Source organism: Lepidochelys kempii, chromosome 6 (assembly GCF_965140265.1).
Source record: "Lepidochelys kempii isolate rLepKem1 chromosome 6, rLepKem1.hap2, whole genome shotgun sequence".
NCBI classification, from domain to species: domain Eukaryota; kingdom Metazoa; phylum Chordata; order Testudines; family Cheloniidae; genus Lepidochelys; species Lepidochelys kempii.
In genome coordinates, this window is record NC_133261.1 from 113316334 (window position 1) to 113455364 (window position 139031).

Sequence of the window (139031 nt, forward strand, 5' to 3'; positions counted from 1 at the left end):
CCAACCCACAGAGAAAGAAAATACCTGTTAGCCAGAGTAAGATACTCTGGTCGCATGCACGGACTTCCAGAGCCTGCATCAATATATGGTTTCAGAGTAACAGCCGTGTTAGTCTGTATTTGCAAAAAGAAAAGGAGTACTTGTGGCACCTTAGAGACTAACCAATTTATTTGAGCATGAGCTTTCGTGAGCTACAGCTCACTTCATCGGATGCATACCGTGGAAACTGCAGCAGACATTATATACACACAGAGACCATGAAACAATACCTCCTCCCACCCCACTGTCCTGCTGGTAATAGCTTATCTAAAGTGATCATCAGGCTGGGCCATTTCCAGCACAAATCCAGGTTTTCTCACCCTCCACCCCCCCACACACAAACTCACTCTCCTGCTGGTAATAGCCCATCCAAAGTGACCACTCTCTTCACAATGTGTATGATAATCAAGGTGGGCCATTTCCTGCACAAATCCAGGTTCTCTCACCCCCCTCCAAAAACCACACATACAAACTCACTCTCCTGCTGGTAATAGCTTATCCAAAGTGACCACTCTCCCTACAATGTGCATGATAATCAAGGTGGGCCATTTCCAGCACAAATCCAGGTTTTCTCACCCCCCCACCCCCATACACACACAAACTCACTCTCCTGCTGGTGAAAAGAAAAGGAGTACTTCTGGCACCTTAGAGACTAACCAATTTATTTGAGCATGAGCTTTCGTGAGCTACAGCTCACTTCATCGGATGCTGGTAATAGCTTATCCAAAGTGACCACTCCCCCTACAATGTGCATGGTAATCAAGGTGGGCCATTTCCAGCACAAATCCAGGCTTTCTCACCCCGCCCCCTTTTCCGGGACACACACACACACACACACAAACTCACTCTCCTGCTGGCAATAGCTCATCCAAACTGACCACTCTCCAAGTTTAAATCCAAGTTTAACCAGAATGGGGCGGTGGTAGGAAAAAACAAGGGGAAATAGGCTACCTTGCATAATGACTTAGCCACTCCCAGTCTCTATTTAAGCCTAAATTAATAGTATCCAATTTGCAAATGAATTCCAATTCAGCAGTTTCTCGCTGGAGTCTGGATTTGAAGTTTTTTTGTTTTAAGATAGCGACCTTCATGTCTGTGATTGCGTGACCAGAGAGATTGAAGTGTTCTCCGACTGGTTTATGAATGTTATAATTCTTGACATCTGATTTGTGTCCATTTATTCTTTTACGTAGAGACTGTCCAGTTTGACCAATGTAAATGGCAGAGGGGCATTGCTGGCACATGATGGCATATATCACATTGGTGGATGTGCAGGTGAACGAGCCTCTGATAGTGTGGCTGATGTTATTAGGCCCTGTGATGGTGTCCCCGGAATAGATATGTGGGCACAATTGGCAACGGGCTTTGTTGCAAGGATAAGTTCCTGGGTTAGTGGTTCTGTTTTGTGGTATGTGGTTGTTGGTGAGTATTTGCTTTAGGTTGCGGGGCTGTCTGTAGGCAAGGACTGGCCTGTCTCCCAAGATTTGTGAGAATGTTGGGTCATCCTTCAGGATAGGTTGTAGATCCTTAATAATGCGTTGGAGGGGTTTTAGTTGGGGGCTGAAGGTGACGGCTAGTGGCGTTCTGTTATTTTCTTTGTTAGGCCTGTCCTGTAGTAGGTGACTTCTGGGAACTCTTCTGGCTCTATCAATCTGTTTCTTCACTTCCGCAGGTGGGTATTGTAGTTGTAAGAAAGCTTGACAGAGATCTTGTAGGTGTTTGTCTCTGTCTGAGGGGTTGGAGCAAATGCGGTTGTATCGCAGAGCTTGGCTGTAGATGATGGATCGTGTGGTGTGGTCCGGGTGAAAGCTGGAGGCATGCAGGTAGGAATAGCGGTCAGTAGGTTTCCGGTATAGGGTGGTGTTTATGTGACCATTGTTTATTAGCACTGTAGTGTCCAGGAAGTGGATCTCTTGTGTGCACTGGACCAGGCTGAGGTTGATGGTGGGATGGAAGTTGTTGAAATCATGGTGGAATTCCTCAAGGGCTTCTTTTCCATGGGTCCAGATTATGAAGATGTCATCAATATAGCGCAAGTAGAGTAGGGGCTTTAGGGGACGAGAGCTGAGGAAGTGTTGTTCTAAATCAGCCATAAAAATGTTGGCATACTGTGGGGCCATGCAGGTACCCATAGGAGTGCCGCTGATCTGAAGGTATACATTGTCCCCAAATGTGAAATAGTTATGGGTAAGGACAAAATCACAAAGTTCAGCCACCAGGTTAGCCGTGACATTATCGGGGATAGTGTTCTTGACGGCTTGTAGTCCATCTTTGTGTGGAATGTTGGTGTAGAGGGCTTCTACATCCATAGTGGCCAGGATGGTGTTATCAGGAAGATCACCGATGGATTGAAGTTTCCTCAGGAAGTCAGTGGTGTCTCGAAGGTAGCTGGGAGTGCTGGTAGCGTAGGGCCTGAGGAGGGAGTCTACATAGCCAGACAATCCTGCTGTCAGGGTGCCAATGCCTGAGATGATGGGGCGCCCAGGAATTCCAGGTTTATGGATCTTGGGTAGTAGATAGAATATCCCAGGTCGGGGTTCCAGGGGTGTCTGTGCGGATTTGATCTTGTGCTTTTTCAGGAAGTTCCTTGAGCAAATGCTGTAGTTGCTTTTGGTAACTCTCAGTGGGATCATAGGGTAATAGCTTGTAGAAAGTGGTGTTGGAGAGCTGCCGAGCAGCCTCTTGTTCATATTCCGACCTATTCATGATGACAACAGCACCTCCTTTGTCAGCCTTTTTGATTATGATGTCAGAGTTGTTTCTGAGGCTGTGGATGGCATTGCGTTCCGCATGGCTGAGGTTATGGGGCAAGTGATGCTGCTTTTCCACAATTTCAGCCCGTGCACGTCGGCGGAAACACTCTATGTAGAAGTCCAGTCTGCTGTTTCGACCTTCAGGAGGAGTCCACCTAGAATCCTTCTTTTTGTAGTGTTGGTAGGGAGACCTCTGTGGATTAGTATGTTGTTCAGAGGTATTTTGGAAATATTCCTTGAGTCGGAGACGTCGAAAATAGGATTCTAGGTCACCACAGAACTGTATCATGTTCGTGGGGGTGGAAGGGCAGAAGGAGAGGCCCCAAGATAGGACAGCTGCTTCCGCTGGGCTGAGAGTATAGTTGGATAGGTTAACAATATTGCTAGGTGGGTTGAGGGAACCATTGCTGTGGCCCCTTGTAGCATGTAGTAGTTTAGAAAGTTTAGTGTCCTTTTTCTTTTGTAGAGAAGCAAAGTGTGCGTTGTAAATGGCTTGTCTAGTTTTAGTAATATAATATAATCAATATATATAATGTAATCAATATATGCTATTCAATAACAGAGTTGGAGCGATAGCACTCTTAGAAAAAATCAAAGGTTGTAATTCTTAGTATTGTCTATATTGCGATACAGCCCAGAGGCCCCAGTCAGAGATCATAGCTCCACTGTGCTATGCACTGAATACACATAATAAGACAGTTGCGGCCCCCACATAGTTTACAATTTAAGTATGCAGTGGGAGAGGGTAGGTGAATACAGGAGAAGTGGGGATTGCAGTGTAATAGCAAGACGATTAGTGTAATGAGCAGTGGTCAGAGCATTCAGCTGCCCAGCCACTGGCAAGAACTTTGTAGGCATCACAGCCTAAGGAAGGAGAGATCTGGAAGAGGATAATTCAGTGGCTTTATGGATTTTCACAGGGAGCTGCTCCTATGCATAAGGATTATTTTTTTGTAACCTCACAGTGTGCTCAGTTAAATGCTACAGGATGAACACAATGGGTTAAATTCTGCAGTCTGTTACACTAGTGTAAAACTGGAGTGGCTCTTCTGGAGCCAACAGACTGACTCTGATTTACATCAGTGTAATGATTGCAGAATTTAACTCACTAGTCTGAGTTTTACCATCTTTTCTCTCTTTATTATTATTTTTTGCTATGACTGGGAATAGCTTTGATATAAGGAGCTTCCCTGATCTCTTATTGCTGTACTATGGAAAGGGACTGAAGATGAAAGTATACGCAGGAGCATAAACAATCTAGCAGTGAGACTAAAATAAATAAATAGTTAGCTGCTGTGGGTGACAAGCCTCACACATCCTAAAACAGGTGTGTTCGCCACATTGGCACTGAGCTGATAGTGACATGAGAGTGCTAGACCACTGCCTTTCGTTCCACTACCCATGTGTTACAGATGACCAAAAATGCTCCATTTCAAAAGGAGTTTGCAGGTAGACGCAGTATTTTAGCAGCAGTGCTCTGCAATACTGGATTACTGTTAATTATCTTAAAGGGCCGACATTGTGGAAAACACGATCCAAGACACAAATAAAACTGCTGCTCCAAAGAACTTAAAAATCTTACAGATACTGGAGAACACCAAGAATCATGGAAGGCCAGTTCCAGCCCCCACTTCTGCAGCTCTGGGAGTGCCTCATGGTAGAGCATATTAGGGTCTGCTGTGTAGGAGGCCTAGCACACTGAGAAAGGGGTGGGGTTCAAGAATAGCTCAGTGATCCTCCAACTTCTTCTCTAGGACAGGGGTGCACTGGAGTAACCAAGATGTTAGAACCTGCAGAGCTGGAACCTGGGGGTTGTGGGCTGCTGATGCCTCCACATCACCATGGGAGTCTTAGGCTGGACTCCCACGGGAGGACCCTCTGAGTCTAGGCTCAGCAGGAAGTACCACCCAGCAGGACCTGGTGGCAGCCTCTCACAGCCTGCTGATTGGATAGTACCAGTACTTAAACCAGGAAGCCATGAAGGGCAGCTGTCTGAACAATGTAGACTGTTTGCCCATCTCTGCTCCACGCCAGCTTGCAGTAGATCCTAGACTCTGGTTTTTGACCCTGGTTTGTCCTCACCTTTGCTATTCAATTGCTGTCTGTAACCTGGTGCCTGACCCTGATCTTCTAGTAATCCGACCCTGCCTGCCTGCTAACACCTGACTCTCAGTTCACCCAGAGCCTGGCTTGGACTCTGACCTCCCAGTAACTTGACTCAGCCTGACTCCTGCTCCAAACTTTAGGTCTGGCCACCCACATCCCGGTTGTGATAGGAGAGCTACGTCTACCTATCTATGTTTTTTATAGCACACACTGTAGTATCTGAGCACCATGGGTTCTGTAGAGACAGAGACTCCAGCTGGGCCCTAATTGAGCTGGCCACACCTATGGTCAGCTACTCCCTCAGCTGCCCTCACTTCCTGTATCCCAGCTGCAGCCCTCTCCTGGGCTGCTTTTAACTCTGATTCTACTGGAGTGGGGCAGGAATAAGGTATACTGAGGAATAAGCTACACTGAGACAAAATTTGCCTGTGTATACTAAGGGTTTGCATCAGTGCAGTAATATGAGTGGCTAGCTACTGATTTCCCAGTGTAGACAAGGTCCTAGTTCCAGTCTGTCTTGAAGTGAAGGTTGGGCATTTGAATTTTTGCCAAATCGTTTTAACAGCCTTTTCAATTTCCTTTTGCGCTTGATAATAAGGTTTGTCGTTTCAGAGTTCTTTTGGCCACACGTGTATTCACAGCATCCTAGTGAACAGAACAGCATACAAAATTAGTTAGCCTTGCCAACAGCAAAGGATTAGGACCACATTTTCATTGGCCTCCAAAAATAAGCTTGCAATATTTACAGGTGCATCCATTTGTGGGAGTGAAATCAGTGTTTGCGCCTCATAAGTACCCAGTCGTGCATGTAATTATCCAGTTTATACATGTTGGCAGACCTATTTTTGTCTGCCTGCTGGAAATTTGGCCCTTAATTACCACCTTTGATAGCAAGTGGGATTGTTTTGTGGATGAAATTAGCAGCCCTTTGCTTTTTGGTCGTTAAGGCTGACCAAGGGGATTCCATGGTCAACAATCCTTTTCTGAACCATATCTTGTGACCTCTCCAGGAGTAACAGTACTGTTTTTTTACATTTACAGGAGAACTTATCCCTTCTATGTTGCAGCCCTTTCTTGGCTCTTTTCCTGTAATGGTAAATAATAAAAAATTGTTTTTAAGATTGGCATTTATACTGGGAACATGTTTAGGCCTCTGGAGAAGGAAGGAGAGACACATTTAGGTCATGCAGTGGCAGGCCAGTTCAAAGATTTCAGGCCTCTGTGTTAAGCAGAGCTGGTTGAAAAATGGAAAAAAGTTAATGAAAAATTTTCAAAATGGAAACAAATTCACAATTGGAAGGCTTCAAAATGGGGGGAGGGGATCCTTTTTTTCAGCATTTCCAAAAAATCTGGGAACTTTCCAGGTTTTTCTTTGCCCTTTCTCCTTTGCTTTTTGCCACTGAAGGTGATAACAAGCATAAGGTCCAGTGTTGTGTGTGTACATGGTTTGCACACAGATGGGCTTCCAAAAATATTTTTATGTTTTTTCCTTTTCCTACTCTGTAACTTGTCCAAAGTTACACAGTGGAAAATGGAGGAATCCCGCCCCCTCCTCCCCCACACACAAAAATTAGAAATTAAACCCAGCTCTTGTTCTTTCTTTAGTGGGAAACGGGAGGGACAGGGGAGAAGAAAAGGGAAAAACAAAAATCCAATTTTTTTTCAGTTTTCAAAACACTGACTGGAATATTGGAAACATTTTTGTTCTGTTTTGAAGTCTTCAATCACATTAACAGAAGTTGAAAAATGACAATTTCTTGTGACTTTTTCCCCACATTTCTCAGCGGGATAGTTTTTAAGCTGAAAAATTTAGATCAGTTCTGGTGTGTAATGTTTGTGCTCAGCCTGTGCAAAAAGACCAAATACTAAATACAACTTAGATGGAGCTACTATAAGGTGGGTGCATAACTGGTTGGAAAACTGTTCCCAGAGAGTAGTTATCAGTGGGTCAGAGTCAAGTTGGAAAGGCGTATCGGGTAGGGTCCCACAGGGATCAAGTCTGGGTCTGGTTCTGTTCAACATCTTCATCAATGATTTAGATAGTGGCATAGAGAGTACACTTATAAAGTTTGCGGACGATACCAAGCTGAGAGCTCTTACAAGTGCTTTGGAGGACAAGATTAAAATTCAAAATGATCTGGACAAACTGTAGAAGTGGTCTGAGGTGAACAGGGTGAAATTCAATAAGGACAAAGTACTCCACTTAGGAAGGAACAATCAGTTGCACACATACAAAATGGGAAATGACTGCTTAAGAAGGAGTACTGCGGAAAGGGATCTGGGGGTCATAGTGGATCACAAACTAAATATGAGCCAACAGTGTAACACTGTTGCAAAAAAAACCAAACATCATTCTGGGATGTATTAGCAGGAGCATTGTAAGCAAGACACGAGAAGTAATTCTTCTGCTCTACTCCGTGCTGATTAGGCCTTAACTGGAGTACTGTGTCCAGTTCTGGGCGCCACATTTCAGGAAAGATGTGGACAAACTGGAGAAAGTCCAGAGAAAAGCAACAAAAATGATTAAAAGTCTAGAAACGTCTAGATAAGTCTAGAAAAGTCTAGAAACTTCTAGATAAGTCTAGAAAAGTCTAGAAAACATGACCTGTGAGGGAAGATTGAAAATTTTTTTGTTTGTTTAGGCTAGAGAAGACTGAGAGGGGGACACGATAACAGTTTTCAAGAACATAAAAAGTTGTTACCAGGAGGAGGGAGGTAAATTGTTCTCTTTAACCTCTGAGGATAGGATAAGAAGCAATGGGCTTAAATTGCACAAAGGGAGGCTTAGGTTGGACATTAGGAAAAACTTCCTACTATCAGGATAGTTAAGCACTGGAACAAATTACTTAGGGAGGTTGTGGAATCTCCGTCATTGGAGATTTTTAAGAGCAGGTTAGACAAAAAGCTGTTAGGGATGGTCTAGATAATACTCAGTCCTGCCTTGAGTGCAGGGGACTGGATTAGAAGACCTCTTTGGGTCCTTTCCAGTCCTACCCTTCAATGAGTTGTGAGTCAAGGGCTTGGCAGCTTCTGGGACAAATTGGGGAGCTAGTCCCCCTTGGGGAGGTGGGGGTGTCAGGAGAGTTTGCCAAATAGAGGAGGGACCAACTGGAGGTAGGGAAGGGGTTGAAGCTACCAGGAAGGGTTGGGACCCTATGATCATCTTCTGAAATTGTAGGTGCACAGGAGGTCGGCTGGTGAGGTAAATCAGACCACCAGTGCTCGCTGGGTGGGAGTACCATTATAATGGGTTCACACCCCTCCAAAGTACAGAGCTCATGCAGGTGCAAACTTGGTAAGTTTTCAGAGCCGACCATGCTGGGAAGTATCATTGTTAGGCTCCAAATAAAGCCTCACCTCATTCATAGCTATAAAGACAGTAGTTATGATTAAACCTAAGTTTTGTCATGGATATTTTTAGTAAAAGTCATGGACAGGCCACAGGAAATAAACAAAAATTCATGGCAGCCCATGACCTGTTCCTGACTTTCACTAAAAATATCCCTGACAAAAGGGATAGGTGGGTTCAGCACCCACTGCTGCTGGGGCTCCTGGTCCCCTACTGCTGTGGTGCATGGGTGCTGTGGGGTCCCCCTGCCGGCAGGGCTGGGTGGCTGTAGGGTCCCCTCACCTGGGCAGCTGGTAGCTGCAGGGTCCCCAGCCACTGGCCCTGGCTGAAGCTGGGCAGCTCTGGGGAGTCCCCGCTGCCACTGGGCAGATGCAGGAGGTCTGTCATGGCTGGGCAGCTGTGCAGGGGTCCCCCCCCCCGTCAGGTTGCGGGCTAAGAGCTGTGAGGGCAGGGCTGACTGTGACCTCCAGCCACCGGGCAGAAAATGTCACAGAGATCAATGGAAGTCACGGATTCCGTGACTTCTGGGACATAATTGTAGCATTAGTTATGATGTTCATGCCCAAAAGTGTGATAAGGGACGTGATCTTTGGGGCTCTGACAGGGACTTGTGCTGTATGATCCTAGACTAAATATCCCCTTTAACTGTTTCCTTAACAGAACAGCTCAGCAGATCATTATTTTTAAATTACTTGGAGTCTCAATTACTTGGAGTCTCATCCTGTGAGCCCATCCTCATGTAAGGGTCCTTTCACCAGTAGTTCCACTGACTTCAGTGGTACAAGGGTTTGCAGACTCAGGCTCTTATAAATATAAATGAATGCTCAGGTTCAAACATTTCATTTACCTTCCAGATATAGTCAGAGGATTTAAAAGCCACCATTCGGCAACCTGTAATGCTTGCTCTGCAGTAGGTAGCGCGTTCGAGAAATAATGACTGTGTTTTCAGCAGAAGATAATTCTAGCCAATATTTAAAGTTCCCTAGAAAACATCTGTGTTTTTGTATAGGAGGTGTATTTGAAGCCTACCTCCTTCAAACTGCCCTTGCTCAGCAGTGAGCACACAGCAATACTCCACTCTTGACATTTCTAAAAGACTTCTGATGTTCTTTTCTTCCTGTAACAATGGGACCAATTTTCCCATTCCTGGCTGTGAGCTTGACCTCTGTTTTTCATTTACCACCTCTTGAAATTACCTTGCCCTCACCTTTAAGAATGCTTTTCTACGGGACGCTGAATTCTGAAGCATGGTGCGTGAGGAGGGTTGTTGCTGACAGAGAATTAAAAGATTAGATGCTCGCTTAATGGTGAAATATTATCTGTGTTCCCAATTTACTGTCAAAATGCCCCAGCAAACACCCCAGGGCCATTAATATTGATCTACCTTCAGAGCCCTCCTCTGCGACCTAACGATTCCCATAAGTGTCACCCAGAGAGTCATGCTGAGAACACAGGAAATTAGATACCAACTATATACTTCACCAGGGCCTAACTGTGAAAGAAAATGAGCAGAATTTAAAGGTCTTTGTCCCTGTTAGCTTATGACAACTCTTTCTATTTTCTTCACGAACCCTATCATTTTGTACAAGGAATGTTGACTGGCTAGAATACATGCAGGAATCTTGTGGGGTGCAGAAAGAATAGAAGTTAACCAGATTAGCTATTAATCCATCCTCAGATATTATCTTTTGTGAGCATGCCACATGAAGAAGGAGACAAAAGCTGGCTGTCATCAGTGGGCAATCGTCCTCACCTGAGTGGAAGAAACCTTTCCTCAGTCACAGCTGGAAAATATGCCCTCTCATCACTTAAAGGGACTGGTTATTTTTAGATGCTTCCCATTTTAAAAAAAAATATCCATATTTAGAATGAGTGAGATCATAAGCATTTGCCTAACATCATTCTACTTCCACAGGGAGGTTGAGGGGAAAGCATTCCCATGTCACAAACCTTGTGATCAGAACGCTTACAGCTTCTGGACTGCCGCCCTTAATGCTTCATTATTTAGATCACCAGCCTTTTCTACAGTCTCAAACTGAATTGCCAAGAGATGTTATAACGGTGGGGTACTCCCGTCTTGAGCGCCTCTTGCTGCTATGTGCAATACTGCAGTTCTTTTCACATTCTTAGTGCCCCCTGTAGGCTGTCAACCTCGCTTGGTGTGTCTCAGTGGCTCACACTCCAGCTGGGTCACACAATCAAAATGAACCCCTTCCAGGGTAGCAAAACTCCAACAAAGCTGTCTATCTGCCCTTGTCATGGTCTTCAGCCCCAGCTCTGGGCCCTTTAAATTCAGCCCTTTGCTTGGGTTTCCAAACAGGCCTGGTCCCTTTCTCAGGGTTTACACTACTTCACTAGTGGAGGAAAGTGGGCTCTTACACACAACAGCCACGTACTGCTCACTTCAATTCATCGCTGCTCGTTCCCTGGGCCTCTTCCCTCCTGGCCCCTTTGTCTTCAGCCCTTACTTGAGCGTTAAAGTTCTTAGGTCCCCTTTCTCCTAGCTTACACAAACACAGCCAGACCCAAACACTGGCTAGCCCTCAAGTGCCTGTGGCCGGGTGTGGTGTGGTGTGGTGTGGTGTGCCCTGCCCTGCCCTGCCCTGCCCTGCTCCCAGTCAGGAACTGGGCTAAGGCCCTGCAGCTTCTTTTATCTGAACCTCCCGTGCTGTGATTGGCTGCTTCTAGGAGGCCTCTCTAGGCAGGCTTGGAGAACCCACCTTCGCTGTTCCTTTTCTGGGGCAGGATGTAGGGAGCCCCACAGGCTAGATACGGCCCATGACAGATGGGCACAGTTACAGCTAGATGGGATAGCCTAGCCTGGGCCACAAGGAGTCATGCGCCTCTACAGGGGCAAAGCACAGAGTCTTGCACGCCCAGCGTGTAACAGTAGACATACCCGCAACTAGCTTTAATATAGCCAGCACAGCTAATAACAACAGGGAAGACATAGCGGCCCGGGCTTGAGCATGGGCTGTACAAGCCCACCTGGACCCTGTATAAGTACTGATGTTGCTAGCCTAGGCCAGGGTCTGTTGCCATGTGGTCACTGCTCTTTTTAGCCACACTAGCCAGACAAAAGCTAGAGCAAGGGTGGCCTGCCTGAGCTGCAGTCACACCTCTGGTTGCAGTGTTGACATAAGTTTTGTGTAGCTCTGTGTGTGACATTTCCTGCAAATTATATTTCATTTGCATATTTGTAACCATTTGCATATAAACAAAGCTTAGCTTTAAAAGATTCTGTGGATCTAGTGCTGGTGAAAGGCCTCTGCTTGTCAGCTCTGTAATGAATGAAGCTCTCTGCTTATCTATAGACGAGCAGAATTTCCCTACCCCCTGTCCTGTTGGCATCGCTCAACCCTGACCAGCTGGCGGACTTTCCCCAGGAACAGCAGTCTCCATGGCCCAGGCAATTCTTGGCATCTCTGCTAAGCCTGCCAATTAGTTCAAAGCATGATGGTTAGTTTGTGATGCAGGAAACCAGAACTGAGACCCACCAAATATCCACTCGCTACAAACCACTTTTCAGCTCTACTGAACTGTTCTGGATTCTTCCTGGTGACCTACAGCTGAAAGGCTCTGCAGCTCATTAACAATGCCTTGAGGCATCCAGTCCCTTCTCCCCCCCCCCCCCCCCCCCGTAAGCCCTAATGTTAAACCTTCAGTGATGCTACTCTCTGAAGAACAAGTAAAATAAAGTTCTGACTTTTTGGAGCTTACACAGGCAGGATCTTCCACGCTCTAGCCACACTGGCCAAACCTCCCACACCGAACACAGTCTTCTCAAACATGCTGTACAGGCAAGTGCCCTGTTCTTAAGTGTTCTTAAGGCGACAGTTCCCTTTCCCCGCAATCCAAAAGCTCAAAATGCAACAACAAAGCCCCATTCTCCAGATGCAGTTCTCAATACGGTGCTTTGCAACATAAAATTATGTCAATATTCCTGGGTCCTCAAACTCACTTGAGAGGGTTCTACAACTATGCCAAAGGCACAGCTATGGTGGGAGAGAGAGCTGGAGTGCATGTTCCCATTATTTCCTCCCCCACAATGTGGGCAGTGGCTTAAAGCCTTAATCTTGCCCTTTCAATGTGCTGTTTCCATGATTTATTATCATGGGAGAACTGACTCTTAAGAGCAAGCGAAGGGAGCAGCTCTTTGGGGCTGTACTATCATGCATGTCATGTAGCTCCCACTGCTAAATGAACTGCTTGTAGAGATCATGAGCCTGATTCCCCTCTTTCTTACACCAGTGTAAATCAGGACTCATGCCATTGACTGATGTCAAAACTATGAAATCAAAACCGGTTCCCTTGAGTTTAGGGAGCCCAATAGCCCATGCTTGCATCCTGTGACCTTTCCTTGTTATGCTGTGTGTACAGAGGCATGGATCATGACATTGTTATACCCTTATTGTCTCCTCCTCCCCACATTATCTTTTTTCAACCTAGTACTGCCCTGCATGATATTTTCTTCAAAGACTCAGCACCGGTGATACATATGGTATGTACAGTGCGAGTAAGTACACTTGGTTTCAGTGAGCATAAACTATACCAGGTTAGATACTGCTTATAGATGTAAATGTTTTCATTTTAGCTAGAACACAGTGACATATTGGTTGGAACGAGGCTGCCTTTCTTAGAATAAAACTACTTCTACAGCATCTTTTATCAGAGGAGCTCATAGTGTTTTACAACCATGAATGAAGTAAGCCTCACCATACCCTTGTGTGGTAGGCTTTCAATCCCCATTTTACAGCTGGGGAACCAGAGGTACAGAAAGAGGTTATGTGATTTATCCATGGACATACAGGACATCTGGAATAGAGAGAGGAATTGTACCTGGATCTCCTGGCTCCCAATCTTGTTCTGTAAACACAAGGCCATGCTAATTCTGCTTATAAAAAAGAATATAAACTATTTTAAAATTAAGCACTTTGAGATTCCCTACCCTGAAGGCGATATAGTTGAGTAGGGCTCAGCACAGCTGCCTAACAAGTTTCAGAAATGCTGTGTCTGTTATTTTTCATTAGTGCAGTTCAAATGAAAGGGCTTAAGCCAACAAGTCAGCAGTGGGGACTAGGCGAGCAGTATCCACCAGTGCTTGAGACAGCCCTTCAATAGTAGGAAACTGATCCTGGGGGACACATGCTCTTATTGCTAATGGACTCCTGATCAATGCTACAGGGAAGGAAACAAACAAACAAACAAAAATTAGGTCCCTGCCAATATAGCAATTCTTTTCTGACCAAATTCACCTGTCCATTTAAACCTATGCACATGAACAAGAATCACTATCATTAAAGTATCTAATCCCATTTGTCTCCCCAAAATATACTGTGCTCAAATAAACATCCATTTTTATTCCTGAATCCTAGTAAGTGGAATCCACCAGTACTGCCAAGGACAAAATGACCATGAGCTCCTTTAAGCATACCATACCCATTGCAAACTGGTTGCATTCTTGGCATACAAAATTTCAGAGTGAGGAAACAAGTTGATCTGTTCCAGCAACATATCCTCCCAGCTGTGGATCTAGAACTAGTGAAAGGCCTATGCTCGGCAGCACCGCTGACTGAAGGCCTCTGTTTATCTATACAACAGCAGCAGAGCAAGTTCCCCCCTCCCCACACTGCCCCCCTGTCAGCATGGCTCACCCCTGATCTGGAGGACAACTGGGGTGCAGTATTATCTCAACCCCCAGAAGAAGTTTACTACCAAACTTGCTTGCTTACAGGCTGCATGGCCCAAGCTAGAAATGGGCCTGAACTCAAACTCTGAATCTAACCTTTCGTAGGGGGAGCTGCAGGGAGAAAAGGGAAGGGCAGGTTCAGAATCCAAACCCAGATACAATTGTCACAGCTGCATCATTATTACTTATAATACACTCAGCACCAGCAATGCAGTCCCAGGCCTAAAAAGTTGGCCTGGTCTAAGGGCTTGTCGACACGTACAGTACTGCAGCTGCACCAGTGCAGTTATGCTGTGTAGCACTTCAGTGAAGACACAGCTACGCAACTGGGGGGAGGGATAGCTCAGTGGTTTGAGCATTGGCCTGCTAAACCCACCATTGTGAGTTCAATCCTTGAGGGGGCCATTTATATCGGGGGCAAAAATTGGGGGTTGGTCCTGCTTTGAGCAGGGGGTTGGACTAGATGACCTCCTGAGGTCCCTTCCAACCCTGAGATTCTACAAACTACACAACTTGCTCTCCTGTCAACATAGTGCTGTCCACACCAGGCATTAGGTTGGTACATCTACATCGCTCGGGGTGTGGATTTTTCACACCCCTGAGCGACATTATAGATATACCGATGTAAGTTTGAAGTGTAGACCTGCCCTAACAGACACATGGAAGGTAGAATGCACTGGGAGAACCAGAGGAGGGAACACCATGTGTGGGCTGTGTTGATTTAACCCTTTTGGGGCAATGCACGAGGAGTGAGTGTTCAGGATAGGGTTGCCAGGTGTCCAGTTTTCAACCGGAATGCCTGGTCAAAAAGGGACCCTGGCAGCTCTGGTCAGCACTGCTAACCACGCTGTTAAAAGTCTGGTGGGCGGCGCAGCAGGGCTAAGGAAGGCTCCCTGCCTGCTGTGGCTCCGTGCCGCTCCCAGAAGCAGTGGCATGTCCCCCTCTCCGGCTCCTATCCGTAGAGGCAGCCGGGGGCTCTGCACACTGCCCTTGACTCTGCAGCTCCCACTGGCCAGGAACCGCAGCCAATGGAAGCCGCGGGGGTGGCGCCTGCAGATGGGGCAGCACGCAGAGCTGCCTGGCTGTTCCTTTGTGTAGGAGCTGGAGGGGGGACATGAAGCTGCTTCCGAGAGCTGCTTGAGGTAAGCACTGCCCGGAGCCTGCACCCCTGACCCTGTTCCGTGCCCCAACCCCTGATCCCCCTCCCACTCTCCAAACCCCTCGGCCCCAGCCCAGAGTCCCCTCTTGCATGCCAAACCCCTCATCCCTGGCCCCATCCCAGAGCCCATACCCCCAGTCGGAGCCCTCACCCCCCCCAACCCCCTGCCCCAATTTGGAACCCCCTCCAGCACTCTGAACCCCTCACCCCCAGACCAGAGGCCTCTCCTGCACCCCAAACCTCTCATCCCTGGCCCACCCTGAGCCTGCACCTGCAGCCAGAGCCCTCACTCCCCTGTGCCCCAACCCCCTGCCCCAGCCCTGAGCCCCCTCCTGCTCCCCAAACCCCTCATCCCTGGCCCCACCCCAGAGCCCACATCCCCTGCCTGTCTATAGGTGTCTTCAGTAAGGGAGATACTAAATGGCTAACTTAATATACCAGGAAACAGTGAAGCAGAATATACACAAAGTGCTGTCAGATGCACAAAGTAAACAAACTGGCCGGGGGGACGGGGGACGGGGGGGACCTCTATTTTCCGTCCCACGAACCTTTCAGTTTTGGTAATTCAGTAACCATAATAAGTATCACATTTTCGGACAGTGTGATTTTTGACCCGTTAATGTGCCTTTTACGTCATCGTGAAAATTCCAGTCCTTTTAAAATTTTACAGCCGTGGTGATTAGAAGAGGAAAGAAGTTTCTTCTTTTCTGAAACCCTGAATGGTTACTTGAATCTAAGTGAACAAAATGTTACTTTCAGAAGAGAAATATGGTTCTAGTTTGGCAGCTGAGGTTATCATGGGGTTTTTTACTCCATTCATCTAAAGGAGGATTTACAGTTTGATCACATAAGTATCCTCGGGGAGCCCTTCTCAGTTTGGTACCTTTCATGACCTCCTCTGCTAGGCATGCCTAGAGATTCAAAGGAAGCTCCTTCTTTATGATCAATCATTCTGACACATTTATTAATACCTCTGTTCCGCTCTGACCATTTTAATTGTCCATGCATTTTCCTCCTGAGCGATTATTATGAACTCCTTTTAATCAGAAGTCTGCCACATGTTATCCCAACGCAGTCTGATTTATGGATAAAGAATTTCAAATGAAAGTGGGAAAAAATATTTAGTAAAGTTGTGTCATTAAAATACAAAATAGATCATTGCCAATTGTTTGTGCTGTTTTGAAGATTAAAAAAAAATTCACCAATGCCTTTTAAAGCTAACGATAAACTATGCATATTTTTTGCAAATACAGGGTCAAATTTCCAGCCAACCTCCAATTTTACATAACCAACTGTGCACCTGCAAACTCCACTTTAAACTAAACAAGCCCAGTTTTTTCAATCTCTCCATCTAGCCTTTTTGAGGGAGGGTGACCAGAAGTTATATAATAGCAATATAATATGGGTGCTTCTTAGGACTAAGCAGCTCGCCAATACTCAGGGCCTTACAGGGTTGTTTCTTTTAGGAGAAGAAATAGAGGATAGGAGTCACGTATTTCTTTGGTGCAATCCTGTTAATTTACAAAGAATGTACACAAAATCTTGTTTCCCACAGTAGAAACAAACAGCAGTTTCCTTGCTCACAGTTCCCAGATCTACCTCTCCTGCCAGCTCTATGCCCCAAAGAGCGCTCTCCCTCCTAGGGCCACACTCACAACTGCTTGCCTTGCTTTCTGCCTCTCACACATGCAAACAGACACAGCTGCAGCCAGTCAATGCCCTTGCCTCTGTGTTTGCAACCAGTCCCAGGGAATCCCCTCCACCACATGGCTTAGCTCTGCTCAGGCTTTGCCATATGGCCCATTGTCTTGCCTTCAGTTGTCTCTAGCTACCTCATTTCATAAAGGTGTTTCATTGCTCCTTCCAATTAGTCTGAATGAAACCCACCAGTTTTAACGAGGTCTATGATTTTTGATCAAAGATCTGCTTGATGGCACCCATTAACACTTCCGAACAGAACAATATTGGTTGCACAGATTTCCATTCCATTTTTTACTCATCCTAATGTTTTGTTTGTTTTTTTGAGTGTTACTACATACTGAATAGAAGCCTTCATTGACCTGTCCAGGTTTTGTTCCTGAGTTTTTCGTTAGTTAGGAACCCAGTAAGGTGTATGTAGTTCAAATTAGTCTACTATGTGGCTCTGGGAAGAAGGATAAAGGAATTTGAGGCACAAGTGGTGTTCTCGTACATCCTCCCGTTGGGAGGAAAAGACCCGGGTAAAGACCGTTGAATCATGGAAGTCAATGAATGGCTACGCAGGTGGTGTCGGAGAGAAGGCTTTGGATTCTTTGACCATGGGATGGTGTTCCAAGAAGGAGGAGTGCTAGGCAGAGATGGGCTCCACCTAACGAAGAGAGGGAAGAGCATCTTTGCAAGCAGGCTGGCTAACCTAGTGAGGAGGGCTTTAAACTAGGTTCACCGGGGGAAGGAGACCAAAGCCCTGAGGTAAGTAGGGAAGTGGGATACAGGGAGGAAGCACAAGCAGGAGAGCGCGAGAGGAGAGGGTTCCTGCCTCATACTGAGAAAGCAGGACGATCAGTGAGTTATCTTAAGTGCCTATTCACAAATGCAAGAAGCCTGGGAAACCAGCAGGAAGAATTGGAAGTCCTGGCACAGTCAAGGAATTATGATGTGATTGGAATAACAGAGACTTGGTGGGATAACTCACATAACTGGAGTACTGTCATGGATGGTTATAAACTGTTCAGGAAGGACAGGCAGGGCAGAAAAGGTGGGGGAGTTGCATTGTATGTAAGAGAGCAGTATGGCTGCTCAGAGCTCCGTTATAAAACTGCAGAAAAACCTGAGAGTCTCTGGATTAAGTTTAGAAGCGTGAGCAACAAAGGTGTTGTCACAGTGGGAGTCTGCTATAGACCACCGGACGAGGGGGATGAGGTGGACGAGGCTTTCTTTCGGCAACTAACAGAAGTTACTAGATTGCAGGCCCTGGTTCTCATGGGAGACTTCAATCACCCTGATATCTGCTGGGAGAGCAATACAGCAGTGCACAGACAATCCAGCAAGTTTTTGGAAAGTGTAGGGGACAATTTCCTGGTGCAAGTGCTGGAGGAACCAACTAGGGGCAGAGCTCTTCTTGACCTGCTGCTCACAAACCGGGAAGAATTAGTAGGGGAAGTAAAAGTGGATGGGAACCTGGGAGGCAGTGACCATGAGATGGTCAAGTTCTGGCTCCTGACACAAGGAAGAAAGGAGAGCAGCAGAATACAAACCCTGGACTTCAGAAAAGCAGACTTTGAATCCCTCAGGGAACTGATGGGCAGGATCCCCTGGGAGAATAACATGAGGGAGAAAGGAGTCCAGGAGAGCTGGCTGTATTTTAAAGAATCCTTATTGAGGTTACAAGGACAAACCATCCCGATGTGTAGAAAGAATAGTAAATATGACAGGCGACCAGCTTGGCTTAACAGTGAAATCCTTGCTGATTTTAAACACAAAAAAGAAGCTTACAAGAAGTGGAAGATTGGACAAATCACCAGGGAAGAGTATAAAAATATTGCTCAGGCATGCAGGAGTGAAATCAGGAAGGCCAAATCACACTTGGAGTTGCAGCTAGCAAGAGATGTTAAGAGTAACAAGAAGGGTTTCTTCAGGTATGTCAGCAACAAGAAGAAAGTCAAGGAAAGTGTGGGCCCCTTAATGAAAGAGGGAGGCAACCTAGTGACAGAGGATGTGGAAAAAGCTAATGTACTCAATGCTTTTTTTGCCTCTGTCTTCACGAACAAGGTCAGCTCCCAGACTACTGCACTGGGCAGCACTGCATGGGGAGGAGGTGACCAGCCCTCTGTGGAGAAAGAAGTGGTTCGGGACTATTTAGAAAAGCTGGACGAGCACAAGTCCATGGGGCTGGATGCACTGCATCCAAGAGTGCTAAAGGAGTTGGTGATTGCAGAGCCATTGGCCATTATCTTTGAAAACTCATGTAGATCGGGGGAGGTCCCGGACGACTGGAAAAAGGCTAATGTAGTGCCCATCTTTAAAAAAGGGAAGAAGGAGGATTCTGGGAATTACAGGCCAGTCAGCCTCACCTCAGTCCCTGGAAAAATCATGGAGCAGGTCCTCAAGGAATCAATTCTGAAGCACTTAGAGGAGAGGAAAGTGATCAGAAACAGTCAGCATGGATTCACCACGGGCAAGTCATGCCTGACTAATCTAATTGCCTTCTATAACGAGATATCTGGCTCTGTGGATGAGGGGAAAGCAGTGGACATGTTGTTCCTTGACTTCAGCAAAGTCTCCCACAGTATTCTTGCTGGCAAGTTAAAGAAGTATGGGCTGGATGAATGGACTATAAGGTGGATAGAAAGCTGGCTAGATTGTCGGGCTCAATGGGTAGTGATCAATGGCTCCATTTCTAGTTGGCAGCCGGTATCAAGTGTAGTGTCCCAAGGGTCGGTCCTGGAGCCCGTTCTGTTCAATATCTTCATTAATGATCTGGAGGATGGCGTGGATTGTACCCTCAGCAAGTTTGCAGATGACACTAAACTGGGAGGAGAGGTAGATATGTTGGAGGGTAGGGATAGGATACAGAGGGCCCTAGACAAATTAGAGGATTGGGCCAAAAGAAATCTGATGAGGTTCAACAAGGACAAGTGCAGAATCCTGCAGTTAGGACGGAAGAATCCCATGCACTGCTACAGATTAGGGACCGAATGGCTAAGCAGCAGTTCTGCAGAAAATGACCTAGGGGTTACAATGGACGAGAAGCTGGATATGAGTCAACAGTGTGCCCTTGTTGCCAAGAAGGCCAATGGCATTTTGGGCTGTATAAGTAGGGGCATTGCCAGCAGATCGAGGGACATGATTGTTCCCCTCTATTCGACATTGGTGAGGCCTCATCTGGAGTACTGTGTCCAGTTTTGGGCCCCACACTACTAGAAGGATGAGGAAAAATTGGAAAATGTCCAGTGGAGGGCAACAAAAATGATTAGGGGACTGGAACACATGACTTATGAGTCGAGGCTGAAGGAACTGGGATTGTTTAGTCTGTGGAAGAGAAGAATTGGTGTGGGGCGGGGAGATTTCATAGCTGCTTTCAACTACCTGAAAGGGGGTTCCAAAGAGGATGGATCTAGACTGTTCTCAGTGGTAGCAGATGACAGAACAAGGAATAATGGTGTCAAGTTGCAGTGGGGGAGGTTTAGGTTGGATATTAGGAAAAACTTTTTCACTAAGAGGGTGGTGAAGCACTGGAATGCGTTACCTAGGGAGGTGGTGGAATCTCCTTCATTTGTGGTTTTAAGGTCAGGCTTGACAAAGCCCTGGCTGGGATGATTTAGTTGGGGATTGGTCTTGCTTTGAGCAGGGGGTTGGACTAGATGCCCTCGTGAGGTCCCTTCCAACCCTGATATTCTATGATTCTATGATTCTTTCCAACAGGCATTGTCTAGCATTTGTCAACACTAATTTTCATTTGTTCTTAGTCTTATGAGTCTTAACTAACCTAAGTAATTTTGCATCCTCATTTGTAAAATGTTGCCATTACCGTGCTGGTCCTGTTTTTCAGATAATTAACAAACATAATTAACTCCACCAGTTCTTGTGACATCTGCTGTTAACCTTTTGACATGAAGAAAACTGATCATTTATTCGTGTTTTGTTGTTTAGCCAGTTTCTCATTACTGGCAGAATTTCACTTCTCACCCCAGCACTATTTCCTTAAGAGCTTTGTGTGAGGGATGTTTAACAAGGGCGTTTGGCAAGTCCAAGGGCATGTCTGCACTTGGAGCTAGGGGTGTGATTCCCAGCCTGTGCAGACATACTTGCCCTAGCTCTCATCGAGTTACCACACTAAAAATAGTAGTGTAGCCAGGTAGCACGGACAGTAGCATGGGCTCACCATAGCAAGCACAAACCTGCCTAAAGCCCATGGATATGTATTTGGCACAACTTCCCCATGCCACCACTTGCTGGTACCCTGGCTACACTACTATTTTTAGTAGGAGTGAGTGGGTGAGGTTCTGTGGCCTGCAATGTGCAGGAGGTCAGACTAGATGATTGTGATGGTCCCTTCTGACCTTCAAGTCTATGAGAGCTAGTGTGAGTATGCCTACGTGAGCTGGGAATCATACCCCCAGCTCCAAGTGTAGATGTAGCCAAACCTTGTGAGCGAGGTCTTGGTCGCCGAAAGGATAAGGAGCAAGCCTTCCTGTTCACTGAGCATTCTGTATCCAGATGGGGATGGAGGAGATGTATCAGCAACTCCAGAAAGGGGGAACATTTTGCATCCAGTACAAAAGAAAAATGGGACAATTGGCTTCTGCATAAGAAGTTGACAACAAAATGAAGTTTATTCCCTTTTAGACACGTGGGGGTTAAAGTCTGTGGTATAATCAGCACTGTTATTCCTAGTTACAAAGAACCAGGCATCCATGATGACAAATGACATCTTAAATATTAGATGTTAGTTTCCATCCTGGCGGATTTCAGTTCTATTATTATAGCCCTACAAAACCTCCCTATGCGCAGCAGAATCTGTCCTTTGAAATTACAATGGAAAAGGTGAAGAAGCAAATCATAAGGGGATCTAGAACCTAAAAGGCAGGTTCAGCAGGAAGACAGATATTAGTCTGTCCAAACTTATAGCAACACATAGGGTTGCCAACTTTCTACTCACACAAAACTGAATACCCTTGCCCTGGCCCCTGCCCTCTCATCCTCTGAGGCCCTGCCCCTGCTTACTCCATTCCCCCCTCCCATTGTTGCTCGCTTTCCCCACCCTCACTCACTCGCTCATTTTCACCGGGCTGGTTTAGGGGGTTGGGGTGCGGGAGGGGTTGAGGACTCTGGATGGGGGTGCAGGCTCTGTAGTAGGGCCAGAAATGAGGAGTTCATGGTGCAGGCATGTGACTGAGGCAGTGGGTTGGGTGTGGGAGGGCGTATGGGCTCTGGACTGGGGGTGTGGGTTCTGAGGTGGGGCCAGAAATAAGGGGTTCAGGGTTTGGGAGGGGGATCAGAACTGGGGCAGCGGGTTGGGGCACTGGGGGGGTGAGGGCTCCAGCTGGAGGTACAGGCTCTGGGGTGGGGCTGGGGATGAGGGATTTGGGGTTTACGAGGGTGCTCTGGGCTGGGATCAAGGGGTTCAGAGGGCGGGAGGGGGATCCGAGCTGGGGCAGGGGGTTGGGGCATGGGAGGGGGTTGGGGTGCAGGCTCCAGGCGGTGCTTGTCTCCCCTACAGCTCCTACACAGAGGTGTGGCCAGGCGGTTCTGCATGCTGCCCCATCCACAGGTGCTGCCCCCACAGCTCCCATTGGCCATGGTTCTCGACCAATGGGAGCTGCGGAGCCGGTGCTTGGGGCAGGGGCAGCGCGCGGAGCCCTCTGGCTGCTCCTGTGCATAGGAGCTGGAGAAGGGATATGCTGCTGCTTCCAGGAGAAGCGCTGAGCCTTGGCAGGCAGGGAGCCTGCCTTAGCCCCGCTGTGCCGCCAACCAGACTTTTAATGGCCCGGTCAGCAGTGCTGACCAGAGCTGCCAGGGTCCCTTCTCAACCAGGCGTTCTGGTAAAAAAATGGACACCTGGCAACCCTAGTGTAAGGGGACTGTTGCCCCCTTACTAACATTCAGTAGTGGTGTTTTGGTTGGCTAGCTCCCAGTACTAAAAGGGGAAGGGTCTGTGGGAAACAGGACCCTGAGACTGATAGTCGCCAGGAACACTGGGGAGAGGTGAATGCTCCTGGTCAGCCTGAATGACAGCATGGGCAGACTAATCAGAGAGTCAGGAGGCCAGGGAGGTCCCGTCCTGTCCTCCGTGTGAGCTGGATTTGCCTGGGTCAGACAGTGTGGGGCTGAGCTAAGGAGAAAGCAGGGGCCCAAGCTAAGCTGGGGAGCAGAGCTGTGCCAGATCCAGAGGGACCAGAAAAGCAGCCCAGAGAGAGCAGACCCTGTCCTGGAAGCAGAGCTGCAGCCCCAAAGCTAGAGGCACAGCCCAGAGAGAGCAGACTTGCCCTGGGAGCAGAGCTGCAGCAACCAGAGTCAGAGGGGCCAGAAAAGCAGCCCAGGAAGCAGGTCAGTGCTGGGAGCAGAGTCACAGAAGCAGCCTGCAGAGCAGACCTGTCCTGGGAGCAGAGCTGTAGCAACCAGAGGCAGAGGGGCCAAAGAAGCAGCCATGGGAGCTGGAGGCAGAGCAGCAGCAGCAGTGCAGAGACAGAGCGGTGGAGCTGGGGCTGGAGCAGTCCAGAGCTGGGTGCGGTGAGCAGCTGGGAAGAGCGAGGGGGACCCTGGGCAGCGGGCCCAGCACAGGGAGATGCCTCAGCCAAGAGGTTCTGCAGACCAGGCTTGGATCGTAACCCCGACAGGGCGGGGGCAAAACTGGGAAGAAGGGTCCTACCACTTGTAGCCTGAGAGCGTGTGGCCACCACCTGAGCAAGTGTCCAACCCACAGCATCCCTGCAGCACAGCCAGGGCCTGAGAAGAAGGCCTGGGACTCCTGTAAAGGGTTAATAAGCAATCTAGTTAGATACGCGTTAGATTCTGTTTTGTTTAAATGGCTGATAAAATAAGTTGTGCTGAATGGAATGGATATTCCTGTTTTTGTGTCTTTTTGTAACTTAAAGTTTTGCCTAGAGGGATTCTCTATGTTTTGAATCTGATTACCCTGTAAGGTATTTACCATCCTGATTTTACAGAAGTGATTCTTTTACTTTTTCTTCAATTAAAATTTTTCTTTTAAGAACCTGATTGCTTTTTCATTGTTCTTAAGATCCAAGGGTTTGGGTCTGTGTTCACCTATGCAAATTGGTGAGGATTTTTATCAAGCCTTCCCCAGGAAAGGGGGTGTAGGGCTTGGGAGGATTTTGGGGGGAAAGACATTTCCAAGCAGGCTCTTTCCCTGTTATATATTTGTTAGATGCTTGGTGGTGGCAGCAATAAAGTCCAAGGGCAAAAGGTAAAATAGTTTGTACCTTGGGGAAGTTTTAACCTAAGCTGGTTAACCTAAGTTTTAACCTAAGCTAACCTAAAAATAAGCTTAGGGGGGTTTTCATGCAGGTCCCTACATCTGTACCCTAGAGTTCAGAGTGGGGAAGGAATCTTGACAGAGATCAACTAGCCCAGGATTTGAATCCGAGATTTTGTCTTAGAAGAGGCATGTTTGGTTAATCTGATACTGTCTTCTCTCATCATCTATCTTCTCGGGGGGGGGGGGTTGTCTTGGATGATAACTTAGATGCTGGAGTTTTGTCAGGGCTGTAATTTCTGAAAGCATTTAGCAATGGCCCTTTTAACTGGGCCATGTGTAACATGATGATGTTGTCACCAGACCAGGGTGTACATGTATTCCTTTCACTTGGAAAGAAGGATGAAATAGCATTTGTGTAGAAGTTATGAGCCCCAAAAGATCCGGGGGGCGAGGTGGTAGGAGGGGTTTCACTATGTATTAGAAAATACTTCTTGCTATAGCAGAAGCTAAAATATCTCTGGGTGACTTTCCTTTATCATATCTTCAGTAGATCTCCCAGAGGTTGATGTTAATATTCTATGTTTTGGGAAGGCAATGCTGTAATGATAGATATAAGAATTTCCACCTGGAATATTGATCTCGTTAAGGACTTGTTGAGAGAACTGAGATTTAAAATGGGCTGCATGTCATTAGTTCTCTTTGTACCACAAATAATCTTGTGCCATTTCCAAAACATCTGTCTCTCCATGGAACTGATATTATCTTCCAAAGTGTGGGAGATGGATTACTGCACCCATCATCTTCTGATGCTATGAAGGGTCCCACCCAGACTTGGGAAACTTGAAAACAAGAGAAATTTTTAGGAACTGGATGGTTTTCCTGGGATCCCAGTGTGGGATTCCCCTCAGGAAAGGCAATAGTGGCATACTCCTAATGCCTCTTCCTAATGCCTGCTGTAGCGCAGCAGCTGCCTGGAAGAGCGCCAGGTGGCAGCGGCGGCAGGCTGCCCCCTGCCCAGGCTCAGCCCTTGCAATGCCAGCTACAAAAGTGCCATGCAAATGCCTGTTCTCACTTTCAGGTGACATTGCAAATAAGAAGCAGGCAGCAGTATCTCCCATAAATGTAAACAAACTTGCTTGTCTTAGCGATTAGCAGAACAAGAAGTAGGACTGAGTGGACTTGTAGGTGCTAAAGTTTTACATATTTTTAGTGCAGTTATGTAACAAAAATAAATCTACATTTGTAAGTTGCACTTTCACAATAAAGTGATTGCTGTACAGTACTTGTATGAGGTGAAATGAAAAAAAATACTATTTTGTTGTTTATCATTTTTACAGTGAAAATATTTGTAATTAAAATAATATAAAGTGAGCACTGTACACTTTGTATTCTGTGTTGTAACTGAAATGATTATGTTTGAAAATGTAGAAAAGCATCCAAAAATATTTAATACATTTCAATTGGTATTCTATTATTGATTAAAACTGCGATTAATCACAATAATTTTTTTAATCGCAATTACTTTTTTTGAGTTGAGTTAACTGGGATTAATCGACAGCCCTATTTTCGGATAGTTTAACTCTTTTTATTCAGTTCATTCTCTGAGATATTCTTTCAATTTTATTAGAATTTCACAGAAAATGAAATTAGGTTTTAAAAAGTCCAAACACTTCCTTTTTTGTACAAAGAAGTTTTCCGTTACCAAAAAAATCTTTTAAAATTAAATAATTCTTAGAAAGTCTTCAGCTTAAACAAATAAAAGCTGATGATTCTTATAACAATTTTTGAACAGATGATTCCTGTCTTCTGGAGTTTGGTAAATACTGTGCACTGCCAGTAATTAATTAATTCCCCGTTAATATAAATATTCTATATTTAAATGGTTTCCTACACTAGTTTAGCAAGTTCATTAGATTCATGTTGCTACATAAAGGATTTTGCCAATTTATGTGGCAAAGATATTAGGAGCTATAGTAGGAACTTTTCATTTAGCTAACACATTTGCAATCCTACCTTTTCACAAAGGCTTTTGTCATTGCCAGATTTAAGAAGTAAACAAAAGTTTAAAACATCTCTAATTACACATGTTTTTAAGACCACAAGCAGGTTTTTTTTGCAATAGGGTGGGGGGTGGTACAGCTCACTTTACCTAGAGTTATTGCTCTGACAATATACCCTACGTTCCTTTTAGTCAGGTTTCTTCCTAAAACATGAATGTTTACATGGTTTGTCTTCTCAATCTTTGTTTGGAAGGCAGAAATAGAAACCTTCTGGAATTTCTTTGATTAGCTTTAACATTGTGTAACACAGCCAGCGAAACATATGTATTTTTATATTTCCAACATCCTGACTACAACATACTTGTAGCTATATCATAACATTCAGTAAAGGCACAAACAAGTTTGTAATGACCTAACCGAAAAATAAGCTATAACAACTTTATTAATATTATTCTTGCATCAATATTGAGGTCTTTCCCCTACAAAGGACCCAGCAGGGAGAAGAGTAGATGAGACGGTAAACACTGTCCTGGGGTTCTGCTGGCCTGCCTCCCACCCCAGAGAAACCCTGATTGGCCCAGTCATGCAGAGAGACCTCTCCCCACTGGGAGAGACCAACACTGAATCCCTTTGCTGGGAGAGACCAACTCCCCCGGACCTCTGGATACTGCCCACTGCTCCCTGCCAGGAGAGACTGTTCCTTCCCAGGCACTGCCTGCTGCCACTCCCCCTGGGAGAAACTGACGGTGGTAGGTATGGTAATTTCCTGCAATATTTGGAGAAACCTTACTGAATTAAGTTTAAGTATCTTAGGAGTTCACTGTATTAAAAATGCAAATGTTTTTGTATTATTGTGGGACAGCATGTAACATTGCTGGGGGGAGATCTGACTAATGTAAACCCTGCAAAGTTTTATGAGCTTCAGAGGACTATTTGAAATGATGTGCCAGGCAAGAATGAAATTTTAAAGTAAAGTGGGTATCCCAGGAAATCTCTAAGGGGATAAATGAGAACAGGAGTACTTGTGGCACCTTAGAGACTAACAAATTTATTTGAGCATAAGCTTTCGTGGGCTACAGCCCACTTCATCGGATGCATAGAATGGAACATATAGTAAGAATATATATATATATATATATATATATATATACACATACAGAGAACATGAAAAAGTGGAGTAAGAGACTAATTAATTAAGATGAGCTATTATCAGCAGGAGAAAAAAAACTTTTGTAGTGATAATCAAGATGGCCCATTTAGATAGTTGACAAGAAGGGTGGGAGGATACTTAATATGGGGAAATAGATTCAATATGTGTAATGACCCAGCCACTCCCAGTCTCCATTCAAACCCAAGTTAATGGTATCTAGTTTGCATATTAATTCATGCTCAGTGTAGCCCCTTCCATAATGCAAGAACTCAGCTTTTTGAAGCTCCACCCTGCAGAGGGGATCTTTGGTGGCCGATCACCTGTTACATAAGGACAAGATCAGAGGCCCAAACTGTATGAAGGAGTGACTCACAGATTCATGGGGTGCTTTTTCTGAACTAAGATGGTTATGAACCTATAACCATAGAAAAACCCCTTGGAGGGGTCTGAAGAACTGTTCTCCTGGCAGAGCTCCTGTTGGAGCTGAGGTGAGCTCTAGTAAGCTTATTAGCATGTATGCATGTTCTTTAATTATTTTAAATATGTTTTTTCTGTAACACTTTTACCTTAAGAATAAATATGCTTGCTTACAGAGAGCTGTGTGGTACCTTATAACTGTGGGCAATTGTCCTATTTATAGCCTCTGAGGAGCTGGCAGAGCTGGCCTGCCAAGGCAGTCTGATTTGATGGGGAATTCACAGTGTAGGCAGGGAATTGTGCAGCCTGGAAATATCCTGGTCAGGAGAGGGAGATGTGTGCCTCCACCTTGTTGGACCATAGCTGGAGAATACAGGTGCAGTTGCCCTGACCTGTGACACTGACCTCCCACCTCCAGACACTGCTCCCTGCCTCTTGCCCCCCCAGTCCTCAGGCACTGCCCCATGGCTCTCAACCCCCCTGGGTACCACCCTATGCCCCTTACTGGAGAGACCAACCCCACCCCCCCAAGGCATTGCTTCCTGCCCCTTGCTGGGAGAGACTGACTCCTGGACACGGCCTCTTGCCACTCATCAGGAGAGACCAATCCTTCCCCTCGCTGTGAGACACCAACCCCATCTCCAAGCATCACTTCCTTCCCCTTGCTGTGATAGACCATCCTCCACCTCCATCCCCTGCCGGGAGAGACTGATCCCCGCCCCGAGCACCGCCCCCAGCCCCTCACTAGGGGACTGGCCCTCCCTCCCGCCTTGGGCACTGCCCTTTCCCCTTGCCAGGAGAGACTGACCCCACTACCCCAGAGTCTTGACCCCTATCCCTTGCTGGGAGAGACCAACCTCTGGTGACCAAGACTGGGGATACCTAAGTTCTGTCCTGTATTTTTGATGTTGGCAACCCTAGAAAACTGAATACCCAAACTGGTTATTGTACTGGAGCCACTGATCACTCAGTGGTATTAGAAAGATGCAGAAACTGGCACCTTTCATGGCAGCTGAGCCCTTGCAGGTAAAACCGTGTGTGGGAAAGGATGGTTTGTGGCCTTCTCAACCACTGTGACACAGACATTGTGTGCACAGTGCCTGGGAGCAGGAATTTCTTCCTCCTGATTGCTATGTGGGGGACCTTGCCTTCCCCCAAGATTCAAGAGACTTTCCTGCTTCCTCTGCAAGCTGTTGGAATAGAGATCCCATGCCTGGGGGAGAAGCAGGGGAGGTTCCATGCCACTGATTTTAGTCTGGGCTCAGTAAAGGCAGTTTCCATGTGACCTACTCAACTGTTTCTGTGCAGACCTCGCCCACATGCCGGCTGGGAGCCAGGTTTCCCTGGGGCCTGCTCAACCATCTCAGTGTGGATCTCGCCCACACGCCAGCTGGGAGCTGGGTTCCTGCAGCCTGCTGTCTCTGCCATTTTGGGGGGAGAGCAGGAGGGGGGAACTGCAGTTCTTCAAACCTGCGTCGCAAAGCCAAAAGAACTGGGTTTTGGTTTTTTTTGGTTTAGCAGTTTTGAGGGGAAAACCGTAGAAGCCAGTGACTAAACTGAGAGACATTTAGTTAGAAATCTTGGCAAATCCTGCCAAAGCTTGGCTTTAAAGGGAGCCCTGGCCTGCTGCGTGTGCCACTCGGAGGCAGCGAATTCTGGGAGGTTCTTCCCGGGTTAGCTGTCCTAACCCCAGATAAAGAGCAAAGATCTGGTCTTCCTCCAGTTGCCATGGAGATGAGGATCACCCACACCGGACTGTCTGATATGGAAAGGACTGAGATAATGAGAGCACTACCGGACGCAGTCTCCATATTGCTCCTGCTCTTAGGTGGGGCAAACCTGAAGTGTGGAGCCTACATGCCATGTTTGCATGAGGCTGATCACACTGCAAATGGATGTGCAAAGGAAAAAGCATTGGGCTCGTGCCTTGTTTTAATTCTTTACTATGTATAATGAAGGCTGGAAATAATTATTTAAAACATTTTGTTGTCAGCTTTTTATTTTTATTTTAGAAGAATCAGAAATGTCAAGTCGTGTATTTTTCCTGGACTCTCCAGCCAAGGGGATTAGAAGTTCTTGGGGGAAAGGGGAAGGAGGAGGTGTTGGATTGCAAAGATTTTCTATTCCAAGTGTTTGTGAGGAATTTGAGTTAGAGTTTACTAAAGCGTTGCGAATGGAAAACACTTCTTGAAATGCCTGTTTCCACTCTCTGCTACCTGCAGTGTCATAATCCTATTAGTTCTCCAGTGCAGAAAAAACAAACAGGACAGACAAGACCTGAATTTCTAATGTAAAAACAAGAACAACCAACGAAGCAATTTTCAACCCTTTCTTATGCAACAAAGAAGCAACACAAGTGACAAGCTACACATTTTCCTTTTGCAGCTCACCCTTAAATCTGTGCCTCCTCAGACTGGACCATTCTCTGCCACTTCGTACCTTGCAGAGTAAGGGGTGTTAGCGTGCACAGGGTCTGAGGTTTACTTCCACTCAGTGTGCGGGGAGAAGCCTGCGCCTACAGCTTAAGCTTCTTTGTGCCCACGCACAATCTCCATTTACACTTCTGTTGGACTACAACAATCTGGTCCTCCCTCCTGCTGCATTCTGTACAAGGGGCTTGGAGAGAGATTCTAGCAGGTAGGAGAGATTGTACAACTGATCTTCTCGATCACACTCACTTAGGGCCTAATGAATGAAGGAACTGACGTCTTCTCAAGGTCAAAACTTTCCAGTAACTCTAATAAATATTGGTTGGGACCCATCAGGCGCCTCATGACTGAATTTGAGACCAAACATGATTTGGAAGCTTAGATACTGGCTCGTGTTTCAGGTTTGATATAACCCCCGTTCTGTAATTCTTGGGCTCGGTCACGCCCCAGGCCTCAGAAGGTCAATTTTGACAATGCTTGCCATTAATGACACTGTATTAAAAGATCTTTGCAGTTCATGGGGCCACTTAACCTACTTAACCAAAAAGCCCCATTTTGTACAAAAATACATTAAATGCGATCTTAAAAAGCAGCCTTTTCTCCTTCATGTCAGTGCACTGATGTTGATTTGATTTGTATCAAGTGTCACTGGACTAGCCTCAAGGAATCATAGGGCAACAATTTTTTTCTTATCAAGTTAAAGGAATTTTTTCTATTTGAGACTTTCATGCTTTATAAGGTAACACTGCTAGATGATCTAGATACCTCTGTATAATCTGATATCACAGGTTAACACGCTGTAGGCTTTTCCAATGAAAGACAGAATTATTGTATATCTAGGTGTTTGGATTTCTATGGAATTGCGCCAGTTCATAGCAGCCAAGAAACTGCCCCTGTGACTCTTTCACAAAACATTTTAAAGCTCTTTAGTAAAATATTGGTTTAAGCAGAACAACTCTGAATGAGTCTTTGATTTTTTTTAAATGATAGATTACTATCAGCGAAATTCCACTGGTACTTGATTTCGGTGGCGACCACCACAGCCTCCACAATTAGGTACCAGTCAAACCTTAACATGATCCAGAATGCCGCAGTTCTCAGCTGTGGGACACCAGAACTTGCAGATTTCTCCCCTACTCCTGTAACTCATCCCACGTTGAGCAGCCCATGATGCTTTTGTAGGAAGCATACCCCTCGAAAACCCAAATGGTTCTGGCACAACAAAAGCAATTCACATTATGGTCATGTTAGCTCCCAATCACTAGTGCTGTGCATGAGACCTCACGCAAGAAACCTGACTTTTCCCTTTGCTGCGTCTCATGTAGTCATTGACACCCGTGCAAACTGAGTGCAGAGTAGGTATAAAATGCTATGGTTCTGATTTGGTATCGTCTTTACATGCATTTTCTGTGGGCGCAAATGAGTACACAAGATTCCTGGCACTGGACACTGGGTTTTGACCCGCCGTAGTGGCTGCCCATTGAACTGCAACCTGCTGAAACAGCCAACCTGGTACTGTGATATGGGCAAGGCAGTAAGAAGAAAATGCGAACTTTGGGAGGTGGATTGTTAGTTATCCAGGAGAACAAGAGCGGAAGGAGGTGTAGGTGGATCACGAAGGAGCTTCCATGTAGTCGGACAAAATTCAAGCCCTTTGTAGAAAAGGGAAGCTTGTCTTTGTTTTTGCTGCACTCTGCATAGCGGCTGGAAAAATAGCAGTCTCTGCACTGACCATAATTAACAATTTCCCTTTACCCTCTACACTGCAGCTAGAAGTCATCATATGCTGCTTAGCAACATTTAGTTACCAATAACAGCAATTGTAAAACCTAAAGAACTATCAGTCAAAACAACTTTTTCTTGTGGAGATTAGAGCTGTTTGTTACTTCTCACCACCCTGATGCTGTGTGGTTTGGTCATTCCTGCTTAGCAGAACCAGCCATGCCTTGCTTTACCTGCTAGCATGTTACACAAAACACCCTTGAACGGGTGTGATGATTTCTTGGAGAGGAGACTGGCTCTGAAGTCCCCAGCTGCTGTTACACTGATTAGCCACACAGCCAGAATCTTTGCCAGAGAGTCAGATCCCTACATTAACAGTAGTCAGTTCACATCTCAGATGTCTGAAATATCACTGCTTGGGCCACATCTGTGCTACACACATTTATCCCTTGTGCTGCAAAATGGAATAATCATTAAACAGAGAGAGTTTAAAACTCTCTTTTGTTTGCCTCCCACATTGCCATTTTGAATCACCATCAGAATAGTGCATCATGCCTCTCAGTGCTCTAATGACACACCGAGCTCAGGAAGTTCAACAAGATTAAATAAAGAGTATTCAGAAGTGGCAGGAGCAGGCACCATGATTTCATTTTGCTTCTTGCATTAATGCGTGGTTCTCACAAAAGAACAAGGTCGTCTATTTTTTTTTCAACCTGCATTTTTTTCCCCAAGGAGACTAAACCCACATGATCCACAAGTTGTCAGGCACTCTACCTCTCCCATACATAGGAGCAGGAGCTACCGATTGGATAAGTTATACTGCTGTTCTGTCCGCCTGTTTACACAATGATGCAGCATGACTGAATGTTCTTCATCTGTGACTCTTCAAATTGGGTGCAATTATCTCCCTTATCTCCAATGTTATGCAAGGAGTAAACACAGCGCCATGAAGCACAGCAGCCTCGATAGACACAAGCACCTTACAGATGCTGCCGCTGCCTCTGGTGAAGAGCTAGAAAGCTCAAAGTTTCCAAATAGATGCAGGCTGCCAATGGAGCCTGGCAGCCTTGCCTTTACACAGCTCATTTAGAAACCCCTAAGCAATGCTCACGAAACAGTTTTGCCTCAGCCTTTCTTTGGCAAATAGATAAAGACCGGGGGGCGGGGGGTGGAGGCGTTCATGCAGTCTGCTTTTTTACCTTTTCATAGCCTGTTTCTTCACCAAAGACAGAAAAGATAAAGAAAGCTAGATGGGGAAAAGATTTGTGCCGAAGACTATTTCTGAGCCACTGATCAGTGAAGGAAATAAAAGGCCTAAGAGTTCTCCACTCACTTTAAAGAACTAAGAAAATGACTCGATGAATTTACTGGGGATCCCTTAGGCAAAGCAGTTACCGACCGTACAATATGTTTTTATTGTGCTACTGAGTGTTGGTTGTTGACATTTATAAATCCTGCTCTTGAGGAGGTGGTCACTCAGCCATTTAAAGTTGCTTTGTTTCATGAGAATCCTCAAGCCAGATCAGCCTTGTCTCATTTTACAAAACTGCTGAAAGAAGTCTCCAGCTTGGTCGCAGGGGCCACGTTTTGGAGCAGAGCCGCATGGGCACCGCAAATGGAAACTGCAAGAATTTCCTCTCCTCCCGTTCCAGGTCCTCCCTGAATCCCTCTGCAGCAGTCTTCCTTCCCCTTCCCCTCAGCCCCAGTAATGTAAAAGGAAAGAGAGGTGGCAAAAGAAAGAGTGCATTTGAGGCAGGAAGAAGAGCAGAGCACAGGGTGGCAAGCACAGAAGCCAAGCCTTTGCTAGGACGGACATACCTGCCCTTGAGACTCTCTCCTGCTGGTCTACAGGATCAGGAACTCCTGACCTACATGAGCCAGATTTATATATGTGCAGGGGGATAGAGTTAACACGAACACTTGAGCTACATCTCATGTTAGCTGATTTGTGAAGACAAGCCCTCACTGAGAAAGGCACACCCTGCTGACCAGACTATTGGGGGTAGGAGGTGAGGAAAAGGAAGGGCTTGTCTATACACAGGTTTGGGTACTGCCTTAGCTATATTGGTTTGAAACGAGTCAAGTCAAAGCAGAACAACCCACTAGGGTGGACACAGACACAACGGTGTACAAGTGGTTTACCGCGGTATAGTCTATTCCTGTACATTTGGAGGAATAGGCTATACTAATATAAGTTACCTTTATACCTGTAAAACTGCATCCACACTAGGGCTTGTACCAGTATAACTGCATAAGTAAGAAATCACACCCCTCACCAACTTTGCTGCATTAGTACCAAGCCTGTGTGTAGATCAGGCTGAAAAGAACAGGAAAGAAAGCAACAAGAAATCACAAAGGGTGCCTCTTAGTCAAACTCCACACGAGCTCCCAAGAAAAATTGCACTCCAAAAAAAGCGCCGTTTTCTCTGGGGAGTAGACAGACCCCTTTCACCTCCTTTCCCAAACTCAGCTGTCAGTGGTTGGACTCCTTTGGCAGTTCGAATGGTGGTAGGGAAAATAGCAGGGGGGATGAGGTAGGCCAGACACTCCTCAGAAAGAGCAGTATGAAGTCTCAGCATGGTAAATGACCTTGCAGCCTGAGAGAGCAATCCTTTTACAGGATTATTTAAAAGAAAGAACAGTAGCAGCCCCAGAGTCAGCAAGTAATTAAAGCCAAAGAGTCTTACCCATGAAGCCAGTGACTGGGGCATCCTGACCATGTAATGGTGAAATTGTAGCTTGGCAGAAGAAACTAGCTAACATATAATCTAGTGGTTTAGTTGCTCAGGACAGGCCCATTCCTGAGCATCCACCAAGGCCATTAAACATCATTGGGAGCTGTGGGTGCTCAGCACATTTTGGAATCAGGCCTCTTACCATTATTTATTTAAAGAGATGAGAAATTTAAAAGGAAGACAATCGGTCACAAGAAAGCATCTTCCAGGGGACTGTTGCCGTTATTATTCCAGATCAGGAACTCAATTCTACACGTTAGTTCCTTAGCAGATGAAGTTACCATGCCAACTCTTGTGCTGCTTTTTTTTTTTTTTTAATATATACAAGAGTAGGCAGCGTTCCCTCAAGATTTTACAAAAGGGTGAGGTAAAATGTCACAGTGCCAACAACATCATGAAATCTCTAGTCAGCAACCCCCTCACCAATGACTTAGTTTTCAGTGTAGCTCCCCCTACACACCACGATTTCTCACTTAGCTCGTGGGCAAATCAATAGACACAATACTAATTTGGTAGGCAACCCATTTTTTGTGCCTCACATTTAAACATTGGTAATCCACATCTCTGTGCCTCAGTTTACCACAGTTCCCAGTTTAATAATTCAAAATGCCTAAGCTTAAGTCTTCCCGCAACCATCTCTCTCTCCCCCCCACATGCCCAATGTCCCTCTCTCTTTCATCTGTGGTTATTTCTGTTCTATCTTCCCACCTATCTTTTCTCTGTCTTTTCTTCCATTGACTTTTCTTTCTGCCTGCCATTTTTGGATCTTTTCTCCCTTGTTGTTGTCTGTTTTCCTTCTCTTTTTCTTTTTCCCTAGTCTGTTCTGGTCAATTTTCAGAATGGAGAGAGGTAAACAGTGGTATCCCCAGAGGTCTTTACTGGGCCCAGTCCTAGTCCACATATTCTAAACTTTTGTACTGGTGACCCCTTTCACACTATTCAACACATTCACTCCTATTCAACATATTCTAAACTCTTGTACTTGTGACCCCTTTCACACAGCAAGCTCTGAGTGCGACCCCCCACCTTCTAAATTAAAAACACTTTTTAAAATATTTAAGACCATTATAAATGCTGAAGGCAAAGCGGGGTTTGGGGTGAAGGCTGACAGCTCGCAACCCCCCATGTAATAACCTCCCAACCCCCTAAGGGGTCCCGACCCCCCAGTTTGAGAACCCCTATTCTAAATGACCTGGAAAAAGGGGTAAACAGTGAGGTGCTAAACCCGTCCCCCCCCCCCCCGAAAGACAAAAGTTTAGCTACAGCAAGTGTCAGTATGAACAGCATGTTGTTGGCTCTCCTGTCGACATGCGAATGCCGCTCATTGTGGGCGGAAGTATGTTGTTGGCAAAAGTGCCGACAAACAACGGCGACACTGTCCGACTTTTAGCGACACGACTGTGTCGACACGGCCATGTTGCTAAAAGCTGTGTAGTGTAGACAAAGCGTAAGTCACATAGGAACTGGGAAAGCAGAGAGGCTGCTAAGAAGAGATTCTAGAAGCAGCAGCAACTCCACATCCTGTTAAGTGCAATTAAAATCCCCCCCTCCTGCCCCTACACTGGGGGAAATCCAGAGTAGTTGTATTGCTCTGTATGGAATTACTCCGGATATATGCCGGTGTGAGATCCAAACCTAACCCAGATTCCTTACAGGGGATTTTGTCTCACTGCTGAGTGGTCGTTAACAGGTCACTCCCTGGAGCTGTTGCCAGTTTCTGGCTCATTCCTGACGCAACCCAGTTGCTACACTCACCCTGTATTACAACATCTGAAAAAAAGGGGGAAAATTGCAGAGTCTACAGATAAGGCAGACAGAATATGGGACAGGAACAAGCTGATTCTCCCTGAGCTACCATTCGCTCTGGTCCTGGCTATTGCAGGGTCTATGGTAGCCAGGCTCTCAAGATTTCTCCCACCTTAGCTCACCAGGAATACTCAAAACCCTTATACTTACGTAGGGTGAAATCCTCCCTCCAGTCCCAGTAGCCTGGGGGAATCCACGGAAGGGGAAGGAATCCTCCACATCTGGGCTGCTGAGCAGTAAAAGTGAAGCCAGGTAGCCCCCACTGCAGTCCTGATGCTGCCCAGGCCTCTCTACTGCTGCTTCCCTGCTCTGGTCATTAGCAAACCCCTCTGGCCCCAAGCTCTGCTCCTCCCTGCCCTACACTTGTACCCTGCTTTGCCTGGACACAGAGGGAGCCCCCATAGAGATGGGCTCTGTGACATTGAAGGACTACGTGCCCCCTGCCATCCCACGGTCTCTAGAAATCCTGCCCCTCCCACCCCCCAGCAGAGTCACATCAGGGAGCATCCCTACCTATGGACGTGGAATCAGGGTTTTGCCCTCTGGGAACAAGGTGGTATTTCATCTTTGTCTCACTGTTTCTTCTGGGAACTTGAGTTGGGCTCTTTGTTGATTTCACATAACTCTTAAGAGAATGTGGAAAAAAAGGTGTATTCAATTAAATGCAGTCATTCCTGGCATCGCCTCCTGGCATCTCTCTTGGAGTACTTGGCACAGCTCTCATCTGGAAAACTGCAGAAGTGACTTGTGCCCATACATTCAACTGTTAATTGTGTCAACACTGCTGTTTGTTTGGGAGGTGAATGGCAGCCCCACATAAGGAAACATGGCACAAATCGCTCCCAAATCAGAGGTGGGGGGATGGGGATGGCTGGTCTTACCATTTGGATTCTGGGTGGGACTCTGGAGATCCTGGCTCTGCCTCAGACTTCCTAATTGGGAATCATCAGTCACTTTATCTTCCACAGTGCATCCATCCCCCTGCTATAATGTTGGGATGGTCATCCTCTACCACCCAGGTACTGGTCCATGAAAGGTACCCGAGGGTGCACAGATACTGTGATGATGATAAGCACCACAGAAAAGTCTTTAAACAAGGTACTGTAACTACAAAGAACAAATGCTGAAGTGAATTCCTCTTGGTCTGGATGCTGATTTTAGGCAGAGCAGAGGATTATTTTTAATATAGGTTATGTTTGATGTGGACTGAGGACTGTGTTGGACTTGCAAGCTATTACTTTAAGAGTAGAGGGTTTCCTGGTCCTGCTTGCAGGCTAGAGGGCTTTGTAGGGGAAAATGCATTCAGTGTTATTCTGATAAGAGCCAGCTGAAAGCCAGGAGGGGGGTTATGTCTCGCTTAGGGGCAACCTGTTTTCTCTCTCTCTGTTGTTTGGTTCCTGTGTGTTATCATTCTGAATTATAAGAAAGAAAGTAGTGTTATGTTGCAACATTGCAGAAAGAGTATTTATGTTTTCATCTAACTTCTGTGTGTGTTTCATGAACTTAATATTTGCCATGCTGGGGGAAAACATCTGGACATTTTAATTCTATTATAGAAAAGGACAGATGGACTCACATCTCTACATTCAGTTCTTGATCCAGATTTCACATTTCTCATAGTTTGGTTACAGGATTTTGGTTCAAGCCAATCTCCACCTATTAGAAAATAAAATGAGCAGATGTATGTATTGATGTTACATCCACTAGCCTCAAAACCTTGTCAACCATATGAGCCAAAACAATATGAAAAATTAACCACAGATTTTGGTACAGCTTAAGTGCTCTTTCAAGATTTGTCTCCACTGCAGCATTTTATCGTGTTTGTTTGCAATCAAATTAGATAACATGATGCTGACCATGTCAGCAGTTAGCTCAGACCAGCACAAATCATGGGACCAGAGTTTCATTGTGGTTGGTCAACTTAATTTGCCTGGTCTACAGTGACTGCTAAGTTATGGTCAGTATTGTGTTGACGATTTGCATTTACAGTAGCTTCAAACATGATCACATTTTGTAATGAAGGTAAAGTCATCAAAGGGTTCACTGCCTCAACTACCAGCGTATTATGTAGAAGAGAATATACAAACAGGTATTTTGTAAGCCCACCTGTAAAAAAAAAAATTATCCTATTAATCTCGCTACTTGACTTTTTGTGTTTTTTCCCCTTACTTCTCTTGGCTGTTACAGTTACGTTTGCTGGAACCTGCAACACTGACTCATGTGAGCTCTGATTACAATACTAAAGGCAGGGGTGTCAAAAAGCACTCAGCGTTGGCCCAGCTCTGCTCCCACAAAACTCAGTGTTGAAAACCCCACCCTTCAATTAATAGGTGCCTTAGAAATAGCAAGACAAAGCAAGCAATCAGATTTCAGAGGGGCTACTGATGAGAGTAAGGACTATTTGTGTGGGTAAGTTTTGCAGGGCAGGGTCTTTAGTTCTTAGTGTAATTACTGATTTGCACAAAATGTTCTGAATCACCATTTGTTGGGGATTTGTTTTCATCCTTGCAAGGTTCCTTAGCATGGTGGGATGTACGCTATGATTTAGTGTGTAGTAATTCTGAAATTGAACTGCATTTGTATTGAAAAACTGAGAGCCTGTAATCATTGCTTTAGAAAAAAGGTGAATTGCTTTTTAGAAAACCATGGGTAAAAAAAAATAAGGGGGGGGGGAGAATTTGTATGGGGAAGTGTGAAAAGGCTAGAGCTTTCTATTCTTTCAAAGCCTGATAAAGATTAAGGCCAATTCAAAAAGGAGTGTTTTATGGGTCAAATAAAAGGAAATAAGTGACATTTCTCTATGATGTGGCACAAAAGTAATCACCATGAGACCAGACAAATTTTTCAGTGTCAGTTTAGCAGATAAAGCCAGAGAGAAAATTAAAATGCAGGAGATAAAAAGTCCACTATCTACAGAAGCAATGCAAAGCTGGATTCATTGTTTATCCTTCAATTTCATCAGGCTGATGCAGAAATTTGTATTTGGATTTAAAATAAGATTTATCATCCAATTACTGCTCTTCTGAAACATATTTTTAGTGTAGATTTGTACATATCTTACACATTGCTCCCCCCTACCCCCTCAAAAATGTTCCAACAGTAAGAATCTGAAAGGCTTGATTGAAAAGATGATGATACAGAAAAATGAAAGAGGAGCCTTTGAGCTTTGCTAATGTTGGCATTCCTGCATTTGTCTGCACCAGCTTGCTTCTGAAGTGTCTCTACTAGAAATGGGCTGCACCAGCTTTGCAGGGGTTCGGAGCCTGGACTCAGATCTGAATTTTGCAGGCTGGATTAATTTTCAGTTTCTCTTGTTTTCTTCAAAAACTTTAACTGTAAAGGAACTTTTAAAAATTTATAGGTAGCAAGAAAGAACCTATCTCCAACCTCACTCACCCACACCCTCCCACCCACAGTCTAGCCTGCTCTCAGTGTTAATTACGCATCCTCTCTAAGATTTTCAGCCAGGCATTTACTCACTTCCCTCTGAGTTCAGCGCCATCTGCATATTGTTATATTTTGTTATGCCACCTCTGACTCTTCAGCTCTACTATCTTGTAGGAATGGGAGAGGCTGGCTGGGCTGCCATCGGAAAGGTTTGTGGTGCTGTTTTGGAAACTAGGCTATGGGGTTTTGAATGGCCAGGTATCTGGTTTGGAATCTCGCCTTCCTGACACATGGGGGGTGGGGTGGACATTATCTCCCAAGTGAGTGAGTTAACAGCAATAGCAAGAGAGCAGGGTCTTCTAGCACAAACCTCCATAGAAACAGACAGGAGGTACAGACACAGCTACTGCAGCTCCCCTCTTTCTGCAGCACATTTCTGCACTTCAGTCTGCTCCCTTCAAAAACCAGTTACTATTTGGTTCACTGAAAGAGATAACAAGTAAGCAGTCCCGAGATCACTGCAATGGCCAAGAGCCTGTCTCTAGCAGGAAAGATTTCAGAGTAGCAGCCGTGTTAGTCTGCAGCTGCAAAAAGAAAAGGAGGACTTGTGGCACCTTAGAGACTAACCAATTTATGTGAACATAAGCTTTCTTAGTCTCTAAGGTGCCACAAGTGCTCCTTTACTTCTAGCAAGAAAGTTTGTCTTCCCCCCGGACTCCCTTTGGCCAGAGCCCTGCCACAAATGCACGGCGCTCTGCACAACCCTGCAGGCTGAGAGTCACAAGTGGGGGGCGGGGGAACAGCCAGCAGGCTGGCAGGGTCTTGGGGTGCAGTGCAAGCGGAGCAGGCCTGGGCCCCTTCTGAGCATGGACCTGGCTCCATGGCACCACTGTAAACCCAGTACTGACTGTGCTTGCTCAGCGCACACCCTTCCCTTCCAAACAGGGCACCTGTGGCACACGTACTGTCTACTCATATTTCCCTGGGGGCAGCAGCAGCAGCATTCCACAGCAGGGCCTCAGGGAGAGGGGCCTTTTGGAAACATTGGCTTGTCTTGGTAAGAGCAGCAGTAGTACACCTGGAAGAGCAGGAAAAGGGACTCTGCTGCAGGCTAGGCAGGCTGCAGGGAGCAGGTATATGAATATTATAGAATCATAGAATATCAGGGTTGGAAGGGACCTCACGAGGGCATCTAGTCCAACCCCCTGCTCAAAGAAGGACCAATCCCCAACTAAATCATCCCAGCCAGGGCTTTGTCAAGCCTGACCTTAAAAACCTCTAAGGCAGGAGATTCCACCACCTCCCTAGGTAACGCATTCCAGTGCTTCACCACCCTCTTAGTGAAAAAGTTTTTCCTAATATCCAACCTAAACCTCCCCCACTGCAACTTGACACCATTACTCCTTGTTCTGTCATCTGCTACCACTGAGAACAGTCTAGATCCATCCTCTTTGGAACCCCCTTTCAGGTAGTTGAAAGCAGCTATGAAATCTCCCCGCCCCCCACCAATTCTTCTCTTCCACAGACTAAACAATCCCAGTTCCTTCAGCCTCGACTCATAAGTCATGTGTTCCAGTCCCCTAATCATTTTTGTTGCCCTCCACTGGACATTCTCCAATTTTTCCACATCCTTCTTGTAGTGTGGGGCCCAAAACTGGACACAGTACTCCAGATGAGGCCTCACCAATGTCGAATAGAGGGGAACAATCATGTCCCTCGATCTGCTGGCAATGCCCCTACTTATACAGCCCAAAATGCCATTGGCCTTCTTGGCAACAAGGGCACACTGTTGACTCATATCCAGCTTCTCGTCCACTGTAACTCCTAGGTCATTTTCTGCAGAACTGCTGCTTAGCCATTCGGCCCCTAGTCTGTAGCAGTCTGTAGCATGGGATTCTTCCGTCCTAAGTGCAGGACTCTGCACTTGTCCTTGTTGAACCTCATCAGATTTCTTTTGGCCCAATCCTCTAATTTGTCTAGGGCCCTCTGTATCCTATCCCTACCCTCCAACGTATCTACCTCTCCTCCCAGTTTAGTGTCATCTGCAAACTTGCTGAGGGTACAATCCACACCATCCTCCAGATCATTTATGAAAATATTGAACAAAACGGGTCCCAGGACCGACCTTTGGGGCACTACACTTGATACCGGCTGCCAACTAGAAATGGAGCCATTGATCACTACCCATTGAGCCCGACAATCTAGCCAGCTTTCTATCCACCTTATAGTCCATTCATCCAGCCCATACTTCTTTAACTTGCCAGCAAGAATACTGTGGGAGACTTTGCTAAAGTCAAGGAACAACATGTCCACTGCTTTCCCCTCATCCACAGAGCCAGTTATCTCATCATAGAAGGCAATTAGATTAGTCAGGCATGACTTGCCCTTGGTGAATCCATGCTGACTGTTTCTGATCACTTTCCTCTCCTCTAAGTGCTTCAGAATTGATTCCTTGAGCACCTGCTCCATGATTTTTCTAGGGACTGAGGTGAGGCTGACTGGCCTGTAGTTCCCAGAATCCTCCTTCTTCCCTTTTTTAAAGATGGGCACTACATTAGCCTTTTTCCAGTCGTCCGGGACCTCCCCCGATCGACATGAGTTTTCAAAGATAATGGCCAATGGCTCTGCAATCACCAACTCCTTTAGCACTCTTGGATGCAGTGCATCCGGCCCCATGGACTTGTGCTTGTCCAGCTTTTCTAAATAGTTCCGAACCACTTCTTTCTCCACAGAGGGCTGGTCACCTCCTCCCCATGCAGTGCTGGCCAGTGCAGTAGTCTGGGAGCTGACCTTGTTCGTGAAGACAGAGGCAAAAAAAGCATTGAGTACATTAGCTTTTTCCACATCCTCTGTCACTAGGTTGCCTCTCTCTTTCATTAAGGGGCCCACACTTTCCATGACTTTCTTCTTGTTGCTATTATATGGCCAGCTTCTGATCTCAGGGCCACCGACAGCAATGTGGAATACCTCTTCTGTAGCCAATTGATCACAGGGTGCTCGTTTCCTGTCCCATGACAATGGGCTCATCCCTGTACAATACACAAGAACAAGAGTATAGCTCCTGCTCTGATGAACGGACTCTAAAGATGAATTCACCATTGCCCTGGACCTTCTGTAGTCATTTACACAAGACCTGCCCAGCTTTCTAGCACAGTCAGGCATCTGAGAGCGTCTTCCCTGTGAGTGTACTATAGCCTCTGAATTTCAGGAACCCAGAGTGAGACCACGAACACACAGTTTAAACCACAACGCTCTTTGTTAGCTACATAACAAGATGGCTCCTGCAGACTCTGAGCATGCAGACCCTGTATCATGTAAGAGACCCCTTCCACTGGGGGGGCCCTCCGGTGATTATGCAGGACTAATTTACCACCATTATACTCCAAGAACAAAGGGTGTAAATGAGACCTGATCAGAACGTCCACATTGCCCTGGTAGAAGGGATTACACAAGGGCCAGGACCAATAGGAATGACGCCCAGGAAAGCCAGAGGCGGGGATGACTTTGTGCTGTCACTGCTGTCCCCCCCCAGAGGGCACTACAGAGGTGAATCTCACAGCATTTCTAGCATTATTTGTCTCCATCCTGCAGGATTTTACCTGCGGGGGACAGTCGAAGCTTCAGACACAGAGGAAAGAAGAAGGTTTTCTTGCCGAATTACTACAGTGATTCGCCAAGTGAAATGAAAGTGACTTTCTGCGCTGGTCTCCCTGGAGCTTAACCAGCCAGCGTATAAACAAGTCCACTCACTGCTAGGCACCCATTCCTGGCCAGGCATGGCATAGCAGCTTTCTCGCTTCTATGGTGCCTCCCTGCCAACAGTTGCTCATGCACTGTGGTGGCTTCTCTTTCAGTGACTCAGCCCTCTAGCCAGGTCTCCGTCCTAAGCTCCCCTGCCAGGGTTGCCATTGTCCAAACAAAAAGTCCTCCCTTTGCCTTTAAAACAAAACCCTTTCACCCTCTCTGGGACACTTTCTCCGTCTGTCTTCGGGACTTAGCCTGCAGCCACGTGCAGGGCTCAATAACCCTTGTGATGGGCTTGTACACCCCCTTGCTTGAGGCAAGTAGGGGAATCCAGTCCCACCCTTAAGATTCCAGCCAAAGGTGACACAGCCTTCCCAAAAGTGGAGGGGGGGCAGGGGCCCTCACCCCCTCCATGGCCCCGCCCCTCCTCTTCCCCTAAGGCCCCGTCCCCGGCCAAGCTGGAAGCTGGAGCGGGGCTGGGGAGCCCAGGCCCCAGTACCGTGCTTACAATGGTGCCAGTGGCGCCATGGAGCCGGGTCCATGCTCAGAAGTGGTCCCGGCCTGCTTCACTTGCGCTGCACCCTGAGACCCCGCCAGCCTTCTGGCTTTCTCCCCACTGCGCACCACTTGTTCCTCTCAGCCTGCAGGGCTGTGCAGGGCACTGTATATTTGTGGGGGGACTCTGGCCATAGGGAGTCAGGGGGGCCTATATCACATATATCACATTGGTGGATGTGCAGGTGAACGAGCCTCTGATAGTGTGGCTGATGTTATTAGGCCCTGTGATGGTGTCCCCTGAATAGATATGTGGGCACAGTTGGCAACGGGCTTTGTTGCAAGGATAGGTTCCTGGGTTAGTGGTTCTGTTGTGTGGTATGTGGTTGCTGGTGAGTATTTGCTTCAGGTTGGGGGGCTGTCTGTAGGCAAGGACTGGCCTGTCTCCCAAGATTTGTGAGAGTGTGATATATGCCATCATGTGCCAGCAATGCCCCTCTGCCATGTACATTGGTCAAACTGGACAGTCTCTACATAAAAGAGTAAATGGACACAAATCAGATGTCAAAAATTATAACATTCATAAACCAGTCGGAGAACACTTCAATCTCTCTGATCACGCAATTACAGACATGAAAGTCGCTATTTTACAACAAAAAAACTTCAAATCCAGACTCCAGCGAGAAACTGCTGAATTGGAATTCATTTGCAAATTGGATACAATTAACTTAGGCTTGAATAGAGACTGGGAGTGGCTTAGTCATTATGCAAGGTAGCCTATTTCCCCTTGTTTTTTCCTACCACCCCCCCCCCCCAGACGTTCTTGTTAAACCCTGGATTTGTGCTGGAAATGGCCCACCTTGATTATCATACACAATGTAAGGAGAGTGGTCACTTTGGATAAACTATTACCAGCAGGAGAGTGAGTTGGGGGGGGTGGGGTGAGAAAACCTGGATTTGTGTTGGAAATGGCCCACCTTGATTATCATACACATTGTAAGGAGAGTGGTCACTTTAGATAAGCTATTACCAGCAGGAGAGTGGGGTGGGAGGAGGTATTTTTTCATGCTTTGTGTGTATATAACAAGATCTTCTACACTTTCCACACTATGCATCCGATGAAGTGAGCTGTAGCTCACGAAAGCTTATGCTCAAATAAATTGGTTAGTCTGTAAGGTGCCACAAGTACTCCTTTTCTTTTTGCGAATACAGACTAACACGGCTGTTATTCAGAAACCTGTCTAGGTAGAGAAGAGAAGGTCCAGAGTCACTTTCAAACCCTTGGGTCTGAACCTACCCTCTGCCAGAGTTTTCCTTCGGGTCAGAGAAAAAAGAGCTTATTTGCTGGATTTGGCCACATTTTTGCAAGAACAACGTGTGAGATTTTGCACTATCAAATCCAAACCCAAGTGTAAACCCTACCTCTCATCAAGCCTGGAACAGAAATCCCAAGGCTGACGCTAATGGAAATCCAAACACCATCTCCTTGGCTCATCTCTAATAAAAACAAATCCACACTAATACATGTAACAATTCAATTCAAGCACTGCCTAGTTACATTTGCAACACTAGCCTTCTTTGCCTTTTTCTCCTGGGGAAATCTGATGTATACTCTTCTTTAAATGGCCAGATTGAGAATGCATACCATTTTTATCCATATGCCCCTTAGCCTGGTTTTGGGCTGTATATTCTGAATGCCTGTATTATGCATCGGCAGAGGAAATAATTGTTGTGTGTTATGTTGAACTGTGGATTATAGTAGAGAAAGGAGGACAGGCCCCTGTGTCTGTGTGTCAGTTTTTATCGTGCTTATGAAGGCAAACCCCGTTTATAATGCTCAGGTTCTTCAGGCTTTAGTTTATGCTGTGAATGTACAGTATGGCACTGAAAGTGCACGATGTAATTGTTAGCTGAATATTTTAGTACAAAGTGCAGTATGCTACCACCTGGTGGAAGGAAAACCAATGGAAATTAGAGAAGCCCATTAGAAAGGCCTGAGGATTCAGATTTTATCATCTAGAGCCATGTTAGTGCTGAGTGCTCTGCCCCTGTATAGCCTCAGGCCAGCTATTTAGATGCCTAAATATAAAGTTTAAGTACCTGTCTATAGGCACCCTTGTTTGAAAATCAGGAGTCTCCCCAGTCTGGTGCTTAGACCACACCTCTGTCTCCCTACTAGGATTGTTAAGAACGGCTTCCTGGAATTTTTAATTTGTACATTCATTAGATGCTAATGGATGTAACTGGATGGGAGGGGAAAATACAATCACTGCCTAGAGTCTCTGAGAGACTTTTTTTTAAAAAAAAATTCCGCTTTCACATGTATTTTTTTCAAGAGACAGTGGGGGGAGGGGCAGACTGCATCCATGTGTGAGTGATTCATTGAGTCCCTGTCACTTCTTTAAATCAAATTAAAGTCTCTGAAAAGGGAAATTGCCTGTTAATGCTCCTATAATTAGGGCTCCATTATAGCCCCACACATTAAGAGGTTTCAAACACAACTGTATAAATTCTCTCTAAGCATTTGGCAGACAGTTTGTCCATTTTGAAGTGGCTGGAAACAAACACAAAATGTCAGCGGCCTCTCATGCTGGAGCACTTTTGGGCATTAGAAATTACAGGCCTGAGCCATTCAAACAGAAAGGTAAGATTCAGCCCTGTTGCAAACAAGAGCAATTCCCATTGACTTCCCTGAGAATAGTATCCATGTATGTTACTCCGTAGATGGATTGTGGCACCAGTGAACACCAGTTCCCAGCATGCTGCAGGGGGTATAGCGTATCCTTCAAAGAAATAAAGTGCAAACTCCCAGGACTGCTCTACAATAGAGACATTAAACTGGCTACAGCCCCTGAAACATTCACAAAACTTTCTGCATCCAAACACAAAACGGTTTACAAGTGATCTACTAACCACTTAGAATGAGCTGCCTCTCAAAAAGTTTAATAACCACCTCAAATATAACCAATCCGCTCTAACAAAGTTAATGCCATTGTGCACACAGACAAGTTGAAAAGCGCACACCTTTTTTTTTTCTTCTGTGGGTGCCCCTGAAAAGGTGGCCTGGCCTGGAGAAAATAAGCCAGAGCACACTGCTCCTGAGAGTCAGGCTGAGAACGGTGGGGTAGGTACCCAGAAGGCATTGCAACACATGGGCACAGGACAATTCAGCATGGCTAAAGTGCATGGGCTGAGCCATTTGTGTTTACAAACCCTTCCATTCTCAGGTATAGACAAGGCATCATTGACATGCTGGACTGTTTGCTCCTTTGGATCTGTGGCAGCTCATCAGGTGAGTTCTCTCTGTGCTGACAAGCCTTACAAACATTCATTGATACAATAGATTGTGACAGCTTCAAAAGAGCCATTGTGGTTTGTGGAGTCATTGATATGTGAATTAAGCACTGACAGAGACTAACTCTTCAAAAGGAGTCATTATTATCCCTGTAGCAATCTATTGATTTCAATGACAATATCTTCCATGAAACACCAAAAATACATATTTTAAAAAAATGAGTGCAAAAATATATATTTAAAGCATGCGAGTGATCAGTTTTGCAACCACAAAAGGTGAGGAATTCACAGTGGAGGATTTTCCTCCTCACAAGCGATTCAGCACTACAAATGGGCAAACTCTCCAAGACTCAGACTCATAGACTTTAAGGCAGGGGTGGGCAAACTTTTTGGCCCGAGGGCCACATCGGGGTGCAAAACTGTATGGAGGGCCAGGTAGGGAAGGCTGTGCCCCCCAAAAGGCCTGGTCCCCGCCCCCTATTTGCCCCCTCCCACTTCCCGCCCCCTGACTGTCCCCCTCAGAACCCCCGATCCATCCAACCTCCCCTGCTCCTTGTTCCCTGACTGCTCCTCTTGGGACCCCCTGCCCCAAACCACCCCCCTGGGATCCCACCCCCTATCCAAACCTCCCTGCTCCCTGTCCCCTGACTGCCCCAACCTATCCACACCCCTGCCAGCTGACAGGCCCCCCAGGACTCCCATGACCTATCCAACGCCCCCGTTCCCCAACTCCTGACTGCCCCAGAGCCTCCACCCCATCCAACCGCCCCCTGCTCTCTGTCCCCAACTGCCCTCTGAGACCCCCTACCCAACCCTCCCATTGCCGCGCATGTGCTGCCCCCTTACCATGCTGCTCAGAGCGGCAGGAGCTTGCAGCCCTGCTGCGCAGTGACATAACTGCGTGGGAAAGGGAACAGCAGAGGAGGGGCCGGGGGTAGCCTCCTGGGCCAGAAGCTCAGGGGCCGGGCAGGACGGTTCCATGGGCCGGCTGTGGGCCATAGTTTGCCCACCCCTACTTTATAGGTCAGAAGGGACCATCATGAGCATCTAGTCTGATCTCCTGCACATTACAGGCCACAGAACCTCACCCATCCACTCCTGCAATAGATCCCTAACTTCTGGCTGAGTTACTGAAGTCCTCAACTCATGATTTAAAAACTTCAAGTTTCAGAGAATCCACCATTTACACTAGTTTAAACCTGCGAGTGACCCATGCCCCATGCTGCAGAGGAAGGCGAAACCCCCCAAGGGTCTCTGCCAATCTGACCCAGGGGGAGAATTCCTTCCCAACCCCAAATATGGTGAGCAATTAGACCAGGAGCAGCAGAAGCTCCCTAAAAGTAGGGGAAACACCCACCTGTGTGCGAACCGTGGCCCTGCCCTTCCAAGCTCCCCTTTCCCTGAACCCACAACCTTGCGCCACCCATTCCCCCTGAGGTCCCGCCCCCATGCTGCCTCTTCCCCCCAGACCCTGTCCCCACTCACTCCTCTCTGCCCCCCCCCACCCCCGATGCTCACCCTTACGGTTGGTAAAAAGTGGGAAGGCATAGCCCTCCCACTTTTAAAAGTGATGGGGCTATGGTCCCCTAACTCCGCCGTTCCGGTCTCCATGAGTTAGACCCTGAACATGTGGGCAAGACCCACAAGGCAGACACCTGGGAAAGAATTCTCTGTAGTAACCCAGAGCCAGGGCCGGCTCCAGGCACCAGCGAAGGAAGCAGGTGCCTGGGGCGGCCAATAGAGAGGGGCGGCACTCTCTGCGTTATTGGGGTGGCACATCTGGGTCTTCGACGGCAATTCGGCAGCGAGTCCTTCATTCCCTCTCTTCCTCTTCGGCGGCAATTCGGCGGCAGCTCAATCGGGTTTTTCTTTTTCTTTTTTTTTCTTCGCTACTTGGGGAGGCAAAAAAGCTGGAGCTGGCCCTGCCCAGAGCCCTCCCCATCTAGTGTCCCATCACCGGCTGTTGGAGATATTTACTGCTAGCAGTCACAGATAGGCTACATGCCATTGTCCGCTGTCTTATCATCCCATCCCCTCCATAAACTTATCAAGCTCAGTCTTGAAGCCAGTTAGGTTTTTTGCCCCCACTGCTTCCCTTGGAAGGCAAGATACTTAGGCTGCATTCAGTTTGACTTTTGGGGAAGTCACTCACCTCCATTGCTGTAGCATGTGACAGCTCTCCTGGTGACATCTAGATGACCTAGTGGTAAGGATGCAAGTAGCTGGTGTACAGTAGAGTTCTTCTCCTGGTGTAGATGACACAGTAGTAAAAATGTCAGTGGTCAGTATTGTTAGGGGGCTTATTCCTTCACCCACTTACTTCCCTGGTCCTTCTCGCATGAACAGAGAGCAACAATACCCGAAGTCCAAAGGTGCAAACAATTCGATGTTTATTGGGGTGAACTTCCAGCAAGCATGATTCCAGTTTCCTTCCTTAGTGTCCCCCTTCCCAGCTCTGATACCACAGAGCCTTACACCTGTGTCCCTGTTCCCATTCCTGCCCTTAGCCAAACATGATTCCAATTTCCCCACCCCCATTCCCTGTTCCCATTCCTCCCCACCCACACTACCTGATTGACTGCAGACCAATTCGTAAAACTTGAGTTCTGCTTAGCTATACCTTAACCAATCATTTTACTGAAATTTAACTAACCTATCCTAACATATTGTAACATGATTATTTAACCAATTATATCCCACCACGTTAATTAGTTTACACCCAGCAAAATTAATTATACAGCAGACAGAAACAATCACAGAACCAGACAGAGATTATACAGACAAACAATAGGGAAATGGGGACTACAGTGATAGAACAACAAAGAAATGAGGATTTCACATCCCAGCTATTAATAAGTGAGTTCTTGCCAGACAGGATGCTATCAAACTAAGTTTCCTTTTACATTTTCTAGGCACTTCCCTTTCTCTGGAGGTAATAGGCATAATCAGGACAGGATTGTACTCCTACTAGCCCAATAGCACCTTATTTCAATGTGACTAGGTTGGAATGTGAGGATATGACCCTTCGCTTCCCAGTTTATGGCTGCCTCTGCTGCTTAGCCAAAGATCTTAGGCTAAGCACAAGGCCTCAGACTGTCACAGTAAGAGAAGGACCTTGCACTGGCAGACAGTGATTTTGATTCTTTCTTTTATACCTCTATAACTACCTAAGTGTAAGAATACACCTAAATTCTTAGAGTATAGGCCTTTACAGACAGGCCTGAATATCTATATCCTAACAAGTATGCTCCCAGGATTGCTAACACTGCTGGAACTGCATCAGAGGGAGATCTTCCCAGAAGTGCCTAAACAGACAAGGCCTTCTAATCTTTCAGGCATCCTCTGTCCTACTTCAGTTCCTTCCTACCTTGACTCCACATCATGCCTTCCCTATACTGTTCTACGGTGTCTTCTCTTGTCACTCTTAGGGCCAGATCTTGCAAGTATTTATGTGCGTACCTTTACTCACATAAGTAATCCCAGTCATCGCCATATTTGGGGTTGGGAAGGATTTTTCCCCCAGGGCAGATTGGCAGAGGCCCTGGGGGTTTTTCGCCTTCCTCTGCAGCGTGGGGCATGGGTCACTTGCTGGAGGATTCTCTGCACCTTGAAGTCTTTAAACCATGATTTGAGGTCTTCAATAGTTTAGACATAAGTTAGGGGTTTCTTACAGGAGTTGGGGGTTGAGATTCCTTGGCGTGCATTGTGCAGGAGGTCAGACTAGATTATCATAATTGTCCCTTCTGACCTTAAAGTCTATGATTCTATGATTTCACCAACACTTCCTACTTATATGAGTAAAGTTACTCACATCCATAAGTATTTGGAGGACCATTGCAAACTCTTTGGAGCAGAGAGCATTTCTTCCTTGATGTTCTGGAAAGCACCATGTAGACCTGTGAAGCTAGATGAATTATTAATTAATAATATAAATAGTAGTCTACACCTTGATCCATCCCTCAAACCAAGCCTTGTATAAAGCTGGAAAAACTCAGTCAGAGAAGGGAACTGGGAGGTTCCTAAATGGTGATTTTTTTTAAAGCTCCTTGTACACCATGTGCTAAAAAGCAATTCAGAGCAGTGGTGGCTAGTCACATGGGCTGGGAACCAGGAGATCTCAATTCCATTCCTATACACTAGACAGACACTAAATGTGCGACCTTGGGCAAATCACTTAACCTCCCTGGGCCTCTACTTCCGCCTCTATAAAGCATGAAAAATGTCCTGTTTTTGAAAGCCCATTGAGATAATCCAGTGAAAGGTGCTGTCACACCTTTCACCGGATGATTGCAATGCACAGATCATCACAGTGTTATTGTTCTAAATATTAACATAGTAGGCTTAAAACACCAAGTAGGTGCATAGGTTTGACTAATCCATTTTTTTACTTATATAGTAACAAACAAACAAAAGCCTTAATAATTTTTTTTTAAAATAGAGTCAGTCTAAAAAAATCTCATAGTAAAACTAATGTGTAGTGATACAATCCCCCCTCCCCCAGTAGATATCAATGGTATGTTTTTAGACAAAAAAGACCTGAAATATTTGCTGTTATAAACCAAGCACCTTAAGGTATAAAAGACAAAAGATGCTGCATATATGCAGACAACTACCTATTTTGCCTCTGCACTGTTTGTATCAGTTTACAGTTCTTAATTTTCATCTTCCAAGTGACACATTTGCAACAGTAGACATCTAGATACCGTGAAGTCACAAGCAGGTGGGATGCCTTTGCTGACAAAATTATTGCTCTTTAGCAGCTTAATTTAAATAACAGAGCGGAAGAGATTTGCTTGACTTACTAAACTTCTAAGTTTATTCTTGCCCCAAAAATTGCTGGCTCCAGCCGAGTAATAATCAGGCTATGGTCACCTCTATGAAATAACCTTTTAGTGTCAACTGAAGTGCACAGTGTCTAGCCAATGTACCTGATTCTTCTCGTCTGGCACTGGTGTAAATCAGGAGTAACCCCTTTGAAGTCAATGAAGCCACACCAGTAAAAAAAAACAACAAAACAAAACAGTGCAAATGAGATGAGAATCAGATCCAACATTTTTACAAAGCATATCACAAGTCACTGAGGGAAGTGCAATAAATTTAGAAAATCTGCAAGTTCCATGATGTGCAGAATGCATATGCTTTTAGAGCCATGATTTCAGCAATTATTCACATGGATGTAATGAAGGCATTTTACACAGTAGGATAGCAGCTTTCTTCTAAAATGTGTACACAGTCACATTCAAATCAGTAAGATGGTAAACGGGGAAGGGGTCATTGATTGCAACACTGGACTGGCTAGTACTTTAGCCACAAATGAGTGGTCTAGCAAGAGCAAAACTCAAAGAGCTAATTTCTGTGCTAGCACAGGAAAAGCAATTATTGTCCATTTACTCATCAACTAACTGCTACTTAAAAACAAACATTATATGAAAGTACTCCGTGCTGCAAGTGATTAGCCAGATGAATACTTCCGCCAGCAGAGGTGACTCAGCCCCAATGGAGCTGGGGTCGGGCGAGTGCACGAATCTTACAAAAGATTCAGGCCCAGATCCTCAAAGATATTTAGGCACCTAACTCCCAATAATGGGTATTTAGGCACCTAAATACCTGTGAGGATCTGGCCGTCAGTAGCATTTATATAGTAGCCGCAAGGGAGTGTTTTTATCCATTTATTTTAGGAGGATTGAGAGAGGCTTCACTGTAATTGTGCTAATTGACTTTGCTAGTCGAGTTAGTGGGAAAGTTGGTATAAAGTTTCTTTAATAAAAACAAGCTTGGCACATCAAGTGATCTGACTGGCTTGTGCTTGCCATACTATAAAAGCTTGTTATCCCAAGTCCTCTGTGATAAACCCCTAGTTAAGGCTGCAATGGAACGCCTTCTGCCGCTATTGATCACTCAGTCTCCCCTCTCAGGGGAAGTTTTCTGTACTTTGACTCAGGCCACATGGGAAAATGGATCATTTATTTATATATTTGGAAAGTTTGAAAACATCCCCTTTGGCCCTTGTTCGGTTACCATATCACCAGGGCTGGCTCCAGCTTTTTTGCCGCCCCAAGCAGCGAAGGGAAAAGAGAAAAAAGAAAAAAAAAAGAAACACTCGATTGAGCTGCTGCTGAAGTGCCGCTGAAGAGGAAGGGAAGAAATGAAGGGCTCGCTGCCGAATTGCCGCCGAAGACCCAGACATGCCGCCCCAATAACGGATGAAGTGCCACCCCTTTCTATTGGCCGCCCCATGCACCTGCTTCCTTCGCTGGTGCCTGGAGCTGGCCCGGCATATCACAGTGCTGGGTGAGGAGGAAGAGAAGCTATACTTACTTTGCTTAAGAAGTTTAAGGCATTGACAACTAACCCTCCCCTGCCTCCCAACCAGACCAAACCAAAAGAACACTGGCTACATTTTAAAACTCCATCTGGGAGTGACCTGACCAGGAGCACAGAAGGTTGGAATGCAGGCATGCCTTACTCTGAGATCGATCCTTGACCCATTAGACCTTGCACTTCTCTTCAAGCTATTACAGTGCTCCATGGGTATCCTGAGGCCACACTGGCTGCTCAGCAGAGAATTGACTGAAGTGTGAGCAGCTAACTGGCCCCCAGGACAAAGCTAGTCTTTGAGCCCTTGGTGGCAGGCCTTCTGGCCCTCACTACCCACAGTCACTCACAAATTAGTTTAGGGCTGCCCTGCAAAACACTAGAGGGAATGGTAAGCACAGATTTCACAGCCCACAAAGGCCAGAGCTGGGCAGCTCTATGGGGGACTATGGATATCAGGTGAGTTTCTAGAAGATATGACTTGGTGGACTTTCAGCAAGAGGAATCGGGCAAGTCCGGGTTCACTTTTCAAGGCTGGACCCACAACAGAAAGGACAACAGATTGCTTTTTTGGTGTGGAAAAAATTGATGAGTTTAGCTGTGGCCATTGGTCCCCGGAACTCCAGAGGCCAGCTTTTCCAGAGATGCTAAAGTGCAGACTTCCCAGCCTCATCAGGAAGTAATTCTGATAAAGCCCAAGGCTAATGCCATTGCTAAACAGCCACAAACTCTTCCCCTTTCGGAACCTTACAAACCCCTTTCATTTTTACCAAGCCTTTGCAGTTTGCTTTGATGCAATGCTCAGTCTGAAAGCGCTGACTTGTCTTTTGATGTAGGGATTGGAGACAGCACACATGCTAGGCCAGCCTATTCCCAACCAACCAGCTAATACCTTCTTGAATGACAGCCATATGACAGGATGTCCCCAGAAAATGTGTGGCCAAGCAATTTTATTTTGTGGAAAATATTCAATATTTTATTACATCAAAAACAAACAAACAACACTGGAAAAGGGAAGGATACCGTAAGATACATTTCAGCCCTTGAAAAGGGAAGGATACCGTAAGACCCTTTGCTCACAGACAGAGACCTACTTTGAAGTTTGTCTTGGAGGCAATGTATACCTTCAAATCAGCGGCACTGCTATGGGTACCCGGATGGCCCCACAGTATGCCAACATTTTTATGGCTGACTTAGAACAACGCTTCCTCAGCTCTCGTCCCCTAAAGCCCCTACACTACTTGCGCTATATTGATGCCATCTTCATCATCTGGATCCATGGAAAAGAAGCTCTTGGGGAATTCCACCACGATTTCAACAATTTCCATCTCACCATCAACCTCAGCCTGGACCAGTTCACACAAGAGATCCACTTCCTGGACACTACTGTGCTAATAAGCGATGGTCACATAAACACCACCCTACACCGGAAACCTACTGACCGCTATTCTTACCTACATGCCTCCAGCTTTCACCCAGACCACACCACACAGTCCATTGTCTACAGCCAAGCTCTACGATACAACCGCATTTGCTCCAACCCCTCAAACAGAGACAAACACCTACAAGATCTCTATCAAGCATTCTTACAACTATAATACCCACCTGCTGAAGTGAAGAAACAGATTGACAGAGCCAGAAGAGTACCCAGAAGACACCTACTACAGGACAGGCCTAACAAAGAAAATAACAGAACGCCACCAGCCGTCACCTTCAGCCCCCAACTAAAACCTCTCCAACGCATTATTAAGGATCTACAACCTATCCTGAAGGACGACCCATCACTCTCACAAATCTTGGGAGACAGGCCAGTCCTTGCCTACAGACAGCCCCCCAACCTGAAGCAAATACTCACCAGCAACTACATACCACACAACAGAACCACTAACCCAGGAACCTATCCTTGCAACAAAGCCCGTTGCCAACTGTGCCCACATATCTATTCAGGGGACACCATCACAGGGTCTAATAACATCAGCCACACTATCAGAGGCTCGTTCACCTGTACATCTACCGATGTGATATATGCCATCATGTGCAAGCAATGCCCCTCTGCGATGTACATTGGTCAAACTGGACAGTCTCTACGTAAAAGAATAAATGGACACAAATCAGATGTCAAGAATTATAACATTCATAAACCAGTCGGAGAACACTTCAATCTCTCTGGTCATGCGATTACAGACAAAGTTGAGATATTACAACAGAAAAACTTCAAAACCAGACTCCAGCGAGAGACTGCCGAATTGGAATTCATTTGCAAATTGGATACAATTAACTTAGGCTTGAATAGAGACTGGGAGTGGCTAAGTCATTATGCAAGGTAACCTATTTCCCCTTGTTTTTTCCTCCTCCCCCCCCCACCCCGTTCCTCAGACGTCCTGTTAAACCCTGGATTTGTGCTGGAAATGGCCCACCTTGATTATCATACACATTGTAAGGAGAGTGATCACTTTAGATAAGCTATTACCAGCAGGAAAGTGGGGTGGGGGGAGAGAAAACCTTTGGAAGTGATAAACACCCATTTTTTCATGATCTGTGTGTATAAAAACATCCTCACTGCATTTTCCACTTTTATGCATCCGATGAAGTGAGCTGTAGCTCACGAAAGCTCATGCTCAAATAAATTGGTTTGTCTCTAAGGTGCCACAAGTCCTCCTTTTCTTTTTGCGAATACAGACTAACACGGCTGCTACTCTGAAACCTTTAGGGTATGTCTACGCTGCAGCCAGGAGTGTGCTCGAGCAGAGCTAATGCGCTAAAGGCAGTACATATAGCGGGATGTAGCACGGGCTGTGTCTGAGCTAACTGTCCAAGTAAGTCTAGCTGGGTTTGTACGCAGGCAGCTAGACCAAGCTGCCAGCCATGCTACCTGCACCTACACTGCTCGTTTTAGCGTGCTAGCTCCCCTCGAGCTAGTGCCCATCCGTCTACCCACACTGGGAAGCACGTGCCCAGCTGCAGTGTAGAGGTACCCGTAGGAGTGGCCTCCACAGCAATGAGAACTCGCCTGAATTCTCCCAAGCTGCTGATCTACCCCTTTGGAGGAAACCGCTGTACAGTCAGAGATGGATTCAAACTGAACTAGTCCTTAATGGCTAAATCCTCTACCCTACAAGAATGATCTGATTCTAGACTCTGGAATTATGTTTCTGTCTGTGGACACGGAAGTGCCCCCCAAACTAGCATCTGGTCCACAGCAGTGAAAAGGTTTTACCACCTTGCACTGGACTATGTCGTCTCTCTGTCTGGTAGTGAACAGGCTGCATCTGGAATACTGAAAACAGCTCGGCGCACCGTTTGAAAACAAGTCTCTTCTAGGAAGAAGAGGTTATTTTAGCAAAAGCATCAATGGCCCCAAAGATCTTGCAAATGCAAAATACGTAAAGTATCATGTTCATCCATGTTTTGTGGTTTCGCCCTCTTGATATGGTTTTTCCAACATGCCTGAATACCTGTTTTCAAACATCCCAACCATTTAAGTTCCCGAGTCTTGCACTTTATGACTGTTTCTCACGTAGTCCATCGGTTCAACGATGACTTTTTCATGCTCTCTCTTTTAGAGAGAAAGAGAGAAGTGCATGAATGATGCGTGCATAAGGTTGATTAAAATGGGAGAGTTGTTGCACTGGGACAATCCCATTCTCTCAGCTGCTGAAGCTTGGCTCAGTGGCACACAGGCTGTTACAGTTGGAGGCATCTTTAGCTGCAGTGGATAGCCATGACTTCTATAGTGCCTCGTCGTGCCTTTCACCTTCCACAATGCGTTGCTGCACAGAACAGTCTTTGTATGCTTGGGAGGGCAGTCCCTAAATCACCATCAGTTTCCACACTTCCGGTTATCTTCAGCTGGTTTAGCCTGCCTGCCGAGGCAGTTTACCGGGCTGTGGCCGCTGTCGCAAACTTACAACCACTCAAGGAGTGTGGCAATTCGAATCAGTCAAAGGTACTACCTCTCCCATGCACCCCATATGCCCCATGATTGTTTATTGCACGATTAAAAGGGGGGGAAGCACCAGAGTAGCAGTCAACCTTCCCCACTATCCATTCACAAGCAGGGAGAGTAAGTGCAAACACTGAATGTCTCAAAGAACCCTCCATGCTCTAAAAAGTTTCTGACATCTCATTTCCAATGCCCCCATTCTTCTTTCCTTCTGCCATGTTATGCAACAGCAGCAAACAATGACTGCAACCAGAGCCAAGGGACGTCTGAACTCTGCACACCCTGGATCTCTCCCAACAGGAAGTTCTTCAAAAGCTCCACATTGTATGGGTCACGGGTCTGACAGAAATGTGCAGCATCAGTTTACTGCAGGGAACAAAGGCCAGCAGTTCTTGGGGGACAGCGGGTGGGACAAGGGCATATTTACTAACTGGATTGTAATCTGGAGCACAGATTAGAGTGCAGGCTGAGTTTTTCTTTGTAAGGATCGCACTGGGGTCAGAAGCTATGCACAGCAAAGAAAATCCATTACACTTTCTGAAGCTTTCCCGGGCCACCATTAACACTGCTCTCTCTCATTGTAATGACACTTGTGCAAGACGGCGAAGGTCACATCTCTCTCTCCTGCTTTTCATACCCTGCTCAGCAATGTGGATTGTGAGAATTTTACACAGTAACTAGAGCCAGAGTTTCTTCAACAAAAAAACTTCAAAATCAGACTCCAACGAGAGACTGCTGAATTGGAATTAATTTGCAAACTGGATACAATTAATTTAGGCTTGAATAAAGACTAGAAGTGGATGTGTCATTACACAAAGTAAAACTATTTCCCCATGTTTATTTCCCCCCCTACTGTTCCTCACACGTTCTTGTCAACTGCTGGAAATGGCCCACCTTGATTGTCACTACAAAAGCTTCCTCCCCCCGCCCACTCTCCTGCTGGTAATAGCTCACCTTACCTGATCACTCTTGTTACAGTGTGTGTGGTAACACCCATTGTTTCATGTTTTCTGTGTATATAAAATCTCCCCACTGTATTTTCCACTACATGCATCTGATGAAGTGGGCTGTTGCTCACGAAAGTTTATGCTCAAATAAATTTGTTAGTCTCTAAGGTGCCACAAATACTCCTTTTCTTTTTAGAGCCAGAGTAATGATACTGCCTCTCAATATACTGGAAGCCACTCTGCTCTGGCTGCTCATTTGTGCCTTATCTTACAAACACTTATGAAGTGCTTAACTTTATGCATCCAACTTTATTTACTGGAAAAATAATGGTTTTGGGATTAAGGGCCACGACTAGGAATTAGAAAATCTAGGTTTGCCACAAATTTCCTGTGAGTTCTTGGGAAAGGCATTTGAATGTGTCTCAGTTTCCTTATATGTAAAATGGGAGTAATAATACAGTGTAGAACCTCAGAGTTACCAGAGTTACGAATTGACCAGTCAACCACACACCTCATTTGGAACCTGGAAGTACACAATCAGGCAGCAGCAGAGACAAAAAAAAAATAACAAACAAACAAAACAAAACAAAACACAGTGCTGTGTTAGATATAAACTATTAAAAAAAATAAAGGGAAAGCAACATTTTTCTTCTGCGTAGTAAAGTTTCAAAGCTGCATTAAGTAAATGTTCAGTTGTAAACTTTTGAGAGAACAACCATAACGTTTTGTTCAGAGTTACAAAATTTCAGAGTTATGAACAACCTGCATTCCCAAGGTGTCCATAACTCTGAGGTTCTACTGTACTTCCCTCTCTCATCAGGGTGTTGTGAGAATAAATTCACTAATGTTTGTGTGATGCTGTGAAACTCCAATGATGAGCAACATGGGAATAGCTGGCAATAAAATAAATTTCTTGATAAGTCACCCCATGAGCACTGGAGTGAAGACATGAATAAAAGGCATGAGTGGGTGCTACATAACCTGGGCACTTTGCAAGGGGTGAATATTGTCTGTGACTCAGATAATGGAGGAAAGGATGCTCCAGCCATTAAGCAACAGAGTCTATTTGCAGATTACCAACTTGCCATGTATTGGCCATCCATTTTGTCAGCCACCCCTCATACATGAAAAAAAAAAAATTGAGTAACACAAAGCCATTACCGGTGGGTAGAAGGTCAATGGGAGACACATTAATGTCCCTATTCTCAAAAATAGCTATTGCCTTTATGTTTACACTGGGCTTTTTCTGAAGAACTTCCCACCACTGCCACATTAGTGCAGAACACTGGGCTTTAACAAGTTAGCTGGTGGAATTAAAGCCTAATTTCCCCCCCCCCCCCCCGCCCATCTGAGCCTGTATTGAAGTCTACGTGGGGGTTTTAGAATGCGTTAGCTAGCATGTGTCAGATACTACATCCTGATCCCAGGCACCCTTAAATCCTGGTCTAGCCAGAGCCACACTCTTGGAAAATGTTTCAGATAAAAACCTCCTGTAGGTACCAGTTCAGTGGAGTCAGGTGGAAAGCCTGTGTTCCTTTCTGGCACTCATGGGGTCTCTGGCTTTTTAGTTTCATAGTCTCCCATACCATCAGAGCAGCAGCTTTGGTCAGAATTGCTTAAACTGCCCCAGGGTTGAGTAAATATTCAGCTCAGTCCCTATTTCTAACATCTTTTCAAAAACATGGCTGTTTTCTCTTACATCTGGAGTGAGAAATTGTGTGTGTTGCCACAAAGTATAAAACAACAAATGGAGGTTCAGATTCTACCTGCTGGTACACCTAGGCCAGCACACCTCTACAAGCCAGAGCAGTACTTAACTCCAGCCAGGGTAGTAGTGGGATAAGTGAGGGCAGAATTTGGTCTAGAGAATTTATGATGGACTTCAAAACAGCTGGGATCCATCATACACCAGCCTTATACCAACAGCCTCTCTATTCTAGGGAGAAGTACATTTCTTCATCCCACAGGTACTACTATGGGTGTTTGTGGGATTCTTTGGAGGTTACCTCTGTGTAAAGCAGTACATTGCAGATGGCTTGTGGGGGTTATAATGAGTGCTGGTTAACATAAAATTCAATCAATAAACCTTGATTTGAGTTTTTTCCAGTGGAAAATAGGGTTTTTGACAAAAACAAGCTTTTCTGCAGAAAATTTATTTGTCATAAAAGCAACTCGCAAGCCCCAAAATATTTTGATTCAGAAATGTCGCCAGAGTGCTTCATGGAAGTTGTAGTTTGTTTTCCTCATATCCCCATTCTCCTCTATGGGCAGGGCTCCCTGACTAAACTGACCAAGAGGGGACACCCTGGTTCATCATGGGAGATGTAGTCTGACCAGGAAACCTGGCCTGTAGAGGGAATAGGCCCATGAGGCACTGGGATTACAGCTCTGAGAAGGCACTATGGCAGCATTTCTGAATTTAAGTATTTCAGCTTTCAGATGAAATATTTCACTTTTTGTCAAAATATTTTGTTTTTTTGCTGAAAATGTAAAATTTTCTGTCGAGGGAAAAAAATGTTCTGGCCAGCTCTAGTTAAAATTATTTTTATGGCTGACATTTAATTTTGCAAAGCTCTTTGCAAGAGACATGTTCAGAATGATATTTCTGAAATATACTTACTTGGGGCGGGGGAGGGACCATCAGATTAAAAGAACATGAAGCATAAAAATTGTTATTTCTGTCCTGCATATGCAGGGTATTGAAAAATTCAAACAAATTGCAGATCACAGCAGCCTCAAGACCACCTTCTTCTTCACAGGGTAGGTTTGTGGACATGTCCACACATTGTCATCTAATGAAACTAATTGTAACCCTTCTGCCAGGCCAAGTTGATAGCAGCAAGGGCCGGGTTCAGTACACAGGGGTTCCATCTCATCAAAGCAAATGCAAAAGTGGCTCGAGCCCCCACCCAGTGACCTGGGAAAATCTTACACACCCCCTGGGCGCCTCAAGGAGGCAATACTTCCCCTCTCGCAAGCACAGAGTCTCGGTGTAGCAGAGAATCTTTAATAACATGAGGTAAACGACATCAGCATTAAATTGGGGAAACACCACAACTAGCGTTCATTAACCAAACCATGAGCAAATACCCACCCCTGCTAATTGGGCCACATCCTTTCCCTTGGGTTCTTGAGCCCCAGAACCCAAACGTCTCTTGAGTCCAGCAATCCGCAAATCACCTGAAGTCCAAAAAGTCCAGCCCCAGAGTTCAAAAGTTCATCTGCATAGTGTTACTCCCCAGTCTGGCTAAAATGTGCCTGTGTGTGGGGGAAAGAAGTAAGGGGCACCTTACGTGTCCTGAAGCTGACTGCCCCATGGGGCTCCACTCTGCACAGCTCGCCATCTCACAAACACTCCACTCCGCCATCTCAAGAACAGCTCTGCTCAGCTCACCTCGCCTCCTCACGAACACTCCGCTGTCTCATGAACAGCTCTGCTCTGCACAGCTCGCCTCGCCGTCTCACGAACACTCTGCCAGCCTATCCACGAACACCACCACTGCACTCTAGATCTTCCAGCTCCCCACTACTTGACACAGTGCTCAGTGATTCCAGCTCATAGTAGTGGGAGCCTTAGTGCTGGTGCACCATAAGGCCAAAGTGAATTCAGCTCAGTACCTGTAGCAAGACCCTTAATATACCCAAAATTAGCTCTGACTTTCCACAGTGGAGAGAGACAGAAGTGCAATTGGTGTTTCAGGCCCTCACAAAGGGGCCCACACCACCAGGTACTAATACCTGCCTCAAGCCTCTCTCAATTCAGAGTTTTGGAACCCATGTCCCTTGCCTAGCGAGTGCTACTTAGTTGATGGTGAGTCCCTCCATCATAACAAAAGGCCAAGTACAGTTCCAAGCACAGTTCCCATAATCAGGGTAATAACAATTTATTCTTCCTGCCCCAATAACAGAGATACTGGGGATCCCACAACAGCCAAAGTGACCATTTGGGCAGTTATGGCCTCATTCTAGGTGGGGTGGGTGTGCCTATGCAAATAAGATCAGCCCCTAAAGTTCTTTTCCACAACTTGCCACACCTCACCACCAGATGTCAGGGTGGAGTTCATCCTGACTCTGCTTACATCATGTTATAGACTGAGATGGATCTAAGTGTTTATACCCTGTCAACAGCTATGGACAAAGGAAGAAATCATAATGAAACAATAACGAGGTGCTGTGTATTGATCTCAGACAACGTTCCTGAAAGCCCTGTGTAGCATGTTAGCCTGCTGTAAGTGATAAGTAGAGTGTAGAAGCCACTGTCTGCTAGATGACCAGCTTTCTTGCATTGCCTTGATCCTTCTCCTTTAATAAATCCCAGCCAAAAAAGTTTGTTCAGTTGGGAGTTAAAGCCGCAAACGTCTATCAGTTATTTCGAGTACGGTTCTACTGACTCCAAAGCCCACTGAAATCAGAGGGCATCTTTCCATTGCCTTCAGCCAGCTTTGAATCAGGTTCATGGAGCACATCTGTCAAGTAAAGAAAGTGCTATTTTTATGTAGACACTTTAGCGACAGAAAGATTTCATAGTGCTTTTGACTCCTGATGGCCTGGCTGAGCCAGGACAGCTACTAAGGTTATGTCTACTCTACAGTCGCATCCGATGAAGTGAGCTGTAGCTCACCAAAGCTTATGCTCAAATAAATTCGTTAGTCTCTAAGGTGCCACAAGTACTCCTTTTCTTTCTACAATCACAGGGTCTGACTGGGTAGGTGTACATGAACTGCAAGCCAGCTATCTTGGGTACTGGAGTAGTGAAATCTCAGCAGCATGGGCTGCAGCTAGCCCAGGGCTCAGGCGGGCTTGTACAGCTCATGCTGAAGCCTGTGCTGCCACAGCGTCACTGCTCGGGCACCTGAGCTAGTTAGACTACACTCACTCAGGTAGAAAGAAAAGGAGGCTTAGAGACCTTAGAGACTAACCAATTTATTTGAGCATAAGCTTTCGTGAGCTACAGCTCACTGTGTCTGTTGGATCATGTTAAAGAAGTTCTGTATTAAAATCACAAATGAGTTTGATTCCCCATAGTTCAAATTCCAGGATATTACTAATTAAAAGGTCTCTTGGTTTTTGGGACTGTTTCTCTCCCTCTATGTGTGAAACTTGCAAGCTACCACTTGCGTTAGTACATTCTAAGACAGAGTCTGTTCTCAAAGCAATTCTTTGTAACAACAACTTCTCACACAGAGAGAGACTCAAAGCAATACTCTGTAACAACAGAAACAGCACCCAGAGACTCCCCGCCCTTTTGTTGTATTCATCTCGCTTTGTTAACAATTGTGATTAAAATAGAGATAGAGGATGTATGTGGATGGATGCTTGGTGTGGATAATAACTGAATGATCAGGGAGGTGCCAGCCTAAGAATCCAGTGTCTATCAGCTGAAGAAGGCATCAAGTGGAAATAAGCAGAGGACCCCTGGAGGGCAGACTGGAATCCACCCAACAGCCTCAAGAATGGGAGAACCAAAGAACAAGATAACATCTGGCAGCACGGAGCCATCAGGAATGTGCCATCTGCTGATTGATTCAGCAACAGCATGATGAAGCAATTCCCATAGACTGGCATAGGAAGAAATTCCTATAAAAATGGACTCTAGAAAGTGAGAACTTTGGGGTCTGATTCTGCAAACCAACTTCCAGGAGCATCAGATGAGCATCTGACAAGGCCCTGCTCTCTCCTCATGTCCAGGCCACCTGGCCAGTGGCTTGGCATGAGCAACTCTAAGGCTGGTAACTATGATAACAACCTTGCAGAACCTGTGTGTGTGTGTGTATGAATGAATGTGTGAATAACTATGAAATTGAATGCAATGTTATAGCTATAACTAACTGCTTACTATGATTCTTTCTGTATTCACAATATATGTGGCATTTTGCCTTTTCCCCTTTAATAAGATCCTGCTGGTTTTTATTTTATTGGTATAACATGTCTACATGAGCTGCAATTACACCCCTGGACTACCATGTAGACACACCCACAGAAACAATGTGTTGGTCGCTAGCCCATCTGGTCAGTCATCAACAGAACTGTTCACCAGTTTTCAATTACTGGACTAACAGAGTACTGTATAGCTTTGCCACCCCCACTGAAGATACAGGTGAAGGCATGATGTGAAGGGAAAGGGGTTGCCCAGGTGTAAGGCAGAACAGCATTTGGCCTGCAGAACACTTCTTGGTAGGGAAGATGCATGAGCTAGGAAGAATACAGCTGGGCTTTCAGATCCAAGGGTGAACTCGCAATTAGAACCCCCCCCCCATCCTCCTCACACACACACACACACACACGCACACACACACGCACGCACACACACACATTTCCTTATTAGTACTCTTGAACAATTTGATCTGTAGTCAGACACAGTCACCATGGAAATCCACAAGGCCATTTCTGCAGTCATTTTCAGGGCGAAACCCTCCAGAAAGACACAAGTGTTAGAAAGCCTAGAAACTGGGAGTTAAGGTTACACTTTGAAAACCCAGCTCAAATATCAGAAAGTATGAAAGTGTAAAAGGTCACGTAACCAACCTCAACTCTGCCCGGTGTCATTGCCAGGCTGCCACCCTTCTATATATCTGGATGTTGAAGGACTCCCAGGTCAGAGATCATTCTCGGAGTTACATCTGCACAGCTACATCTCTCAAGGAGGTGAAAAATCCATCTACCTGAGAGATGTGATTGAACAGAGCTAACCCTTGGTGTAGACAGTGCTAGGTCAACAGAAGAACTCTTCCGTTGACCTAGCTACCACCTCTTGGGGAGATGGGTTACCTACAATGCCAGAAGAACCACCCACCCTCCCATCGCTGTAGTAAGTATCTACACTGAAGCACTACAGTGGTGCTGCATTTTAAGCGTAGATATAGCCTTACTCTGCAGAAGCACATGGTGTCTGTATCTGTCCTGTCACCTCCCACAACACTGATGCACCCCCCACTATGCTACATGGATACCAGCAGCACCTTGCCAGTAGCACCCTGCACTAATCACACCTCGTGCATGTGATGGAGGCATTTTGATGAGGGAGAATTAGAAAGTCTTGGTATTTTTGCACAATACAATACGGCAGAATCTGAACAAAGCACTCAAGCTCATGCTCCCGGGTGGCCGCCAAAAGTCAGTTCTTTATGTATAGTTTCCCCTGCAGTCAAAGCCGGTCTGCAGAATTCCCACATGATATAAAAACTGCTCCTGCAGATAGATAGCTGTGGGGTTGCACTGGCACAAATTCTCTGTCCCTGAGTACAGCCCAGCGTAGAGGTGGATTTGTTACCCGAACAAAATTCGCTGTTACTCACACACTCTTGGGGCACTCACCTTTACCCAATTCCTAGGGCTCAGTGCTTACTCTCTGTGGGTTTGCAGGACCTTTTACCCGTACGTAAAACAGCCTTACACAGTAATGTCCTTATTCTCTATTTATTAACAATTACCAAACAGAATACACATGCTAAGCATACAACGCTATGATCACCAGTCCTGATCATGCAAACAGACTTTCCCTGTTGGCCAGGCAAGGTCAGTCTCATCTGGATTCTAATTGCTGCATGTCATGGTCATGCAGAGGAATTTTAGCAACTTTGATCTTAGGCTGTGTCTTAGAGGTGAGTTCTTCTCCTTCTTCTTCCAGGTCTCTCCTTCTTATTCTTCTGTTCCTTCTGCTGGTCTCCTTCTTGGACCCCAGTTTATATAGTGAAACTTGAGTCCTGCTAAGCTATACCTTAACCAATCATTTTACTAAAATTTTGCTAACCAATCCTAACATATTATAACAACGGAGGATTTTCTGGACAAAAGTCAGGATATGCTTCTACTGGCACAAAGCTCTAAAGATTTAGAGCAGGTTGCACAGCGGAGCCAAGAGGCCAGTGAAGAAGCTTGGCAACATGTGACCTCCAGAAGAAAAAGGGGGAATGTCCGGGTTCCAGCAACGCGGTCACAGGTAACTAACCGCTTTCATGTCCTCTCCACAGGTACCATTGCGGAGAGTGGACCAGATGATATGTCTGGGGGGAGAAAGCAGAAGGAGACTCCGCTGGTTGGAAGGCATGAGATGCACTGTCCTGAGATGGGGGGTTCCATGACCACCACTCCCAAGAGAAGGAGGCGGGTGGTGGTGGTCGGGGACTCTCTCCTCCGGGGGACTGAGTCATCTATCTGCCGCCCTGACCGGGAAAACTGAGAAGTCTGCTGCTTGCCGGGGGCTAAGATTCGCGATGTGACAGAGAGACTGCCGAGACTCATCAAGCCCTCAGATTGCTACCCCTTCCTGCTTCTCCACGTGGGCACCAATGATACTGCCAAGAATGACCTTGAGCGGATCACTGCGGACTACGTGGCTCTGGGAAGAAGGATAAAGGAGTTTGAGGCGCAAGTGGTGTTCTCGTCCATCCTCCCCGTGGAAGGAAAAGGCCTGGGTAGGGACCGTCGAATCGTGGAAGTCAACGAATGGCTACACAGGTGGTGTCGGAGAGAAGGCTTTGGATTCTTTCACCATGGGATGGTGTTCCATGAAGGAGGAGTGCTGGGCAAAGACGAGTTCCACCTTACAAAGAGAGGGAAGAGCATTTTTGCGAGCAGGCTGGCTAACCTAGTGAGGAGGGCTTTAAACTAGGTTCACCGGGGGAAGGAGACCAAAGCCCTGAGGTAAGTGGGAAAGTGGGATACCGGGAGGAAGCACAGGCAGGAATGTCTGTGAGGGGAGGGCTCCTGCCTCATACTGAGAATGAGGGGCGATCAGCAGGTTATCTCAAGTGCTTATATACGAATGCACAAAGCCTTGGAAACAAGCAGGGAGAACTGGAGGTCCTGGTGATGTCAAGGAATTATGACATGATTGGAATAACAGAGACTTGGTGGGATAACTCACATGACTGGAGTACTGTCATGGATGGATATAAACTGTTCAGGAAGGACAGGCAGGGCAGAAAAGGTGGGGGAGTAGCACTGTATGTAAGGGAGCAGTATGACTGCTCCGAGCTCCGGTACGAAACTGCAGAAAAACCTGAGTGTCTCTGGATTAAGTTCAGAAGTGTGAGCAACAAGAGTGATGTAGTGGTGGGAGTCTGCTATAGACCACCGGACCAGGGGGATGAGGTGGACGAGGCTTTCTTCCGGCAGCTCGCAGAAGCTACTAGATCGCACGCCCTGGTTCTCATGGGTGACTTTAATTTTCCTGATATCTGCTGGGAGAGCAGTACAGCGGTGCATAGACAATCCAGGAAACTTTTGGAAAGCGTAGGGGACAATTTCCTGGTGCAAGTGCTAGAGGAGCCAACTAGGGGGGGGAGCTTTTCTTGACCTGCTGCTCACAAACCGGGAAGAATTAGTGGGGGAAGCAAAAGTGGATGGGAATCTGGGAGGCAGTGACCATGAGTTGGTTGAGTTCAGGATCCTGACACAGGGAAGAAAGGTAAGGAGCAGGATACGGACCCTGGACTTCAGGAAAGCAGACTTCAACTCCCTCAGGGAACGGATGGGTAGGATCCCCTGGGGGACTAACATGAAGGAGAAAGGAGTCCAGGAGAGCTGGCTGTATTTCAAGGAATCCCTGTTGAGGTTACAGGGACAAACCATCCCGATGTGTCGAAAGAATAGTAAATATGGCAGGCGACCAGCTTGGCTTAATGGTGAAATCCTAGCAGATCTTAAACATAAAAAAGAAGCTTACAAGAAGTGGAAGGTTGGACATATGACCAGAGAAGAGTATAAAAATATTGCTCGGGCATGTAGGAATGAAATCAGGAGGGCCAAATCGCACCTGGAGCTGCAGCTAGCGAGAGATGTCAAGAGTAACAAGAAGGGTTTCTTCAGGTATGTTGGCAACAAGAAGAAAGCCAAGGAAAGTGTGGCCCCCTTAATGAATGAGGGAGGCAACCTAGTGACAGAGGATGTGGAAAAAGCTAATGTACTCAATGCTTTTTTTGCCTCTGTCTTCACGAACAAGGTCAGCTCCCAGACTGCTGCGCTGGGCATCACAACATGGGGAATAGATGGCCAGCCCTCTGTGGAGAAAGAGGTGGTTCGGGACTATTTAGAAAAGTTGGATGTGCACAAGTCCATGGGGCCGGACGAGTTGCATCCGAGAGTGCTAAAGGAATTGGCGGCTGTGATTGCAGAGCCATTGGCCATTATCTTTGAAAACTCGTGGCGAACGGGGGAAGTCCCGGATGACTGGAAAAAGGCTAATGTAGTGCCAATCTTTAAAAAAGGGAAGAAGGAGGATCCTGGGGACTACAGGCCAGTCAGCCTCACCTCAGTCCCCGGAAAAATCATGGAGCAGGTCCTCAAAGAATCAATCCTGAAGCACTTACATGAGAGGAAAGTGATCAGGAACAGTCATCATGGATTCACCAAGGGAAGGTCATGCCTGACTAATCTAATCGCCTTCTATGATGAGATTACTGGTTCTGTGGATGAAGGGAAAGCAGTGGATGTATTGTTTCTTGACTTTAGCAAAGCTTTTGAAAGCAAGGCTTTCTTGACTTTAGCAAAGCTTTACGGTCTCCCACAGTATTCTTGTCAGCAAGTTAAAGAAGTATGGGCTGGATGAATGCACTATAAGGTGGGTAGAAAGTTGGCTAGATTGTCGGGCTCAACGGCTAGTGATCAATGGCTCCATGTCTAGTTGGCAGCCGGTGTCAAGTGGAGTGCCCCAGGGGTCGGTCCTGGGGCCGGTTTTGTTCAATATCTTCATAAATGATCTGGAGGATGGTGTGGATTGCACTCTCAGCAAATTTGCGGATGATACTCAACTGGGAGGAGTGGTAGATATGCTGGAGGGCAGGGATAGGATACAGAGGGACCTAGACAAATTGGAGGATTGGGCCAAAAGAAATCTGATGAGGTTCAATAAGGATAAGTGCAGGGTCCTGCACTTAGGACGGAAGAATCCAATGCACAGCTACAGACTAGGGACCGAATGGCTAGGCAGCAGTTCTGCGGAGAAGGACCTAGAGGTGACAGTGGACGAGAAGCTGGATATGAGTCAGCAGTGTGCCCTTGTTGCCAAGAAGGCCAATGGCATTTTGGGATGTATAAGCAGGGGCATAGCGAGCAGATCGAGGGATGTGATCGTCCCCCTCTATTCGACATTGGCGAGGCCTCATCTGGAGTACTGTGTCCAGTTTTGGGCCCCACACTACAAGAAGGATGTGGATAAATTGGAGAGAGTCCAGCGAAGGGCAACAAAAATGATTAGGGGTCTGGAACACATGACTTATGAGGAGAGGCTGAAGGAACTGGGATTGTTTAGTCTGCAGAAGAGAAGAATGAGGAGGGATTTGATAGCTGCTTTCAACTACCTGAGAGGTGGTTCCAGAGAGGATGGTTCTAGACTATTCTCAGTGGTAGAAGAGGACAGGACAAGGAGTAATGGTGTCAAGTTGCAGTGGGGGAGGTTTAGGTTGGATATTAGGAAAAACTTTTTCACTAGGAGGGTGGTGAAACACTGGAATGCGTTACCTAGGGAGGTGGTAGAATCTCCTTCCTTAGAAGTTTTTTAAGGTCAGGCTTGACAAAGCCCTGGCTGGGATGATTTAATTGGGGATTGGTCCTGCTTTGAGCAGGGGGTTGGACTAGATGACCTCCTGAGGTCCCTTCCAACCCTGATATTCTATGATTCTATGATTCTAACATTCTCTAACCATTCAGACCCCACCACTTTAATTAATTTACACCTAGCAAAATTAATTATGTAACAGACAGAAACAATCAAAGAACCAGATAGAGATCAGACAAACAATAAAGTGGGGACCATAAAGACAAAATAAAGAAATGAGGATTTCACAACCACAACCATTGATAATTGATTTCTTGCCAGACAGAACTCTATCAAACCAGGGTGGATAAAAATCAATGTGGTTTTTTTTAAAATCTAAAAAATCAGATTTTTTTTTATTTAAATCGGATTTTTTTGATAAAATGCTTTTTGAGGAAAAAACTTATCTAAAGATAGTTTTAATTAAGATACATTATAGCTCAAAGATATCTCATCATTGAATAAGGATTATAAATTCTAATTCTATAGGATGAGACAATATATTAATGTAATGTTTAAGATGAAGTGAGCTGTAGCTCACGAAAGCTTATGCTCAAATAAATTTCTTAGTCGCTAAGGTGCCACAAGTCCTCCTTTTCTTTTTGTGGATACAGACTAACACGGCTGCTACTCTGAAAGAAAAGTTTTATAAATGAGTTCCAATAGTTCATGGATTAGGGATCCAATCTTATGGGGTTCCAGAGGCTTCTGTATAGATTATTTAGGTTAATCTCTCTATCTACACCATGGATTCAGTGCTCAGTCTAGAAGATACCATCAGAGAGGCTTAGTTTTGCAGTTTTCAAACTGTGGATTTGTGTCTCCAGAGGTAACATGTCTGTTAACAGCAAAAATGTTTTAAATAAATAAATAAATAGTATATAGAGGTGAGAAATAACAGACCTCAACTCTATTGCCCCTCTGCAAATTTGTGTACGCAGAGTCAATCCCTTACCTCTCTCTAAAAGTGCAAAGTTTCAAAAAGTTCAGTGATAGAAGATTGTTGGGGGTGGACTAGATCTGAACAAGGAGAAGAAGTCTGGAGATAAATGTGAGAAGCGAGGGACATATGCTTGTTTTGTTAAAATATTATATGTTTGCTGTTGAAGAAAAAAATCCAGAATACATAATGTTGTTTTAGTTAAATAAAACAATTTAAATGTCTGTCTGTCTGATGTTCTCCTCGTAATACAGCATGGCAAGAAAATCCTCCAAATGAATAACCCATTGAACTGGAGACTGTTGACCTCCCAGTGACTTCATAAATATCTGCTTCAACTACCTTTGGTAAGTGAGATAACCAAACACTCATTCATTTCCTGATATAGCTGTAAAATTACCGGTAATCTGAAAAGTTTTCAAAATAAATCATTGTTTAAAAATGTATAGTGTGTACCTTCTAAAAATGAAACCTAGATCTATCTCTCAGTTGTGAAGAATATGTATTAAGGTTATAACAACCAACAAGAATGCACTTTTATGTAGGAATCCATGATTAAATCGAGTTTTCCTGACTAGTGATTTAAATCATGATTTAAATCAAATCCACCCTGTATCAAACACCCTGGGAGTTTGAAAGCGGAGTTTGTCTTGTGGTGCTTGTGTGGGGTTTGGTTTTGCTGTGGGTGGTGGTGTTTTGGTGTGGTTTGTGTTTCCCAGATTAACAGGATTTAGGTGGGAAGGCTATGACAGATTCAGAGGTGGCAGTGGGAGTGACCCATGTAGCAGATGACACAATGAAGATGACTGGATGTGGAAGCTGTGGTATGTACATGATCCTGGAGGGGGCACCTGGTAAGAGTTTTGTCTGCATGAAATGCCGTCTGATAGAGCTGATGGAGGAAAAGATCAGAGGTTTGGAGATGCAGGTGGAAAGTCTGGTAGAGTTTAGGAAGGGGTTTGAGCAGATTATGGAGCAAAGACATGAGGTATCTGAAGGGAAAAGCTCAGACTTGCAGATGGAAGCAGGACTAGGGAATTTTGAGGGGAGACTGGGTGAGGAAAGTGGTCAGTGGAAGCATGTGACTAAAAGAACTAGGCAGAGGAAAAGACGGGCTAGTGAAGGAGAAATAGAGCTTCAGAATAGGTTTGCAGAGTTGGAAAATGAAGAAGGGGCTCAGCAGGTAGTCACTGAAGGTGACAGGGCAAGGAAGAAGAGAAGAGCGGTTAGTCCTATAGGAAAAGGGGAAGAGTTAATGGAGATTACACCAAATATGAGCCCCAGGAGGATACAGGATGGGTTAAAAAGGATTACAAGGGAGAATGGGAATGGAAAAAACTTGCAGCCAGAGGGAACAGGGGATAGACTGGAGAATAGCACTGTCACTAGGAAAAGGCAGGTCTATGTGATTGGGGACTCTTTATTGAGAAGAATAGATAGGCCTGTAACCAGAGCTGATCCAGAAAATAGGAGGGTGTGCTGTCTTCCAGGTGCTAAAATACGGGATGTAGACCTGAGGTTAAAAAGGATTCTAAAGGGAGCGGGAAAGAATCCCCTAATTATCCTTCATGTGGGAACAAATGATACGGCTAGATTCTCACTGGAAAGTATTAAGGGAGACTATGTTAGGCTGGGGAGGACGCTTAAGGAAATTGAGGCTCAGGTGATCTTTAGTGGGATTTTGCCTGTTCCTAGAGAAGGGCAACAAAGGTGTGACAAGATTATGACTATCAATAGATGGCTTAGGCAGTGGTGCTATAAGGAGGGCTTTGGGATGTATGGCCATTGGGAGGCATTCATGGATAGAGGACAGTTCTCTCGGGATGGACTTCATCTGAGTAGGGAAGGAAATAGACTTCTAGGATGGAGGCTGGCACAACTGATTAAGAGAGCTTTAAACTAGGAATTTGGGGGAGATGGTTGGGAGATGTCCAGGTAATCTCCACGCCAGAATTTAGCATAGAGTGGAAAGAAAATGAAGTAAGAGTGGATACAGCTGTAGGTAGGAGGAAGGGCAGTGTAGATACAAGTCTAATAGGTTATACTGGTAGTAAAATAACCGTGCCTAATAGGGTACAGAATGTGAGTGAGGCCAAACAGCAAAAATTAAGATGTTTGTACACTAATGCAAGGAGCCTAGGTAACAAAATGGAGGAACTAGAGTTACTGGTGCAGGAAGTGAAACCAGATATTATAGGTATAACAGAGACCTGGTGGAATAGTAGTCATGACTGGGCTACAGGTATTGAAGGGTATGTGCTGTTTAGGAAAGACCGAAATAAAGGTAAAGGTGGTGGAGTAGCACTGTATATCAATGATGAGATAGAATGTAAAGAAATAAGAAGCGATGAAATGGATATGACTGAGTCTGTCTGGGCAATAATTAAATTGGGGAAGAAAACTATTAGAGCCTCCCCTAGGATAGTGCTTGGGGTGTGCTATAGACCACCGGGATCTAATTTGGATATGGATAGAGCCCTTTTTAATGTTTTTAATAAAGTAAATACTAATGGAAACTGTGTGATCATGGGAGACTTTAACTTCCCAGATATAGACTGGAGGATGAGTGCTAGTAATAATAATAGGGCTCAGATTTTCCTAGATGCGATAGCTGATGGATTCCTTCAACAAGTAGTTGCTGAACCGACTAGAGGGGATGCCATTTTAGATCTGGTCTTGGCGAGTAATGAGGATCTCATAGAGGAAATGGTTGTAGGGGATAATCTTGGCTCAAGTGATCATGAGCTAATTCAGTTCAAACTGAATGGAAGGATTAACAAAAATAAATCTGCAACTAGGGTTTTTGATTTCAAAAGGGCTGACTTTCAAAAATTAAGGAAATTAGTTAGGGAAGTGGATTGGACTGAAGAATTTATGGGTTTAAAGGTAGAGGAGGCCTGGGATTATTTTAAATTAAAGCTGCAGAAGCTATCGGAAGCCTGCATCCCAAGAAAGGGGAAAAAATTCATAGGCAGGAGTTGTAGACCAAGCTGGATGAGCAAGCATCTTAGAGAGGTAATTAAGAAAAAGCAGAAAGCATATAGGGAGTGGAAGAAGGGAGGGATCAGTAAGGAAAGCTACCTTATTGAGGTCAGAATATGTAGGGATAAAGTGAGACAGGCTAAAAGTCAAGTAGAGTTGGACCTTGCAAAGGGAATTAAAACCAATAGTAAAAGGTTCTATAGTCATATAAATAGGAAAAAAACACAGAAAGAAGAAGTGGGACCGCTAAAAACTGAGGATGGAGTGGAGGTCAAGGATAATCTAGGCATGGCCCAATATCTAAACAAATACTTTGCCTCAGTCTTTAATAAGACTAAAGAGGATCTTAGGGATAATGGTAGCATGATAAATGGGAATGAGGATATGGAGGTAGAAGCGAAACTCAAACAGCTTAATGGGGCTAAATCGGGGGGCCCAGATAATCTTCATCCAAGAATATTAAAAGAATTGGCACAAGAAATTGCAAGCCCATTAGCAAGAATTTTTAATGAATCTGTAAATTCAGGGGTTGTACCATATGATTGGAGAATTGCTAACATAGTTCCTATTTTTAAGAAAGGGAAAAAAAGTGATCCAAGTAATTATAGGCCTGTTAGTTTGACATCTGTAGTATGCAAGGTCTTGGAAAAAATTTTGAAGGAGAAGGTAGTTAAGGACATTGAAGTCAATGGTAAATGGGACAAAATACAACATGGTTTTACAAAAGGTAGATCGTGCCAAACCAACCTGATTTCCTTCTTTGAGGGAGTAACAGATTTTTTAGATAAAGGAAACGCAGTGGATCTAATTTATTTAGATTTTAGTAAGGCGTTTGATACTGTGCCACATGGGGAATTATTAGTTAAATTGGATAAGATGGGCATCAATAGGAAAATTGAAAGGTGGATAGGGAATTGGTTAAAGGGGAGACTACAACGGGTCCTACTGAAAGGTGAACTGTCAAGTTGGAGGGAGGTTACCAGTGGAGTTCCTCAAGGATCAGTTTTGGGACCAATCTTATTTAATCTTTTTATTACTGACCTGGGCACAAAAAGTGGGAGTGTGCTAATAAAGTTTGCAGATGATACAAAGCTGGGAGGTATTGCTAATTTAGAGAAGGACAGGGATACCCTACAGGAGGATCTGGATGACCTTGTAAACTGGAGTAATAGGAATAGGATGAAATTTAATAGTGAGAAGTGTAAGGTCATGCATTTAGGGATTAATAACAAGAATTTTAGTTATAAGCTAGGGACGCATCAACTAGAAGTAACGGAGGAGGAAAAGGACCTTGGAGTATTGGTTGATCATAGGTTGACTATGAGCTGCCAATGTGATATGGCTGTGAAAAAAGCTAATGTCATCTTGGGATGCATCAGGAGAGGTATTTCCAGTAGGGATAAGGAGGTTTTAGTACCGTTATATAAGGCACTGGTGAGACCTCACCTGGAATACTGTGTGCAGTTCTGGTCTCCCATGTTTAAGAAGGATGAATTCAAACTGGAACAGGTACAGAGAAGGGCTACTAGGATGATCCGAGGAATGGAAAACTTGTCTTATGAAAGGAGACTCAGGGAGCTTGGCTTGTTTAGCCTAACTAAAAGAAGGTTGAGGGGAGATATGATTGCTCTCTATAAATATATCAGAGGGATAAATACCAGAGAGGGAGAGGAATTATTTAAACTCAATACCAATGTGGACACAAGAACAAATGGATATAAACTGGCCACTAGGAAATTTAGATTAGAAATTAGACGAAGGTTTCTAACCATCAGAGGAATGAAGTTTTGGAATAGCCTTCCGAGGGAAGTAGTGGGGGCAAAAGATCTATCTTGCTTTAAGATTAAACTCGATAAGTTTATGGAGGAGATGGTATGATGGGATAACATGGTTTTGGTAATTAAATATTCATGGTAAATAGGCCCAATGGCCTGTGATGGGTTTTTAGATGGGGTAAGATCCAAGTTACCCGGGAAAGAATTTTCTGTAGTATCTGGCTGATGAATCTTGCCCATATGCTCAGGGTTTAGCTGATCGCCATATTTGGGGTCGGGAAGGAATTTTCCTCCAGGGCAGATTGGAAGGCCCTGGAGGTTTTTCGCCTTCCTCTGTAGCATGGGGCACGGGTCACTTGCTGGAGGATTCTCTGCTCCTTGAGGTCTTCAAACTACAATTTGAGGACTTCAATAGCACAGATATAGGTGTGAGGTCTTTTTTAGGAGTGGTGGGTGAAATTCTGTGGCCTGCATTGTGCAGGAGGTCAGACTAGATGATCATAATGGTCCCTTCTGACCTAAATATCTATGAATCTATGAATCAAACTAAGTTTTCTTTAACTATCTTAAGATCTGTTTCTTTATCTGGTGATGGTGGGTGCTATTAGGACAGGAGCACCTTCTTAACAGCCCAGTATTACACTGTTTTAATGTAATTTAGATGGAATGTTAGGATGTGACTTCCTGCCTCTTAGCTAATGGCCGCTGCTCGCCTAATATGGCTGCACACAAAGACCTTAGGCCTCACAATATGGCTACTGGAAAAGGCCTTATCCTTACAGATTCACGTGGATTTTCTCTCAGCCCTTTATTCTCAAACCATTTTTACTTTTCTTTTCTTCTCTTTTCTCTCCTCTGAATTGGTTTGGTTGGAAGGAGGCCCCAGTTTAAATCCAGTCATTGCATTTCACTGTAAGAGGCAACCTTTGATTGGGAGGATCAGAAATCACATGTAATGAGAGACAAATAATATTGACGATAAATCTCCTGCACCATTTGCACCCAGAGAGCAGACAGGGAATTATGCCATGGCTGGTGTGTGGAAGGTAATTTGGTGATGCTTCACATAGGCACTGATTCCGTGGGTGCTCTGGGACTGGAGCACCCTCAGGGAAAAATTAGTGGGTGCTCTGCACCCACTGGCAGCCAAGCTCCCCTCTCCCTCCCCCACACCTCCTCCTCTGACGCCTCCTCCCCTGAGCGCGCCACGTGCCTGCTCCTCCACCTTCGTCCCAGCGTTTCCCGCTCGGACGCCGCCAAACAGATGTTTGGCTGCTCTGGGGGGTGGGAGAGGAGCGGGAACATGTCGCACTCAGAGGAGGAGGCGGGGAAGAGGCAGGGCCGGGGCGGGGATTTGGGGAAGGAGTCAGAATAGGGGCAGGGATGGGGTGGAGTTGGGGTGGGGACTTTGGGGAAGGGGTTGGAATGGGGGGCGGGGCCTCATGGAAGGGGTGGGGTCAGGCTGGGGCGGGGAGCGGGGGCCGTTGAGGACCCACCGGCGGCAGTAGAAGTTGGTGCCTATGCCTCAAGATGGTAAACTCTTTTCAGGAGTATGTGTTTTCCAGATTCAAGATTGCAGGGCTGAACAGCAGTTTATTGAGTGCACCAGCATACACTCAGTAGGGTATGAGGATAATATATCATAAGGATAACATAAGGATGTGGATAAATTGGAGAGAGTCCAGCGAAGGGCAACAAAAATGATTAGGGGTCTGGAACACATGAGTTATGAGGAGAGGCTGAGGGAGCTGGGATTGTTTAGCCTGCAGAAGAGAAGAATGAGGGGGGATTTGATAGCTGCTTTCAACTACCTGAAAGGGGGTTCCAAAGAGGATGGATCTAGACTGTTCTCAGTGGTAGCAGATGACAGAACGAGGAGTAATGGTCTCAAGTTGCAGTGGGGAAGGTTTAGATTGGATATTAGGAAAAACTTTTTCACTAAGAGGGTGGTGAAACACTGGAATGCGTTACCTAGGGAGGTGGTAGAATCTCCTTCCTTAGAGGTTTTTAAGGTCAGGCTTGACAAAGCCCTGGCTGGGATGATTTAACTGGGAATTGGTCCTGCTTTGAGCAGGGGGTTGGACTAGATGACCTTCTGGGGTCCCTTCCAACCCTGATATTCTATGATTCTATGAGAAGGACACCAAAGCCTTGTCTACAGCTGGGGTTTGCCCTGGTGCAGCTATAGGGGTCGCTGGACACCAAAGGCTGATCAGGGCTAATCCCAAGTGCCGACAAGGAATATTTTTATATTGGTACCTGTAGAGCTTTCCCATTAGGCCTAGGTTGGATCCTTCCATCACATCACTGGCTTATCACCAGTGTTTGCTTTTCCTTTGCCATCCACTCACTCCTCTTCAAATTAGCATCCAAATCTGCCATGCAACTGAGGAGGAAACCGCCTCCCAGCTTCTGCATGGGAGCTGCTGTAGAGCATTGCTGGTGTGTTGGACTTCGCGCTGTTATTTTAACTGCTCAGTATCTTAGTGTAAAATAAGCAAGTAGATTATTTAGATCTAGTACCTCAGGCCACCATGTTGCAGACTGTGACGGCCTCAGGGCGGAAACCTTGTCTTCTATGTCAGAGGTAGGCAAACTACGGCCCGTGGGACACATCCGGCCTACGGGTCCCTCCTGCCCAGCCCCTGAGCTCCTGGCTCGGGAGGCTAGCCCCCGGCCCTTCCCCCACTGTCCCCCCTCCCCTGCAGCCACACCGCCATGCAGGCAGCGCTCTGGGTGGGGGGCTGCGCACTCAGGCAGGGCAGTGCGGCAGTGTGTCTGGCTCCAGCTGGGGGGCGCGGCTGCCAGACATGCTGTTCTGAGCAGCATGGTAAGGGAGCCAGGGCGGGGGGTTGCATAAGGGGCAGGAGGTCCCGGGGGGCAGTCAGGGGACAGGGAGCAGGGGACGGTTGGATGGGGCGGAGGTTCTGGGGCGGTCAGGGGATGGGGAACAGGAGGCGGTTGGATAGGGCAGAGGTTCTGGGGGGGGCAGGGGATGGGGAACAGGAGGGTTAGATAGGGAGTGCGGTCCCAGGGGGCGGTTGGGGGGGGGTCCTGGGACGGGGCGGTCAAGGGACAAGGAGCTGGGGGGAGGAGGTTGGATGGGTGGGGAGTTCTGAGGGGGGCAGTCAGGGGGTGGGAAGTGGGAGGGGTCGGATAGGGGTCGGGGGCCAGGCCGTTTGGGGGGCACAGCCTTCCCTATCCAGCCTGCCATACAGTTTTGCACCCCGATGTGGCCCTCGGGCCAAAAAGTTTGCCCACCCCTGTTCTATGTGAATATTCACCACCCGCACCTATGGCACTGCAGAAATAACCTGTGGCTTTATTGATTGCAACCACCGAATCATCACAGAGAGAAAGATTGGATCTCAGCCCATTCTGGGCTTGAAAGGGTTAAAGCACTTAAAAATCACTAACTAGCCAAGTGACTACACTGATCCTTAGCTCTTCTAACTGTCCCCATAAGCAATCCGGTATATTTTTGCTGCTCTTCTCTGAACTCCTTCCCATTTGTCAATATATTCCTGGGACTGAGGCTCATTATTGCACACACAGGCAGACACACCCGTGACCAGTGCACAGAGAGAAGAGGTGAACAACGTATTACCACTACCTGAACACACACAGAGCTCTCCTGGTTTATCCTTTCATTGCACAAAATCAAGCCAATGAATCATTCAAGGAAATGTGGGACAGTTGGTTAAATACAACAGTTTCAACTGAGATTTGGTTGGAGATGCATTTGGACCCCAAAGCAAAAACTGGTGGGATTCAAATCCACAAGGGTCAACACCAAAGAAAAGTGGGCCAAATTCTCTTCTCCTCTTGCAGACTTGCCTGGGATTGCACGGCCACAGTGGTAATAGGTCAGAATGTTGCCCAGGGCCCACACAAGCCTCGGGCAGAAAAATATACTTGCACGGTTCATTTTGAGGCTAAGGGAAGATTCCCTTTTCCCTGCTGCACACAATGACCTTCAAAAGAATCATGGCGGCAGCCAGATGAGTGTTTCTGGACTCAGATACATAGGTTCATCCACTCCAGGGCATTGTAAATCATTACTCTCCTTTTGCTGGAATTTCCCCAGGGCCTAACGTTTATTTTGTTATCAGTGCAAGAGTGAAAGAGAAAACAGCTCTCCGTGCCCAGACAGGTGAAGCAAACTGCTGCATGGGATTTTTGCCTGGGAGACACTGCTTTTCTTCCTCGTACAGCCTGTTTTCAATAAAGCCCTCTGGAAATCCAGAAGAAGAGGAGGAGGAGGAGAGCCTTACTGTAGGGAGAGGGATCAGCTGCCAGGCTCTGAGGAAAGCAAGGAACTGCTGCTGCCAGCTAAACCAGGTGAGTTTCTCTGGGAGCCACTGCCAAACCCCCTGTGCCCTGCAGGGAACCTGAAAGCAGCAAGAGGCTGCCATGTTCATTCCCAGCTACCTGTAGAGCACAGGAAGGAGCCATTAGACATGCTCTCCAGAGGGCCTGCTCGGACAGGTATTGTTTCTCTGGCTTTTTCTGTGGTGGCCCACCACTGTAGAGGGTAGTCCCAGTACTCTGAAATGCCATGTGAACATTTAGCCTGGCCTCTAGCATAACACGGGGCATTGAGTTTCTCCTTGGAAATCTTGCACCAGACGTATTTTGATGCATCTGCCCCTACTGCCTCCCCCCCGATCCCCACACATCACCTCTAGCCCCTGCTGCCTTCCCTAGCCCACCACCATCCCTGGGCTCCCTATTGCCCCAAGGCCCTGCTGCTCCCCCGCCATTGCTCTAAGCTCCCTTCTTCAGCCTCACACCCCAGGCTCATCCTGTTCATTGCCTCTTGATCACAGTGCCCAGTAAGGCCAGCCCTCCTGAAGCTCCCCCACTCTGTGCTGAAGCCTGCCACCAGAGTCCCGCGGCTGAAGCTCGGGGTAGAGGGCTGCAGGGAGGGGCCGCTGCTTTGCCCCCTCCCCCATCTCTGCCCAGGAGGCTGTCCTGGCCACAGGAAAACCCTGTCGTGGCTGCATGCGGCCACGGTGGCTGCATTTGAAAAATGCTGTACTAGGTAGCAACATGGGAGAACTCCATGGTTCTAAAACTAAACTGGCTCTTTATTAAGAGAATTATTTACAGAGGTGATCTAATGCAGTTAGTATTCCAGCCTAGGGTTGCCAATTTTGGTTGGAGGTATTCGTGGAGGTTTCATTACATGACATAATCTTTAATTAAAGATTAATCTCTAATTCCTAGAGACTCTAGGCCAATCCAGCCATATGCATATGCAGGCACTAGGAAACAGACTAGTTTCCTAGTGCCTGCCCCGTACTTCTTTCCCTCCTTCAACATGTGCTCCTCCCTCCAACCACGCGGTTTGCTACAGGTGGTTGGCCTGCCACTTCCCACTTTCCTTCCTACTGGGCCAGTGACCCAAGCAAGGAAGGAAGTGTGACTCAAAGTTACCATTTTCCCTGGCTCCGGAGGAGATGCAATCTACAACCGTCCTTTGACAGACACCAATTACATATCTCCTGTCCTTGCACTGGCGCAGCTCTGCTGGATGGTGCCTTGGGAAAGGGCAGAATCATGGGTCCGCCTACTTGTCCATTGCAGAGAGCAGTCACCATGTTTTCCCCCCTTTACCCCCCGCCTTGGACCCCAGCCATGAGGACACAAGATTTTTTTTTTTTTAATTGAAAGTTGTGAGCCTGGTGAACTAGATGAATGCCTCACCGAAAAGTGCCAGGTCCCTGACCTGGTGAAGCCCAGCCAATTCAAGCCCCCAGCTGCAGCAACAACAAGGGTTTAAGCACTTTGGGCTGGGGCCTGCCTTTCTTGGTGTTTGTGCAACATAGAGAGGCCCTGGTCTGGGCCTTTTGACCCTATTGCAATAGAAATGAATCAATTCAGAAATAACAGCAAAGATATGAAATTTAAGATCTTGAGTGAGACTTTTCGTGCACACCCAGACAGCTCAGTAGGACTTTAGCCCTAGTAAAATAGAGTCTATTTCTCTCACAGTAGACGGATCACTATCTGAGGGTACATCCACATTACAATGGCACCGCTACAGTGCTGCTGTAGTGTAGACACCTCCTACAACAACAGATTTTTCCATCGCTGGAGTTAATCCAGCTCTCAGACAGGCAGTAGTTAGGTCAACATCTGAATTCTCCCATTGACCTAGCTGTCTCCCCAGAGGGGGTTTGGTCACCCTAATGACAGCACGCAGGGTGTGACATTTTTCAGAGCCCTGAGCAATGTAGCTAGGTTGACCTAAGTTTTAGATGTAAGCCAGGCCTTTCTCTTTTGCGTGCTGGCCCCGCTGAACTTGCCTTCCTTTCTACACCTGCGCTGTGCAGGTTGGTGCCTTTATTGGTCTGTTATCGCTCTACCCACTACTGTTGTCTTTCCGATCCTTAGAGCACAGGCTGCTCTCTGGTTCCTGGCCTCTGCAGAAGTCCTCTGAGGCAAGTCTCCAGCTTTTCCTTCCTGTGCACTCCCTGTGGAACTGCCTACCGTTTGATAGCTAACCGCATGCAGCTCATAAGGCTGGGATGTGGCATTTACTTCCAGTATCGTCCCTGGACGTTGGTCTGTTCGCAGAAGCAACATTTAAACCATAGCTCTTGTGGGCTGGAGAAACGTAGCTGGCTGGAAGTTTCAGCACAATGTGGAGGGATCATCGTTTCCAGTGGTTCTAATCAGGTGCTGAGCTGCCAGTTTTGCAAAGGTTTTGGGTGTCCCCAAGCCCTCTAGAAAGAGAGTCAGGGTTAGGGTTGTATGCTGTGTCTATTCTTTCAAATGTGGGGTTGCATGGCTTTCCCTGTACACACCTGTACAGCTAATGGTGCAATACAATCGCCTTTTGGGGATATCAGTCTGGGAGCACTCTCCAAAAGGGTCTTTTGGAAACAGTGTGCAATGTGCATTAATTTGTGACTTGGATGACAGTGCTGTGCAAAGGAGGAAGGGGCAGCAAGGACTCTCATTACATACTTATGCCAGCTACCAGGCCCTTGGGACTGCAGGCTCACTGTCTCAGGAACAGGCAGGAGGCAGAAAATGAGAAGAGCATTGGCTCCATCTCCTCACTCCATGGCCAGCCCAGCTCAGCAGACTTGAAGAGGTGCTTTAATTTGCTGGTAGTTTAGAAGTACTTAGGGCCAGGGAACCACATTAGTATCAGGCCCTGACTCCATCTCAAGCAGCAGCAGCATCTGTGGGAAGAAGAAACCTTTAGTCGGGACCCTCCCTTCCCAGCCAGCCAGAGACTTGAGGTCCTAGGCATTCACATCACAGCCCGGCCTGTCTCCCAGAGGCAGTGGCAGCACTATCTGCACGGAGGAGGCAACTAGGGACCTTCCCAGGCTGGGTAGTGGGGCATTCAGAGCATTAAATGGGCTTTGGTAATCATCCAGATACAGAAGTCAAACCTCCTTTGAGAAAGCTGGGGAGGCACTGTGCCCCAAGGGGGCATCACAGGGGCATGGTGTCTTGCTCTTGCACCAGGGCTTCCTCAGCGCAAGACTTAAAAAAAAAAAAAAAATCACAATTTAGCTCTCTACCATAAAGAGAAATGAGATGAAATGGCTCTGAAAAAGATGTCAGCAGCTGGCTCGTTGCCTGCACTTGGGCTCCTAACATTAGCAATTGTGGGCAACTGGTTTTAAATGCTTCTAGTGTAGATAAGGCCTGTGAGACCAAAAAACAAAAATAAAAAAATCCAATCAATCAGCAAGCTGTTCCCAGGCTGGCCTTGGTTTGTTTGACTTTGAATTGCTTTCAGATAGTGTGTGCTATATAAAAGTTCATTGCATTTTGTAGCCTCTGCAGAACTGTAACCATGACAATTCAGAGCACAGAAACCATTATGCTTTGATTTCTTATTTAAGGAACTAGAGGTGAAAACTGAGGCTTTTCAGTGTGCTTTAGTCACTGCTATGTGATGTCTGTAACTGACCATCCACATCGCGAGCCACATTCCAATGTTGAATGTCTGCAGATCTCTGTGCATCAACAAGGCAGCAGCAACCAAGCTCAAAACTAACATGTCTGGGTTATAGGCTGTGAATGCGCAGATCTGGCTAATGCATAGATCTGCCCTAAATTGCTTTAAACTCAGCTGGAGGGGGAAACCAATGGTACCAGTTTAGGTACTGAGAGTGCATGGCATACCTGAAAGTATGCAAGAGGGCTGCACTCAGGAATTGAACTGGGGCCCTCTAGACCTAAGAGCATGCATGTGCACAACTTGTGCTAAAGAGCCAGGCTCTGAAGGTAGGGGTATGGGACCCAAGAACCTCTTAATGCCAAGTGGCAAGGGGTGCAGAAAGGTTACAGGAATCACCTAATTCTCGTCTGTACGTTCTGGTTCACCAAGAATGTCATGTGAAGTCTTAAATGAAAGCTGGTGTCACACTGGCCATCAATATCTTTAAAAAGAAAAGCAGTACTTGTGGCTCCTTAGAGACTAACCAATTTATTTGAGCATAAGCTTTCGTGAGCTACAGCTCACTTCATCGGATAAGTGAGCTGTAGCTCACGAAAGCTTATGCTCAAATAAATTGGTTAGTCTCTAAGGTGCCACAAATACTCCTTTTCTTTTTGCGAATACAGACTAACACGGCTGTTACTCTGAAACCCATCAATATCTTTGTGACATGGGTATGTACAGATACTCTGTAAGGAGTTGTGCGTATATGCAGAAAATATGTTTTTAAAGTCTGTATCAAGGTATTAGTCAACAGGAAAAGTGACAAACAGGTTGTCTGTCAGACAGGAGTTGCCTATCCATTTACATGTAAACTGAGTATTGTTTCATTCACAGTGGGTCCCCTATCACCAGTCTGAACTGAATGCAAATGAAGGATTGTAAGAAAGAACCTTAGATATAATCTAACAGGAAATGAAGCACAACGGGGAAGAAGAGAGCTTTATCTGGAGGTGCATAGCAAAAGTTTGCTTAGGTATATTGGGGATGAGAGGAAACAAAGGCCCCTTTCACTGCGGGAGTATAAGGGCTGCCATCAGGGATTGAAGTGCTCTTGCTTCGTGAAACAGGAGTCTCAGCCAGGCTTGGTTGAAAACTCTGGAGAGAACTTTGGGTGAGATACACTTCTTTAGACAGGAGGGTAACTTGGCAGTTAAGGTTATTATCTAGAAAGCCTGTTATGATTTTGTTTTTATGTGTCACCATTTGTTTTCATATTCTTACTCACTATCACTTGAATCTCTAGTCTCTGATAGGTTTCAGAGTAGCAGCCGTGTTAGTCTGTATTCGCAAAAAGAAAAGGAGTACTTGTGGCACCTTAGAGACTAACAAATTTATTTGAGCATAAGCTTTCGTGAGCTACAGCTCACTTCATCGGATGCAACGAAAGCTTATGCTCAAATAAATTTGTTAGTCTCTAAGGTGCCACAAGTACTCCTTTTCTTTTTAGTCTCTGATAATAAACTTATTCTTGTTTTCACTATAAATACATGTGTGCTGTGGTGGTAAACAAAGACCTGGTCCAGAGTTGTTTCTTACAAGCTCGTGTGTCCTGTTCCTTTGGGAGCAGCAGGCCTCACTCTAAATTCTGTGAGAGTTTAGTGGACAAGGGGCAGGGAACGCTCGGAGTATTTGGAGGTCGGTGTGTACCTATCTCTACTTGTACAGAGAGGGAGCAGTCTGTGGAGGCCTGAAAGGCCATGCTCATGCTGCCAGGGGCTCTTGTTTTCAGGGACCTGATCCACAGCAGGCATAGACAAGACTGCTTCATGTGCAGGGCAGGTGGTTGTGAGGTGCCTCACAACTCTGGTTATGCTGGGGTGCAACAAAGGCTATTACAGACTTGCCTCCTCTGTCAATTCCACAAAGTGGGGGATACAGAGAGTTGCTGCCTAAGGGTGACTCAAGAGACACAGTAATATCCCAGCATTACATAGATCCCATGTAAGTCTTACTGCTTAATTCTGCTCTTGTCTGTTTTTTTTTGTGTTTAACTAGTTACTCCTCCTCCTTCCAAAAACCAGTTATTGCAAAGGTGAGATAGATGAAAATAAGGCGATACCTGAGCTCAATGAGAAAATGGCATCTCCAGCAGAACCAGCAACCCCAGTAAAAAGCATTGAGGATGAAGGAACTGATTCTGTTTCTGAACTGAATAGCTCGCCCTTGAACAATCTGGGGGCAAAGAGCCCCGAAAGTGTTTTCAAAAGAATGTTAAGCTTCAGGAGAAGTGAACGAAGTCCAGCCAAAGACAAAGATGAAAATAAGGAGATACCTGAGCGCAGTGAAAAAATGGCATCTCCAGCAGAACCAGCATCCCCAGTAAAAAGCATTGAGGATGAAGGAACTGATTCTGTTTCTGAACTCAATAGCTCACCCTTGAACAATCTGGGGGCAAAGAGCCCCGAAAGTGTTTTCAAAAGAATGTTAAGCTTCAGGAGAAGTAAACGAAGTCCAGCCAAAGACAAAGATGAAAATAAGGAGATACCTGAGCGCAGTGAAAAAGTGGCATCTCCAGCAGAACCAGCATCCCCAGTAAAAAGCATTGAGGATGAAGGAACTGATTCTGTTTCTGAACTCAATAGCTCACCCTTGAACAAGCAGGAAGCAAAGAGCCCCGAAAATGCTCTCAATAGATTCTTAAGTTTCAGGAGAAGTAAACGAAGTCCAGCCAAAGACAAAGATGAAAATAAGGAGATACCTGAGCGCAGTGAAAAAATGGCATCTCCAGCAGAACCAGCATCCCCAGTAAAAAGCATTGAGGATGAAGGAACTGATTCTGTTTCTGAACTCAATAGCTCACCCTTGAACAAGCAGGAAGCAAAGAGCCCCGAAAATGCTCTCAATAGATTCTTAAGTTTCAGGAGAAGTAAACGAAGTCCAGCCAAAGACAAAGATGAAAATAAGGAGATACCTGAGCGCAGTGAAAAAATGGCATCTCCAGCAGAACCAGCATCCCCAGTAAAAAGCATTGAGGATGAAGGAACTGATTCTGTTTCTGAACTCAATAGCTCGCCCTTGAACAATCTGGGGGCAAAGAGCCCCGAAAGTGTTTTCAAAAGAATGTTAAGCTTCAGGAGAAGTGAACGAAGTCCAGCCAAAGACAAAGATGAAAATAAGGAGATACCTGAGCGCAGTGAAAAAATGGCATCTCCAGCAGAACCAGCATCCCCAGTAAAAAGCATTGAGGATGAAGGAACTGATTCTGTTTCTGAACTGAATAGCTCGCCCTTGAACAAGCAGGAGGCAAAGAGCCCCGAAAGTGCTCTCAATAGAATCTTAAGCTTCAAGAGAAGTAAACCAAGTCAGGCCAAAGACAAAGCAAGTGAAGACTCTGGCACCCTGAGAAGAAACAAAGATTTTACACCGAAAGGCTTAAAAAAAAAAGAGGGCAGCAGTGCTAAAAATATGACCAACACCAGTGTGGACAAGAGTGGGGAGAATATGGGGGCAGAGTCCATTCAACGAGAACCTCTCTCAGGTAAGAGGTGAAATATAACCCACTGTAAAAACACTTGCTAGGATTCTAATAACATTCAATCAAAGTAGACTCTGCAAGGCCCCGCGCACAATAGAGCATTGAATGAAATGGACTTGCCTGGGTAGAGAATAGTCTGATCCCTTGCAAGGTCTTCTTGGAGTCTTTAAAGGTTGAGCACAGAGGACAGGTCTCCCAGATACCAAGGGAGACCCCATGAATGGGATGTTCTGTGGCTCCCTCAGATGTTACTTTATTAGCATTGAAGGATCCTCAAAAGGGACACTTGTCTTGATACATCCCTTTAATTTGCTATTTATTACAGTAATGCTGCTTCACTTTCTTTTTCAGGCCAGGTCATAAGGATGTGCACTCACATGGGCCATGTCTACACTAGAAAAATGGGTCTATGGTAACTGACGTTTACCTAATCATATCTCTTTCCTAGAGTGGACTCATAGCACCGCCTTTCAATCTGACTAAGCAACACGTCTAACTGCTTAGCCAAGGGAAAAGCATCACAGTGTTTCCGCTTAGGAAAAAGGTGGAGATGAATTAATACACCCTGACCTAACCTCAACCCACATTTCTAATCTAGGCAAGATCCAGAGGCCATTGTTGATGGCACTATATGGACTGGTTAGAAGGGCTGTGTCCCAACTGTGACATCTGTTCCGGTGAAGATGCTTAAACTGCTTCACCTTGTTACAGTGTGAGCTTTGTAAAATGGATGTAAGCCCATCTTGTCAGCTTTGCATACCTCATGGCCTAGATTCACAGATCATGCCCAGAAGGCACCATTATGATAATCTAGGCTCCCCTCCTGCATAAACTTGTGTCGTATTTCACCAGTAATCCCTGCACTGAATTCAATTACTTGTGTCTGAATTAGAGCATCTCCTTTAGAAAGACACCCAATCTTGATTTAAAGATTACAAGTGATGGAGAATCTCCCACACTCAGTGGTAAGCTGTTCCAGTGGTTAATCACCCTCATTGTTTTAAAAAAGTTGGTTTTATTGCCAGTTTGAATTTGTCAACCTTCTGTTTTCCCAGCCATTCAATGTGTTGGGCCTTTGGCTGCTAGTTTAATGAGCCATTTAGTATCAGATCTCTCTTTCCTGCCTAGGTACTTACAGTGACCAAATTGCTTCAAACTTTCTCTTTGATAAACTGACTAGACTGAACTCCCTTAGCCACATCACCACACCCAGAGCGCCTGTTTAGTGGGCTCAAATTCCCAGTGACCTCTGGGAGCTGGAAGGTGCTCCAGAATAGGAGTCTCTCACACAGCAGCAAGGATCTCTGCTGTCACACCACTGCTGCATCCAGAAAGGCAGTTTTGTACGCTCTCTATGTCTGGTTAGCAAGTGAAATAAGACTAATGAGCTGTAGTTCTTGCTGCGATAGTGGGAAATGGAAAATTTAATTGGGATCAGCCCCTTTTCGGACTCTAGTGTTCCACGATTATCATAGTCCAAATGGTGCATCACCCAACAAAATTTTGGTTCAAATTATTACTGGCAAACTACCCTCACTCCTATCATAGAATCATAGAATCATAGAATCATAGAATATCAGGGTTGGAAGGGACCCCAGAAGGTCATCTAGTCCAACCCCCTGCTCAAAGCAGGACCAATTCCCAGTTAAATCATCCCAGCCAGGGCTTTGTCAAGCCTGACCTTAAAAACCTCTAAGGAAGGAGATTCTACCACCTCCCTAGGTAACGCATTCCAGTGTTTCACCACCCTCTTAGTGAAAAAGTTTTTCCTAATATCCAATCTAAACCTCCCCCACTGCAACTTGAGACCATTACTCCTCGTTCTGTCATCTGCTACCATTGCGAACAGTCTAGATCCATCCTCTTTGGAACCCCCTTTCAGGTAGTTGAAAGCAGCTATCAAATCCCCCCTCATTCTTCTCTTCTGCAGGCTAAACAATCCCAGCTCCCTCAGCCTCTCCTCATAACTCATGTGTTCCAGTCCCCTAATCATTTTTGTTGCCCTTCGCTGGACTCTCTCCAATTTATCCACATCCTTCTTGAAGTGTGGGGCCCAAAACTGGACACAGTACTCCAGATGAGGCCTCACCAATGTCGAATAGAGGGGAACGATCACGTCCCTCGATCTGCTCGCTATGCCCCTACTTATACATCCCAAAATGCCATTGGCCTTCTTGGCAACAAGGGCACACTGCTGACTCATATCCAGCTTCTCGTCCACTGTCACCCCTAGGTCCTTTTCCGCAGAACTGCTGCCTAGCCATTCGGTCCCTAGTCTGTAGCTGTGCATTGGGTTCTTCCGTCCTAAGTGCAGGACCCTGCACTTATCCTTATTGAACCTCATCAGATTCCTTTTGGCCCAATCTTCCAATTGGTCTAGGTCCTTCTGTATCCTATCCCTCCCCTCCAGTGTATCTACCACTCCTCCCAGTTTAGTATCATCCGCAAATTTGCTGAGAGTGCAATCCACACCATCCTCCAGATCATTTATGAAGATATTGAATAAAACCGGCCCCAGGACCGACCCTTGGGGCACTCCACTTGATACCGGCTGCCAACTAGACATGGAGCCATTGATCACTACCCGTTGAGCCCGACAATTTAGTCAGCTTTCTACCCACCTTATAGTGCATTCATCCAGCCCATACTTCCTTAACTTGCTGACAAGAATACTATGGGAGACCGTGTCAAAAGCTTTGCTAAAGTCAAGAAACAATACATCCACTGCTTTCCCTTCATCCACAGAACCAGTAATCTCATCATAAAAGGCGATTAGATTAGTCAGGCATGACCTTCCCTTGGTGAATCCATGCTGGCTGTTCCTGATCACTTTCCTCTCATGCAAGTGCTTCAGGATTGATTCTTTGAGGACCTGCTCCATGATTTTTCCAGGGACTGAGGTGAGGCTGACTGGCCTGTAGTTCCCAGGATCTTCCTTCTTCCCTTTTTTAAAGATTGGCACTACATTATGGCATGGTGTGATACAATGCTGGCTGTTTGTGGTCCCTTAGAACTGTATTTTGAAGGCACTTTTATCATCGTTTTTCAAAATCTGCACAGTTGATAATTCAGCTGAGTGGGAGTGTAAAAGAAGGCACCCACTCCTAAAGTGACTGGAGACTGAGAATGAAAGGTACATGGATTTCCCCCATCCCTCCCAGACTGGATAACAGCATACACTACTTGGAAACCAGGGTTACAGCGAAGTCAGTACCTAGTAGTTATGTGCAGGTCTGTAAAATGACTGGGTCAGGCCAGCCACAGTGGGACTCCTTTGGCTTCAAGGAAATTACAGTGGGGATGAGTCAGAGCCATTCTTTGAGATCTTTTTAGTAGACTCATGCAAATATTATTATTTCTATTACAATAGCACATAGGGGCCTCAACTGAGATCAGGGCTCCATTGTACGAGGCATTGTATAAACATAAATAGGAGAACACTTGCCCAGAAAAAAGTTACAATTTGCCCCAAGTCACAAGCATAGCAGTCGGAGGGCTGGGAGACAGGGATTAATCCCAGCTCTCAGTCCAGGGCTCTCTCCAGTAGATCTTGCCTCCTCGGATGACTTGATGCAGTGGTCTTATGTTCAGTCTGAAATCTGTGCAGCCAGACTGGTTTACAGTGGCCACAATAGAACAATGGCCATAGGAACAATGCCATATGATGCATATTTGCTTTAAAATACAGAGTACAAACCAGAAATATCACACAAATAAGATCTCCAGCCTGAAATATATTTAAGCAGAGATAGGCTTGTGCCGCCAGACTCAGGTTTAGACTCCAGCCTAAGCATCTACACTGCAATTTCGTAGCCCCGCAGCCCCGCGAGCCTGAGCCAGCTGATCTGGGCCAGCTGCGGGTCTTTCATTGCAGTGTAGACATACCCTGAGAGACATGGCTCTGATATTTCAGTGATTTCATCTGAACGGTATTTCTCCTCTATGTCAAACAGGAGTTAAGGAGATTAAAGGTGACCTGTCACATACGTGCAGCTGGAATGCCACTCTTCATGCAGGATGCAGTAGAGAGACAAAGCAGCCCCGCAGTCGTGACTCAGACACTGGTCTCTCCTGTGGTCTTTACTGTTGTAATAGGCACATTAAATATCTAAAAGTAAACTCATAATCTGCTCTCTCCCCAACCCATGTTCTCTTTGCAGTCATGGAAATAAATGAACTTATTCAGAAAAAGCAACTTTTGGAGACATTTGCAAGCATCAGGTGTTTGGAGAATGAAATTATAACTGAAAAAGAGGCCAAGAAATATGAAGACAATCCTACAGAATATGTCCGGAAAGCCAAGGATGTGGATTTGCTTTGTAACTCTGTTGCTAACTCAATCAAATCCATTGTGGAGGAAACACTTGATCAGTCCAATATAGATGAACGATTGTTGACTTCTATGGTGACCTTAATCTCCAAGGAAGAAGAAGCTCATGCTGATGTACAGATTCCTGGCTCTTCAGAATCGGACTGCGTTGGCAGACCCAGAAAATGGCGAGACGTGTGGAAGGAAGCTGTCAGAGGGAGTGCTGAAAAAAGAGTCTGTAATGTGCCTATTTCATTGAAAGAGGACAACGATTCTTGGCTCGCTATCCATTTAGGGTTCCTCAGAAAATATGTTAGTGAAGATTTATTGAAAATCAAGCGGTCAGTACAAAAGTGTTACCCAGATGACTATAAAGTTTGTGGAAGATACGTGGAGTCCTTTCATAGTGCCATTTCTTCACATCTGCAGCGACTCTTGCAGAGACCCTTGGAATTTAATGAACTTTACGCATTACTTGATTGGGTTGTTAACACATACTATAGGTAAGCTACTATTCCCCATGCCAACTGTCTCTCCTCCAAATAGTAATTTAGCTCTGAATATCTACAAGGCACTTCAAGACACTTAGTTATTCTTGGGTTCCCATGTGAATAAGACAGATGCAACCACTTGAACTATAACGGCAGGTACCAATCTGATCAAGGATGGAGGCAAAGGCTTGTGCGTAAAATGCTTACCACATGCATCCACTGTACATTTAGATTGCCTTGTTTCTCTTAGTCACTGACTTGCAGTGCTCACGATACCCATAAGTTCCACTTGCCAATGTTATATTTCAGCTCTAAGAAAGCTCAGTTCCCCCCCATGGAAACATTTTGCGAAGCGCAGCCTCTATTAGCAGATCTTTCCAGCCGTAGTGCGTGGAGCGTGGAGGAGCTGCACCTGTTTAAGTTGTGATGCGGGTTGGAAAGAATCCACACGGCCACCTGTCCCTATTGATAGGGTGACCATACATCCCCGTTTGGCCGGGACCGTCCCTTTTTTAAGCCCTGTCCCAGTCGTCCCGACTTTTTTGGCAAAAGAGGCATTTGTCCCATTTGCTCTTGCCAACTTGATCAGTTAGCAAGAGCAAGTAGGACAAATGCCCACTTTTGTCGAAAAGTGGGGTACAGAGGAACATGCGGGGGTGGAGGCGAGTGGTGACACCAACCCTGGGCAGGAGGAGAGGAAGGGTTTGGGCGGGGGGGAGGCAGGGCTCGGGGAAGCAGCGACACCAACCCCACCGGGGAAGGGAGCTCAGGTGATCAGCTCTCGCCAGCCCCACCACATGGCGGGAGGGAGGGCTCAGGCTAGCCCCATGCGGTGTCCTATTTTCCCTTTGGGAAATATGGTCATCCTACCTGATGGCCACCACCTGAGCATGGCTATGTGGGACGCCACTAGATGGCATTAGCCCAAAGGAAAAGAGGAATTGGCTCAAATAAATAACTTTAGAGGTGTGGGGTCTCAGCACCTCTAAAAATTATTTCCAGTACAGTAGTAACCCAAATGTGCTTGGTGGTATACAGAGTACAGATACGTAAGATGACATTGGGGCTGGGACTAGCAGCTTACTGGGTCTAAGGGCTTGTTCACATGGTGCAGCAATGTGCACTACAGGGGAGCGATGTCTACAACGCACCTACATGTTGTGCGACAAACTGGCCCACGTGGACCTCACTGGTACACACTAAAAAGTTCTGTTTCAATGTTAACACACAGGAGGGAACTTTTAGTGAGTCCCAGCAGGGTCCACATGTCTAGTTGGTGCACAAGACATTGGCGCACTTTAGAAGTCACACCTTTCTAGTGCGCATTGCTGCTCCATGTAGATAAGCCCTACAAAGACAATAGAAATACATGAAGGGTGGAGGGAAAAGGATACAATATACAAGTCAGCTGGACTTGTTTATGATATGCTGGTTTATATGGATTCTCTACCTACCCGTTAGTGGCTGGCTAATTTCACAGAGGCATCACTGCAGATGAGGGTGGGTCTTAAAGGGGAACCTGAATAAGGAGAGGGCAGGCCAACCAGCACATTCCAATGACACAGAAGTAAACACAAAAGCAGTTGCAAAAGAGGTGAATAGATTGGGCCACATATATATAAGTGCTTAACTGTTGATTGAGGAGCTTAGCTTTATGCTTCCCTGTTTGAAAATGGTGATTTAAATTTCATTTTATATGAAGTTGTTTACTTAAACTGACGTCATCAACTTGAAATCTAGCCATAAGTTTCGAGCACTTTCAGATACTACATCTGCCTGAGTCCCCTTCCCAGTTTTTGTGAGTTTACAATTGCATTTTTCTTATTTTAAGAAATATTTTCCCTCTCGTTACTGTGTGTGTAAAACCCACATAAACAGAGGAATCTGATTACACAGAAGGGAGATTGAAGCTGATTATGCCAAACATCCTGTCAAAATAAACTAAAGCAAACAAACTAAAAATCAAAAAGCAAAATACATTTCTCTTTCATATACAGTCATCTGCGTCTTTACTTGCAACAGCAGTGGGTAAAAAAAATTCAGACAGAAAGGTGCTGTCTAACTTGGGTGTACTTTTAAATGAATGACACATTCATGCAGCATGCTGGAGTACACACTATTTGTACAGCTAATGACATCTTATACATTCCCAACCCACAAATTTGGCCAGATGACAGGGCAATACTACTAACTCTTTCCTAATAAGCTCTCTCTGCATTAGCCTGCCAGAATCCAGACTTGATACAGTGCAGTTTTCATTCAACTTAAATCTGATCTTGCACTCTGTACTCAGACCTAATTGCAATTTATGGGAGTTTTGAGTACAAGATAAGGCCCCTTACGAGATGCTGTCATTGCAGCTGTCTTCCAGATATAGCTCTACCGAACAGTTAGTAATTCATGTTCCACATTCAAGGAGGTTACAAACATTTTCTCTTCCTTCTCATCCCATATTTAGAAGACAGAGTTGTAAACTGATTTTGCTTGTGCAGAGTATGGATGGGTTGGTGGATAGCACATGCGAATATTGTACAATATTGAATCATAATGGCACCTAATAATGGATTTTTTGCTATTGAGTAAGCAACACATCTGTTTCTACCCCAAAGTGGTACTTTACCTTCCCACTAATCAGCTGCCATGTATTGCATGGTAACTCATGGGAGAAATGAGTCGTAAAGGAAAAGTAGTTTATCAATTCAATGCCCTTTAAAGTCAGTCTCTAGTTCAGCATCCACCCACTTCTTCCCTATGCAAGGAAATGTTTCTCAAGTCCAAACTTGTTTGTACCTTTGCATGATTTCCAGACACTGCCCTTCAGAATATCACCCAGATGACCTGAGCAGTGATCTTTCATTGTTATCTTCACAAGGAAATAGAGACATAGCGTGACCAGCTAACGCCAAAGAAAACAAACAAAAAAAAACCAATGTTACTGGAACAAGCTCTAGAAAAATCCTAACAACACATTGTTAAATGAATCAGTTTCATGGGTTTTATTTATTTTAAGAAAATAACTTTTCATGTCCAAGCAACACCGGGGGTTTCATGCTTTCTAAACTAGGCTGAAACCTAGCCTTCAGAATCACTACGAGTTTGAGGAATTACAATTTCAAAGCGAGGAATGATTTCCTTGTTAAAGCTTGAAAGCACGCCACATAGTTTAAGCTTTAAGTAAATTTCATACAAGATGATAATTATGTAGCTCATGCAATATGACTATTCCATGTACTTACTCTCCAAGACAACCTAATGTGTTCATTTGAATTTTGTAGCAAAACTCTCCTGGGACACCCTGATCTCCAAGCAGAGGTAAAGACTGAGAATCTCCCTCAGTTGTTACCATCAGAAACTTGGGATAAACTGAAAAAGGACTACATGGATTCTCTAGAGGTAAGACTTTGGGCCCTGTTGTCTGGCTTATACAGGAGCAAATAATTCCAGCCTCCTACATAGAATATTCAGATGTCTCCACAGGGGAACACTCACCACCAGGGCTGCCTAGTGGTCGGGGGGAGTACAGCAGGTTGTCTCCTTCCCTGTTGTGCCCCCTTGTCAGTTATAGCTGTCTCTTGTAGGGCTGTCCCTTCTTTTGAGGCTCAGCCCTCCGGCTGGGTCACACGTCTCAGTCCAACCCTTTCGGGGTATACCAGAAAAAAGTCTGATCACACGGAAGTCTTTCAGCACCTGCATGGGCTTCAGGGCCTTCCCCAGCTGGATTCTTCACCAAAGTAAAGGCTCCTATTGATGTCCCGTTTTTTGAAGTTGGTAGGAGAGTCCGGGCCCACCATCGCCACTGGACTCCTATCCAGGGCCCAGTGGTGGGCAGCTAAGTTTTGCACCTTGAGGTGCTAAGCAGCTGCCTCCATGAATCACTTCCTACATAAATCTCCCTTTTCTCCATGGGATAAATTAATGAATGGCAAATAACGTTTTTGACCTTTACAATCCATCATCAGTCTCTCCTTTGCGGGCTTTGTCAGATCTACATTGCCAGGTCTCAGGGAGCGAGAGCTTCTAGGCAGCACTTCTCTTACAGGATTTGATGCTGCAATAAGCTGAGCATCCTTGACTCCTATTGATATGGGGCACTCAGCACCAGGCAGAACCTGGCCTTAAATGAACAGAAAGAGGAAATGGAAGTGTGCTGTCTAAATGTACTGCTTGATTCCGATCTATTACACTGATGTGAACGCAGAGTAACTCCAGTGAAGTCATACATTATACAGACACAGGGACAATTCACAACCATACCTAGCCAAGTTTAAGAGAAACCCCCTAGAAAATAATAGATTAATTTAAATGAGATATTTCAAAAATATGATCAGTGGAGGTTGCTTATTTATGTTTTTTAAAATTCCACTTGTGCTTTGAACTTATCGCAGTGACAAGCTTCATTACAGACTGATCAACTCTACCAGGTCTATGCGACAAAGTTTTGCTGGCATACCTGTGTTGGTCAGGGGTGTAAAAAATTCACACCCTTAACCAATATAGCTATGCCAGCACCTTCCCTTCTTGTGTAGATGCAACTATGCCAGCCCAAGGGTCCTTTTTCCAGTATAGTTTGTGTCATTTGGGAAGGTGGTGTAAGTGCACCAGCAAAAGATCACCTTATGCCAGTGTAAGCTGTATCTCCACCACTAGGGGGCACTGCTGGTATAGCTGTATCAGTGTAACTGCAAAGCCTGTCTAGCGTAGGCTAGCCCTAAAGTGGAAATTCTTGAGACAGTTGCGCCTATTTTGCTCAGTCAGGTATCTTGGCTCACTTGGTGTGTAGGGCTCCCTAGCATGTCAGAATGTGAAATGCTTTTGAAACTAACATTTGGGGACCAGATTCTGATGTCTTTCCACTCAACAGGATCTTAATTGATCAGTGTGCCCGACTGACTTCAGTGGGACTGCTTACGGAACAAGGCATTATTCAGGACGAGTCAGGGCATCAGGATGTGGCTTTTTATGATTAAAATCAGCATTTCCAACCCTTTCTCCTATGGACTGTTTTGTTTCACCAGCAGCAGGAGGACAGATTTAATATTCAGGAAGCAGAATTTGGTCCAGTCCTCCCAGTGTCAAACCAGAGTAACTCAAATTTTAATGCCAGAAGGGACTGTTAGATCATCTAGTCTGACTTCTTGCATAATACAGGCCATAGAATTTCACCAAGTTGATCCCACATCAAGCCTATAACTTGCAGTTGAGTATATCTTGTACAAAGACATCCAGTCTTGATCCATAGACTAAGTGATGGAGAATCTACCACAGCCCCAAGTAAACCGTTCCAGTGATTAATTGCCTTCACTGCAGAAAATCTGTATCTTCTTTCTAATTAGTGGAGTGATTTCAGATTGAGTGTAACTGAGTGCCGAATATGATCCTTGAACGGTAACGGTCTCCTGATTTCCATTGGGGTTCTATAAAGATGGTAAAGGGTTTGAACATAGGATTTTTTTTTTTTTGCACATCAGTTTTATACAGGTGACTAATAGCTAAACGTGGCACACCAGCTAGGTGCCTGTGATTTGTAGGATGGTAAGAAAAATTTGCTTTGTAGTGAATATTCCGGGTCTCAATTGCTGCCCCCACATAAAAGTCAGCAGGAGGGAGAGATTGTACCTCCCTTACTCCCACTGGTAAGCATGAGTCTCATGAACAGCAGCCAAAAGCACCCATTCTGGGAGTGAGCACTCACCCCCATGAGCAATGGTGGCAAGGTCTAGCGCCAGGAACGTCTGCTGCAGAGTAATGCGTGAACCTTTCCAAGCTCCTCTTGCACGATGCTTTCCCAGGATATGCACTACACAGTGTCTGTTTATTAACCTCTGTTTGTTTTATTAATGCTGATCTGTAGTTTTCCATCCCTCTCCCCTCACTCCCCTTTAACATTTAGGAGAAAATAAAGCGCTATTTGGATAACATTCTGAAGCTGGAGACCACAAAAAAGTGGGAGGAAAATCAGCCAGAAACCTCGCAAACCGAGTACGACTCGTCGCTGTCCTTGGATATTCAAATGGTATTTGATGAGCTTGTATAAAGTACATTATTAAATATTCCATTCTGGTATGTAGGTGCTGCCTCCTGTGTTAGTCACACACTCGCAGAATACATTAGGAAGGGAAAAAATGCCGTTTATTACACCTTTTAGTTCTACCCCTCGCCTCTTAGCTGCAAATTAAACCTGCTGTCAGTTGTGTCACAGACATAATGGGCAACTGATTTTAGAGTCTTTAAATCTCTTTGATTAGAATTTTTTTTAAATGGTTTGTTAGAAAAGCCTCTCCATTGAAAGAGCTACTTTGTTCCAGGGCTGCTGCAACCTCTGAAATGCTGCTGGTGGAGTGACAGCCACTCCAATTTAAACAGTATGAAAAAACAAAAGCTCCTACTAGCTTCAGGGGCTGCAGGATAATAAAGCCAGGAGGGTTTGGGATTCATTTTCATGACTTTCAAAGGGTTGAATCATTTCAATTAAATAATACTAGGGAGGAAAATACCAAAGATTTTTATTCTATTGCCATGACTCACTTTTCATAGAAGAATATTGCACATTTTTGATAACCAGAAAGACAGATTTGAATGGGATTAGCAGATGGGTAGGATGTCATGGACGGCATTTGAGCAATACTGTAGCTTGTCTAACTTTCCAGACACAGCTAAAGTTGTGTGACTAGGAATTAGGATGGACCATGGGGTTGGGGGAAGAGGAGGAGAAAGGGGCCGGAAGATAGAGAGAATGAATTACAATAGTCAGTACAGGAAGTGATTCAAGTACAATAAGGATTTTGGAGTTAAAAAGGCGCTGACCTGCTCTCAGTACAGCTTGCGTGAGCTGGGGTCAAGGCAGTTTCAAGCCACTTTTGTGGCTGCCTGATCACTACTCTGACTCTTAAGTTAGAGCTCTATAGCTGCCCTCCACCAGCTGGAAGAGAGGAAACCTCCCACTGATCCATGCACATCTCCCCAGTGTTCAGACCAGCTACTCATGCTGGGTGCTGGGCAGAGAACTGGGCTTTAAACAAGGGCTCCGAAGAGAGAGATTTGCATCAAGGCATTTCAGGGCTGTTGATAATTCGTCTTGGGTTGCTTAGACAGCACGTTGAAACATCAGACATGAATTACCACACCGTAAATTCTTGGTCCAGTCTGGATTATTGTTTTAAAAAGAAAGTGCCAAAATAAGTCTGATAAATATTATGGGGCTCTCCCCCTAGATATGCAGATCACTGACATTAGTGCTGACCCAGCTTACACAAGTTAATTGGACAAAGGCTTTTCTGCTGTTCTTCTTCCATTCACTGGATTCTCATCTGACTCTTTTCTAGCTCATTGGACAGCATAAGAAGGGATCTGGCAAAATCTTGGAAAGTCTGGAAACTGTAACTCTTGAGATCAGCATAAGAGAACTGAGAGAATTCATACCAAGGTCACTGCGGCTTCTGGAAACACAGTCCTTCCAAAATGAGTATCCTGGTGCCAACGCTCAGTAGTAGTATCCATACTGTGGGCCAAACACTAGTACCGGGCTCGCATGTGCTTGTTTCTAGGAAAATTAGGATTCATATGAATTCTTGTGAGCCTGACAAATTTAACAGAGGATCTGAGAGATTTCCAAAACAATCAAATACACAATAGTAAACAGACAGATGGGAGCATGAGTCTCCCATACAGCATGTCTCCCATACATCTGGTGTCAGCTCTGTAAACAGGGATGGCTGAAAAGAGGTTTTCTATCTGTCAGTATTAACTGGATTTCCAGTTGTCTCTGTGGTATGTAAGTACTGGACAACAATTAAACACAGTACTGAGCATGCCCAAATAAGGGACACAGGCCTCAATCCTGCATTATTGAAACCAATGAGATCTTTGCCATTAACTTGAATGGGCCAAGGATCAGGCCCAGAATATGCACAACTCATTTCTAGCCTGACTTCTGAATCTCACTTAACTTCACTCTGTTCTAGCAGTAGAGATTGTTCTGCCCCTTAGTTGGAATTATGTACTTTCTGCATGGGAGTAGCCACTGGAATTATGGCTAAATGCCTATATTTTAATACCTCTGAGGTTCAGGTCCCTGTGTCATCTTTAGTTCTCCAGATCAGTGCTACTCAAAGTGGTGGTCCGCGGACTGGTGCCAGTCCACGAGCCATCGGCTGCCTGTCTGCGCGCACATTGGGGGAAAAAAATGCCGGTCCCCCACCCCAGATAGCTTGAGAAGCACGGCTCTAGATCATCCCATGGATTTGGGACACTCCCTGGAAAGATTTGGGTTCCATAGATGAAAAAGTTATTTCCTCATCTTGGGACAGGTCTAAACCTCCTACGGTCCATGGTTTGTTGTATTTAAGTATTCCCAGTTTTCAAAAATGAAGTTGAAAAAAGAGAAGGACCTTTCAGCATGAATCAACTCAAACAGAGACTAAAAATAATTGTGCATTAACTGGTGAAATTTAGCACCTCAGGAATGAGCCAGATGGGTAGTTTGCTATTAAGTATTTTACAAAATCAAGTGTGGAAGACTGAAAATTGCTTTTCTAATATGTGAAATTGTAGCATTTTGTGATGCATGACAGGTATTTAAAATATTTTAAAGACAATAATTACCCCTCAAAGTCTCATCTCTAATCTCCCAGTTACCATAGGGAAATCCTGGGGAGTTCACACCAGCAGTTTGTCTGAGATTTTTTTAAGAAGAACAGTATTTTGGTTTCACCATTAAAAGTGATTGAGCTAAGGATGTTCCTTTCCTTTTTATTTATTTTTTTAAAACTTCCTTCCTATAAACGGAATTCCAAAGGAAGATAAGCACCTGACTGAATAACTCACTGGAATGTACTCTCTAACGTATGCGTTTTCTTAGACAGCATACGCAAATGGAAGTTGTCAGTCTGAATAAGTCAATCTAAAACTAACAGAGCAATAAAACAAGAAAGAACGAAAGTAAAGTCTCCATGAGAGTGTGCATTGTGTGTCTCCTCCAAAAGTCTGTATGGACCTCAATGCAAAGTGGCTGCTTGTCTCTGTACATACCAGAATCCTTAAAGGTGCATTATATAGGAAATATAGACCTGATTCCCCCATATTTTGTCAGTGTGGTGTGATTGAGGTGTTTTGCCTTGCTCATATTTGGTTTCTGTTGTAAATGAGCCTTGAGCTAAAGCACTTTCTTGTGGGCTAAAGTAGGTATGCGTTATGCTGCTCCAAAAGCTACAGAAATGCTTTAAAAGCCCACTTATCAATGACATGTTTAATCACTCATAACTAAAGATCAGAATTTTCTCCAGTACCCTTTCATGGGGAAAAATTTCTGGAATCCATCCTGAGCTTTGCTGATTTCAGATTCAAGCAAGCACATAGCCAAACAATGATTATCTACGGTATATCTTCTTCTAACACACATGCACATGAGAACAGCATGGGCAAGCAGTGAATTTGTCTATTTATCCCCAAGTACATGCAGCAGGGTCACTCCAGCTCTGTTAGTTAAAGAGTTCATTAAGAACTCTACCCTGTTTTATTTACAATGACTTCTGAAATTTCTGTTGCAGATTCAGGAAGGCATTTGTGGAGTGGTACAAAGAGAGAGAGGATTTGTTGTTTGTGCCATATTTAGTAGCCTACGTTAACAGCTTCCGTGATCTGATGTAAGTCTGCATTTCCCTTATAACATCTTTATGATTTTTGGGTGGGTGGAGGTGGGGGAGGATGTCTGTTGGATCTTATTGTTTAGCAAAGAAAGAAGGAAAAAATTATGCCCCACCAGAGTCAATGGGCCAGAATCATCCTCAGTGTAACTGCAGGGCAACAATGGATTTATGCCAGGGATGGATTTGGATGAGTTACTCCAGATTTGTATAGCAGTGCTTATTTCCCAGGGTAGAATTTAGCTCAGAGTTAGGGACACAGATGAAAGCTCAGTTTGTCTGGGAAATGGGGATGGAGTAACAGAAATGTTTGGTGTTCAGAAAAGGGGTTTAGATTCCAGTCAATTTGCAGATTTCAAAGACACATGGTCATGGTTTAAAAAACAAAGAGCATGTAAACAGCAGCATAATCTGATGGCTGCTCCCTTTGGCCTTAGAACAATGCCATAGAAAACATTTAGCCTGTAAAGAAACTCTCAACATAATTTCTGGCTGTGGTGATTTTTAGGGATTTGCGTATGTCAAAGATAGACTTAGAGCCAGGTTTTCAGATCAATAATAATGCCTAGCTTTTATATAGGGCAGTACATCAGCAGATCTCAAGCACTTTACAAAGGAGCTAATAGCCCCTGATTTGTGCATGTGCCTATTAGCACATGTCTTACTGCCAAATCAGCATGCTGCAGTTTGGCTGAAATTCACCCCACACATAGAAAGCCAGAGGGTTCAGGCTGTAAGCGGATGGAGTCATCGGAGGTGAAATCTACCCCCCAGCACAGGACCAGGACTGCCTCACACTCTGGGGCTGCTACTCCAGTCTGGGCAGCAATAACAGCTGCTGCTTCCATGAGGCACTTGGACCAGGGGACCCACAGCCTCTCCCACACCCTGCCTCCTGCATGACCTGGCCACACCCACCCACCCCACACAATGCATAAGAGGTTTTGCACTGGCCCTGTGCAGCAGGGGTGAATTTCATCCTACTGGATTTGTGCAGCCAACTTTTCCAAGCACCCATATCTGGGGTCCTTTGAAAACAAAACCCCTTTCAGGTATATCATGGTGTTTATGATTTACCTGGGTCCACAGAGAACTCAAATTCCACATTCCTAAAGGTGATGGGAGATGTGAGATGTATCACACATCAATTCTGAGCTCACTCGCACCATTGGAAATCAGGAGTAACTAATAGCATCAATCGAGTCACACTCCATAGTGAGTGAGGTCAGAATAGGCCTCCGGAATATGGTTTTAAGTTAACTCGTGCAATTAATTCAAAAAAATTAATCGCGATTAAAAAAAATGAATTGTGATTAATCGCACTTATAACAATAGAATACCAACTGAAATTTATTAGATATTTTTGAATGCTTTTCTACATTTTCAATATTGATTTCAATTACAACACAGAATACAAAGTGCACAGTACTCACTTTATATTATTATTTTTTATTACAAATATATGCATTGTAAAAAATGATAAACAAAAGAAATAGTGTTTTTCAATTCACCTCATACAAGTACTGAAGTGCAATCTCTTTTTTTTTTGGTGTTTTTTTGGTTACATAACTGCACTCATAAACAAAACAGTGTAAAACTTTAGAGCCTACAAGTCCACTCAGTCCTACTTCTTATTCTGCCAATCGCTCAGACAAACAAGTTTGTTTACATCGATGGGAGATAATGCTGCCTGCTTCTTATTTACAGTGTCACCTGAAAGTGAGAACAGGCATTCACCTGGCACTTTTGTAGCTGGCCTTGCAAGATACTTACCTGCCAGATGCGCTAAACATTTGTATGCCCCTTCCATGCTTTGGCCACCATTCCAGAGGACATGCTTCCATGCTGATGATGCTTGTTAAAAAAAAAAGTATGTCAATTAAATTTGTGACTGTACTCCTTGGGGGGAGAATTGTATGTCTCCTGCTCTGTTTTACCCACATTCTGCATATATTTCATGTTATAGCAGTCTTGGATGTTGACCCAACACATGTTCATTTTAAGACCAATTTCACTGCAGATTTGACAAAACAAAGAAGGCACCAATGTGAGATTTCTAAAAATAGCTACAGCACTCAACCCAAGGTTTAAGAATCTGAAGTGCTGTCCAAAATCTGAGAGGGACGAGGTGTGGAGCATGCTTTCAGAAGTCTTAAAAGAGCAACACTCTGATGTGGAAACTACAGAACCCGAACCACCAAAAAAGAAAATTAACCTTCTGCTGGTGCCATCTGACTCAGGTGATGAAAAGGAACATGTCACTGCTTTGGATCACTGTTAAGCAGAACCCATCATCACCATGGAAGCATGTCCTCTGGAATGGTGGTTGAAGCATGAAGGGACATATGAGTCTTTAGCGCATCTGGCATGTAAATATCTTGCAACACCAGCTACAATAGTTCCGTGTGAACACCTGTTCTCACTTTCAGGTGACATTGTGAACAAGAAGCAGACAGCGTTATCTCCTGCAAATTGTAACCAACCTTGTTTGTCTGAGTGATTGGCTGACGAAGAAGTAGGACTGAGTGGAATTGTAGGCTCTAAAGTTTTACATTGTTTTATTTTTGAATGCAGGTTTTTTTGTACATAATTCTACATTTGTACATTCAACTTTCATGATAAAGAGATTGTACTACGGTACTTGTATTAGGTGAATTGAAAAATTCTATTTTGCAAATATTTGTAATAAAAAATAAATATAAAGTGAGCACTGTACACTTTGTATTCTGTGTTGTAATTGAAATTAATATATTTGAAAATGTAGTAAACATCCAAAAATATTTAAAATAAATGCTATTCTATTGTTGTTTAAGATCACGATTAATTTTTAATCACTTTAGAGCCCTAGTTTTAAGTTGCAGCAGCTTCCATTCTCTCCCGTGCATTTTTTGTTAGAATCCACATTAAGCACTAACATCAGAAAGCCTCTAGATGGCGTGGTCTCTCCAGTAATTACTCGTACACCATGGTCTTTAAAGCAGTGTCTATGTTTTTCACAAAATCAGCTCTGTCGGTACTCTTACACTGACTGCATCTGATGAAGTGAGCTGTAGCTCACAAAAGCTCATGCTCAGATAAATTGGTTAGTCTCTAAGGTGCCACAAGTCCTCCTTTTCTTATTTCTAAGTGATACTAGCTGTTAAGGAATTCCATGCTAAGGATTTGTTATGACAGCGAAGTGAAGGGCAGCGTTGCCAACGTTGGGCCCCAATCCTGCAAGCACTTAAGCACCTGCTTAACTTGGTGTAGATGCAGTGGCATTGGAACAGTTTGTATCGTGGGGGAGCTGAGCGCCATTGAACAAAACTGTGAACCCTGTATGTGATGGAAACCACTTCAAGCCAAGGGGTGCTGAAACACCCCTAGTTCCAGCACCTCTATGTAGATGAGTTGGATCCAGCAGGACCATAGGCACCAACTTCTCCTGGCGCTGGTGGGTGCTCGACCCCCCTCGCCCCCAGCTCTGCCCCGCCTCCACCGCTGCCCCGCCCCCATTCCAACCCCTTCCCCAAAGTCCCCGACCCAACTCCGCCCCCTCCCTGTCCCTACTGGACTCCTTCCCCAAATCCCCGCCCCAGCCCCACCTCTTCCCCACCTCCTCCCCTGAGCATGCTGTATTCCCGCTCCTCCCCCCTCCCTCCCACAGCTTGTTACGCCATGAAACAGCTGTTCTGAGGCAGCAAGCGCTGGGAGGAGAAGCGGGGATGCGGTGTGCTCAGGGGACGAGGGGGAGGCATAGGTGAGCTGGGGCGGGAGTGCTGGGAGCTTGGCTGCTGGTTGCAGCCCCTAAATGCTCCAGCCCCGGAGCACCCACGGAATCAGTGCCTATGAGCAGGACTATTCATGGATCAAGTTAAACCTGTGCACAGCCTGTGTACTTGCAGCCATTTAGTTAAACAAGGTCCAACGCCCATGTGGACACTCTAACTTCAGTTTCAGAGGGGCTTTATTTAGTTTAGCTTTACCCTGTTCCTAATCAACTTAAACTCAACAAACTAAGCCCGGTTTCCACCTAAGTAAGTGTTCCCACAGGCTTTTGCCTCAGTTCACTTAAGTTGGTTTAAAAAAAAAAAATCACCGGAAGTCAAACTAGTACAGCTCTGTGTGCAGAGAAGGCCTGAGATGAAAAGCAGCCTTTCTAACACAGCTCTAAGGTTAGCCACAATACTTTATTGCTGCTACTTCAATTTGCTGAAGAGAGCTTTACACAATTGCTCTTGTGTAATGTGGGAAATATAAAGAGGACTTTCTTAATGCCAGACAGAGCCTATCTAGGCTGCTTCGGACTTCACCAAAATTTCCAAACTTCATTTCTCCTTGAACTTGTCACTCATTCCATTCTGGTCACGTTAATACATTCCAAAGTTAACAGTTTATGTGTTTTAAACAAAGTCACATCATTTTATACAGGCACACCTCTTTTTACAGTTCACTGTTCAATTCGTATTGATAAGAGATGCTGCATATAGGGAATCAAGTTGACTTCTACATAATTTATTCTTTGTATTACCATAAATTGCTTATTGTTACTGCCTTCCTTTGGCCTTGACCACTGTTTCATTGTCTCAGACTATACACTTCTTAGAGCAGGGACTGTCCTCGTTAAGTGCTTGGAAAGTACTTAGCAGTCAGTGAGCTCTACTGCAAATAAATCATAATGGACCTGAATCAAAACCCTACATTTGAACTTCCCCAGATTACAGAAATGCAGGTGGCCAATATCTAGATCCAGATCAGAACTGTTCATCTCTGGCTCACCTCTAGTAGTGATACTGTTGCAGAGATGGCGATCTTGTTCAGAAACTTTCAGGGACGTTTACAAAAAAAATTAGGGAGGTTGTTTGGACTTCTCTCTCCTCCCCCACCCTGCAGAATCCAGGTTCTCTCTCCCTCCATCTCCCCTACCCTAGTAAAAATCACTCTCCACTCTCTATCTATGGCTCTCGGGATGGGGCCTGGGCAATGCCCCAACCAACCCCCACTGCCGAACAGGGAGAAGGAGAAGATCAGCTCTGAGGAAAGCTGCCTTCCTATGCTGCCTTGGGCTCTTAATTACCTGGACCATTTCCAGGCCTGGACCTCCTTCCCGGGATGATCCTTCTCCTCTTCCCTCTCCTCTGTCACATTCCCTTTCTCTCTTCCTCTTCTGCCCCCATCTTCCTATTGTCCCTCTGGCTTCTCCTCCCCTGCAGACTGTGCAGTGAGGGACGGATAGCAGGCACGCCACAGCGACTCAGTGCGGTTTGGGGTGGTGAATGCAGCACCCAGTCCACAGGGGGTGTGTTGTACTCAAACTGCCCCATGTGGACTTTGCTGGCTCCCTCTAGGTACCTAGAGGTACACAGAGGTCTTCCAGGAGATACATCAACTCATCCAGATATTTACCTAGTTTTACAACAGGCTACATAAAAAGCACTAGCAAAGTCAGTACAAACTAAAATTCCATACAGACAAAATGAGCCTGTAAGCATTTTCAGTAACAGTGTGCTGTGACACTTATATCTGCTTTTGTAAACAAGCACTTTAAGTGAGGTGTAACTTGGGGTAGGCAAGACAAATCAGACTGTTGAAAGGGGTCCAAGTAGTCTGGAAAGGTTGAGAACCACTGACCTAGAGCGTGTTACCATAGCCGAGCAGGGTCCTCACCGGGCAGTTAGAGCACAACACGCCCCCCCGTGTATTGGGTGGGGAATTCAGCAGCATCCCAACCCATTCAAAATCGCCTTCTGTGAGCCCCTCAGTGCGCAATCCGTGCACGTGCCTCAGAAGTAGTGGAGAAAATCACCCCCCACGGCCTTATGTGCTGTGTTGGTCGGACCTGAATGGCAGTGACACACACACTTTATCTGTGTGCGTATGCACATGTGTGAGCTTGCAAAATTAGTAGATTTAAGCATGAATTCGTAATTTCATAATTATATGTAAAAAATCAGGAGGATTACTAAAAATTAGAGGGGGTTGGCATCTCTGCTATTGCACAGAAGGAGCAATTCTTTGTGACCATTAACAGATGGAGAGCAGGGAATTTGTTGGGGATGAATGAGATTCCTCTGAAAAATCTGAGCTGTCAGATTATTTTGGGTAACTTGTCCAAAGTAGTAGCACATGATGCCGATCACCATTAAATCATTGCTTTTACTTCTCTCTCTAGGAGAGGCTTACAAACAACATTTAATGCTGACACTAAGGAACTGGAAAATGTCCTGACTGATGTGACAATGAGCTTCCGAAAGGATGTTTTAGATAAATTAAAACAAAAGACGCAGGTAAGAAGAGTTTGGAATGTTTGTGGGACTTGAGCTGAACCTGGTAGTTCAGGATTTATTGCCATTTCCCCAATATACATCTGTAGCGAGGTGGTCACCCACTCTGGCTCTAAAGGGCTTGAGAGGGTTGTGGCTGGGAGCAAGCAGTTCCCAGGCTGATTGAGGGAAGCAGGCTCAGCTGTGGCCATGCCCCAATAGGAATCAGCTGGCCCTTATAAGAGGGCAGTGGGTCAGGAGCAGAGAGTCTCCTTCATCTGTAGAGGGAGATGGGCCTGGCTGCTGGGGAGCTTGAGAAGGTACGTGGTGTGGAGCAGGGCTGGGGAAGGCCAGAGGAGCTGGGAGGCTCCAGACTGGAAAAGTCCTAGGCTGCAGGCCTGGCAGACGGCCTAAGACAGGGTACTGAGGTTGCAGGGGGGAGGTTGCGGGTAGGCAGAGGCAGCAGGTCTAAACCCCCCTTTCCTGTGATGTTGGCTTATACGCTGTGGTCCGCCCCAGTGTGTGTGGGGGCTCAATGCTGACCGGCAGTTGCTAAAGTGTGAGGTGGGGATAGTGGGTGGGGGTTCCCTGGGAAGGGGAGACCCAGAGACTGTGGGGGTATTGCCAGGGGGCAGCACCCTGGGTAAAAGGGGCACTGGGGTCTGGGAGGGACACCGGGGGCAAGCGGGACACTGGCCTGCAGAGGATGCTCCGGAGGCTGGAAGAGCTAATTCCCTGAGAGACCAGCAGGAGGTGCCGCAGGGGTGAGTCTCGCCCTGTGACAACATCCTGTTTTCCATGGATAGGATATTGTGGTTATTTCAAAATGCTTCCTGTCTCATTTTGGTACTAAACCTCTCCAAGTCAGATTTCTAGGGTTTAAGGCTTTTCATTACAAACATTGATGCATTGTTTAAGGCACAGGAACAAACAAAAAAGTATATTTGGTGGCTTCTTAGCATACTATATCTTAAAACCCCTTGGGTTTCACCAGGGTGAAATTCACCCAAGCGAAGGCAGTGAGATTACACCAGAGATTAATTTGGCCCTTTGGTTTAAAAATAGCTTTCTAGGGGTTTTGTTTGGCCTAACTTATTCACGACAAGTCTGCCATCATGATCTATTACCAACTTCTATCTAAAGGCATAAATCAGCACAGTGACAATGAAATGAGTTTATTCTGCCTCGGGGCTCTGTTCAAGTGTGTTGTAGCAAAACCTAAGAGATCTTCCAGCACTACAGTGGCGATCTGGGATAAGAGGCCGAAATGACCAGTTATTTCTCTGGCAGTAGGGCTTTCCCAGATGCTTTGATAGCATGCAGGCTGTAGAAATCCCTGTGTGCACACTGGCTCTAGATGATCTCGCCCAAGAAGGCATAAATGTGGCTGGGAAAAAAGAGGATTGTACAGTGATCTGCCACAGATGGTTTATGAATTGAACATGGACCTGGAAGGGGAGTACAGGGATCTGAGGGGCAGGAGGGAGCAGAGTAGCGTGAGGGAAATATGAGGGAAGTTTGGGACTTGTGCGCCACATTGATGAATTATCTATAGTTTGTCAGCTTGGCGTTTCGCTCTGTAACTTACAGAGAATAAACTACAGGAAACAGTGGTGCAAAGATACATCATGGCAAACAAAGGGAAGCATTTGGGCATAGTCCAGCTCCAACATGATCCAAAGCTCACTAGAGTCAGTGGGAGTCTTTCCATTGGCCTCAGTAAGCTTTGGATCAGGCCCGTCACACATAGGCAGGAGTGGGGCAGAGCCGAGAGCCCTAGCAAAGGAGAATGCGGCATGTTTTAAAGATAGAACTGGAAAGGCATGAAGTTGGTGAGGCAGAGAGATGGGAATAGTGTCCCAGGTGGCAGGGCATGCAGAAGAAGGGATTTTTGGACCAACTGGGGGAAGGCTCAGCCAGGAGTTGGATGGTCAGGAGCTTAGAGAGACGTAGAAAGGAACGGACTGAAAGCCAAGCTCCAGCAAGTCCCAAGAGAATCTTCAGAAGGAAGGCAATTGAACTTGAACCTCAAGTGAATACCCACTGGTAGCCTGTGGAGGCATTTATGTTATGATGGAGCTTCTCTTGGTACAACTGCACGTGGGCAGCATAATTCTGCAGATGCCAGTGTCTGGAGACCCATGGGCAGACCACAGGGAAGAGACCTGCAATGGTCAAAGAGAGGAGCAGAGCATGGATAAGGATTTCAGCAGAGATGTAACCTGGTGGTGGTGTGAAGGAGTTAATGAGCAGGCTGGGTCACTACAGGTTTAACCTTTACCATGAACAGGTGGCATGTATATCTGGGAACTTTTCCCATAGCCAGATCCACCACACCCAGATCAGAGTGACAAGCAGAGGAGGATTCAGCATGAGATCCACAGACACTGGGGACGGCCTCCCTAACAGGAGGGATTTGCCCGAGCGCATTTTGTTTTCTTTCTGGCTGAGAGTTGAGTATAGAGGTCAGTTTCTGAGCTAGCTTCCAACAGGTTTGCTTCTGAATGATGAGTCACATTCTCAGCTGGTGTAAGTCTATATAGCTCAACTGAAGGCAAGGGAGCTATGGCACTTGACACCAGCTGAACCTTGTACAATATACCAAGAAACAGCCTGACAACAATTATCACTGTGTTCTAACAGTGCTCAGTGACTTGCTCTTACATTCCACTTTGGGTTTCTATGATTAACTGTTCAATTTCTCTCCTTGCCCATAAGATCTGCCAGCTGATGTAAAAAGGATTTATTTATCTAAAGAAATAGTCAGGGGATTACACAACCAAAATGTGGGGGGAAAAAACACAGCATCTGCACTTAATCCCCTTAATCAAGCAAAGTACGTACTGTAAGTGAGAGCCTCCTTGCCATGGCATTTACCACTGCTCTAGCACTGATCCCTGAGGATAGCTGTATGTCAGGGTTAGATCTGCTCCAGCTGCAGGCTGTCTTTCTCTGAACCGTGGTCGTGTCTAACTTCGGACCCACTCCTGCATTCCTTGTGTGCCCAGAACTCCAGCAGAATTCCATAAGAGCTTTGGGTGTGCAGCAAAACAGGAGTGGGCCTCAACATTACTGGCTATGGATAATATTCTCAAATGCTCCTAAGGGACTTAGAAACATATGGGTAATGTTTTCAAAAGTAACAGGCACTCAGGAGCTTGACTCTGAAATTCAGTGGGACTTAGAGTCTAAGGTAAAGGTACTTAGGCACTGAATAAGATTTTCAAAAGCATCTACACACCTAGCACTTGTTGAAATCAATGGGAGTTAGGCACTTAGGTACCTAGTGTGATCTTCAAAAGCATCTATCTGCATGTTAGGTGCCTAAATCCCACATGAGGGGCCAGAAAAAGGGATTTAGGTACCTAAATTTGGATTTGAAAGATGTTACTGTAATAACACTGGCGAATTGGTCTCTTTCCAGCCATTCTTTAAGAAAATTCTGACCCACGAGTGGATGTTAAATAGTGAAATACTGGACTCCATAATGTCAACAACTGTACAATTTTGCCAACACCTAAAACATTTAGAGCAGCCTGTTGACAAGGTATGAATCCTTTTCCTATCACTGCAATTGGCACGAGGTTACAGCAGTATAGATGGTGATCTTATTTTCAGGCTGGGGGCTGACCCTGCAAAGGTCACTCCCTTCCCTTCAGTGGAGCTATTCATATAACTAACAATTGCTTCCCTTGCAAACTTTTATGTATGTCCCTTACTTTTTCAAGGAAATAAGCTTTTAGCACTTCCTTTCTACAGCTGAAATAGGGGAATTGATCTCTAAGAGGAACCGAAAGCATTGGTTAGTATTACTGGTCAGTTGTGACACCCTGGCTGCCGGTACAATTTCACATTGTTCCTCCATCTGTTCACTGTGATGCTGCAACCGTCTGGGAAGTCCAGTAAATTGAGGAAAGCAAATGTGTCCCCATCTACCAGGGCCTCCCCACCTCCACGTGAAGTCATGAGCCCTTTTGGGCCCATGTGCTTTACCTTTAATAGTGTGACTTCAACCTTGATGAAGCTTGGAATGGAGTTCACAAGAAGTCAAATACCTTGTGAAAGATCCAGGGCAGGAGACCCCTGCTTTGATCTTTCTGGAAGCTCATGGGCAAGCCTAAGCTGCATCCATGCAAACCATGGCAGATGTGTATACTTGTTGCACAAATGGAAAACAAAAGCTCTCCATTGTGCGACTGTGGTCACCCAGAACAGATCACGGGACACAGAATGACTCAATGCCCAATTCACAAATACAAAGGAGGTATCAGTGACATACTCTACTACTCCTGACACAATTATCTGGCTTAACCACCTAGATGTAGAGCAACAATTATAATTCTACATTTATATCTGCCATACGAAGAAGATTGCAGTAGTTAATTTAACATGCTACCATCATATACACTCTGCACAGATCTATACACTTGCAAAATACAAGGAGCGGTAACAATAGCTCTAAATTTAAAGTTTGCGGGCAGCATCCAAACCTATTGTTAAACAGTCCCACATGTTCCCATTAGTTACTGAAGAACCAAATCACCAACATATAATCATGGATCAACTTTGGGTAGACAGTGAGTAATTATATGGCTTCTTTTTGTTCACTGCCTTCACTTCATGTCTAGACAGATGGTGGATGGAAGGGAACATGAGCCATGTGTCCTGCCCAGAAGCATCCACACACTGCACTGAGTGCTCTTCTGAAAAGTGGCGTTCAGAACAGAATCCTGGGCTGGCATTTCACATATGTGCTGATTAGCCTGGAGATGCTCAGCCCAGGATTCTCCTCTACCTCTTCTGGCCTTGCCAAGGAGTTCCAAGGCTCCTCTGCACTCACACCTCATTGCCCTCTGTTTTTTCTTTTAAAATAAATAGGATTTTCTAGGTGATGCTCACAAGTATGTGGTGAGAGAGTACATCACACAAGCTATCAAACCAAGAAAGAGAATGAAGAGAGTCAAGCGGGAAGAGGTTGGCAAAAAGATGAACGAAGAAGCCACGGTCATATATAACAGCTTCAAAGATCTGGTATGTAAAACCTCATACTGCATCATCAAGGCCTTCTTAGCTGCATTACAGAAAATGTAAGGTTGGCTGGCGTGAAACCCAACATGAGAAACAGACGATCGATAGGGCTGTGACTACACTAGGATAGTTTTCCTAAAATCCCCCACTGTTGCAATCACTGGTTCAGGACCACAGAGCTAATTTTCAAAAAGCTCCCAGTGACTTCAAATGAAAATATGGGTCGGGCCCTGCCTCTCCGAACCCTGATTACAACAGGCTTAGATGACAGTGATTAAAATGCCAGGTCTACATTAGCACTACGCCCACCTCTACTCCAACTGATGGAGAGAAACCAGAGGGATCAGTGGTGGGATATTTTTAGGAAAACTGTCCTCGTCTGGAGAAGCAGAAGCCGGGGCTTTAGGGTGGGTGATATTTCAGGCTTGAGTTACTGCTGACTGCACCCTTTGTAGCTCATTGATACCAATGTTCAAAGCACTTCAGTGCCTTTGAATATCCTAGCCTGAGGGAGCTGGGAGCCCAACTGCTATTGAAATTCAGGGGATTTGAGCACTGAACTGCTTTAGGTTCTTTTCAAACCTCCCAGCTTTGATCATTAGTGAGTCAAGAAGAGTGCTTCTTTGGCAGGCAAGGCAGAGGAAATAGCCACTTGGGGCAGTGCAGACAAATCTGCTTTCTGAAAGGTTGGCATTTGATATCTACCATATCATGCAGGTCCAGGCTAGGGTGACCAGATGTCCCAATTTTATAGGGACAGTCCCAATATTTGGGGCTTTTTCTTATATAGGCACCTTATATTACCACACACTCACCACCACCTGTCCCCGATTCTCTCCCCCCCCCCCCCCACTTGCTATCTGGTCATCCTAGTCCAGGCACAAACCTACAAACTGTTATTCACATGAGTGGGCCTTACTCATGCACTCAGTCCCCTTGGGCCTACTCACGTGACTGCAAAGTTAGACCCTTACTAAAAGTCCAGTAGGACGGTCTAAGCAGCCTTTATGCACACACAAGCTCCCTCCCCACTGTTTCCAGTTCCAAGGAAGGAGCCTGAAAGCAACTTGCTTTTAAAACCCTCTGAACCACTGAGACTAACAATGCCTTAAACAATTAATAATGCAACAGAAAAACTAACCTCAGGACCCTGTTCCCATTAATTTCCCAGACTCACTGCATTGCAATACACCCAAGACATGCTATTATTACAGTGTTACATCCACTGCCATGTGTTTATATAGTCACACAGGGAGGCTGCATGGCCTATAAGTTAGATAAGGAGACTAGGAGTCAGATGAACAAGGTTTGAAGCTGACTGCCATGGCTTCACTCCATGATCTTGAGCAAGTTGGTTAACTTATCTGTAAATGTGAATTGTAAATGTTGACATTTATCATTAAAATATAGATCAAAAACTTCACCTATTCTAACTTATTTCTAGGGCTCTGATGCGGATTGGCTTAACTCTGCCATGCATTACATTGCAAACATAATTTCTGAGAAGAACAGACACAAAATCAAGGAATATATTGAGGAAATATGTCAGGCTTATCCAGATGTCAGGTATATGGGGTTAATATCTGAGGGTTTCTCAATGTAAAGTGCTGGAGCAGGGTGTCAAGCCCAGGTTTTTTGCCCCTGAATATTTATATAATTTGCTTCCAGGTTGATGGTAGCAGAATCAGCTGAACCTTATGGTGCACAGAAGTTATTTCAGGTCCCAGGTTTTACTGTGTGTTGTTTGAAGGCTTTGTGCTAGCCAATTTGCAGGGCTCAGCTTTGGAGGAAATGGGTTTGGTCCAGGTCTTAAGATGAGTACCCAAAAACTGAGGCCTCAAAGGTCAGTTGCTGCTTTTGAAAATTTTAACTGGATTTTTGAAGGGGCCGCATCCCAGCCCCTGATTTTTGCTGACAGTCCAGTAGTTTGGCATCTAAATGCTCTCCTTTCTGCCCTCTATTTATTGTGCTTGCAAAATTGCACCTCCAAAACTGGAGGCTGATTTTAAAAACCCATGTGTGGCATGGCAGCTGTATAAGAGAGGGCATCTTCCTCTCTGGGGCAGAGGGGGGAGCAACTTCCTCTTTAAGACCACCTGTATGGATTACAACCCTTCTGAGTGTGAGGCAGAGAATATGTATCCTTCAGGATTATAGGATAAATATCCTAATCTGGCTACTAGATGCCATGGTGGCTGGCATGCTAGAAATATAAATATAGATGGAACACTGATCCTGGGGCTGAATGGAGCCAGGGCTACAATAATGTGGTCTAATGTTAGTTGTTGGACTTGGTGTTAGGGTGGCTGGGTGGTGTTGGTTCCCTGTGATAGTAGATCAGACTGGAATCTGCTGGTCTCTCTTGACCTTAACCTCTATGGCTATGACTCCAGTGTGGTAGATGCAGATTGAGAATTTTTCCAGTGCCCCAGATTGCTGCAGAAATTAGTCATTTTTTTTAAAAAGCAAAGTTATGGGTTGAGATTTCCAAACCTGGCCAGGGGATTGTAAGGTTACAATCCAGCCTTCAGTGGCAAAACTACATCAGACAGAGCAGAACCTGATATACATTTCTCAGCTTTTGTTGTTTGCTTTTGAGCCATCCTTTTACACCAAAGTGAATCTGAAGCACTGCTTGTCCATAGTACCTACAAGTCAGGTATGATCTCCTATCCTTAGGCCCCTCTATCAGTTGATTTTTTTCCATGACTCAGTAAGGAGTCTGCTACATGTAAGGTTATTGTTTCTCTAGAACTAGAACTTTAGTTGTATTATCATACTTCAAAACCAATAGTGTAGTGACCTCAATATATCCACCAAACAGCAAAGCTTAAAGTATGTTTCACAAAAGTTAGTTTGTAAAGCACATTGTTGTGTGGTTACCACTGGGCGTTATTTGCACGCGGATTAATTTAAGTGTTAAATTTAGCAGATTGGCTGAATATTTTTGATTCAGTTTCTGTGTTCTGAGCAATCCATGCTCTTAAAAAAAAAAAAAAAAGGCCCAAAGGGACTTCTGCACATACTTAACTTTAAAGCACATGACACTCTTAAATCTGCCAGATCAGGGCCTATGACAATTTTCATAAATCGCCTTAAACCCAACTACAAGTAAATGCCAAGGTTCATCAACTTGGCTTTTCTATTTCTTAGCTTGCCCTTCAGCTATTGCTGAGTCTTATAGTCTTTGGACAAACACGTTTTTTGAAAACCAGACAGAGCCTCCTAGCCCTGGCTTGCTTTAGAGCCTAGCTGTCATGACTCAATTAATTCTTCCCCTAGAACTGATTTTTTTTCAGATGGGTTCTGCATCTGTCTGCACCCAGATTTCTAGAGTAGTGTCTGCTACATAAGTCTTCTTTACTAGCTCTAATCTAATTAGTGCCTATCAATTTCTTGAATATTATTGCCCCAATTATTTAACAATCAAATACTTTTTATGTAAAAGGCCTCCAGCTTCACAGGAAAGCTTATTGCTATGAAGGTGGAGATTTCACATTTAATATATAAAACATCTGGGGGGAAAGATTTTTTTCAAGGCACAAAGAGCAGGTAAGCACCCAACTCCCATTGCCTTCCAATAGGAGATGGGCACTTAACTCCCATTTTGTCTTTGCAAATCTTGGGGCCCAGTTCTGCCAGCCTTACTCATAATAAATAGTAACCCACCTGGCAAGTGGCCTTGTTGAAGGCAATGATTAAAACCTTCTGCAAGGAGACTCAACAAAGGTGGCAGAATTTGATCCTCTTACAAGCACTTACATTGTAACCTGACCTGGCAGTTCTTACATGGGCAAGTCTTCCAGCTGACTGTGAAAAACACATTCCTGGGCACTTGCAGCTATGTTGTATTTTACCCACAACTGCCCATATCCCAGACCATTAAGCTATCCCATTCACCAGCATCACTGATTGTCCCAGAGTTTTTATGGCTCCATCCCCCTCAGCAATGCTCTGTTAGCCCATGTGTTAGCAACTATGGGATGACCGGCAGAGAACACCTGAGATATATTAAGGGATGGAAACTGTGTTTGGCTATTTCCATAGGGTGTGGCTTTGCTGTTTGTTTGCATTGTTTGCGCTCCCCAAGAATGACACTGAATGATCTTTTGCTTTTCACAGAAAGGAACATATTGAAGCTGTTCTCACCCTCCGAGGACTGGACTGGAACAAGAAAAAGTCCATTATTCAGAAAATAGACAAACTCCAAGAAAATGCAGAAAGCATGGCTGATAGAACATTCTTTGCCGAGATTGACACTTCAACTGTTGTCACATGCTTCTAAAGACCACTAGACAACAGAAATAAGAGCATCCAAAATTTTTACAGTTCTTCTAGGTCATGCTCCTAAATGTGACTCCCACTCCTCCCTGCCCATCAGTCAAAGCACTGCAATAGATGTCCAGAAATGGACTCTCATTTCCAGAAGACGAGGACAACAGAGGAGTCAATATATTGCACAAAGAGGTCCCTAAGCAAGCCCTGATAAATACCTAGAGAATAGTTATCAATGATTCACAGTTGAGCTGGAAGGGCATATTGAGCAGGATCCTGCAGGAATCTGTCCTGGGTCAGGTTCTACTCAATATCTTCATAAATTATTTGGATCAGGGCATAGAGAATACACTTATAAAGTTTGCAGATTATACCATGCTGGGGTTGCAAGCAATTTGGAGAACAAGATTAGAATTCAAAATGATCTTGACAAACTGGAGAAATGGTCTGAAACCAATAATATGAAATTCAGTACGGACAAATGAAAGTGCTCCACTTAAGAAGGAAGAAGCAATTGCACAAAATGGGAAGTGACTGCCTAGGCAAGAGTACCACAGAGAGGATCTGGAGCTTGTGGATCAACAACTAAATGAGTCACCAATGTAATACTGTTGCAAAAAAAGCAAACATCCATCTGGGATTTATTAGCAGATAAGGCCTCAGCTGCAGTATTGTGTCCAGTTCAGGGCCCCACGCTCTGGGAAAGATGTGGACAAATTAGAGAGTCCAGAGGAGAGCAACAAAAATGATTAAAGTTCTAGAAAATATGGCCTAAGAGGGAAGATTGGAAAAATGGCACTTCTTTAGCCAGGAGAAAAGAAAACAAGACCCGGGAAGGGGTATGATAATAGTCTTCCAGCCTTTTACATGCTGGTACAAAGAGGAGAGTAATAAATTCTTCTTCTTAACCACAGAGGACAGGACAAGAAGCAGTGGACTTAAATTGCAGCAAGGCCGGTTTAGGTTGGACATTAGGAAAAACTTCCTAACTGTCAGGGTGGTTAAGCACTGGAACAAATTACCTAGGGAGGTTGTGGAATCTCTATCATAGGAGGTTTTTAAGAACAGGTTGACAAAACACCAGTCAATGATGGTCTAGGCTTACTTGGTTTTGCCTCCATGCAGGGCACTGGACTAGAATGGTCCCTTCCAGTCCTACATTTCTATTATTCTAACCCTAGCCACTAAAGGCATCCCATGCTCCAAACTTGTATTGGATCATTAAAAGGCTGATCTATTTATTGAATTACTGGTTACATTCTCCTAAGTTTGTGCATTGTTTCAGATTTGAAAGGGACAGAAGAAACACTTAAGGCTGGATTGCAACAAGAACTATTCATCTGAGCAGATGTGTAAGGAAGAGCAAGAATCCCCTTCACAGCTGTTCCCACTTCTCCCTTCACATAACAGATGGGCAGAGAGCCAACCAGTGCAGCTGAGCTGGCACAGGGTGGGAGATGTAATTTGAAAAGGCAAAGCCAGAAGGGAACTAAAAGTCAAAGGGGTGCCCCTAGGGCACAGTGCCTCCCAGGGCCACAGCTGAGATGGGACCTGGTGGCCCTAAATTTTTCTGGCACCTCAATAGATTTCACCACCAATTGGTTCCCTTGTTGGACTGTAGATCCCTTCTCAGATGCATCCTGCCATTGGTATATGGGCCAACTCCCATTCTGTGGGCAGAAGGCTGAGGAGCACTAGTGGGATGAGGCAAATGGTGAGGGGCCAGAGAGGAGTAGCTCGTGCAGGGGTTCTTCATACCCATTGTGGTGCTAAGTTGTGTTGTAGGGAACTCCATCTGCTACGGGGTGGGAAGGATGGAGATTTAAAGGTGACTGTAGGGCTACGGAATCCACCTCTGAATCTTAGCTACCTCTGAACAGGAGGGATCCTTCTACAATCCTGGAAGGATCTGCAGGCCTACAGCCCTGAGAAGTGTCAAGAACAAGGCAAGGATGTGAAGTTTTGAGTAATAGGTCATGGTGCACAGCCCATTTACACTCAGACTGTGTGCAGGGAGCTAGCCATGGCACAACCATGAAAGCACCAAACTATTGACATATGGGAGCAGAAGGTGGGTGTTTTACTTCGTGTTCCCTCCATCCCTGTTCTTCCTGGAAATCCATGACAATCTGCCAGCAGTATTCAGAATGCAAATGCAAGGCAGATGCCAGCAACAACATTAGACCAGATCCTCAGCTGGTGTAAGTCAGTATCACTCCAAACAGATTTATATAGTGGAGGATCTATACCCATAACCTGGATGTAATGGGCCAGAGCTTACACAAAAGGAACTTATTGGCACTTTGCCTCTAACCTTTCTATCCCCCTCAGTGATAGGCCCTGGGCATCTCTTTGCTCTAGGGAGAGCCCTACTCCTCCAAGACCAGGTTCCTGGCATCAGCACATCTTTCTCACTATGGCTCCTTCAGCAGGGCCAGCACAACTTGGCCTTTCCCTCATGGGAACTGTGCAAGAAGCAGATGTCTGCAGTGTCACAGGACAGCCTTTGCAAAACAAGACTGTGTTGATTAGACACCAGGAATACAGTGGCTAGGTACATTGGGTTCAAAAGGCAAAGCCTAAATGCAGAGCTCTTGCCCCTGGTCTGGAAGGCAGCCTGCATGCTTGCAGCTAACCTCCCGCTCTGAGGCTCATCACTGAGTCTGTCCACTTTTCACGGACACCCTGGGCAGCCTCACCAAACTTACTCGACCCTCTAGGGTGGCCAGACAGCAAGTGTGAAAATTGGGACACTTTTTTTTGGAGGGGGAGGTGGGGATGCAGAATAGTTGCTTATATAAGACAAAGCCCCTAATATCAGGATGGTCCTGATAAAATCGGTGTCTCTGGTCCACCTTTCTTTTCTTTTCTTCTTTCCCTCCCCTTTGCTCCCATAATGGTTTGTCCCTTTTCTCTTTATGCTTCTCATGACAATAAACCAGGCTATTGTGCTCAATTATTTGTGGTATGAGGATGCTCCTTACCTAGGCCATTATTTTCTTATTCCAGCTTTGTTTCTTCAACCATCCCTTTTGATCTAACTCCATAGCCATTAACAAACAACCACAGAGGTATACTGTATGCATAAAAATGCACCCAGATTTTTCTGAGTTGAAGACACTGAAATCACCAGGTGCTGTAAAAAAAAAAAAAAATTATTTAGTCTGATTTTATGCCTAAGACTTACAAGAATGGACTATTTCAGCAAAGAGTCCAGGGCTCTGTTCTGGGGTATTTTCAGGTTTCGCACTTAAGGTGGATACATTGATGCTTCAATCATTTATTTTCCTGCTACCACATGTGCAAGTTTAAAGCACTGACAATGATGCTCTTTAACTCTTTCTATTCGTGAGCTGGCCAGGAATTTGTCAATAAATTTTTTTACAAAATTGTCAACTTGTTGAAACAGAAATTGTTTGCAAAGCGAGGTTGGGTTATACAGATGCCCTATGGGTTCCCAAAAAAGGACCGAGAAAAATCAGTGTTTTTAAATTGTCAACATGCTTCATTGGGACATCTTCAAAACCAAAAGTCCTGGTTTTGCAATTCACCGGGACGTTTTGTTTTGACACTTACGCTTAATGGAAAGTGGTCAAAAGCTTGGAATCAAAATAGAATGTTTTGAAATGAAAATTTCAGGTTTGCAAATGTTTGAGGTTGGATTTTTGTTCAGAATTGAGACAGGAAGAGATTTTGAAGTCTCATAAATATTCATGGGACAGAAAATGCGTTTCCTACTCAGCTCTACTCTCAGCCTGCGAGATGAGGTAGGTGCCCAACACCTTACTAACTACCGGGGGTTGGCAATGCTCAAGAGGAAAAGGACTTGCCTGGGCAATGCTCTAAATCCTCATACTTTTTAGGCAGGTGCCACTTGGGGAGCCTCCTATGGGGTACCATCTGCTGTTGAAAGCTTCCCTTCTATAGCTGACCACATGGGCGAAGGCACTGGTGCAAACACCGCATCCCTGCTCTGTGACAGGTCACCCCCTTGGGTGCAACTGTGCAGGGGTAACTACCAGGGCCGCCCAGAGGATTCAGGGGCCCTGGGGTCTTTGGCGGCAGGGGTCCTTCTGCTCTGGCTCTTCGGGGCACTTCGCCAAAGACATGGAGCAGAAGGACCCCTGCCGCCGAAGACCCGGAGCAGAAGAAGCGGCGGCGGGTCCTTCACTCCGGGTGTGTTCGGCGGCACTGAAGGACCTGCTGCCAAAGTGCCGTCAAAAATTCTCTTGGGGACCCCTGAAAACTCTTGTGGGGGGCCTGTCATAAATATAAAGGGAAGCTTTCTGTATACAGAACTGTCACGGAGTCCCTGGGTGATGCTCTGGAACTGCTCCCCATGAAGCCAGTCAGGACTCTGGGGCAGTCGCCGTCCTGTGAGCAGCTTGTCTGCAGGACACACAGCTTCCACCTTTCTGGGTCTGACCTCAGACCATTCAGCATCCTCTGCCCCTCCATGCGCTTCCCACAGCAAGTCTGCCCAGGCGGGGCTCCTGGGGAAGCCAGAGGGTCCTGCACCCCAACTTCGCAGACAGACGTGAGTCTCAGCCAGCCAGTAAAACAGAGGTTTATTAGATGACAGGAACATGGTCTAAAACAGACCTTGCAGGTGCAGAGAACGGGACCCCTCAACTGGGTCCATTTTGGGGGGCAGTGAGCCAGACAACCACGTCTGCCCTTCACTCCATGTCCCAGCCAGCCCCAAACTGAAACTCCCTCCAGCCCCTCCTCCTCTGGGCTTTGTCCCTTCCCTGGGCCAGGAGGTCACCTGATTCCTTTGTTCTCCAACCCTTTAGCTCTCACCTTGCAGGGGGAAGGGCCCAGGCCATCAGTTGCCAGGAAACAGGGTGTCAGCCATTCCCTGTGTCCAGACCCCTGCACACACCTGCCCTCTAGGGCTCTGCAATGATCATACACCCTTACCCCACCACCTAGATACTTAAGAACTGCATAGGGGAAACTGAGGCACCCCCAGACTATTCAGAGGAAACATTAAGAACAGTCCCACTTCGTCACAAACTATAAAATTCCCTCCTGGCCAGAGGCAAAACCCTTTCACCTGTAAAGGGTTAAGAAGGTAAGATAAACTCGCTGGCATCTGACCAAAATGACCAATGAGGAGACAAGATACTTTCAAAGCTGGGGGGAAACAAAGGGTCTGTCTGTCTGTGTGATGCTTTTGCTGGGAACAGATCAGGAATTCTCCTCAGAACTCCTGTTAAGTTAGTAAGTAATCTAGCTAGAAATGCGTTAGATTTTCTTTTGTTTAATGGCTGGTGAAATAGCTGTGCTGAATGGAATGTATATTCCTGTTTTTGTCTTTTTGTAACTTAAGGTTTTGCCTAGAGGGATTCTCTATGTTTTGAATCTGATTACCCTGTAAGGTATTTACCATCCTGATTTTACAGAGGTGATTCTTTTACTTTTTCTTTAATCAAAATTCTTCTTTTAAGAACCTGCTTGTTTTTTCATTGTTCTTAAGATTCAAGGGTTTGGGTCTGTATTCACCTATGCAAATTGGTGAGAATTTTTATCAAGCCTTCCCCAGGAACGGGGGTGTAGGGCTTGGGGGGGATATTTTTGGGGGAAGACATCTCCAAGTGGGCTGTTTCCCTGTTCTTTGTTTAACACACTTGGTGGTGACAGCATAGGGTTCAAGGACAAGGCAAAGTTTGTACCTTGAGGAAGTTTTTAACCTAAGCTGGTAAGAGTAAGCTTATGGGGTCTTTCATGCAGGTCCCCACATCTGTACCCTAGAGTTCAGAGTGGGGAAGGAACCGTGACAGGGCTCCTGCTGGGCCCAGGGCAAATTGCCCCACTTGCCCCCCCCCCCCGGGCGGCCCTGGTAACTACATCTCTAGTTAGGCCCAAATATTCAGAAGTGTCCGCTAGCTGGGGTATTTTAAATTTGGGTCCCTAACCTGAAACACTTAGGGCTGGGTTGTCTGAAGTGCTGAGCATCCAAAGCTCCCACTGAAGTTACTGAACATTCAGGGTATGCAGGAAACACAGGTGTGGGCCCCATTTCTGTTAAAGAAGCATCTCAGCCTCACCATGGATACATTTTGCCTAAATGTCAGCTGTTGCCAAATCTTGTTGTTATCACAAATCTTGCAAGATTTTGTTTTTGTTAAAGCTCCAGCTTCTGAGTTCTGGGCTTACATGGGAATCTCAGGATCATTTTCTAGCCTTGCTAGCGGCAGAGGAGAGCCTGGAGTTCAAAACATGACCTGAGTGCACCCTAAAGACTCAAAAATCAAAAGGCAAATGAAAAGCACCTCCATGCTTATTTACTGATTTCAGTCTCAGGATGTTCTGGACGTGAGAAATGATTTTTCAATACCTAGAGGTGCAATCCTTAATTTAGGAGTTTTCATCGTTTTGGTGCAGGGTCTGTTTCTAGGCTTTGTGATTGGTTCAGAACCAATTACGTGCTTATCACTATACAAGGCACCACTAGACACAGTCACTGCTCTGGAAAGTTTAACATGTGAAAAGGCCAGGAAAAATCCCAGCCAGCCTGCTACCCACAGAAGCAGGTGGAAATTGAGGAAAGCTTTCTCACACGTGCCATAGCAGGGTGGAGAGAGCATTTGACAGCTGTGGGTGAGTGTTGATCAGCTTTGCAAAGAAGCAAATCTTGAGGCAGGTTTTGAACAAGGAGATGACAAGGTCAGGGGCTCTTGAGTGAAGAGCTATTTATCCTATAATATACATTTGAATGTTAGTGAATCGGCCTGGTTTTATTGGGAAAACACTTCATTTGCCAGGACAGTGAACGCAAGGATTGGATTGGGCTGCTTCCTAAGCCAGTCCATACCCATGCTAGGATGCCTTGATTTGGGGCTGATAACATACTCAGTGAGGGCCAGATCCTGCTTGCTTTACTCCAGCTGGCTTCAATGTGAGCATGTGCAGATTTAAGGCAAGCAGAGGTGAGCTCAGAGTTACTTTATTGGTGTGAATAAGACAGAGCTTTGGGACTCTGCTCTTTTGCCAAGTTTGTGTTGTATCCCATCTTGTGTAAGTTTATATGAAGTTGATCAAATGTACTGAAAAATAAAAAGGGGTAAAATTCTAGCCAGGCTTTACCATCCCACCTGTGATTATTTTTTGCCCTTTCTATAGAGATGATTTGACAAAGTACAGACTGAGCCCTAAGAGGCTATTAATGGCCAATAGATGCATGCTTCGATTATGGAAAAGGACGAACTAAACTCCTGGAATTAGAGGAAGGGTAGAGATAAAGTTTAGCAATTTAGTCAAATCAAGCCGCTCCCTGTTTCTATTCATGTTCCACAGCAAGACTAGATCATTCTCTGTGTTTTTCAGATGTTTAGTTTGGCAGCACTGATGTTTCAAGTAATGAGCTTGATTCTCACCAACAGACTGTCAATTATGCCCCAAGGACATGACTGGAATGACATTCATTTATCAAGACAGATTAAATGGTCTTGTTACAATGGTGCACAAAATCAGGGAAATGCAGTGAAAAGATTATGGCCTGCAGGCCCTTTGAGAGAAAGTTAGGGGCCCCATACATCATGTTTGCTGGCGGTCCCATACCTTCCCCTTTCACTTTATTTACACTGATATTAGAAGATTTGGGGGACCACTGAGCTCACCTCTCCCCTCCCCCACCCCTTCATCAGCACTGGTGACCGGTTTCTGTATTCTAGATTGTAGTCTGGCTTTAGTAACATTCCATACTAAGTTATTTAGAATAATAGCAGCAGCAGCCATTCTTTATACTTTATCATGCAGAGCCTTTCCTTGAAGAAGCATCCCAAATCACTACAAATATTAAGCTTCCCAACTCCATTTATGAGATAGGTAAACAACATATTATACCCATTTTACAGATGGGAATGGATAGAGAGAAAAATCTAGTGATTTGTACAATACCACACAGCAAGCAGGTAGCTGTGTAAGGAGGTAGAGTTGGGATTAAACTATCTAATAACTGTATATTATGGAGGTGGATACACAGCTGAGTTTTAAATTTATACAGAGGTGCTATATGCTGGGATTTAGGGGATATATGGTCCATACATGCTGCTGACATCATGACCACACCAGATTGTAGGGTAAACACTTTAATATTATCAGAACCCCATGGTGTTAATATATTTTTTATTTGATGGGTCAGATGATTTAAAGAAAAAAATAAAGTCATGTTCAAAAAAACCCAAAACAAACAGTATAGCAAATCATTTTTATTTTTTTTTAAATGCTCTCTAGCCTGCATTAACTGAAAAGCAGAATCTTGAAGTCACATATGTTGGCCAGGTTTCAGAGTAGCAGCCGTGTTAGTCTGTATTTACAAAAAGAAAAGGAGTATTTGTGGCATCTGGGAGACTAACAAATTTATTTGAGCATAAGCTTTCGTGAGCTACAGCTCACTTCATCAGATGCATTCAGTGGAAAATACAGTGGGGAGATTTATATACACAGAGAACATGAAACCATGGGTGTTACCATACAGACTGTAACGAGAGTGATCCTGTATTCAGTTTCATGGAGTAAATAAAATGTATACACACAATTCTTCTATGTCCATCTTTTTGCCAGTTCTGTAATGTTTTACATAATAGAAACAATAACCACCAATAGTTAACACTTGTATTGGTCACCCTTTAACTTTGTCTCAGAAAAGTAAGACAATTACCTCAACATTTACTAGATTTGAAGTATTTCCCCTAATAACTATAAGGAAGTACAGGGAATATAGCAAATGCTGAGGTAATCTTACTTGTCTAAAACAAAGTTAACAAGTTTTGAAAGGTTTCAGAGGAACAGCCGTGTTAGTCTGTATTCGCAAAAAGAAAAGGAGTACTTGTGGCACCTTAGAGACTAACCAATTTATTTGAGCATGAGCTTTCGTGAGCTACAGCTCACTTCATCATCTGATGAAGTGAGCTGTAGCTCACGAAAGCTCATGCTCAAATAAATTGGTTAGTCTCTAAGGTGCCACAAGTACTCCTTTTCTTTTTAAGTTTTGAAAGGGTGACCACCAGAAGGGCTAAGTATTATTACACTATACAAGGTTATAGGACCATGGGGAGAAAGGGACACTTACTGTGCTTTCCATCTACCAGAGACTATATAAATATTAACCAACCCCCAGCATACCTGTGTGAGCCAAGTAATTCCTTCTTAATAGATGAGGAAATAGGTAAATTAAGTGGCTTGTTTGTGGGGGATGTAGAGGAAGCCAATGAATGAACCAAAATCATTTACAAGTTCCTGCCCTCACCCAATTCCAGTTAATATTTGAAACAAGTACACCAGGGCTAGACCCAGAAGTGTTTCTGGCACCATTACTAACTCATTAGGCCCTGATTGTACAACTGAATCTGTGCAGGTGGGCTGCCACTGACTGCATTAGAGGTCCATTGTCTCAGGTTGAAGGGGACAATTAGATCATATAGTCTGACATATAGTCCTCCCCACCCCCCACTGTTCCTCAGACGTTCTTGTCAACTGCTGGAAATGGCCCACCTTGATTATCACTACAAAAGGTTTCCCCCACGCACGCCCCCCCTCCTGCTTAATAGCTCACCTTAAGTGATCACTCTCCTTACAGTGTGTATGGTAACACCCATTGTTTCATGTTCTCTGTGTATATAAATCTCCCCACTGTATTTTCCACTGAATGCATCCGATGAAGTGAGCTGTAGCTCACGAAAGCTTATGCTCAAATAAATTGGTTAGTCTCTAAGGTGCCACAAGTCCTCCTTTTCTTTTTGTGAATACAGACTAACACGGCTGCTACTCTGAAATCTGACAGGCATATTGCAAGTCATTAAATGTCACCCAAATATCCCTATTGCAAACCCAATGACCTCAGTTAAACTGAAGTATTTTTAATCTTCACCCTAAGCTGTTGTGTGCCACAGGCAGCAAACAGTGGGACTGAGGTGCCACCAATGTGGAGGCCCTGCAATGACAGGGAATTGATTAGGGGAGATGCATCCAGATCCTCACAGGTGATCTGTGCCACTTGTTGTTGTCGAGGACTCGAACCCCAGACAGCACGGTTCGTTGTCTGACCGGAGAGAGACAGGCAACACCAGCAAGGTCCAAACACAAGCTCTTTATTGAAGAGTGCACACAACAATGGAGAGCAGCCCGTCTCCAAAGAGAACCAGCAGCCTCTAAGTAAAACTAATAGGTTTTTATAGACAATCCCGTCGCGTCACAGATTTATTCATGAAGCAGCCCCCCCCATGTTAGTTAAAATCCTCTTTCTCTATTATGCATGCACTTCTACCCCCTTATTGTAGATAACTTTTAGCAAATTGTAATGCTTCACTAACTTTTTTATCCGTATGGGTGTCAACCAGGAGACGAGGAGTTAAAAACAGACATAACACAAGAACAGGGAGTGGAAAACAGTACCTCCTATCTCAACAAACTGTTCCCAGCACATTTGTTACAAAAAGGCAGGCCTCCCCTTTTTTCTTACTCTTTGCAACTTAAACAAGTATTCTTTTATTCTATTTATCTCGTTCAGGGACTTTCCCAGCAACCTTTATTGGCCTGACTTTGGCTCGGTTGGCATAACTTCCAGAGTATTGCACTGTGGGTAGCTAGCCCACAGTTCCCGCAGTCTCCACTGCCCATTTGAATTCTGGGTAGAAATCCCAGTGCCTGATGGAGCTAAAACATTGTCACGGGTGGTTCTGGGTACTGCTTCATATTTAATTTTTCTCACCTAACATTGTTGAGTGTGAGGTGGTGTATCAATGCAACAGCACCCCCATTAGCCAGTGAGTTCCTCTTGCCTGGGGTTTTCCCCTTGTGCTAGGCAGGATCAGCTGGTCTTGGGGCTCTGAAAATCCCCTCACTTCTTAAGTCTCTCAAGGGACTGAGAGGGAAACCCAGACCCACTGGGCTCCAGATCAGGGCCCTTAAGCAAGACAGGCAGATTTGGGCCTCATCAGCTCCTGCTGTGCCCTGAGCTCCTTCCTACCTCCCCTGGTTGCTGTAGGCTCTTCTAGCTGGTAGGTCCAATAAGTCCCTTCTCAGGGTGTTGTCCCTGCAAGGCTTCTCAGCAGCTTGCTGGCCAGAAGTTTCCTTCTCTAGCCAGCTTGCTCCTCTGGCAGACACCATACCCCTCTGTATCCCAGCTCGTTTATTCTCCCAGCTCCTGGGAGGCTGCCACTCAGCACTGGCCAGCACTACCTGATTTAACCCCTTGGTTGCTGGGCCAGCATGGGGTATATACACCCCATGACACAGAGGAAGGTGGGGGAGGGGGAAACAAATCAAGGTTCCTACCCATATGATCTGGAGGTGTGGGGAGGGCTGCTGGTGGGTGGGAGGCGCTGGGAGTGGGGGTGGGGGGAGAGCTGATGCGGGGCTGCTGATGTATTACTGTGGCTCTTGGATTTAAAAAATAGATATCTCGAGCAACTGAACATGACATTCGGTATGGCTGATTGGGTGTATTAAGAGAGTCTTACATCTTGGAATCTCTTTGCCTTTCAATGTGAGGAGGCTGTGCTATAAGCATAACATTATGCCATTTGTTGGGCATTCAGTGGATAATGTGTAATTATGGGATTATCCTTCAGGGGTTCATTAGGGATTTGGAAGGCCAAAAATGTCAGTGGATAAGTGCCTTTGCCACAAAGAATGTGGAACTTTCACACATGAATATCCCAGCAATCTGCTCATTTTAGAACACATGGATTGCTCTGCAACAATGCAATACACAGGCTTTCCTCATGAGACTCCCTATAACTGAATGGATCCTAAGAATTTTATACCACCAGAGAGAAACAATTAATGAATTACCTGTTGGCTTCTCAAGAATATCTCCAGATTGTGTGTTCTCACTGAACACCTGGTTAGTAGTTCCAACATAAAGCCACTCCAGAGGACCGACACATGTAATGTATTAACAGAGTTGCATGAACAGGAATGAATATTTCAGAAAGAGTGTGCTGGATTTATAAACAATCTAGAGTTACTCCTCTCCATGACTTCCCATAGGAGTCATTATTTGCAAAGTTATCACTTTGTGACTCATTTAACCCAGCAGAAAGATGTTGAGAAACACCAGATTGATGAGGGTGATTTTTCTTTGACCTTTGATGACTGTGAAGTGAGCAGAATGGTTGTGCACTGTGGGGTGAGGTGCAGAGAGCATTGCAGGTGGAAGGGAAGGCATTCAGGGCTGCTATTTGTGTTGCTTAATCCATGCTCCTCCGATTACTGATGTAGCCAATGGCCCAACCCTTCACTTGCCTCTGCCCACACTGAGGCCTGGTCTACACTACGAAATTAGGTCGAATTTATAGAAGTCAGTTTTGTAGAAAGCGTTTTTATACAGTGAATTGTGTGTCTCCCCACACAAATGCTCTAAGTGCGTGTGTCTCCCCACACAAATGCTCTAAGTGCATGTAGTCAACCGTCGACTTCCAGAGCATTGCACTGTGGGTGGCTATCCCACAGTTCCCGCAGTCTCCACCGCCCATTTGAATTCTGGGTAGAAATCCCAGTGCCTGATGGAGCTAAAACATTGTCGCGGGTGGTTCTGGGTACATATCGTCAGGCCCCCGTTCCCTCCCTCCCTCTGTGAAAGCAAGGGCAGACAATTGTTTTGCACCTTTTTTCTTGAGTTACCTGTGCAGACAGACGCCATACCATGGCAAGCATGGAGCCCGCTCAGCTAACCGTCACCGTCCGTCTCCTGGGTGCTGGCAGACGCAGTACTGCATTGCTACACAGGGGGCAGCTTTGTGAGAAACAGAATGGCCCCCTCAAGGATAGAACCCAAAACCTCTGTACTCTGCTATTGTGTCTCTCCGCACAGCTCTGTCAGTGCCGGATGACTGCATGAGCTCAGAGAACATTTCATCGCGCGTGCGTTTTTTTCACTGCCTTATCTGAGATAGCCTCTGGGACAGAGGAGGGAGGCTTGAAACATTTGCAGCTGCTGGAGGAAAAAAAGGGAGTAAAGTATTTAAAAAAGATACATTTTACAGAACAATGGCTATACTCTTTCATGGTGAACAACACTATTCACATTACATAGCACATGTGATTTTGGTACAAGGTCACATTTTGCATCTTATATTGAGTGCCTGTGGCTTTGGTGTTAGAGATCACACCCGCAGGGCTGGGCAACAGAATTCGGCTTGCAGGCAGCCATGGTAAGCCATACTCTTTCGGCTTCTGCAACCTTCATAACAGCAGCCCCCTCCTTTCCCATACCAAGCAAAGCCCGTTGAGTTGGCCATTTACTGCTGGAGTTTTCCTGTTAACGTGCAGCAGCAGAAACCAAACTAACCCCCTCCCCCCATCCAATTCTCTGGGATGATCGCTTTTCCCCTCCCCGCACTGCCTGGCTGGTATCAGGGAAGATCCCTGCTAGCCAAACGCAAACAGCTCAGTGCCAATGGCCCCCCCTCCCACCACATGGCTAACTGCAGGGAGGATTTCTTTTCAGCCACAGGCAAAGAGCCCAGTAGGAACTGCTACCTCTGAATGTCCCCTTAATCAAATTCCCCTATTTCAACCAGGTTACCATGAACGATATCACTCTCCTGAGGATAAAACAGAGAGATAAAGAACGGATGTTGCTTGAATGCCAGCAAACACCGGGACCATACGCTGCCAGGCTTTGTCATGCAATGATACCAGATTACTTGCTACTAGCATGGCGTAGTAAAGTGTCCTACCATGGAGGACGGAATAAGGCTGCTCTCCCCAGAAACCTTCTGTAAAGGCTTTTAGAGTACCTCCAGGAGAGCTTCATGGAGATGTTCCTGGAGGATTTCTGCTCCATCCCCAGACACGTTAACAGACTTTTCCAGTAGCAGTACTGGCCATGAATGCATCCCAAGTCCTCAGGGCTACTTAATCATTAAAAAACGCTTGCTTTTATAACATGTATTATATTTAAAAAGGTACACTCACCAGAGGTCCCTTCTCCGGCTTCGTTGGGTTAGGAGGTATTTCAGTCAGGGTGATAAAAAGATCCTGGCTGTCAGGAGAATGGTGTGCTGTGTGCTCTCCCCAAGCTTGTCCTCCTCCTCCTCATCTTCCCCATTGGCAAAATTCTCAGTCATGGCAGAGAGTATCCCATCCTTGGAGTCCAAGGACAGGGGTGGGGTAGTGGTGGCGGCCCTCCCCTAGAATTGCATGCAGCTCAGTGTAGAAGCGGCATGTCTGCGGCACTGTCCCAGAGCATCCGTTTGATTCTTTGGTTTTCTGGTATGCTTGTCTGAGCTCCTTAAGTTTCACGTGGCACTATGTTGCGTCCCTGATGTAGCCTCTGTCCCTCATGGCCTCAGAGATTTTTTTGAAATGTTTTGGCATTTCATCTTTTGGAACATAGTTCTGATAGCACGGATTGCTCTCCCCATACAGCGATCAGAACCAGTACCTCCCATTCAGTCCATGCTGGAGCTCTTTTTCGATTCTGGGACTGCATGGTCACCTGTGCTGATGAGCTCGCCTGGCCAAACAGGAAATGAGATTCAAAAGTTCCCAGGGCTTTTCCTGTACACCTGGCCAGTGCATCCGAGTTCAGAGCGCTGTCCAGAGCAGTCACAATGGATCACTGTGGGATAGCTCCCGGCGGCCAATACCTTCGAATTGCATCCACACTAACCCTAATTCAAAACGGTGACGTCGATTTCAGCGCTAATCCCCTTGTTGGGGAGGCGTACAGAAATCGGTTTTAAGAGCCCTTTATGTCGAAAAAATGGCTTCATTGTGTGGACTGGTGCAGGGTTAATCCGGATTTAATGCTGCTAAATCCGACATAAACTCATAGTGTAGACCAGGCCTGAGAAACCCCACGCAGAGCAATGTCATTCTGAACACTAGTTCTAGGAACCTAGGATTTCAGTAGCTCCCCTGGATCTTGTGCCTGGCACCGCTTGAATTTTCAGCCTTTGCAGCATTGTGCATGAAGCTTTTTTCCATGAAGTGCATGGTTTCAAGTGCCATTATTCCTTTGGTTACTTTCAGATGAATTCATTCTTCTGTTCTGCACAGCAAGATCCGTGGAGCCAACTTCAGCCCTGGAATAAGCAGGCACAATTCCATTGACTTTAGTGTAAGTGCACTGCTTACGCACAGGCTGGTTGGGCCCAAAGAGCCTCAATCACTTTAAAGCTTGTCAAACGGCAAATTGCTCTTTAAACACAACTGGATTCTCAACTATTAGTCTGTATCTCTGCTTTACTGAGACAGCCCCCCAGGCCCTCAGCTGGAGCACTGTTTGATGGTGCCAGAGGTGATGTGTAATTGTCGATAGTGTGGGGGCACAATTTAAAGGTTCTGGGGGCATATGACTGCCCCATGCTTCGCCTCTGGATCTACTATAGGGTTTTCAAACAGTGGGATGTGTCCCCTTGTGGGGGTGGAGAGGAAAGTTTGGGGAGGAGGGTGAGCAGTGGCACCAGGCGGCTTGGGGAGGGAGCACCACCTCCACCCCGATTCGCCTCAGCAGGCCACTCAGCCTGTCTGGGATGTGTGTGTGTGGGGGGGTGGAGACGCAACCAAAAATTATAACTCAAAGTGTGTGCAGGGGGATCAGCTCAAAAGTTGGAAAACCACCCTTTTGGTTGCATCCCCTCCCCAATCCAGTCAGGTTGGGTGCCCCCTTCCTGAACTCTGCCACGCAGGGCTGGCCTGAGCTGCCTGGCACTGCTGTTTCCCCCCACCCAAAAGTTCCTCCATGCCCCCGTAGGGAGGTGCGCCCTACTGTTTGAAAACCTCTTATAAAGCTGTTGCTAAATGGAAGGCAGAAATCTGGGGTGGGGGGGGGAACACATGAGGAGAGATGAGCTACCAGCGAGGAGAGTCTAAGTCAGAGACTGCAACCTAGACCCCTGTGCAATTTGAATCTGCGACCCCTGCAGTCCAAGACCACTGCTCTAACCCCCTGAGCAACAGAGCTGGGCCCCAGGTCTGTAACAGAGGAAGCCTGATCACTACACTGAGACCCGGTAAATAATGGCAGTTTAATCATGTCTGGAGCAGTCTCATTTGAAGTTATGCAATACACCAAAGTCACCCCCACATGTCACCTCTGGATGGTGCAGATAACAGATCACACCAGTCAGGTGTGGTAGATGTAGGGATCCCCTTCTGCTATTGACTGGATCATAACAGCACACAGCATGTGATGTTTTGAATCCATGGTGCAGAGCTCTGTCCCCCAAGACGCAGAGATGAGCTGTTTTCAGAGTAACAGCCGTGTTAGTCTGTATTCGCAAAAAGAAAAGGAGTACTTGTGGCACCTTAGAGACTAACCAATTTATTTGAGCATAAGCTTTCGTGAGCTACAGCTCACTTCATTGGATGCATACTGTGGAAACTGCAGAAGACATTATACACACACAGAGACCATGAAACAATACCTCCTCCCACCCCACTCTCCTGTTGGTAATAGCTTATCTAAAGTGATCACTCTCCTTACAATGTGTATGATAATCAAGGTGGGCCATTTCCAACACAAATCCAGGTTTTCTCACCCCCCCCCCCACACAAACTCACTCTCCTGCTGGTAATAGCTTATCTAAAGTGATCACTCTCCTTACAATGTGTATGATAATCAAGTTGGGCCATTTCCAGCACAAATCCAGGTTTTCTCACCCTTTGCCCCCCCCCCCCCAAACTCACTCTCCTGCTGGTAATAGCTCATCCAAAGTGACCACTCTCTTTACAATGTGTATGATTACCAGCAGGACAGTGAGTTTGTGTGTGTGGTTTTTGGAAAAGAGGGGGGGTGGTGGTGAGAAAACCTGGATATTTGCTGGAAATGGCCCAACTTGATTATCATACACATTGTAAAGAGAGTGGTCACTTTGGATGGGCTATTACCAGCAGGAGAGTTTGTGTGTGGGGGGGGGGGCAGAGGGTGAGAAAACCTGGATTTGTGCTGGAAATGGCCCAACTTGATTATCATACACCTTGTAAGGAGAGCGATCACTTTAGATAAGCTATTACCAGCAGGAGAGTGGGGTGGGAGGAGGTATTGTTTCATGGTCTCTGTGTATATAATGTCTTCTGCAGTTTTCACAGTATGCATCCGATGAAGTGAGCTGTAGCTCACGAAAGCTTATGCTCAAATAAATTGGTTAGTCTCTAAGGTGCCATAAGTACTCCTCTTCTAAGGTGCCACAAGTACTCCTTTTCTTTTTAGAGATGAGCTGGCAGTTCGTCTGTTGCCTGCCTCCCCCTTCAGAGCAGAAATGGAGCATTTCCATTGCACTTGGACCCAGCCATGCATTCAGCCTGAGCAGTATTTACTATATCCTCTGACAGTCTCTCTTGTCAACCATTTCCTATTTAAACAAACCCAGAGTTGCACATTTCTTTTACTGGATTACCATTAAGAAGCCCCTTCTGCTTGTAGGAGTACTGCCTAGGTAAATTTTGAGCAGGTGCATGGTTTTGCTTGATTAAGCAACCACCACTGAGACAACTCCGTGGCTAACAAAACAGCTGGCTGCTGGCTATGAGCAAAACCAGCTGTAGCATGTTACAATTTCATAGAGTTATTCTTATACAGCTACAAATGACAACTACTTTTTGCCCTTCCTGTTTCACAGGTTAATCGCAGTGCTTGGTAGGTAGGTTTATATTCATTGTTGCAGTTTGTAAATTCCTCCCTTAGCCTCATAGCCCCCAGCTAAGCTCATTTATTTAATGCAAGTTTGTGAATGGGAATTGCAGGAGCCAAACATAGCCTGGGAGTTTCCCAACACGCTTCCCAGCTGCAGGACTAAAGGAAATTGAGTAAGTGTTTTGAGAGACTTTAGTGCTACAAGCCTTACAAACAAAGCCTATTCCAGCAAGCCCTTCCTTACACAAGTAGTTACGAATGCATGCAAGTCCAGTGGTCACCTTTACAACTGTTCGCATTTTGCCTGTGATGACTAGTTAATGCTACAATATTGGCACTGTATTGCCCATGCTTATGATAGGGAATGCTCATCAATACTGTGGTAATCCTATTGCAGGCAGAAATGATTTAAGAATGGTCTCTGTACTCCTTTGGAGTTACTGGAACAAATTGCATGAGTGCTGGCATGGGTCCATGTATGTGAATCACCTCATCCATCACTGCAATTTGACTGCCCCTGGGATGGAACGTAGCAACGCTACACAAGAGGGCAGGGCAGGAAAGGAAGAAAATTTTAACAAACTGACTGATCAGTGAGAGTTTTAGGGAGGTCATCTAGTCCAAAGCAGGACTAGATGGCTCTAGTCCAAATTGGCTCAAAGCAGGGCCAATCCCCAATTAAATCATCACAGCCAGAGCTTTGTCAAGCCTGACCTTAAAACCTCAAATGAAGGAGATTCCACCACCACCTCCCTACGTAACCCATTCCAGTGCTTCACCACCCTCCTAGTGAAAAAGTTTTTCCTAATATCCAATGTGGAAGTATAACATTGTATAAGTATAACGTTGTATAAGGGGATATGCTGGATACATTGTATATGAGAGGGCACGCCAAAACATGTTACAAAGTATCTGAGGGAGCACACGTAGGGACAGTTAGCTTTTGAATGGAGAAGCAATTAAGATAGAGCCAGCATGTCTAAGAAGCAGGCATCAGAATGGAAGGTGTGAAGGGCAATTAGTTAAGTTAACTGGAAGCTGTTAAAGGAGATTGTTAAGGGTGGCAGGTAATTGAAGATACGTGACTGGTCTCAGGGATCTGGAAGGGTGGTGACTAAAATCTTTTTCTTCTTTTGTCTGTAACTTCTCTGTAACTTGTTCTCCAAAAAACTGTATAAATGAAGAGACACAAGCCCCACTCGGGGGGCTCACTTCTAAATGTATTAGCAGAGCAGGTTTGCTAATAAAACAGAGTGGTCTGATAAATTGTGAGTCTGAGTCAAACTTTGACACCAACCTAACCTCCCCCACTGCAACTTGAGACCATTACGCCTTGTTCTGTCGTCTGCTATGATTGAGAACAGTCTGGCTCCATCCTCTTTGGAACCCCCCTTTCAGGTAGTTGAAAGCAGCTATCAAATCCCCCCTCATTCTTCTATTCTGCAGACTAAACAATCCCAGTTCCCTCAGCCTCTCCTCATACCTCATGTGTTCCAGCCCCCTAATCATTTTTGTTGCCCTCCGCTGGACTGTTTCCAATTTTTCCACATCCTTCTTGTAGTGTGGGGCCCAAAACTGGACACAGTACTCCAGATGAGGCCTCACCAATGCCGAATAAAGGGGAATGATCATGTCCCTCGATCTGCTGGCAATGCCCCTATTTATACAATTCATTCAATTTTTATAACCTAGAAATCTCAACAACCTAATTTAACTGATACAAACCAACTGGATTTATTTCCTCTATAAGTGTATTCATGTAATGGACATCACAGCATTGTGCTGATGCTTGCACATCCACCTGCCATTACTGCCGCGCTCTCCCAGTGCACATTGAGACGACTGTACTTCTTAAAGCCAGCAATCCATTTCAGAAGATTCCTGGATTGAAGGGGGTAGTGTGAGGGGTATTGTCCCCTTACACATTCAATGAAGAGAAGTTATTAATCTTGCAGCACAACTCTTGCTAAGAGCTCAGAAAAGGTCCCTGATTCTGTCACCAATCAGATACGTCACAACAGTGGTGAAATGCAACATGGAAAGCACCACCAGCCATGGCAGGAGGATTCAAGTGAAAAGCTACCCTGATCACTCATAGTAGGTCTAAATATTACATTGTAGGTTATCACTGTATCCACATACTTAAGTCTCACAGTTGCTTCATTTCCAGAAGGTAGGCAGGACACAGGACTGAAAGTAACCTCCTGGATCATCACGTCCAGTCCCCTGCTATTACAGGCAACACCGTCATATAATCCCAGGATTATTCAAATTAGCTGTTGACAACACCCGGCTCAGTTTTTCTCTTGGGGATTCCACATACCACATAAGATATTACAGAGCACACCAAGAATTCACAGTACACTTAACTAGTGACACTGATTCAGCCTCATGAGTAGTTATTCCCTGAGCTACTGCCTTCTTGTTGTTTGGAATGTCTCTTTCATTATGAGTGGAGTGTTTGCAATTATTTGTATTGAAACGTATTGTAAGTGTCCAGCTCCAAAGGATTGTCTTTTGCCGCTTACTAAAGTAACAATAATGTAGAGTAATCATCCCAGAGTGCCTCCTCATGGCAAGACCCAGCATTGCAGCCCCTCTGTCTGACCCTCCTCCTGCGGACTTTGGTGGTCTGTCCAGTGACTTAGCCCTCCAGTCACATCTCTCTATATGTAAGTCTAAATTGGTGTGCATGCCCCTGACGAGGATTGTGTCCATGCGGTCTCAAGCCAGGCAAACCCACCCCAAGAGTCCACATTTGCTGTGCTGGTCATGCATAGAACCCTGTGTCCTGCATCCACACTGCTGCTCCAAATATGCAGTTTTGGGGCTATGGTTTCAGGGGGAATATCCCAGAGTTCTTTGTGTCAGATGGAACCTCCCTAGGAACTGGTTTGTGGTGTGTTGTTGGTAGCACGTTCCTGTCCTTTCTGGACCCCTGTGCAGAAGAGAGACTTCCCCCACCTTCACGCTGGCCAGTGACTCTTCCAGATCAGGTCTCCCCTCACTTCTGTCTGTTCAAAACTGGGACACAGCCATGGGATCCATTGAATGAGCTGATCCTGCTCTTTCTTGCAGGTGAAATGTTTGTGTAGTGGAGTATAAGCGTGGTAAGATGCTGGATTGTATTTCAGGAGCATTTTCTGAGCTGTTGAAGGCAGCAGGACCTGGGGGATGAGGACCATTAATTCATGGAAGACTGGACAGACACGATGAATACTGCTGTTGCCATGGGATACCCTTGGGTTTACTCTCACTGCTGGTGCGGGTGAACTAGCACAGTGTGGTGGGATCACATTGTTCTGCAGACTTAGGATGATTAGTAGGGGCTCCAGAATTTCTGCATGAGGAAACGGACCATCATGGATCTTCATGAGGAGCTTGCCCCAAGCCTCGGCTGCTAGAAAACTCAACTGAGGAATGCATTAGCGGTACAGAAGCAGGTTGCTATTTCCCTCTGGGGGTTGGCTACTCCAGACAGCTACAGGCTCATAGCTGACCGGGACCATGGTGCTTGAACCCTGCTCTAGAGGGCTCTTTAGAGCTAGTAAGTTCCAAACTGCCATCCAATGACCTGCTAACAGTTGTCAGAATAGTTCTGAACTCTAACAGAGGACCCCAGTCCTGGTAGTTGATTGGCAGAACACTGGCAGTCCTGATTGGTTCACAGCTTCTATTTAAATCAAGCACAAGAACAGGAAATTGTCCTGTTCTCCCTGCTTAGGATTGCTTTCCCTGCAATAGCTGCTCTTACTGCCGATCTTCTGGTAACCTGACCCTGGCTGACACACAACTCTCCGATTTCTCCCTGGCCTGCTGCAAACTCTGACCTCCTGTTATCTAACCCGGCCTGAGTCCCGAGCCCTGCTCTGACCACTAGATCAGACCACTCATGTCCCGGTCATGACAGTAGCACACCACTTTGGTGCTGGCAAGTCCACTGTTGGGGTCATGGTAGTGAAGGTTTGTGAGGCAATTAACCCTGTGATTTACACACAGGTGATTGACATAAGAAATGTGCCTGAAATATTCCCTGGCTTTCAAAGGATGGGGTTCCCAAACTGCACTGCGGTCATAGTTTGCCAGTCAGAATGGGCACGTGAGTTTGTGAACCACAATGGATATCATCACATCATTCTTCAGGGCATGGCTGACCACAGAGGCAGGTTCATAAACACAGAAATGGAAAGCACAGGAAAAGTTCATGATGCAAAGGTTCTGAGGAGATCTGCCATGTACCTGAAGTGGGAAGCGGGGACTTTATTTCCCAACAAATGATCTTCTGCTGAAGATCTGCTACCATCTTCTCTGAGACAGGAGGAGCAGTGCCTCCAGTTCTGAAAGATTCACGTGAACCCCATTCAGCTGAATTTCCT

At 45.5% G+C, this 139031-nt stretch overlaps 1 protein-coding gene across 4 annotated transcripts; it reads left to right on the forward strand.

Annotated features, from left to right (window-relative positions):
- Window positions 1-15020: 15020 nt before the first annotated feature.
- On the forward strand, window positions 15021-118308 carry EXOC3L4 (exocyst complex component 3 like 4). 4 transcript variants are annotated; one of them, XM_073349721.1, is made up of 13 exons: window positions 15021-15078; window positions 71127-71219; window positions 85597-87079; window positions 91237-91888; window positions 95152-95269; window positions 97767-97889; window positions 99199-99299; window positions 101422-101517; window positions 107669-107783; window positions 111184-111306; window positions 112638-112790; window positions 114232-114353; window positions 116910-118308. In XM_073349721.1, exons 3-13 carry the CDS (start codon window positions 85678-85680, stop codon window positions 117070-117072), a joined length of 3168 nt encoding a protein of 1055 aa, XP_073205822.1. In that variant the 5' UTR covers window positions 15021-15078; window positions 71127-71219; window positions 85597-85677; the 3' UTR covers window positions 117073-118308. The 4 variants fall into 4 exon arrangements, with proteins under 4 accessions (XP_073205822.1, XP_073205820.1, XP_073205821.1 ...); XM_073349719.1 differs by lacking the exons at window positions 15021-15078; window positions 71127-71219 and adding an exon at window positions 79731-79970; XM_073349720.1 differs by lacking the exons at window positions 15021-15078; window positions 71127-71219; window positions 111184-111306 and adding an exon at window positions 79731-79970.
- Window positions 118309-139031: the final 20723 nt, after the last annotated feature.

Coding starts and splice junctions, on each gene's coding strand:
- EXOC3L4 (XM_073349719.1), top strand. CDS start 79,800: ATGGGATTTTTGCCTGGGAGACACTGCTTTTCTTCCTCGTACAGCCTG. Junction 79,971..85,596: donor GCTGCTGCCAGCTAAACCAG/GTGAGTTTCTCT, acceptor GTGTTTAACTAG/TTACTCCTCCTCCTTCCAAA. Junction 112,791..114,231: donor ATAACAGCTTCAAAGATCTG/GTATGTAAAACC, acceptor ACTTATTTCTAG/GGCTCTGATGCGGATTGGCT.